Genomic DNA, 144,179 nt, shown 5'->3' on the forward strand with positions numbered 1-144,179 from the left:
GCATCAATTCCTCAGTGCTCAGCTTTCTTTCTGGTCCAGCTCTCACATCCATACATGACTACTGGAAAAACCATAGCTTTGACATTTTAAATTTGGATGTCATCACTGCAATGGTCTTTTGATGCTTTGGAGGTCCATGAAATTGTACAGGAGGCAGAGATCAAGATCGTCACCAAGAAAAAGAAATGCAAAAAGGCAAAATGGTTGAGGAGGCCTTACAAATAGCTGTGAAAAAAAAAGAGAAGCAAAAAGCAAAGGAGAAAAGGAAAGATATACTCATTTGTATACAGAGTTCCAAAGAACAGCAAGGAGAGATAAGAAAGCCTTCCTCAGTGATCAATGCAAAGAAATAGGGGAAAACAATAGAATGGGAAAGACTAGAGATCTTTTCAAGAAAATTAGAGATACCAAGGGAAATTTTCATGCAAAGATGGGAAGAATAAAGGACAGAAGTGGTATGGACTTAACAGAAGCAGAAGGTATTAAGAAGAGGAAGCAACAATGCACAGAAGAACTATACAAAAAAGATCTTCACGACCCAGATAATCACGATGGTGTGATCACTCACCTAGAGCCAGACATCCTGGAATGCGAAGTTAAGTGGGCCTTAGGAAGCATCACTATGAACAAAGCTACTGGAGGTGATGGAATTCCAGTTGAGCTATTTCAAATCCTAAAAGATGATGCTGTGAAAGTGCTGCACTCAATATGGGAGCAAATTTGGAAAACTCAGCAGTGGCCACAGGACTGGAAAAGGTCAGTTTCCATTCCAATCCCAAAGAAAGGCAATGCCAAAGAGTGCTCAAACTACCACACAATTGCACTCATCTCACATGCCAGCATATTAATGCTCAAAATTCTCCAAGCCAGGCTTCAACAGTATGTGAACCACGAACTTCCAGATGTTCAAGCTGGATTTAGAAAAGGCAGAGGAACAGAGATCAAATTGCCAACATCTGCTGATCATTGAAAAAGCAAGAGAGTTCCAGAAAAACATCGATTTCTGCTTTATTGACTATGTCAAAGCCTTTGACTGTGTGGATCACAACAAACTGGAAAATTCTGAAAGAGATGGGAATATTAGACCACCTGAGAAACCTGTATGCAGGTCAGGAAGCAGCAGTTAGAACTGGACATGGAACAGCAGCCTGGTTCCAAATTGGGAAAGGAGTACGTCAAGGCTGTATATTGTCACCCTGCTTATTTAACTCATATGAAGAGTACATCATGAGAAACGCTGGGCTGGATGAAGCACAAGCTGGAATCAAGACTGCCAGGAGAAATATCAATAACCTCAGATATGCAGATGACACCACCCTTATAGCAGAAAGTGAAGAACTAAAGAGCCTCTTGATGAAAGTGAAAGAGGAGAGTAAAAAAGGTGGCTTAAAACTCAACATTCAGAAAACTAAGATCATGGCATCTGGTCCCATCACTTCATGGCAAATAGATGGGGAAACAGTGGAAACAGTGACTGACTTTAATTCCCAAAGTCACTGAAGATGGTGACTGCAGCCATGAAATTAAAAGACACTTACTACTTGGAAGAAAAGTTGTGACCTACTAGACAGCAAATTAAAAAGCAAAGACATTACTTTGCCAACAAAGGTCCGTCTAGTCAAAGCTATGGTTTTTCCAGTGGTCATGTATGGATGTGAGAGTTGGGACTATAAAGAAAGCTGAGCAAGGAAGAATTGATACTTTTGAAGTGTGGTGTTGGAAAAGACTCTTGAGAGTCCCTTGGACAGCAAGGAGACCCAACCAGTCCATCCTAAAGGAAATCAGTCCTGAATATTCATTGGAAGGACTGACACTGAAGCTCCAATACTTTGGCCACCTGATGTGAAGAACTGACTCATTTGAAAAGACCCTGATGCTGGAAAGATTGAAGGTGGGAGGAGAAGGGAAGGACAGAGGATGAGATGATTGGATGGCATCACCGACTCAGTGGACATGAGTTTGAGTAATCTCTGGGAGTTGGTGATGGACTGGGACGCCTGGAGTGCTGCAGTCCATGGCGTCATAAACAGTCAGACATGCCTGAATGACTGAACTGAACTGAACTCTGGCCAGGCTACAGTCCCTAGTTTTTCCATCAAACACTACTCTAAGTGGTGCTGTGAAGATGTTTTGTAGATGTGGTTAAAATCTACAACCAGTCCACATTAACTGAGAGATTTTCCTAGACAATCTGGATAGGTCTGACTGAAGCGGTTGAAAGGCTGAAAGCAAAGGGAGGCTTTTCTGAGAAGGAAGAAATTCTGCCTCAGCAGAAACTGACAGCAACTTCAGTTTGTGCCTGTGATTTCCAGCCTGTCCTACAGGACAGCCCGCCCTCTGGCCTTCAAATTTGTGCAGCCAGCCCCACAACCACGTAAGCTAACTCTTGCAATAGATCTCATAATAAATATATTTTACTAGTTCTGCTTCCCTGGGTTAAATCCTGACTGATACACCTGTGAAATATTTTTTTTTTCTTTTTGCATTAAATCTAACTGACTGCACCTTGACATAGAGGGTAGACACTTCTCCTAACAGTTCTCTGTATTATGAATTGAGTGGAGCTAATTATTTTCACAGTAGATGAGAACATGCTTTTAATTCAACATTTTCCTCCATTTTACTATATCTTACCTTTCCATTTCAAAAGGAACTACTAGATGTAGATTCAATGACAACCTTCCTTTCTAAATCAAACTTCTATTGTAACTTTAAAATAAATATATTTAGCTTTTGTATATAAGTGAAATTGAAAATAAAACCCTTGTGTCTAGTTGGCAAAAATTGAAACTCATATAAAAATGAATGATATTTTCTAAAGATTTAAAAGTAGGTTTTAGAAAGGTTTTAGATTTTAGAGAAGTACAGTATGAAATCATTCCATCAAAACAGAAGCAAACATTGTCACTGATTTGCCAGTGACAATCCAATTTCAAATGACTTAGCAGGAAAATTTTTATAACTCTCCTAGACAGAATGTCTTAAAACTGTCTCTTAATACTAATGGGCTTTTGCCAAGTTTCATTTCATCCTTAATTGCTCTGAGAACTCCAAAAACCAGAATACAGTTATACACATACAGGCTTTGAGAGCTAATTTGAAAATAAAAACCCAAAGGAAGTAGGATTGAAACTAAACTCAGATTTTAATTGAACAGAAAGTATTATTCATGCCAATTTTTTTCCTAAGATAAATGAAGTAGTCCTTTAAAAAAAACTCCACTTTTAGAAATGTTAAACATTTATTCATTTTCTTATTGGTAGCCTTTTTCCTGGCTATAATAAGAATATGCACAAATAATTGTACATTTTGAATATTACAACCCAAAATTCAGAGTGATTTTTTCATATAGGTTAGGTACCATTGTAAAATAAATTAATTTTAATTACAAAGGACTAGTACCAATTAATATCTAAGAACTGTATTACCATTTACTTGTAATAACAAACGTGTGCTTTGACGTTTTCATTTATTATTATAAAAATTGAGTTTTCAGTGAAGACTATGGTTGTGAAAATCTGAATTAAACAGTCCTTTAAACATTAAAAATCATGGAAGAATAAAATGTCAAGCAAGTGAACATTTTTCCTGTGATATATACATAAATATTTTCATGTAAACAAAAGCAAATATTAAGTATCCTTGTCAGCAACTGAAATACATAGATTTAAATGGTTGTTTTATTTTTTCATGCTTCCATTGAACACAACTGGTGTAAGCAGAGCAATAGGAATTGGATAAATCTTTGCATTCCCCTTACTCTTCAGGAGGTTACATACAATAAAGATACCTCTCAACTAGAAAAAATATGAGAGGAATCAGACTCCTTAAAAGGCATCACTTTCAATTGTGAAGTCACCTTTTCGCTCTACTTTGAAACTATATGTTTTATCAGAACTGTGCCAGTTGAAAGATGATAAAGCTGACTCTGGAGTGATCCAGCACTCACACAAGTGGCAGCAAATTAGGCACGATGATACACAGACTTTCTTCTCAGTGTGGATTACCCAAGCACTGGGAGATAAAGATTTGCAACACAAATCATTTTTTGGGAAAAACAGACAATTTTTAAGTGGATATATTTCCCACATGTGTGTTTCTCGAAGTATGCCCCAAAGACCATCTGAACCAGAATCAGACCAAATACTCAACAAGACAGAAGTGGGTCTTGGTGGGCCCAATGCCCCTCTAGGGGCCCTCGTGACCTGTATTTATTGTTAACAAGTCCCCTGGGAAGACTTAAATGCAAATGAATATTTGAAAGTTTGAATATCACTATTTCAGATTATTAAGGGTTTCTTTTGACTCTCTCTTTTGACCACAAACACTTCATTATCTCTTTCCTGCTTCTTACTTATTAGCCTGAAGGAAAAAGAAAAACATTTCTGATGATGTCAGCCAGTGATGATAACTCATAGTGGCATTTTTTTCCATCAAGAAAATATAGAAGAGGCAACATATGATACTACACCTAAATTGTTCAAAGGTACACTATAGTACTTTTTTTTTTAAGCTTTCAAAATGTATACATGATAAAAATGTTCAAAATGGTTTGTAAACTGTCATCTGATCGATCAAGACAATCCAGTGTAAAGAGAACTGCTGTTCGATGTGGGTGCTGAACTCACAAAGGCCCCTCTTGGTCATCTTTCACAAACAGTGAGCCTCTTAGCAGGCACTCCAGAGCTCCTCCCAACGCTGCACTGCCTACCAGCAGCCCGGAATTTACCGAAGGATTGCTCCTAAAAGCAGGACCACGGAAACAAATCTGGCTCAACTCCAACCATGAAAGGTGTCTCAAGATCTACTGCCGACATGTAAGATGAGTACAGATCATGCTGACTTTCCTCAGATAAAGTCTAATTTCAGACAGACTTATTAATATCTGCCTGAAATCTAGCTTATATTGAAAATGGAAAGCATGATACACTTTAATGTGCTACTAATATCTACTACAGTGTTTATGCTCTGTAAGATCCCCAATGGATAAAAGCAATTTTACCTGTGAATAATATAAATAAGGAACCAAAGAGGTAGGTGAGTCTCATCAGAAGATGATCTCAAAACATGTTGAATAACCTGCTTGAGTCCCCAAGGAGAAGTTAACTGGAAAACGAGTCCCAATAACAAGCCTACTATCTCAAGAACAGTGTTTCTCAAGTCTTTCATGATGACATCCACCTCCCAAACTCCTAACCCCTGCCATGGTGCCACGTGCTCTTCAGACATCCAATTTTAAGAGACATCTAAAGAAGTAAAATGTAAAAAAAAAATAATACTGGAGACCAAAGAGTGATGCTGATGTCAGCTGGGCTCTTCAAAAAATCCCTACTGTCGCATTATAGTTGGAAAAGATCTTGAAGATTCATCTAGTCCAACTCTCTGGCTGTACAGCTAAAGAAACAGAGGCTCGCTTCCCACTGGTGACAAGGCACGACAATTCTAAAAACATGCTGTCGATTCAAAAGGGGTTCATGGTTAACTTGACTATTTATAAAGTCCATCATGCAGCCAACAGGCTACACTTTCAGCACTGACAGCCTTAGTCTGAAGCCCCATCTCTGGGGGCCGTCTAGTTCCCGGAATTGGAGAGAGAAGGGCACCGAAGGCCCCAGATGCACGTGGGGCAGTGGAGAGAGGCAGATTATCAGCAAGAGAAGAATCTGAAACCCTAGACCTGCCCCAATGAAAACTTGCTCAAGGCTCAGACCAGGGTTTCTGTTCACCTCTAAGCATTCACATTCTTCAACAGCCAGCTCTGCTCTGGGCAAGCACCGGGGCAACCACACGGCATTCTGTCCAGAACACTGAGAAATATAGCTGGACAACTGGAAACATCCAAACCTACAGGGCAAAGACCTAAAGACAGCTGTATTTAACTTCTCGATAATTGTCACTTGTTTTGCAAATCAAAAATTTGCCTTATTTCCTTATACCCTTATCTAAGATTTTTAAGTTCCACTTTATAAAGGAGGTTATGAATGATTTTATTTTTTTCCTTTCTATTTTCCAGACTTTCTGTCATGTAATTCCTTTTGGTAATTAAAAAAAAAAAAAAGAAGCTATTTTTTTAAAAAAGAAGGTTTCAGTCAAAAAAAATATACACATGGGTCCCTCTTGGTCATGGAACTTGCAAACCTGAAGGAGGTGTCTGTGTGGTACGGCAGAACAGCAGTCTCGGGACGCAGATGGATTTTCTGACCCCGGCTCCACCACTAACCTTGGGCAGGGTTTTAAGTCTCTTTGAGACTTGCCTTCTTTGTCTGCAAATGGAAGAAATAATAGCCTCCCTCACGGCACGCTGTGAGGATAAAAATGTTGCGCGGTGCCTGACACCTGGTAGATGTCTAATAAATGGTGACCCTTCTCCCACTGAACTCAGAGAATTTGTGAGTAAAAGGGACCACCACCGCCTCCACCAGCCACAGCCTCTCTGCATTTCATTTACATTTTCGAGGGCGCTCCATCTTCTCAACTCTGCCCTACTTCTCTAAAGATTCACTATTGTGCTTAGCAAAAGTTCTACATTTTTATGTTCTCTCCTTTAAAACTGTACATGCAGATAAAACATTTTTTTAAAAAAAAAACTATCTTCCTAGAAATAATGTAACGTTTCCTAAAGCACAACATGTCATGTATAAAAGCAATTCTGAAAAACATGACTGAATTAGTCTGTACATTGTTTCTTAAAGTGCACCAAAGTAAATATTAATGACCTTTAAAATGTCACTTACCCCCTTGGGTTATTTTTCTTAAATAAAACTATCTACTGAGATGTATGTGGTTTTTGGCTCCAACGTGATGGCAAAAAGCAGCAGTGTCTTCCAGGAAAAAAAAAGAAAAAAATTTATAAACTCAACTAAGCATATCTTAGCAGCATACAATATACCTAAAATTCAATGTAACTTCAGGCTCAATAAAGCACAATCCTGATTCCTACTACAAAAACAACATCAACTGAAGTTATAGAAAACCATCTCCCCACCCTAAATCAAAGATTTCTCTTGAACCCTGGAGATAACACTTGGGATCACTTCCCTATTGTGTATCCCTGGTAACAGACTTATAACTAATCACCATTCTTTCTTCACATTGCACACATACACATATATACATACCCTAAGAATAAAACAACAAAGTTTAAGTGGAGAAGCCATGAGAAAGAAAATTCAAAGTCAGATAAAGAACAGCCATCACCCAAAACGTCAGGCAGTTCCAATATCACACCACCGTCCGATGTTCCCCACACACATAGACGGCACTGGGGCGTATCCGCCGCCGTGTGTGACCAGGGAGCCGCGGCAGAAACTTGAAGGACTTAGGCATCATGTCCAAGCAGGCGTCGTGGAATTTCTTAATCCTCCAGTAGTAAATCAGGGGGTTCAACGCAGACTTGAGGTAGCAGAGCCAGAGCAGCCAGGTGCTGACCTCAAAAAAGCTGTGCTGGTAGTAAAAGCGCTTGCTGAACGTTGCCACAAGGCTGTAAGTGGTGAATGGGGCCCAGCAGACGATGAAGACAGCGAAGAGAATCAAGATGGTGGTGAAGGCACGCGTTTTAAAGCCCATGTCAATGCTCATCTGGAAGGGTCTCTGCAGACTCATGAGACCCAGTTTGCTGGCCTGGCTGAGGCATATACCTTCAGGGTAGCTGTGGATCCTCAAGGCATTATGCCGAAGAGTATTGAGGATGCCCATAAACGAATACAGGATCACCAGGAAGGGCAGGAAGAAAGAAATGAGAGAAATCAAAATCACATAAGCCTGGTAACCCGGATCGGTTGTGTACCCGAACACGCACTGGGGGGCTCGGGAAGGTATCTGCAGGTCAGGGTTCCCTACTGCCAAGGGAAAAGCTACACAAAAAGAAGCTGCCCAAGAAACTGCAATGAGAACCTTAGCCCTGTATGGATTTAGCTTATCCTGCCTCTGGACTATAATAAGAAACCTATCAATGCTAATGATGAGCAGGATGGCTACTCCCTCTATCACAAACAACCAGAAAAACATAGCAGATACCCTACAGAAGAATTTCCCGAAGATCCATCTGGTGGTAAGAATAGTGACCAAGGCAAAAGGCATGTTCAGCACTGCAAGCAACATGTCTGCAAAGGCCAGGCTGGCCAGGAGGATGTTAATGGCAGAGCGCATGGCAGCTTTTTGGTAAACCATGAGGCAAACAACCAAGTTACCAAGAAAAGACACACACAGAATAAATATCATCAGAGCAGAAAGGATGATCTGGAGAGGCAAGCTGAGGCTCTTGGAAGCTGCTGGTGTTGGGGACACAGCAGTACTATTCATTGTTAAGGAACTCATCCCAGTGGGAGCCAGGGTTTCAACACTGTATCTCAGCAGTGGAACATCGCCAGGGTGCTGGAATGGTGGAGGGACCGTGATATTCACGTAGGTGTTTTCATAGACTACAAACGTTGTGTTGGATGCCCCAGCATGGGACGCTGTCAACACCGCAGAGACGACCATGGTTTCAACAGGATGGAAGCTGGCGTTGTCAGAGCTGTGAGTGTTCTTCAAGCATTTTAACACAGAGCAGCAGGATCAGGTTTCACTGATGAGCCTGGAAACACATTCTGGAAACGGGAGAAAGATGTCCATCTTCCATAGGAGTCCTTTTGCCTGAAAACAAGTCCAAAACACACAAAAATAAATGGGAGCGAGTTTTGTACATATCATTTGACTCCTTACTCTTCATCCTGAAGGACCCGTTTTACTTTTTTTAACTCTTTAAAAATATTTAAGCTTCCAGACTAGTCATCACTAAAATATTGTTCTGTTTTTAGTCAACTATAATGGAAACTTTGTGACTCCATATATAAAGTGAAAGTGAAAAGAATAAAAATGTATTACTGCCTCAAAGGCCAAAAGTATCACCTTACAGTTAATTTTTCTTTCAAATTTCCAGGAGCAGCATAGCCTTTTCACAGTTACTATTAATACAGATTTTATTACCTGTTTGTCCTGAGAGTATTAATACTTTTCTTGATAGCTCTTTGGTACACAGCTATCATATTCCATTCTTCATATTTCATCCTTCCATATTTCATATTCCATTCTTACACTAGCCCAAAGCTAGTTGGCAAAGAACCCTAAAATCAGTTTCCTATTTAATACCTGATAATCAAACACTTTTGCTTTCACAGCTTCACAAGTAGACACTACCCTTATTTTCATTGAGGGTCTGAAGCAGTTTTCTGGCTCCCTATTTCATTTGTGTTTTTCCCCAGAATCCTACTACTCTACTGAAGAAGTTATTCAAGAAAAGAAGAAAAATTATCTGTAAAACATCTTGGTCATATTTTGAAGACTTCCTTTCTTTTTCCAAAGCTCTCTTTGATCCTCATATTGTCTCTTCTTTCCCATGCCCACCCATTTCCATCCTTTATTTTCTGATACAAATACTTCTATCTTCTCAATTTCTTCTTCCTAAGATCAACCTTACTGTAATGCCAGGAACTTGACAAACATGTCAACCAAGAAACAAAGGATTCTAAAGAAGATGACTGGGAAAATATTCAGGTGTGAAGAATGCACTCTAGAAAACTTACAAAGACATTTCACTTTCTTGCTCCAAAAAGCTTCTTATCACCTTTCTCTTCCCCTTACCCCCAACTTCTTAACAATTCCTCTAACACTTGAGTTTTCTATAAACAACTTTCTTAATCCATTATCTTCCTAACCTACTTTTGTGATGTAGGTTTTTCCTTCCTTACTGGAGAGGTAACTTTAACCTCTCTAATTAGAAAGAAACTCTCACTGGATGTCTATGTAGATTCCTTTAATAAATCCAAAGATGGAGGATGGGGGAATTACACAGTAGTTTGCATGCATGTGTGTGTGCTAAGTCACTTTAGCCGTATCTGACTCTTTGCAATTCAATGGACTGTGGCCTCACAGGCTTCTCTGGCCATGGGATTCTCCAGGCAAGAATACTGGAGTGGGTTGCCATGCCCTTCCCCAGAGGATCTTCCCAACCCAGGGTCAGACCTGTGTCTCTTGTGTCTCCTGAATTGGCAGGCAGGTTCTTTTCCACTAAAACCACCTGGGAAGCGCCACATTAATTGTTTAAGATGATGCCATAATTTTCTCATTATTTGAACTTACAATTACTGAATGATTTTAGGAGTAAGTGCCAGAAGTCCATTTATTTATTTCTTGTAGTATAGAGGGTAGAAGCATTGCATTTCTGAGACCCAAGATCCAGCACTTTAACCAAATCCTGGGCTCTCTAACATATTCCTATCTCTCCATAGTCCCCAATTTGCTGTCGAGGGCTAACCATATGAATAAGGAGAGTACTCACCTATTTGTTCAAAATATTAACTTTACTACATACTTTCAATGTTATGGGCTTCACTGGTAGCTCAGATGGTAAAGAACCCGCCTACTGTGCAAGAGACCTGGGTTCAATTCCTGGATTGGGAAGACCCTCTAGACAAGGGGACGGCAACCCACTCCAATATTCTTGCCTGGAGAATCCCAGGGACAGAGGAGCCTGGCAGGGCACAGCCCATGGAGTCACAGAGAGTCCGACACAACTAAGTGACTAACACTTCACTTCACTGTTATAGCTTAATTTCTTTGTCTCTACAAAAAAGGGTATATTTTCTAAGGAAAACATACCTGGATAAGATGCCCCACTAAGCCAATGACTCTCAAACTTTATTAACCACAGAGGACTGTGGGGAAAATCTCTTTATAACTATATAATCAGCACAAGTCTCTTTATAATTTCACAAATATACATACAAATAAGCATAAAGACTGTGCTTACTGCATACATCAGTCTCAATATGATTCTATCTCTAGAGAAACAGCATAAATGTGTATCTTAGGCAAATGTGTATCTTTAAGCCTAAAGTAACAGCTGTAACTGCTTGACTAAGAAAGCAAACATATCCATCCTGAAGGAGCACGCACTTAGCTCTCTAAAACTCTTATTTTCTTGACCATGCTGAGAACAAAACCAAAATGGAACAGAGCCAAAACAAAAACATATTGTAAAAGATGCCTTTTAGGTTGTTCTATGTGCATATACAGTCACAATATTTTACTGCTGTTGTAAAAACTTCTAACTCACTTCCCTCAATCATTCATCCATCAAATATTTATTTCAGAGCCTACTATGAGCCTGCCTGCCTCCTTGAGACACCTGTAAGCAGGTCAAGAAGCAACAGTCAGAACCGGACATGGAATAATGTACTGGTTCCAAATTGGGAAAGGAGTACATCAAGGCTCTGTGTTGTCACCCTAGCTTATTTAACTTATATGCAGAGTACATCATGCAAAATGCTGGGCTGGATGAAGCACAAGCTGGAATCAAGACTGCCAGGAGAAATATCAATAACCTCAGATATGCAGATAACACCACCCTTATGGCAGAAAGCGAAGAGGAACTAAAGAGCCTCTTGATGAAGGTAAAAGAGAGTGAAAAATCTGGCTTAAAATTCAGCATTCAAAAAACAAAGATCAAGGCATCCAGTCCCATCACTTCATGGGAAATAGATGGGGAAACAATGGAAATAGTGACAGACTTTATTTTCTTGGGCTCCAAAATCACTGCAAACAGTGACTACAGCCACAAAATTAAAAGACACTTGCTCCTTGGAAGAAAAGCTATGACAAACCTAGACAGTGTATTAAAAAGCAGAGACATTACTTTGCCAACCAAGGTCTGTCTAGTCAAAGCTATGATTTTTTCCAGTAGTCATGTATGGATGTGACAGTTGGATCAAAAAGGAGGCTGAACACCGAAGAATTGATGCTTTGGAATTGTGGTGTTGGAGAAGACTCTTGAGTGTCCCTTGGACAGCAAGGAGATCAAACCAGTCAAGCCTAAAGGAATAAATGCAAATGTCCTGATCAGAAAAGACCCTGATGCTGGGAAAGAATGAAGGCAGGAGGAGAAGGGGACAAGAGTGGAAGAGATGGTTGGATGGCCTCACTGACTCAACAGACATGAGTTTGAGCAAGCTCCAGGAGATGGTGAAAAGACAGGGAAGTCTGGCGAGCTGCAGTCCGTGGCATCGCAAAGAGGAGGACACGACTGAGTGACTGAACAATACAAATGAGTGAAGCACTGGAGAAGCACTGATGAACAGATGATCCTGAATTTCTGCTTAAACCAGACAAATGAACCATAGATCCTGCTTCTCAAAATTACACTGAAATGACAGTATAGGGATATTTTTTAAACAAAATTTACAACCCAAAAGGACAAGTATGAATGAAAGGTGCATCAATAGATGAGTTTTTGTAAATGTTTTAAAGCAAAGGCAGATGGTGGTGTGGTAACTGAACAGAGCAGAACAAAGAACTTTTTATCCTCAATACTTCCTAAGAAATACACTTAGAAGCAGCTGAAAAACCCTGTAGATCCTCAGAGAAGCTGTGGATTAGGAGATACCAGGAAGTACTTTAAGTTTGGGTGGGGCAGAAAACTAGGAAATTGACTGAAAAATCTATATACAGAGCTGTTGGAACCCGACTCTGGGTTTGGGGCTCATCTTCTCCAGCAACCAAATGAAAGAACATATCCCCATGCCAGCAGCCCAAGTCACTGGCACGACTGAACCTGATAAGCACAAAACTTTTATGTTCGGTGCAGGGCTGAACATAGCAGGACTGGGTGGGTGTCTGCACATTCAGCATGAGAACCTAGTGCCTTTCTCCACCCTGTTCCCAGACGGCCCACAGCCAGGCATATACTATCATGCAGGACTGAAGCACTCATCTTTGCCAGTAATTAAAAAGCCCCAAAAGAAAAAAAAAACCTGTAGATATTAACCTTTCATGGTGCCCCAAGAAAAATGCCAGCTTGGTGCCCAGTTACCTTGTATACTAAAGCCCACCTACTATCAAGCCCAACCCATGCACACAGAGCTTCCAATCAGCTTTTCAGTGCCCATTAAACATAAAAGTTGAATTTCCCAAATATATAAAGAGTCTATGAAAGGCTTACATAAAAGCAATGTTATAGGTAAACATTGAGGAAGATCTGAAATTTCTAAAATCAGAGAACATAACATACATGAACTTAATAATGCTTTTGCCCTAGTATCTATATGCTCTTCCTTCATTGTACTCCTGGCTGAAAAAGTAGGACTTCTGAATACTCATTGTAACTATGTCAAAAGATTCTTTCCTCTTAGAAATTCTTATCAAGTACATTGTGACCTGCAGTTTCTTTGAATTTCACAGAACACTAAATCAAAGTTTTATAGTTAAAATTTGCATTTCCAGAGGAAATGGAACAGTAGCAACCTAAGAACAGTAGAAAATTAGCTTAGGTTGGTAATACTTGCTTAGCAGTCCTAATGTTTCATCTAAACTAGTCCTTATTTGCCATTTGTTGGGTACTCTTTATTACATATTCCAAGAAAAAATTAAAATTAAATGTGAAGGTATATGTTTAAGTATATAGTCATACACATACACATAAATACACACACCCCACATGTAAACCTCAGATATGGCAGAAATTATTGAATTTATGATTCTTTCTCTTGTCTCAAGTATCTACAGAAACAGCACAGGGGCAATCAAATTAGTGATACAGTAAGTGTTTCATGTTTGGGGAATGCCAAGATGTCACAATTAATGGGGCTTCAGGGGCTGGAATGGGCAGTGGAGGCCACAGAATTCTCGCAGTCTTCATCCTTTAGTCTTAAACTACTATTTCAGTGCTTTAGATATTTGTTTCATTGAAAAGAGCATACTCTCCTAGAAGGCAGATTGACTTCAAAAATCTCACTGTCCCCTATGACTGCTATGCTTTGCACACAGCTCAATACATACATGGTAAATTAATTGGCACTGCATGCATGCTCAGTCACTTCAGTCGTGTCTGACTCTTTGTGACCCTAAGGACTGCAGCCCGCCAGGCTCCTCTGTCCATGGGATTCTCCAGGCAAGAATACTGGAGTGGGTTGCCACGCCCTCCTCTAGGGAATCTTCCCAACCCAGGGATGGAACCCATGTCTCCTGAACTTCAGGAGGATTCTTTACTGCGGACCACCAGGGAAGCCCTTATTTGCATTATGCTTTATCAAACCAGAGAATTTCTTCTTTTCTCTTTTATTTATTTATATGTTATATGCACATAATTTCATTTAAAAAATCATCAAATGAGTTTTAAAATGACAGTCAAATCCTATACTACCTTTCACATTCCACTTCTGGTTTTAGAGGTAGCCATTTTTAATTATTTTAAAGGTTTTTTTTCAAAAGTACTTATGTATCTAAATAACATGAAGAAATTGATACTTTTATCAATATTATATATGAACTCCTAATTTCCTATTTGGATAGCAACGGTTTAGCTGCCATAGCACCTCCCAACTTTCTTATCTCTTTATACTACCAAAATATTTATTTGAAAATTCTGAAGAACAACAGGAGTTAGTGCATCTATTAATATATTTGCACAAATAGTATATTTTATGATTAGCCAAAAAAATATTTTTCTTTCCTGTATAAATTTTGTATTTTCTAGAATTAATAATTTATATATTTCTAGTTTTATTTTTTTAAATACCTATTTTTTTTTACCTGCTCTGCCAGACAGATTTTACATCTAGAAGTATCATATTTTGGAAGGTCAGATATATCAGCTACATATTTTATCTTCTAGTCATTCATTCGGCTTCATGTGCCTCCCTGGAGTGACACTGGGTCTGTTACACAGAAGCCAGCAGGAAACATCTCTTTACTACCATCTTGGAATCCTCCTTTTTGTCTTGGGCTCTTGGCTTCCATATTTCTTAGGTCCTTTCTCTTCCACATCGTTGCTTCCTTTGTTGACTTCCTTGTTTTCCATGAACCAATTTCTTTTGAATAAAGAACACAAGGGACATAAATTTTGAGTCCTTGTATGTGTAAGTCTTTATTTTTATCCACATTAACTGTCTTGGTTTAGAATTCTCAGTTGAAAATAATTTTCTCTGAGAATTTTGAAGGTGCTGTTCCACATTAGCGGTTCTCAAAGTTGAGCATGCATAAGAATCACCTGAAGAGCCTATTAAAATGGGGCCCCCAACCCCCAAGTTTCTAAGTCTGTAGTTCAGGGTGGGGCCTGGAATTTTAATTTCCAGAGGAAAGAAAAAATTCAGTTAAGAACATTAAATTCCAATCTCAAGGACTGAGGAAGAGCCAGAAAGCCTCTTTAACCACAGTGAAGAACACTTATCTCCTACTATCCTGGAGGTGGAATTTCTAAAACTAAAAGTCTAATCCTATGGGTGGCAATATTGCAATGCAAATTGAATTCCCAAATTTATATAGTCTCTTCAGTTAAAGTTAGGATTATGGCTGGGAAGGAGTGGAGCCTGAAAGCTGGGATGAGAATCAGTTCAGTTCAGTTGCTCAGTCATGTCCAACTCTTTGCGATCCCATTGATTGAAGCATGCCAGACTTCCCTGTTCATCACCCAACTCCCAAAGCTTGCTCAAACTCATGCCCATCAAGTCGGTGATGCCATCCATCTCATCTCATCCTCTGTCATCCCATTCTGCCCCTGCCTTCAATCTTTCCCAGCATCAGGGTCTTTTCCAGTGAGTAGTTCTTCACATCAGGGAGCAAAAGTATTGGAGCTTCAGTTTCAGCATCAGTCCTTTCAATGAATATTCAGGACTGATTCCCTTTAGGATTGACTGGTTTGATCTCCTTGCTGTCCAAGGGGATTTTTATGAGGCTGAGGACTGTGTGCAGCAGTTTTATCTGCCAATAGTAACAGCTTTTCCTCCTTGCTTAATGAGGTTGGTATCTCCTTGCCTGAAAAATCAGTAAGAGCCTTACCTACAATGGCATCTTGCCAGGGACTTTGGCCTTCCTTAGGACCCTGCCCCAGCTACCTCTCTTGCTTCTAGACCTACGACCAGAATCAAGTCCCAGCAGAATCCAGTGTGTAGTGTGAACTGTGAACAAGAAAGAAATAGAATCAATATCAAAAGATATGCAAGATAATTCCAATTTATATAGACAGAAACCAGGACTATGTATGGAAATAGATGCAGAGGGTATTAAATCAGGCTGGAAGGAATATAATGTTAGAATAGATCAAAAATTTTAATATGGGCACACTAAACAGGGATCCTGGATTTTCTGTGCTACCTCAAATGGCTGAAAATGGCTCCAACAGTTTGTTCACTTGGCTGATGGACGCCTGGTTCTGCAGGTAACCTACACTATATGAAAACGAGATGACACTACCTCCTTGGTAAATAGGGAGCTATGCAAAGACTTCAGCAGATAGGAATGCTGGCCTGGATTTATCATGTGAGACCTGCTTAGTTCAGTTCAGTTCAGATGGTCAGTTGTGTCCGACTCTTTGCGACCCCATGAAGAGCAGCACGCCAGGCCTCCCTGTCCATCACCAACTCCCAGAGTCCACCCAAACCCATGTCCATTGAGTTGGTGATGTCATCCAACCATCTCATCCTCTGTCATCCCCTTCTCCTCTTGCCCTCAATCTTTCCCAGCATCAGGGTCTCTTCAAATGAGTCAGCTCTTCATATCAGGTGGCCAAAGTATTGGGAGTTTAAGCCTCAACATCAGTCCTTCCAATGAACACCCAGGACTGATCTCCTTTAGGATGGACTGGTTAGATCTCCTTGCAGTCCAAGGGACTCCCAAGAGTCTTCTCCAACACCACAGTTCAAAAGCATCAATTCTTTGGCGCTCAGCTTTCTTTATAGTCCAACTCTCACATCCATACATGACCACTGGAAAAACCATAGCCTTGACCAGATGGACCTTTGTTGACAAAGTAATGTCTCTGCTCACCTGCCTATAACTGTATCGCCTGGTAGGATCCAGAGGGCACTGCCTTCACCAATGCTGAGATACACTGGTTGAAAGGATCACCAGCATACTTGAAGATCTCTATAGCAGCTAATTCTCTGCAGACCAGGAATGACAGCAGGCAGTGATGCCACCCAAGAAATGGGTTCCTAAACTGAATGGGGATCATAGTATCCCAGAGTGGCAGGGGGTCAGTGACAGTACTCAACAAAAGATGAGGTAGCATGCTTACCAAAATGGGCAGCAAGCAAAAGCTGAAATTGGAAGAGTCTAACTTGCAGAGATCATTGGTGCTTGATCATGGTATTTCTAAGAGAGAAATAGTTACAAACCTACCAAGTCCTACTTTTTCTGTATAAGGAGCAAAACTATAAAATAGAAAAATGCCACCCCTCAATCAATTCCCAAACTTGAACTAATACAGAGATCTAGAACCTCTTGAATAAGAGGAAACCAGGGGACTTCCCTGGTGGTCCAGTGGCTGAGACTCCCCCCTCCCAATGCTGAGGGACTGGGTTCAATCCCTGGTCAGAGAACTAGATCCCACATGCTGCAACCAAGAGCCTGTAGAGATTAGGGTCACTATCAAGGACTGAAAGGATGAAGGTCATCACCTTCATTCCTAACACATTCACATTCAGCTTGCCTATTTGGCCTTTAAGAAAAGCTGAGGGATCTTGGAGAGTACAGATACTGTACCAAATGTGACTTCTCTGCTGGAGTAAATCAGCGCATTCACTGGCATCTGGTACATCACTGTTGATGGGCAACAATGTATTCGTTTGTTTCTTTATACATGCTAGCAAAGAATACCTGAGCAGTGTGGCTCCAGCTGACACCCTACTACCCTACCTCAGGGCTCTATCAGCTCACAGCACACACTCAGAATCTAGTCCACAGGGACCTTGACTGCCTCTCCATCCCATAGAATGCCATGCTTTCCATTACATGCTGACGGAGCAGTAAGCAGTAACTACTCTATACTTGGTAAAAACACAGAAGTGCCAAAGGTGAGCAAATGGCCTTAAGGACTGAAAGGATGAAGGTGATGATTCCTAACACATTCACATTCAGCTTGCCTACTTGGCCTTTAAAGAGAAGCAGACGGATCTTGGAGAGTGGAGATACTGTACCAGATGTGACTTCTTTGCTGGAGTAAATCAGCGAATTCACTGGCATCTAGTACACAGCTATTGTACCCACAGAGGGCCACTGTGTTTTGTACCAGGCTGTTCATCTTGAAGGAGACATGCCCGAGGGACTGATTTGCACTCATTTATGGACTGTAGCTAATGGTTTGGTTGGCCATATCAAATAGCAGCTTTACATATAAGGAGCTAAATAACCAGGTAGACAAGATGATGCATTCTTCAGAGGTCAGCCAACCTTTTTCCCTACTGTTGTTCTTCTCAAAAGGGACTAAGAACAAACTGGCCATGGAGTGCAGTTGGAAGTTGTACGTGGGCTCCACAACATGGATTTCCGCTCACCAAAATGAATCTGGCTATATCACTTAGTACTCAATGTGACAACATTAAGGCCAAAACTTGACTTGGTAAATGTGGCATCATTCTCTGGGGTACCCACCAGCCATCTGGTGGCAAGCTGATTACATGGACCACTTCCATCATGGAACACTTGGTTCTCATTGGAATACACTCATATCCTGGATAATTTTTATCAAATTAAACTGTCGATCATAAGATCAGTACGTTTAACATCTATACATCCTTTCTTTCACAGAATATTCCACATGTAAGCAGAAAAATAATCAGAAAGTTAAAAATCTCTACCTTTTTAGTTACACATTTGGAATAAAACAGTGGAAATTCAAAAATACAACATTTGTATTTTGTTTTGTTTAATTTATTTTTTAATTGAAGGATAATGATAATTATTTTACAGAATTTTGCTGTTTTCTGTCAAACATCAACAAAAATCAGCCATAGGTACACCCATGTCCCCTCCCTCCTAGATTTTGTTTTTAAGTAGTTAGAAGCATATCAAGATATTTAATCAGTATTCAAAGTAGGAATGTATATTCTTAAAGAGAATAACTTCTTTTCTCCTGAGTTTTTCTAGAAAGTAGAGTGTCAAAGAATGTCTGAAGCAGTTTTAGTATAAATCAGCTTTTAAAAAATTTCACAGCAACTCTGAGATTATTACTAGTAAAATCCTCATTTTAAGTATGAGGAACTAAATGCCAAAAAACTAAATAATTCCGAAGAAATGGACAAATTCCTAGAAATACACAACTTACCAAGATTAAATCATAAAGTAATAGAAAATCTGAACAGACCAACAATGAGCAGGGAGATTGAATCAGTAATTTTAAATCTCCCAACAAATAAAAGCCCAGGACCAGAGAGCTTCACTGGTGAATTCTATTAAACATTTAAAGAATTAGTATCAGTCCCTCTCAAACTCTTCCAAAATACTGAAGAGGAAAGGATACTTTCAAACTCATTTTATAAGGTTGGCATTACCCTGATACCAAAACCAGACACAGATACTACAAGAAAATAAAATTTATAAACCAATATCCCTGATAAGAGACTTCCCTGGTTGTTCAAATGGTAAAGAATCTACCTGCCAACGCCGGAGAAGCAGGTTCAATCCCTGGGTCGGGAAGATCCCTGTAGAAGGGAGTGGCTCCCCACTCGAGTATCCTTGAATGGAGAATTCCATGGGCAGAGAGGCCTAGTGGGCTACAGTCCACTGTAGGGTGGTAAAGAGTCAAGACATGACTGAGCGACTAACACACATCCCTGATAAACACAGATGCAAAAATCTTCAACAAAATACTAGCAAACAGAATTCAAGACCACATTAAAAGGATCACACACTATGATCAAGTGAGATTGATTCCTGGGATGCAAGGATGATTCAACATAGGCAAACATTAAAAGAATGAAGGCTAAAACTCATTTGACTATTTCAATAGATACAGAAAAAGCATTTGACAAAATTCAAGGTATTTTTCAAGATAAAAACTCACAATAAATTAGGTATATAAGCAATGTACCTCAATTTAATAAAGGGCATATATGACAAACCCATAGCTAATATCAAACTCAGAAGTAAAAGCCTTCCTTCTAAGATCAGGAACAAGACAAGGATGCCCACTCTTACCAATTCAACATAGTCCAAGCCACAGCAAACAGGCAAGAAAAAAAAAGGTATCCAAATGGGAAAGAAAGAAGTAAAATCACCGCTGTTTGCAGATGACATGATCTTAGACAAAATTCTAAAGACTTAGTTTATTAGAACTAACAAATAAACCCAGGCAAGTTTTGGGATACAAAATCAATATACAACATCAGTCATGTATCTATATACTAAAAACAAACTACCTGCACGAGAAATTAAGAAAGCAATCTCATTTACAATAGCATCAAGTATATTGACGCATTTATAAAAGCACCAAGGAGGTGAAAGATTTGAACAAGATTTCTTTGATAAAGAAACTGAAGAAGACACAGAGAAATGGAGTTCCTAGAAGAATAGATGGAAGAGTTCTATTAAAACACCGACACGACCCAAAGCTAGCTACAGAGTCAACACGATCCACAGAAATGCAGATACAAAACCATACCACATGGTGGTTGTGAGAAATCAGATCGGAAGAGGATTATAAAATATAAAGTGCCATCAAAATATAGCATATAACCATGATCTTTCTACAGCACTTCAACTATTTTATGCAATTCATATCTTTATTGTACACCTTTGTGGGAGTATAAACTGGTTCAACTTTTTGGAGGGTAAACAGGAAGTATTTTTCAATATCAAAAGCAAACCATTTAGAACCTCCCTGAGGGTTCAGGGGTGAAGAACCCACCTGCCAATGTAAGGGACATGGGTTCAACGTGGGTTCTTCCTGGTCTGGGAAGCGTCCACATGCCACAGGGCGACTAAGCCCATGGGCCGTGACTACTGACGCCCAGGGCCTCGACCCCGTGCTCTGCAAAAAGGGAAGCTACCGCAGTGAGAAGCCAACGCACCACAACTAGAGCGTTCTCCCTGCTCGGCACAACTAGAGAAAGCCCACACGCAGCAACAAAGAGCCAACACAGCCATAAATAAATAAATCATTTTTAAAAGGTTAAAAATAATAAACAATTTAAACACCATTGGGAATTCTACATTATAGAAATAAAGGCAGAAACATGCAGATAAGAATATTTATTACAGCATCAAGAGTTGAAAAACCAGACCCCTTCTAAATGATCATCAATAAAAATAATAGTTAAATGAATTAGAGTATACACATGCTAGAGAAAGAATACCATTCAACTACCACAAACAACAGCTAATCCTTAATAGTGACACTAGAGAATATTCATCATACACTGAATAAAAAAACTCAGCTTGCAGAATGACACACAGTCCTATTGTTGTGTATGTATGCAAATATGTGTATGCACGTTACACACATCTATATGTTTATACAAATAGAAGAATTCACACAAACTGACAAAAAGGATTTTCTCTCTGGTGTGAAAATAAATGTGCAAAATATATTTTCCTTCCTTCCTTCTGGCTTTTTAAAAGTTTTTTTCACGTTAAATCAATACTGATGTTTATTATTCAGTGGAACCTTCCCTCAGTGTTTCCTACATAAAACAAGACACAAGTTGCAGCCTATCTTTTTTATAACCTATCAGCCCGAACACAAAGCTGTGTACTCTAGTGATACTAACAATGCAATAACCATTTAGAGTACCCTTTAACCATGGAGAAGAGAAGCAAGCCTACTAGCTTCTGGATCTTTTTGGATCTTTTTGACAAACTGGGCCCAGTGAAGGTCCTGGGTTCAGGCTTCTCGGGGCTCCCAGAAGACACCTCCCACCTCCCCAGATCCTAGCTAACTGCATACACTCTAAAGGGTGACCTTGAGTCCCCTGAGCCCAGGCTGCAGAGAAAGGCTAAGCAAACAAAACAACTCCTGCTGCTCTAGAATTCTTCTGTCCTTTAAGAAGGAGTGAAGTAAATACATATTTGGCCCAAGTAAAGATCAGCATAAGACGAATAGGATAATCAGTGTCCTACCAAATTCATAACTTACACATCAGAATAAAAACAGGTAAGAATTTGAATACTGGCCTCACGCAGACTTTAACCTGCTTTTGTTTTGAGCAAAGTGAAAATCTAAAAGAAAGGAAAATGTCTAGGAGAAAGAAGCGCTTGTGTCCTGGGTTACTGCGCATCTCTTTCCCACTCTGGGCCACAGATGATGCTGGAGGAGGAAAGGTCTCCCCACGGTCCTACTGATACTCACTGCACTCAGCTCTGAAGGGATGAAGGGAACTTCTTTCAAGTGAACTTCCTTCAACTCAGCGATGAAGGAACAAAGGCTTCCTCCTTCCACCCTATCTTTCCTCTCATCCAGGAAAGAAAAATAAATTAAAACAGGAAAGAGACCGTGCATCACACATAAATCCATCTCCTTTGCCTGTAGTAGGCCCTTTGCACTTTTCTACAGATTCCAGTTAGAAAAGGGTACCAGTAGAAAAAGAATACACTGGAATGGATGCAAATGTACTGAGTCTACTTTTGAATTCTCTAAAAGGGTACGTGGAGACAGAAACAAAGAACCAGTCATTTCACCTCAGAAGTAGCCCAAATTTCAACTTCATTTCATTTTTACATAAGCGATCATCTTCATCAAGCATCCTATTTGAAAATTTTTAAAAATAGTCTGCAAAAAAATTTATATCACTATAGCAATGTCTACTTTTTGGGGCTAAATTGCTATTTTTGTTGTTGTTGTTGTTGTATCTGTAGATAAGAGTAAAAGGAAGCTTTGAACCAACTGATGAGAAGAAAATAAGATATTTTTTAATTTATTAATTTTTTGGCTGCACTGGGTCTTCGCTGCTGTTCGCGGGCGTTCTCCAGCCGCAGCAAGCGGCTACTCCGGGCTGCAGCATGCGGGCCTCACGGGTCACGCAGCACACGTTCCAGGTGCTGCGGGATGTAGGCTCAGTAGATGAGGGCTGCTGGCTCATTTTGCCCTGTGGTATGTGTGATCCTCCCAAACCAGGGATCAAACCCTTGTCCCCTGCAGTGGAAGGCAAATTCCTATTCACTGTGCCACTAGGAAAGTCCCAAAAGGAAATATTAACAATCATGTAGAGTGGATGGGGTAGGGGAAGGCTTATTTGAAGTCATCTTTATACAGAGGCAATCACCACTGCATCAAAATGTCACTTGTTATCAAGGTATCTCTAACTTAAAACCTATATGCAATAAAGCTAAAGGGGAAAAATGCTGTGTGCACATTTTAAGTATGAACCATAGCAATGTTCTATTTATAACACTGTTCCATTCCTAATATATTTCTAATTCCAACCAGAATACCTACCACAAAAAAAAAAGAAGAATTTTTCTCATGAATGTTTAAAGGAACATTTGGTTCTTCCATGGACATTTTTAAAATTAGATTATTAAGCATGAGGATTTATTTGCATTCGTGTTACTTTTTCCCACAATCGCCAAGGAGAAATTAACCTAAATGTCAGCAAGGGCTTTGTTTCAGAGGAAAATATTCTAAGTGACTACTGATGACAAAACTGAAACTCAAGTGGCAAGAAAGGTCAACATTTAATAGAAAAGTAAATTAATTATAATTAAAAACTAGGAAAATGTGTTTTTTAAGTGGCTAATAGAAGATTAACCTTCTAGAACTTTTCCAGGAATACAAAAAGCAACAGAAATGATGAGCCCCATGGGTGATGAGTTTTATTCATCTCCTTTTTGTCTCCTATTTCTAATTCTCCTTCTTTGGCTCACATTCATTAGGTCATTGTTCTGCTGAGAAATCTTTACCTGCCTTGAATATTATTGGGGAAAATGTCAGCCAATTTAATTTTGTCAGCCTCGTTGAATAATTCTGACACATTATTTACCTACCATTGATGTTTCTCACAGAGGTGTTAGATTATAAATTCAAGGAAATAGCAAATCTTATTAGGTAATGAACCTGGAATCTTATTCTCATATAGCTCTGCCTAGAATTATTACTGCTGTGTTAAAATTTGAGTATCTCCTTTTTTCACCTATAAACTACTTGCATACAGCAAAAGGTGAAACTAAGTTTTATTTTGTTTTTTATACCTAAGGAAATACATGGGCATTCACATTAAAATCCACATGCTAATAAAAAGCAATATAATATAGTCTGATTTTAAGAAACACATTAAAAAAAAAAAGATTTAAGTTTGGTTCTTTTCTTCTCATACCATGTGCAATCTCCTCCCTACCCACCCCTTCAATTACTGCCTGAATGCAGATACCTGACAAATATGTTTCAATGGCCTAAACCTTACTTCTGAGTTCCAGACTCATGTACACAACTGCTCATTTAACACCTGCACTTGGATGTCTCAAAGGCACCTCAAACCTTGAATGTTCAAATTAATGTTAATGTTAATTAACAGTAACTAGGGGGATGGTCTCTCCCACTCCAAGTGACCCCTCACCAGAGTCCCCATGTTCAGTGACTGGACTGCCACCCATCTGCTTATCCAAGCCAGAAGCCTAAGAATCACCTTGACAGCTTCCTCCCTCAGCTATAGTTCATTCCTTCCCCCAAGAACTATCAATTTTAACTTCTAAACGTTGTTCCTATCAGGCCACTTCTCTCTAATCCCTCTGCCAGCATCCTAGTCCAAACTGCCAATAAGTCTCATGAGGCAGGAATTTTTGCATGGGTTATTCACAAATGATTCCCAACACCTAAGGCTGTCCCCGCCACATAGTCCAAGTTCAGTAAACAATTTGCTAAATGACTAACAGCCTCCTGCTATCTATTCACCCATCCTCACAGCCCATTTGCTTTGTGAACTCTTTCTCTGCCATTACTATGGGAATCTTCTCTGACCAAGACGTGGCCAGCCAACACTCCGGCTGTCTCATCCCAACATGTATTGCTTTGTGATTTCATCGGCAGTCACTTTACAGTCATCCATCACACCTCTGGATACATATCTGTGACGAGGTCTGCCCTGTCCTTGCCCCAGCTGGAGAGCAAACTCTAAGAAGGCAGAGATGCAACATATTTTTCACTCAGGATTGTATCCTGAAACCCAGTTAAGAGCCTAGCATATTATAGTATACACTCAATAAAAAGCTTGCCGTTGTTGTTCAGACGCTGTCATGTCTGACTCTTTGTGATTCCATGGACTACAGCATGCCAGACTTTCTTGTCATTCACTATCTCCTGGAGTTTGCTCAAACGTACGTCCATTGAATCAGTAATGCCATCCAACCATCTCATCTTCTGTCACCCCCTTCTCCTCCTGCCCTCAATCTTTCCCAATAAAAAGCTACTGAGTCATTAACTTTTAAAATCTGTCATCACATTCATAACCCAATGTCTCCTTGTTTTATTCCCTTTGTGAAACCCTTTCCTAAAGTTTATTCTAAAGTATTGCCTTTATGTTTCTTCATTAAAATATTTGGTGAATCTTGTCAACTTGGGAAGCAAACTACAGAGATTAGCATAGTAATGCACAGTGACTAGTTGAAATCAGGTATTTAGAAGCATTTGACCCTCATCTGTTCTCTAAGTAAAGAGCCAGAGACTTGCTATAGTCTGAACATTTGTGTTCGCCAAAAACTCGTATGTTGATAATGTAATGGATCAATGCTTTGGAACTGTGGTGCTGGAGAAGACTTGGACTCTTGAGAGTCCCATGGACTGCAAAGAGATCAAACCAGTCAATCCTAAAGGAAATCAACCCTGAATATTCATTGGAAGGACTGATGCTGAAGCTGAAGCTCCAATACTTTGGCGATCTGATGCAAAGAGCCGACTCACTGGAAAAGATCTTGATGCTGGGAAAGACTGAGGGCAGGAGGAGAAGTAGGCAATAGAGGTTGGACGGCATCATCGATTCGATGGACATGAGTTTGAGCAAGCTCCAGGAGTTGGTGATGAACAGGGAGGCCTGGCGTGCTGCATCCATGGAGTCACAAGTAGTTGGACACAACTGAGTGACTGAAGAACAACAAAAAACCTGGGAGTCAAATAATTCCTTCTCACCCCTCTAGCACCACACCAAACCAGCCACTCCAGCTTTCCCATTTTACCTCCTAAGTAGTTAACTTTCCCCTTCTCTGCACCTCTATGACCACATCCAGGTATGAGAAGCCTCCAAAATGAGGTCTTCTCAGTCTTGCCCTTTCCTTTTAAATCCACCCACCAAACTGTAGCCAAGTGAACTTACTTTTAAATCACAATCCCAATCATTTAAACACTTAATGGATCACCATCAACTATATAGCAAGGATGATCCATCTTTTCCTTCTGCTCAACAACCTGAGGGATCCAACAAACTCATAATAATTCAGGGGCTGAGGGTGATATGATCACCTCCAAAACATGGATCAAAATTTCTGAAGGATGCATGTGTAGTCGGGATAAGTTTCTCTCCTCTGGGCTCTTCTAGATTATAATCTATCTACATGTGTTGTTGTTGTTGTTATTTTTCTGACTTCTCCTATCATCTTGTAGGGACAGGGTCCCCGGGCCCTGGAGGCAGCCATGTGCCTGTCAAGCACGCCATCTCCTGCAGTGACAGGTCTGGAGATGGACAGGCCCATGACACCTGCTGGTCCCTCTATCCAGAGGGCCTTCAACATTGCTAGGTCAGGTCACTCTTACACACACATACACTTATTCTAAGATCTCATTCCTTCCAGGAACCCTTTAAAAGGCTGCAAATTGGACTAAGCACCTCATCTCTGTGCCCCAACTGCACTCTCTGTACACCCCAAGGCAGCACTCTAGACGGTCACTGCAGTGACGGTCTCTCCCCAGGAGCGAGGCATCTGCTGGCAACTTTCTACTAGTCTTTCACTAAGGCCAGATAGTGAAGGAAGGCTGATTTTTAGAAGATATCTGGGATTCCCTTGGATTAAATACATTATGTTAAGTATAACTTCCCACCAACTCAAATAACCTATCTCTGTGAATCCTTGTAAGAAAGTAACAGAACTGTCTCATGCTTAGGATTTAGAGATATTTTTTAAACCTAGAGGGGGAAAAAAGCTACCAAAAAGAAACGGTGACTTTCCCTACTCATCTGCTTCCAGTTCCCATTCCCCCACATACATCCAAATGCTGACAGCTCTTTAAGACTCTTTCAACCCAAATGACCAACATTTAGAGGTCTAGTTAACTCAGTAAGACATGATTCAGACATTTTAAGTATTAATTAAGACTGTAAAAACATTCAGAAATGTTTACAATGTAAAGTCATAAAGCACAGGGTGGAATATTGCATTTTATGTACTTAAAACTATTTTACAAAAAAAAAAAACTATTTTGCACACACACACACACACAGACTCAAAGGAAATAATCATCCAAATGCTGAAATTAATATGTTCATGGTGGTGGATAGCGGGCTTTTCCTTTTCTACTTTTCAATGTGCTCTTATTATTTTTATGAGAAAATAAAATTAACTTGAATCCTAAAGACTATTTTCAATGTATTTGAAAAAGCAGCATAAAGCCAGCCTCATTGAAATTCTAATACAGTAAAACCTCAGTCTATAAGAATTATTCATTATAGCTCAGCAGCCCAACTACCTCTGAGGTGAGTGGAGGAGATTTACCCTCTTGATGACAGACGTATTTTGACAAGTACTACTCAAGTAATTCTCTAGCCTCTCCACTTATGCTGGGGATGTCATTAAAAAATACAGATGTGCAGAACCCAGGGCTCAGCTTCATGGCTGGTCTGATACTGTACATCTTGAGAGTTACCAAGACTGCAGAAGGACAGGTTCTGAGTGGTGGCTTTCCATGGTAGGGCACGTGGTTGTCTCTGGGGTGACCGAGCCAACTGTCTGTGACACCCACACAGGGGTGCACATTTCAGAGGTTCCCAACTCCTGTGTGTTCAGCCAAAGCAGAGAACAGCAGTTCTTCCCTACTCTCCACCACCATCCCAGCAGAGTTATTCCCACATCTGCTTTTTTAAAAAATAGAAGTATAGTTGATTTGTGGGCTTCCCGGGTAGCTCAGGGGGTAAAGAATCTGCCTGCAGTGCAGGAGACCCTGGTTCGATTCCTGGATCAGGAAGTTCCCCTGGAGAAGGGATAGGCGAAGCACCCTAGTATTCTTAGGCCCTGGTAGCTCAGATGGTAAACAATCCGCCTGCAATGCAGGAGACCTGGCTTCAATTCCCAAGTTGGGAAGATCCCCTGGAGGAGGGCATAGCAAACCATTCCAGTATTCTGGCCTGGAGAATCCCCATGGACAGAGGAGCCTGGCAGCTACAGTCCATGAGGTCATGAAGAGTTGGACACAACTGAGCAACTAAGCATACACACATAGTTGCTTTATAGTGTTGGGTAGTTTCAGGTGTACAACAGGGATCTGGTGATTCAGTTAGATATATACATATAGATACAGACGTATTTCTTTTCCATTATAGGTTACTACCTATAATGGAAAAGAAATACATAGTAATGCTCAAAATTCTCCAAGCCAGACTTGAGAATACATGAACTGTGAACTTCCAGATGTTCAAGCTGGTTTTAGAAAAGGCAGAGGAACCAGAGATCAAATTGCCAACATCTGCTGGATCATCGAAAAAGCAAGAGAGTTCCAGAAAAACATCTATTTCTGCTTTATTGACTATGCCAAAGCCTTTGACTGTGTGGATCACAATAAACTGTGGACAATTCTGAAAGAGATGGGAATACCAGACCACCTGACCTGCCTCTTGAGAAACCTATATGCAGGTCAGGAAGCAACAGTTAGAACTGGACATGGAACAACAGACTGATTCCCAATAGGAAAAGGAGTACATCAAGGCTGTATACTGTCACCCTGCTTATTTAACTTATATTCAGAGTACATCATGAGAAACCCTGGGCTGGAGGAAGCACAAGCTGGAATCAAGATTGCCGGGAGAAATATCAATAACCTCAAATATGCAGATGACACCACCCTTATGGCAGAAAGTGAAGAACTAAAAAGCCGCTTAATGAAAGTGAAAGAGGAGAGTGAAAAAGTTGGCTTAAAGCTCAACATTCAGAAAACTAAGATCATGGCATCCGGTCCCGTGACTTCATGGAAAATAGATGGGGAGACAGTGGAAACAGTGTCAGACTTTATTTTTTGGGCTCCAAAATCAATGCAGATGGTGATTGCAGCCATGAAATTAAAAGATGCTTACTCCTTGAAAGGAAAGTTATGACCAACTTAGATAACATATTAAAAAGCAGGGACATTACTTTGCCAACAAAGGTCTGTTTAGTCAAGGCCATGGTTTTTCCAGTGGTCATGTATGGATGTGAGAGTTGGACTGTGAAGAAAGTTGAGCGCTGAAGAATTGATGCTTTTGAACTGTGGTGTTGGAGAAGACTCTTGAGAGTCCCTTGGACTGCAAGGAGATCCAACCAGTCCATCCTAAAGGAGATCAGTCCTGGGTGTTCATTGGAAGGACTGATGCTGAAGCTGAAACTCCAATGCTTTGGCGTCTTCATGAGAAGAGCTGACTCATTGGAAAAGACCCTGATGCTGGGAGGGATTGGGGCCAGGAGAAGAAGGCGACAACAGAGGATGAGATGGCTGGATGGCATCACCGACTCGATGGACATGAGCTTGGGTAAACTCTGGGAGTTGGTGATAGGCAGGGAGGCCTGGCAGGCTGCGATTCATGGGGTCGCAAAGAGTCGGACATGACTCAGCGACTGAACTGACTGATAGGTTATTACAAGACATTGAATACTATTCCCCATGCTATACAGTAGGTCCTGACTGTTTACTTTATATATAGTATCATGTATCTATTAATCTCAAACTCCTCATTTATCCCTTCCTCCCATCCCCTTCCCCCTTTGGTAACCATATGTTTGTCTTCCATGCCTGTGAGTCTGTTCTGGAGATAAGTTCATTTGTGTTAGATTTTAGATTTCACATACAAGTGATATATGATATTTCTCTTTCTCTGACTTCACTTACTATGATAATCTCTAGGTCCTTCCGTGTTGCTACAAATGGCATTATTTCATTCTTTGCATGGCTGGCTGAGTAACATTCCATTGTGTCTATATATACACCACATCTTCTTTATCCATTCCTTTGTTGCCCACATCCAATTTGACAGCTCCTCTAGCTGACTGAACTGAACTGAACTAGCTTTAAGGGGCTTGTCATCTGGTGCTAGTGGTAAGGAATCTGCCTGACAATGCAGGAGACATAAGAGATACGGGCACGTTCAATCCGTGGGTCGGGAAGATTCCCTGGAGGAGGGCATGGCAACTCACTTCAGTATTCTTGCCTGGAGAATCCCACGGACAGAGGAGCCTGGCGGGCTATGGTCCACAGGGTCGAAAAAAGTCAGACACGACTGAAGTGACTTAGCACACATGCACGCTTGCTTTAAGGGGCTTCAGCCTCCACGCTCACCAAAGCTTCTACTTCCTGCAGTGCAGGCTGCTCCTGGTGCTCCCGGAAGGACTTCTCCATAGCCCTGGCTATACACTCCTCTTTTCTCCTCCTTCTGTGTCTTTTATCTCCCATCATTTCATGCATACTCTTTGATATAATTAACGTATAAGCCTTTACTACAAACCATTGTGACACTGCCTTTGGAATGTCAAAATGCTAGCTGCTTTGACATGTTTTTCGTGTCAAATGAAATAGTAGCAAATCTGCAACATCATCAAGGAATCTTCTGTTCCAAGGAGGGCTGACCTGTGGGCCAGCAGCATCGACATCCTCTGGGAGCGTGTTAGAAATGCAGGGTATTTCCAGAGCCACCGAATCAGAATGGGCATTTTAAAAAGATCCTGGAGGTGATTCTGCATTAAACAGAGTCCTGGCGCGGGGGGTCACTGGCCGGGTTTTTTTAGTTGCCAAACCTTTGTAGCTTTACCTACGCATTTAACGCTGCTCTAACCTAAGGAAAAGTGCAGAGATTGCGCCTGGCCTTCACCTTACCAGCGACTCAGGAAGCACACCCATTACTCATAGTCTCGGAGTAGGGATGGAGCCATGAAGATGTGAAACTGTCCCTGTCTGTGCTCTGGGAACAGGGCTTTCTCCAGGGGTTGCTGAGGTTTCAAGTGAGTTTGGTGCTAGTGCTAAGTCGCTTCAGTTATGTCTGACTCCTTGCAAACTTATGGACTGTAGCTTGCCAGGCTCCTCTGTCCATGGGGTTCTCCAGGCAAGAACACTGAAGTGGGTTGCCATTCCCTCCTCCAAAGGATCTTCCTGACCCAGGGATCTAATCCACATATCTTATGTCTTCTGCATTAGCAGGCAAGTTATTTACCACTACCACCACCTGGGAAGTCCTTTCCAATGACGTTAAATCAGCTCAACTCGGCACTGGCCAGGACTTGTGGAAACATATAACAATAGTTACCAGTTCCTAGGAATTCTCAGGTGGCGCTACTGGCAAAGAACACACACAACTGCCAATATAGGAGATGTAAGAGAGGTGGGTTCAGTCTTTGGGTCAGGAAGATCCCCTGCAGGAGGGCATGGCAACCCACTTTGGTGTTCTTGCCTCGAGAACCCCATGGACAGAGGAGCCTGGCAGGCTATGGGCCAGGCTAGAGTCAGACACAAAGGCAGCACCTCGGCACGCTCACATGTGCCAATTCCTAAAATGCTAGCTGCTTTGACATGTTTTCCAAAGTCCAGAAAAGTTAAATTCTGTACTACGGTCCATCCTATATTCCCAAAGTGCCTGAGGATATAAACCAAATATTCAGAAACTGGAGAAACGTAAAAGAAACAATGAGAGGAAAGAATACTTTCTCACTGATTTGGTCACGGCTTCACTAGTTTCTAGGTGAGGTAAATACTGAGCAAATATGCAAACAACCTCTAGTTCATGTTTTTGTACGAACTGATTATTTCCAATCAATCAAAAATTTACAGTGAACATATTAATCTTTAAATCAATTATGGAATATTTGCTCCAATTAAAAAAAAACCCTCTCCAGCATTCGGAATCACATCAATTACACCAATGTGATTAGAATGTATTAGAATCCTGAGAAACAAGATGGCAGAGGAGTAGGTGGACGTGGAGTCCATCTCTCTCCATGGATACATCAGGAACACAGCTTCAGACACAGCAGTGCATGCAGAACAGCAGCTGAGAGCGGACAGGAGGACCTGACCATGGAAAAGAATATACAGAACCACACAAACTCGGTAGGATGAAGGAACGAGAGGGAAAAACAGGAGTGTTAGTAGGACTGGACCTGTGCTCAGCAGGTTGAAGAACTGAAGCAGGGGTCCAATCCCCACATCACGGCAACTGAGTCAGAGGAGAAAGGTTTAAGGCTGACAGTGAAAAGTCTGATCCGGGGCAGCCTAAATGGAATGGGAATCAGACAGTCCTTGCCGCAGCCATACATTCCCTGGACAGGGACGCAGGTCCCCTGAAAGATGCAGCAGCTGGGAGCTAGAGTTTAGGGATTGTGGAGCAACCCCAGGGCGAGGGCTGCTGTTGACTGTGGAGAGACGGATTGAGGGGATGTGAGGGAGGAGACTGTGGTGAGAAATGCCTGTGGAGGAAAGCCGGGAAGCCATGGAAGCAAGGTGATACTGCTGAGTCACGCATAGGGATGGAGCCATCACCATAGCCTCTCTCTCCCCACAGGCCAGGATTGGCAGCTGAACAATAGAGAGGCTGGCCCATCAAACTCCCAACGCACAGAACTACAGAGTAGGACCCCACCCAGGGGGCCCCTTTAAGTGCCTGACGCACCAAACTACAGAGAAGGACCCCAGCCGGGGGTCCCCTCTATGTGCCTGATCTGTCAAACAACAGAGAAGGACCCCAGCCAGGGAGCACTCTAAGTGCCTGAACGGGCGGAGCTACAGAGAAAGACTGGCCAAAGAGGCCTTCTGATCACCAGCTACAAGAGGCTCCAAAAAAGACCCCGAACGGGCCACAGCTCCTGCGGCGGAGGCGGCCCGTGTCCCTGCACGCTTGGCGCCCCCGGGGTCCCCAAAGCCAAGCAGCCGGGCCGCCTTCAGCTCAGCTCTCACGGGGGCAGGGCTGCCATGGGCAGAGAATGTCTTGCGTCTATGCACGCAGGGTCGCTTCGGTCGTGTCTGACTCTTTGTGACCCTGTAGACTGTGGCCTGCCAGGCTTCTCTGTCAGAGAGCGGGTTCTCCAGGCAAGAACACTGGAGCGTATTGGCCAATCGTGGTTGCCATCCCCTTCTAGAGACTATATTTCCTGCTGCCCTAGCCGCCAACCCCCCTGAGCACCTGGCGCTGCCAGAATCCCTGCGACCCAAGCAGCTGCACCCCCTCCACACCTGGCCCTCACGGGGGAGACCCAAGTCCTCCAGGGCAGCCTAGGAGCAAACCCCAGTGGATGAAACCACATGCAGAGGTGGATATAAAACCACAAGTGAAACCCAGAGGCAGTGTGGCTAAGACCCAAAACCCTCCCACCAGCTGCACAAGCTGTATATTAAATCCACGCAATCAACTAAGCAGACTCTGTGTTGATGGAATTTATAAAAGGTCCCTGAGAGCTCCCACAAAGGAAAATGCACTAGCTCTGATAGCTGTGGATGTCGCAGGCAGTAACACAGAGGAGAAGGAGATTAGACTCTGAGCTGCCCCCACAGCAGGTCCAGAGATCAGCACAGTGTCGGAGGGCGTCCTGGGGAGGTGAGGGGGACTGTGACTCCCAGAGAGGGAAGGACTCTGACGGCAGTGACTCCAGAAAAACATTTATTGTTCTTATTTTTTTACTTGCTCTGTAGATTCTTTTGGATGTTCTGTTTGTTTCCTTTTTTTCTCCCTCTGTTGTAGTTGTCAATTTTATTGGCACTAAGAAATCCAACTAAGTTTTTGAGCTTTTTTTTTTCTCAGTCACATTTTTTATTGTCATTATAAACCTCTGTCTCTACGTTGGACTTTTGCAGTTCTGTGGAGTTTTCCTCTTTTTTTTTCTTTTCTCTTTTCTTAATTTTCATTTTTTAAACCCATTATTATTTTTCTACATTTATTCCTTTGTTTGCTTTTCCTACTGTTCTTTTCCCCTTGTAGTTAATCTTTAACATTTATAAGTCTTCATCTACCTCTATTTAACTTTGCATATCTATTCTTTCTGTCTTTTCTTTCTCTCCTTTCAACATATTTGTTTTATTTTCATTGCTTTATTCCCCACTTGGTACCTTGCTTTAGCTTTGTTTTCCAGTTTGTGCTTTAATTAGTTTTGCTCTGGTAGATATAATTTTTGGTTTCCTTTCTTCACCGGGGTCAACTACTGTACTTTATTTTTGTTGGACTGTTTTGATTTTGATTATCGGTATAAATGCATATGTGTATATTCAGTCACAAGTTCTATCTCTGCCTCTACATTGGGCTTTTGCAGTTCTGTAGAATTTTCCTTTTTTTTATCTTTTGTCTTTCTTCTTCAGTTTTTTTCTTCTCTCTTTTTTATAACTTTAATTTTTTTAAACCTATTATACTTATTCTACATTTATTCCTTTGTTTGCCTTTCCTACTGTTCTTTTCCTCTTACAGTTAATCTTTAATTTTTATAAATCTTCTTCATCTACCTCTATTTAACTTTGCATATATACTCTTTCTTTCTTTTCTTTCTTTCCTTTTCTCTCAACAGATTTGTTAGTTTTGTTTTCATTGCTTTATTCCCCACTTGGCACCTTGCTTTAGTTTTGTTATCCAGTTATTGCTCTAGTTAGTTTTGCTCTTAGGTGGTAAATATAATTTTTGATTTCCTTTGTTCACCAGATCAATATACTGTACTGTATTTTTGTCGGACTGCTTTCACTTTGTTCATGGGTGTATATGTATATGTGTATATTCCATTATTTTAATTATTATTTGCCTGATTTTGTAACTGTTATTTGTTTTTGGTTTCTTGTTTTTGGATATTTATTTTAATTTCACTTAATGCCATAACATCCACTTGTGGAATCTTCCTGACCAGAGATCAAGACCTGAGAGTGTGGAGTAGGAGCACTGACTCCAAGACCCTAAACTACCAGAGAACTAACCCTAGGGAGTGTCAAGTAGTGAGAACTCACACAAAGGAAACCACTTGAATATAAGACCCTGCATCACCCAACGACCAGTAACACCATGTGCAGGATGCCTCATCTAAACAACAAACAAAACAAAAATACAAACCCAATCATTAGCAGGCAGGATTGCCTCACTCAGCCTTGCCCATCAGAGGAAAAACAAACAAACAAAAACTCAGCAGAAATCTCACCCTATACAAAACTCACACAAACCACCGGACCAATCTTAGGAGGGCAGAAACCAAAAGGAAGAAAGAACTCAACCTTCTTCAAGGAAAGAATTCAACTTTCCTTGAAGCCTGGGAAAGGAGGAGGCCTCAACACAATAACTTAAAAAATAATAATAATAGTGAAAAGGCAGAGAAATACTGCACAAACAAAGGACCAAACTAGAAACACAGAAATCCAAATAAATGAAGCAGAAATAGGCAAACTACCTGAAAAAGAATTCAGAATAATGATAGTAAAGATGATCAAAAACCTTGAAAACAAAACGGAGAAACTGCAAGAATCAATTAACAAAGACCGAGAAGAATTAAAGAATAAACATACAGAGACAAACCAATTACTGAAATTAAAAATGCTCTAGAAGGAATCAGTAGCAGAATATCTGAAGAAGAAGAACGAATCAGTAAGCTGGAAGATAAAACGGTGGAAATAGCTTCTAAGAGCAGAATAAAGCAAAAAGAATGAAAAGAGCTGAGGACGGTCTAAGAGACTTCTGGGGCCATGTCAAATGCACCAACATTTGAATTATAGGGGTCACAGAAAAAGAAGAGAAAAAGAAAGGGTATGAGAAAATGTTTGAAGAGATTATAGGTGAAAATTTCCCCAACATGGCAAAGGAAATAATCAAGTCCAACAGGCAGGAAGAGTCCCATACAAGATAAACCCAAGGAGAAACATGCCAAGACACATACTACTCTAACTAACAAAGACTAAACACAAAGAAAGACTATTAAAAGCAGCAAGGGAGAAGCAACAAGTAACATACAAGGGAAACCCTGTATGCCTAACAGCTGATCTTTCAGCAGAAACTCTGCAGGCCAGAAGGGAATGGCGGGATACATTTAAAGTACTGAAAGGGGAAAATCTACAAGCAAGATTACTGTACCCGGCAAGGATCTCATCTCAAAACTGATGAACAAATACAAATAACTTTTGCTTGCCTGAAATACAAAGTTTTTCAGGCAAGCAAAAGTTAAGAGAATTCAGTACCACCAAACCAGCTTTACAACAAATGTTAAAGGGACTTAAATAGTCAAGAAATACAACAGAAGGAAAAATATCTACAAAATCAACCCCAAACCCCAGAGAAAATGGCAATAGGAACATATATATCGAGGGGAGGAGCCAAGATGGCGGAGGAGTAGGACGGGGAGACCACTTTCTCTCCTACAAATTCATCAAAAGAATAACTGAATGCAGAGCAAACTTCACAAAACAACTTCTGGTCGCTAGCTGAGGTCATCAGGCGCCCAGAAAAGCAGCCCATTGTCTTCGAAAGGAGGTAGGACAAATATAAAAGATAAAAAGTGAGACAAAAAAGCTAAGGACGGAGATCCGTCCCGGGAAGGGAGTCTTATGCGGCATTGCTTGGGGTAGGGTCCGGGCCTGAGTGCCCCGAGGACAATCGGAGGGAGCTTCTGTGAGTTGCCAACTTGAACTGTGGGAGACCAAAAGAGAGAGAGAAAATTAACCAGCCCGAGCACACTGCCGGCCGTTCGCAGAACAAAGGGACCGAGAAAGTCCAGAGAAGAGCTCGCAGGCCGCGGACCAGCCCAGCCCCGCCGGAGGCAGGAGGCAGGGGGGAGGGGAAGGTCGCGGCGAGACACAGGGCGCAGGCACCCGACCGGCGCGGGCAGGGACTGGGGCTGGGGACGCGGAGGGCGGAAGGCGCGCGCACCCGACTGGCGCCAGCGGAAACTGAGACTGGGTCCGCGGAAGGGAGTGGGTGCGCCACACCTGGGGAGAGTGCGCCCATCAAGCCCCTGGCTGCCTGGACCGCTCTGACGGGGAAGGCACAGAGAGCAGGCACAGCTTTTCCTTCCGCGCTTTTGTGGAACACCCGGGGGCTGGAACCTCGCGCAGCGCGGGGCGCGCTCCATATAGAACAGCCGGGAGCCTGAGCAGCGCAGACGGAGAAAGCGGCGTCGGCCCCTCCCGGCAGCGCCAGCCCGTCCCCGCGGCGCAAGTCCGTCCCCACAGCGCCAGCCCCTCCCTGCCCCGCAGAGCGACGGAACTAGCTACCTGAATAAGAGTCCACCTCCGCCCGCCTGTGTCAGGGCGGAAATGAGGCTCTGAAGAGACCGGCAAACAGAAGCCAAATAAACAAAGGGAACCGCCTCAGAAGGGACTGGTGCAACAGATTAAAATCCCTGTAGAAAACACCGACTACACCGGAAGGGGCCTGTAGATATCGAGAAGTGTAAGCTGGAACGAGGAGCTATCTGAAACTGAGCCGAACCCACACTGAGCGCAACAGCTCCAGAGCAATTCCTAGATATATTTTTACTTTTTTTTAAGTAAGGAACATATATATCAATTACTTTAAATGTAAATGGACTAAATGTGCCAACCAAAAGACACAGATTGGCTGAATGAATACAAAAACAAGACCCATATATATGCTGTCTACAAGAAACCCGCTTCAGACCTCAAGACACATGTAGACTGACAGTGAGAGGATGGAAAAATATATTCCATGCAAATGGGAAGCAAAAGAAAGCTGGAGCAGCAATCCTCATATCAGACAAAATAGACCTTAAAATAAAGATTACAAGAGATAAGGAAGGACACTACATAATGATCAAGGGATCAACCCAAGAGGAAGACATAACAGTCATAAATATCTATGTGCCCAATATAGAAGCACCTCAATACATAAGACAAACTAACAACATAAAAGGAGATAATGACAGTAACACAATAATAGTAGGAGACTTTAACACCCCACTCACACCAATGGACAAATCATCAAAACTGAAAATTAATAAAGAAACACAAGTCTTAAATGATACATTAGATGAGATGGATATCATTGATATCTTCAGGACATTCCATCCAAATGCAGAAGAATACATCTTCTTCTCAAGTGCACATGTAACATTCTCCAAGATAGACTACATCTTGGGTCACAAATCAAACCTCAGTAAATTTAAGGAAGCTGAAACTGTACCTTCAAGCATCTTCTCCAACCACCATGCTATGAGACTAGATATCAATTATAAGAAAAAAAACTGTAAGAAACACAAACACATGGAGATTAAACAACACGTTTCTGAATAACCAACAGGTTACTGAAGAAATCAAAAGGGAAATCAAAAAATTTCTAGAAACAAATGACAATGAAAACATGACAAATCAACACCTATGGGATGCAGCAAAAGCAGTCCTAAGAGGGAAGTGTATAGCAGCTGAATCCTACCTCAAGAAACAAGAAAAACACTGAATAGACAGACTAACTTTATACCTAAAACAACTGGAAAAAGAAGAACCAAAAAACCACCAAATTTAGTAGAAGGAAAGAAAGCACGAAGATCCAAGCAGAAATAAGTGAAAAAGAAATGAAAGAAACAGTAGTAAAGATTAATAAAACTAAAAGCTGGTTCTTTGAGAAGATAAACACAATTGACAAACCTTTAGCCAGACTCATCAAGAAAAAGAGAAGAATCAAATCAACGGAATTAGAAATGAAAAAGGAGAGGTTACAACAAACAATGCAGAAATACAAAGACCTTATAAGAGACTATTATGAGCAACTATATGGCAATAAAATGGATAACCTGGAAGAAATAGACACATTCTTAGAAAAGTTCAATCTTCCAAGACTGAACCAGGAATAGAAATTATGACCAACCCAATTACAAGCACTGAAATTGAAGCTGTGATCAAAAATCTCCCCAAAAACAAAAGCCCAGGACCAGATGGCTTCACAGGAGAATTCTATCAAACATTTAGACAAGAGCTAATGCCTATCCTTCTAAAACTCTTTCAAAAAATTGCAGAGGAAGGAACACTTCCAAACTCACTTTATGAGGCCACCATCACCCTGATACCAAAACTAGACAAAGACAACACACAAAAAAAGAAAACTACAGGCCAATATCACTGATGAACATAGATGCAAAAATCCTCAACAAAATTTTAGCAAACAGAATTCAGCAACACATCAAAAAGCTCATACCCCATGATCAAGTTGGGTTTATACCAGGAATGCAAGGATTCTTCAATATATGCAAATCAATCAATGTGATACACCATATTAACAAACTGAAAGATAAAAGCCATGATAATCTCAATAGATGCAGAAAAAGCCTTTGACAAAATTCAGCACCCATTTATGATTAAAACTCTTCAAAAAACAGGCACAGAAGGAACCTACCTCAACATAGTAAAGGCCATATATGATAAGCCTACAGCAAACATTATTCTCAACGGTGAAAAATGAGATGAATGAAATGAAAAATGAAATGAAATGAAAAACATTCCCCCTACGATCAGGAACAAGACAAGGGTGTCCACTTTCACCACTATTATTCAACATAGTTCTGAAGTCCTAGCTACAGCAACCAGAAAAGAAAAAGAAATAAAAGGAATCCAGCCATAAAATGGAACACATTCAGTCAGTTCTGATGAGGAGGATGAACCTAGAACCTATTATACAGAGTGAAGTGAGTCAGAAAGAGAAAGATAAATACCGTATTCTAACACATATATACGGAATCTAGAAAAATGGTACTGAAGAATTTATTTACAGGGCAACAAAGGAAAAACAGACATAGAGAATAGACATATGGACATGCAGAGAGGGGAGCAGAGGGTGAGATGTATGGAAAGAGGAACATGGAAACTTCTATTACCATGTGTAAAATAGATAGCCAATGGGAATTTGCTGTATGGCTCAGGAAATTCAAACAGAGGTTCTGTATCAACCTAGAGGGGTGGGATGGGGAGGGAGACGGGAGGGAGGTTCAAAAGGGAGGGGATATATTTATAAATATGGCCGATTCATGTTGAGGATTAACAGAAAACAACAAAATTCTGTAACACAATTATCTTTCAATAAAAAAATAAAATTTTTTAAAAAGAATGTATTTGAATTTAAGTCTGACACTAAACCAAGCAACATTTATCTATTTTTAAATTTTTATAGCCACACAGAATGTGGAATTTTCCTGACCAGGGAGCAAACCCATGCCCCCTGAATTGGAAGCATGGAGTCTTATCTACTGGACCAACAAGGAAGTCTCACACTTATCTTTTTAATTCAGCTTTATTTTGAGATTACTGGAGATTCATATGCAGTTTTAAGAAAGAACACAGCAATCCTATTTACCCAGTTGCCCTGAGTTTCTTACTATATCATAAATAAGATATTGAAAATGACAGTCAAGATACAGCACAGTTCCATCACAGGGATCCCTCCTGTTGCATTATTATGTCATACCCGCTCCTTCCCACTCTCCCACTGCTGTCCCTGCCCCTGGCAACCACTAATCTATTCTCTGTCTCTATAATGACACAACTTCAAGGATGTTACATGAATAGGATCATACAGTTACGTCATCTTTGGGGACTAGCCTATTTTACTCAGCATAATTCTCTGGAGACTCAGCCAACTCAGTTCATATATCAATAGTTTGCTTCTCTTTTTGGCTAAGCGGTATCCCACCAATCTCCAAGTCTGCTTAACCACTCAGCTGCTAAAGGATAGGTAGGTTGTTTTCAGATTTTGTACACAAAATAAAAACTTCTATGAATGTCTGTAATACAAGTTTTGTGTGAATACAAGTTTTCATTTCTCTAGCATAAATGCCTAAGAGTACAATTACCAAGTCATATGGTAGTTGCGGGGATTCACAGGTGGTGATAGTAGTAAGGAACCTGCCTGCCAGTGCTATAGACAAAAGAAGACACATGTTCAACCCCTGGGTAGGGAGGATCCCCTGAAGGAGGGCACGGCAATCCACTCCATGATTCTTGCATGGAGAATCCCATGGACAGAGGAGCCTGGTGGGTTGCATAGAGTTGCAAAGAGTTGAACACAACTGAAGTGACTTAGCACAAATGCACGCACACGTGGTAGTTGCATGTTTAATTTATAAGAAGCTGCCACACAGTTGTCCAAAGTGGCTGACCCTTTTTATATTCCCACCAGAAATGTATATGTGATCCAGTTTCTCAGCATTCTCATCAGTATTTTAGTGTTGTCACTGGTTTTCACTTTAGCCGTTCTAGTAGATATGTAGTAATATCTCACTGTAGTTTCAGTTTGCATTTCCCTAATTATTAATAATGCTGACATCTTGTCATGGCCTTATTTACCATCTGTATACCATCTTCAGTGAAATGTCTCTTTAAATCTTTTGCCCATTTTCTAATTGAATTGCTTTGTTTATTACAGTTTTGAGAGTTCTTTATGTCCCTACATACTGTCTTGTGGGTTATTTAGTTTGCAGCTAGTTTCTTCTAGTTTGTCTTGTCATCCTCTTAACAGTCTTGTGCAAAGCAGAAATTTCTAATTTTGATGTGGTCCAATTTATCAGTTTTCCTTTTTATGCATGATGCTTTTGGTGTCAAGTTTAAGAAATTTTCCCCTAGCCCTATACATGAAAAATTTCCTGTTTTCCCTAAAAGGTTTATAGTTTTATACTTTGGATCCAAGTCCATGGCCCACTTTAGTTCATTTTTATATAAGGTATGAGGTTTATGGTGAGGTTCATTTTTTTACCTATATGTCCAATGGATCCAGCACTATCTGTTGAAAAACCTATCTTTTTTCCACTGAATTGCTTTTGCTCCTTTGTCAAAAATCAACTGAGCACATTTGTGGATATTTCAAACTGTGTTGCTGGAGAAGACTCTTGAGAGTCCCTTGGACAGCAAAGAGATCAAACCAGTCAATCCTTAAGGAAATCAATACTGAATTCACTGGAAGGACAGATGCTAAAGCTGAAGCTCCAATACTTTGACCACCTGATGCGAAGAACTGACTCACTGGAAAAGACCCCAATGCTGGGAAAGATTGAGGGCAGGAGGGTGGGTGGGGGGCAGAGAATGAGATGATTGGATGGCATCATCAACTTAACGGACATGAGTTTGAGCAAACTCAGGGAGATAGTGAAGGGCAGGAAAGCCTGGAATGCTGCAGACCATGGCGTCACAAAGAGTCAGACACAACTTAAGCGACTGAACAACTTTTGTAGGTGTATTTTTGGGTTCTATTCTGTTCCATTATTTTATGTTTATTCTTCCACAACCATCACACTGTCTTGATAATGTAGCTGTAAAGTATTAGGTAGAGTGATTCCTCCCCACTTCTTTTTCAAGACTGCTTTAACTATTTCTGGGCATTTCCATACAGATTTAGAATAAACTTGGCTAGGTCTACAAAAATAGAAGCAAGAAGGTTTTTGACCGAAAGGGTTTCTGCTGTACAACCATTCTTTTCCTCATCCTTAGGCTAAGGAAAGCAGGCTTTTTTTTTTTTTCCTGTCTGTTCCCAGGTTGCAGCACCCTGTTCTATCAGAGACAATAAGGACATCCAAGGAATTCCTGTGCTTTATTGTTCAAGTCCCAGGGGCCCCAGGCAGCCTGCCTTCTTCCCACTCTTCCAAGAACTCCTTTATCTGCTTGTTTGTTGTGCTATGTCCAGGAGGACTCAGAAAGAATGAGGTTATTGATTATTGATGGAAGCAGAAATTCCAATATGTATTTCTAATGTTATTTCTGGTGCAAAGAGAAGACAGAAGGAAAACAATCAGGAGCATACGCAGAAATGAACATGTCCATTATTTATAAAATACAACCTTTCGGTCATGTTTTTACCATAAAGGAAGAGTTAGAAGCAAAGTAAAACAAAACAAAACCAAAAAAAAAAAGAAACCGGGAACTGTACCATTCAACCCTGTTTCCCCAGGCCCCAGCAAAGCAACAGGCACACAGCAGAGCCAATGCTCAATGAAGATCTGTTCATTTACTTACTGATTCTCCTCATATAAGAAGTTTTTGAAATGTCCCAGGCGCTCTTTGGAAATGAGCTCTACATTCCTAAAACACATGGGAGAACCAGTATAATGACACAAGCGTTTGGCTCAAAGATGAATGTGGCTTTGATTCAATTATTTACTATTGGTCAACGTCACTTTCATTGCAAAAGTGTAACCGCCCCTGAAGCTTTCCACTGTGTCTGCCACTAAAAAGAGTCACTGAAGAGACTACAGTCCAGAAACAGACCCATACATATACTGTCACCTGATTTACGACAAACATGTCACTGCAATTCAGTGGGGGAAGGAACAGTGCTTCAATAAATGGTGCTGAATCAATCAGATATCCATAAGGAAGAAATAAGCCTTGACCCCTAACTCACAGCACATGCACAAATCAACTTCAGATGCAATCTTAGCCCTATATATGGAAGGTCTAGAAGACAACGTTGGAGAATAATATCAGGACTTTAGGTAAGCAAACATGTATTAGACCAAAAGATATTACCCTCAGGGAAAATATGGTTAAATAATATTTCGTTAAAAATTAACAACCTCTGGTCATCAAAATCATCACTGAGAGTGAAAACCCAAGCTATAAACAGAGAGAAGATAATTATATCACTCAAATCCAGAATCAGAGTTCAAATTGCCAACATCCATCGGATCATCAAAAAAGCAAGAGAATTCCAGGAAAACATCTACTTTTGCTTCACTGACTATGCTAAAGCCTTTGACTGTGTGGATTACAGCAAACTGTGGAAAACTCTTATTTAAAGAGATGGGAATACCAGACCACCTGACCTGCCTCTTGAGAAATCTGTATGCAGGTCAAGAAGCAACAGTTAAAACTGGACGTGGAACAATGGACTGGTTCAAAATTGGGAAAGGAGTACCTCGAGGCTGTACATTGTGACCCTGCTTATTTAACTTCTATGCAGAGTACATCATGCGAGATGCTGGGCTGGATGAAGCACAAGCTGGAATCAAGACTGCTGGGAGAAACATCAACAATCTCATATATTCAGATGATACCACTCCATTGGCAGAAAGTGAAGAGGGGCTAAAGAGGCTTTTGATGAAGATGAAAGAAGTGTAAAAAGCCGGCTTAAAACTCAACATTCAAAATATGATGCTCATGGCATCAGGTTCCATTACTTCATGGCAATTAGATGGGAAACAATGGAAATAGTAACAGACTTCATTTTCTTGGGCTCCAAAATCACTGCAGATGGTGACTTCAGCCATGAAATTAAAAGATGCTTGCTCCTTGGAAGATAAGCTATGACCAACCTAGACAGCATATTAAAAAGCAGAGACATTACTATGCCAACAAAGGTCCGTACAGTCAAAGCTATGGTTTTTCCAGTAGTCATGAATGGATATAAGAGCTGGACAATAAAAAAGCCTGAGTGCCAAATAACTGATGCCTTCGAACTGTGGTGCCGGAGAAGACTTTTGAAAGCTCCTTGGATAGAAAAGAGATCAAACCAGTCAATCCTAAAGGAAATCAATCCTGAATATTCACTGGAAGGACTGATGCTGAAGCTGACGTTCCGATAGTTTGGCCACCTGTTGTGAAGAACGGACTCATTGTAAAAGACCCTGATGCTGGGAAAGATCAGGGGACAACAGAGGACGAGATGGTTGGACAGCATCACCGACTCAATGGACATGAGTTTGAGCAAACTCTGGGAAATAGTGAAGGACAGGGATGCCTGACGTGCTGCGGTCCATGGGGTTGCAAAGAGTCAGACACAGCTGAGTGACTGAACTACAACAAGACACTTAATATTTGTGTATGTTGTTCTATAAATATGTTACACATTAATAAGAAAGTTTATAAAAGGAGTACCTACATTAAGTCAAAAAAAAGGAAAAGGCACTGACAGTTCACAAGAAAGGACACAAACAACCCTCAAACATCTGAGAGGCTCACCTTCACTCTCACTAAAGGAAAAGGCAAATAGCAAGCCCTCAGAGATACTATCACCTACATATGAGGCTGGCAAAAAATTTTAAATATCCAACATTGGTAAATCTGCAGTCAATTCCACATATTATTGATGGGAGTGCAAAATGATACAGCCTATTTGAAGGGGAAATTAGCAAACAAAACTATATATACATTTACCTTTTGCCCTAGCAAGCTCAATTCCAAGAATTTACCCTGAAGAAACACAAAGCAATGTATGCAAAAATTACTCACTGCAGTAGTGATTATAAGAGCAAAATACTGCAAACAACCCAACTGCTCACCTAAGAGACTGAGTAAATAAATTTACTCACCCACAGAATGGAATACTATGAACTTGTTTAGACTGAAGATTTCGAACAACTAACAGTGATTTCCAAATACATTATAAACTAAATAAAGCAAAATATAAGAGTACATATAATGTGTTGCTCTGTGAAATAAAGAAGGACAAACATAAATATATGCATTTATTCATTTATTTTTGAAAATAATATAGACCAAAAACAGGGAGCTGGGGAGTATTCAGATGAAAAAGACAGAGATATTAGTGATGCTTCTCTGAGTATATTTTTTAATATAGTTTGGACAACTGAACCACTTAAATATTTTACATATTCAAAAAGTAATATTAATGGGACAAAAATGTAAGCCCTCAAGATTTAATTAATAAAAAATAAATTAACTTAAACCTATTATCAAATTGATAGTTGCACTGAAGAAAGAATTTATCTCTGAACACAGCACTCGACTGTAAGCCCTTAGAACACCTTATATCCTAAGGACAAAGAAAATTTGCAAAAATAACTCTGAACTTTACTTAGCTTATTTACTATTAGTAGTGATATTGGTATTTGGTAAAACTATTTTGTTTGTATCATGGGATAAAGCATATATACATTTATCACCTCCCCACCCAGCTCTATCTACTGAAAAACTCTAGAGGCTACAACACTACAGATACAATGAATGCCCAGAGTATCTTGGTTCCTAAACACATTCACCAGTAAAAGAAACCACAGCTTCTTAGAAAAATGGTTGACTCCAGGTCTAGGGTAGGAACAGTATGGGCAGAGGCTGAAGTACATTACTGGACCAGAAAGCACAGAAGTGTTCAAAGATTAATGGTGACTTGACAATCTCCCTTTTCTCTCTAGATGTCTCTCTAAAAAGATCTCTCTAGGATCTTTTCTTTATACTTAGTGTTCTTAAATTTCACAAGAATATTGCCTTCATCCATTTTGCTGGGTCCTCAGAACTTGTCAGTCCAAAGATTTGGATTATTTCCCAGAGCACAAGAGAGGCTTCTATTATTCATTTGATATTTTCAACTCTTCATTTACTCGGCTGTGTCTTCTGGAATTTCAAGTATTCAGATACTAGACCAACATGACTGAGCCTGTCTCTTTGCCTTTAAGTTTTGGGCCTCTCTTTTTGCACTGTTATAGGAAATTTCTCATATTCACTTTCAAGATTTCCATTTAATTATTTTAATTTCAGCAAACAACGCCTAGTTTTCAAGAGTTCTTCCTTACTCTTTGATGTTGCTATTTTAATGCATCCTGTTATTTTTCCAGATGTCATTTTCTTGAAATTTCCCTAAAGTTTTCATATATTCTCTTCTGTTCCTTAATTAGTCTGTCTCTTCCAAGGACAATTTTCTGTTTGTTTTATCACTCTTTTGTTTCTTGTCATATATCTGGTAGATATTTTTGAATAAAAGAGAGAGTAGCTTTTTCCTCTAGAGCTGGTGTGGGTTGCCTCTGCTTTTTTGAGAGTCTCTTCTATGTATAAGGCAGCAGGCAGGGAAGTCTGTGTAAGGAAATTAGGGAAACGTTAGACTTAACAAAAGACAGGCTTTATTTCAGGGTGAGCAGGGATGAAGAAAGAAGATAAGGGCTAAACTGGGGCATATGCACTCCCTTAATCAAGTCCATTCTCTCCCAGGCAGGCACTTTGATTTCTTGAGAAAAGAAGTCTCTGGTTTTCGACTGGGGGTAGAACGCTAAGCTGTTCTATCTACAGGGTGGGTGTGCAGGTAAAAGAAAAACAGTGCACATGCGGATCACAGCTTAGCTTTCATTTTTCCTCTTCCATTTACTGCAAATAGACAATTCTGTGAATCTTAACTTAAAACATGTACTAAGGGCAATGGAAATCTGCAGAAAACAAGAAGCGGTGAACTTTCCAAAAACTCCCAGTCATTAAAGTAGCCTCAGTGTTGACGCTAAGAAATTTACGGAACCCATCTGCTTTCATTCTTTCTCTTTAAACAAACAACAACAAAAACTCTAATGTCTGAGATGGAGAGAAAGATCACTCTGCCAGAAAAAGCATTCCATATCTCATATTAGAGACATGGACACATTCTTGGGTCTCCCCTACAAGTTTGTTTCACCTTTAACATGTCTTTTAAATTCTTTGATGTCTCTCTGAGCAGTACCTACGGGTTTTGTTTTTTGTTTTTTTTTTTTACGTAAGGGTGAACGGTGAAGGATGGCGACATATAAACTTCTATATGAGTCCACCAGATAACTCAACTCGTATTAAAACAAAGCCTTAGGTGATGACTCACACTACCTGAAATGTAGGATATAAAGGAAAATTATTATAAAAATTCAACAAAAAAGACAATGCTGGTATTATTTATGTTAATTCAAAGCAAATGAAAAAAAATATTTTATGAGTATGACATTCAATGGTACTCAGAAAATAATCCTGAGATTTGTTCAACCACCAACTTTATACATGAAACATGCTATTTATATACATACAAATATACATGTATTTACCAACAAAAGGAGATGCTATCTGGCATTGTGGAGTGCCAATGTCAGCTGAGTGTTGCATGGAAGTATTTTCTGCCTGAGTCATGTTCCCATTCCTTTAGGTCTCTTTCCTAACAGTGGAGAACACAGCAGAAACCATTCTTGTGACATTTCTCTGCAGATTTTCATTAGAATGAGCTAAAAGCAAACATCTCCACCATTCTGATGTTCCTACTGATGAAGAGCAGCCATCTGAACTTGGGACAGCTTCAGTATTGCCAACTTCTATCTCACCAAACTCCTGTGAGTCTCCTTCTCTTACCTGCGGGCGACCACTTATCACACAACAATGGTGCCCCAGACCTAACCCTATCCTATTGCTTCTATTAATACTAATAACCAATTCATGTCAGTTTCGAGTGTTTATTTTTATATACCTAGTATTTAAAATTCTTACCTAGTACTTACATATTAGCCAGACACTATTCTGGTACTTTACAAATATTAGTATCTGTAACAAATTTAGGAGGTGGGCATCAAAACCATCCTTGTGCACAGAGGAGGAGGCTGAACTACAAAGTAGGTAGCTTTCCCAAGGTCACACGGTGAAAAATCTGCAGAGCTAGGATTAGCACCCAGGTAACCTGGCTCTAGTCCATGAATCATTATCATGAAGGGAGGGGAAAAAGTCTTATATCAGAATAACAGAGAAAATTTAAAAATGTAACCATATCTCCCATTTCTTAAACACCCACCATGTACCAGACTTTCACATATATTGTTACTATTCCTGACAAATGAAGACAAGAAAACCGAGGCTCAGAGTGTGACTTGTCTCTAGCTGGTGGGACAGCTAGAATCGGAATCCAGGGCAGTCTGGATCCAAAGTCCCTACTCTTTTCAAAATGCTTCACTGGCCCCCTCATCACCTGGAGAAGAAAGAGGTTCGTTTGTTCTCTTTAATACAGCAATCTGCAGTGTTAAAAATGCTGTCCCTAGATCTGGCCCACATCCTAGGTCTGATACCTTGAGGATTTTATTTTTACACCAGTCTTCCCCACAGACTCAAATTTTTCTTCAGAATACCATTCCCCAAGGGCCAGAGGCAGCAGCATGAGAGCAAATATTATAGTTTACGCAGACTTGATGAAATGACCAAAAAAAGAAGGTAGGGCAGTGACTAAAACAAGAACATTTCTGGGAGTCAAATTATATTTCCATCATAAGAGAGACAAAGTATGCCTAATAGGATAAGGAAAATTCCACTATCCCTCATCCTCAGACACTATTCTCATAATGTGAGTAAAAATTAAACTGTCTGGATGATTTCTTAAAATCCAAACACTGGGTTACAGTGTGAATGAAAAATGCTTTAGATTTTTAAAACTTTTATATGCATGCTTTAGAACTCTGAAGTCAGTCTAAAACTGTCTTATGCTTAAACCCCTTTAAAATGCAACTGGCAAGGTTGCCATTCAGCATTTATATGCTACTTCTAGGAATGACATTAATTCAGTTTCATGTGAGGAAGGTGAGACATAATTCCTCTTTTACATTTACGGAGATTTATGAAGCAGATATTTGTCCCTAATAAATGCGGGACGGAGAGCACAAAGGAGAGTCTGATCCTACATTAGCGATGTGAAGCAATACGAGAGAGAAGATAATGACTCAAAAATGGAATAAGACTTGAGGCCATGCTCCTAAATGAAATAACATAAATCAATAACCAAAGAAAATTTTCACAGTGAACATAGGCAACAATCTTCAAGAGCTTCTTAATCCTATCTCTGCATTATTTTTTAATGCAATCTGCTTCATGATAACCTGGACTATTCCACTTACCAGATACCAGGAAAGAACACAGAAGAGGAAACACAACCCCTGCCTTCAGAAGTCTGGGAACATTATAAAGACCAAGGGAAATGCCAATTATTTTTAAATTCACTAAGGTAACAATTCTTTATCTTCAAATTCACAAATTCTTATTTATTAATATAAGCATCATTACATAGTTCCTAAAAATCAATGAAAAACCATGGCGATTAATAGGTAAATCATAAATGGAAGATGCAAAAGACCAATCATTTTTTTGAAACAATGTTCAGTCTCATTAGAATAAAAATAAAAAGAAAAATTTAAATAAAAATTACAAGTTTTTTTTTTTGCTTAGCAAATTTTCAGAGGTTTAAAAAAAATGAAAATAATTCTGACAAAGTAATACTCCATCAATGGAAATGTAGCCTTACCATAATTCAACAAGCTTATCAACAGCCTTAAGAAAACATTTCTAGGTTGGCACAACATTGTAAATCAACTATACTTCAATTTAAAAAAAAACTCCTAGAGACTTCCTGTCCTGGCAAAGAAAAACAAGCTGTGGCAGACTAATGCACCAATCAAAAACAACCAAAAGAGCCTGAATAATTATTTTTAGACCTCTCTGAAGTCATCTAAGAGCTACCAAAGGAGGGATAGCTTGAGAGGCCTAGATGTTATAGAGAAGCAAGTATGGAAAAGTGAGATACCTCAGCACTCAAAGGTCCTTCTTCCCTGGAGGCATGGGCCAATTCTAAAATGCCAGCTCAGAGGTTTTCTCAAGGCAGCAAGAAGCTGAGCCTGAAAACTGGCAGCTGAAAAGCTTAAAAAGAGCTGAGAAGCTTAAAGTTGAGTAAGAGAGCTGGGAGGCTGAGCAACTTAGAACAGAGTCTGTATCGGTCTCAAGGGGCTGGAGGCTGTGCTCAGGGCCAGGGAGGGCGGGAGAAAAGACTTCTGAAGGACTTCACCCCTGGAAGAGGCATGGACAGGAAACTGGGGAGTGCGCATAACACCAAACACCAGCTTCTAATCAGCTCAAGTGTAAGTTTCTTAATCTTAAGGAAGTCTCCATATCAAGTTTATTTTTAAAACACAAACAAGACGCCAAAAGCACTAGCTATAAAAGAAAGACTGAAAAGGTGACCCAAAGAAAGTAAAGGTAAGCCAAAAAACAGAAAACACTTGCAGTCATATAACTGACAAAGGACTCACATGGACAAATATATCAAAAAAATAAATAAACCCAGTTGAAAGATGAGCAAAAGAATTGGAACAGAAACTTCACAAAGGAAGATATCCAAATAGCCACACACTCACACACTCACACACACACACACACACACACACACAAAGTAACTGTGCTCTTCCTCATTACTCATCAGAAAAATGCAAATGAAAACCACAGCAAGACACAAATCTAACAGAATGGCTAAAATTAAAAAGACAGAAAATCAGCAAGTTTTGGTCAGGATGTGGTACAAACAAAACTTTCATACACTGATGCTGGGATAGAATGTAACTGGCTACAGAAAACAGCTTGCCATTTATGGTAAGTTTGTAGTTAGGCCTGCTTCCATAACCTAGCAACCCCACCCTTGAGTATACACTAAACAGAAAAGCTCACATGTGTGCACCAAAAATCAAGTACAAGTACTTTGCTAGCAGCATTATTAAAAATATCCAAAAACAGAACATCAATAGTAGAACTGATAAATAAATGTGATGTATTCATAAATGAAATACTATACAGCCATGAAAATGAGCAGACTACTGCAACAAACCATATCAATGAATCGCATCAATAAAATATTAAGCAAAAGACACAAAAATGTATACACAATATTATTCCATTTAAATAAAATTCAAAACAGGCAAAATTAATTTATGGTGTTACTAACCATTGAAGAAGAACTGAAGAGCCTCTTGATGAAAGTGAAAGAGGAGAGTGAAATAGTTGGCTTAAAGCTCAACATTCAGAAAACCAAGATCATGGCATCTGGTCCCATCACTTCATGGCAGATAGATGGGGAAACAGTGGAAACAGCGGCTGACTTTATTTTTTTGGGCTCCAAAATCACTGCAGATGGTGACTGCAGCCATGAAATTAAAAGACGCTTCCTCCTTGGAAGGAAAGTTATGACCAACCTAGACAGCATATTAAAAAGCAGAGGCATTACTTTGCCAACAAAGGTCCATCTAGTCAAGGCTATGGTTTCTCCAGTAGTCGTGTATGGATGTGAGAGTTGGACTGTGAAGAAAGCTGAGCGCCGAAGAAGTGATGCTTTTGAACTGTGGTGTTGGAGAAGACTCTTGAGAGTCCCTTGGATCGCAAGGCGATCCAACCAGTCCATCCTAAAGGAGATCAGTCCTGGGTGTTCATTGGAAGAACTGATGCTGAAGCTGAAACTCCAGTACTTTGGCCACCTGATGCGAACAGCTGCCTCATTGGTAAAGACCCTGATGCTGGGAAAGATTGAGGGCAAAGAGTCGGACGTGACTGAGCGACTGAACTGAACTGAACCGTTGATTAACTTTGGGGAAGAGTACAAGTAATAACTGGGAAGCGGTTTATAGGAAGTTCTGAGAGGTTCCTGAGAAGCCAGCAACATTTTCTCTTGATTCTTGTGGGAGTTACATACATGGATTTATTTTTTCAAATTTCACTGAGCTTTGCCCTTATGACTTGTCTATCTTCCTGTTGTATGTAATACTTCAAAAAAACTTTATTAAAAATGTACAGTCATCCACACTGCAATGCGAAGCCCCCGCACCACAAGTAGAGAGTAGCCCCCACTCACTACAACTAGAGAAAGCCCACATGTTGCAATGAAGACCCAGCACAGGCAAAAATAAATAAATAAATAAACAAAAATTTTAAAAATACATATAGTCATCTCTCAGGATCTGTGTGGAATTGGTTCCAGGACCCCCCATGGATACCAAAATCTGCAAATGCTCAACTCCTCTATATAAAATGGCACAGTATTTGCAATTAAGATATGCACATCCTCCCATATATTTTAAATCACCTCTCAATTACTTATATCTTATTATACTTATAATGATACCTAACACAATATAAATGCTTTATAAGTAGTTGCAAGTGCATACAAATTCAAGTTTTGCTCTTTGGAACTTTCTGAAATTTTTTTTAGTTCTTTTCAATCCACAGATCATTGAATCTATAGATGCGGGAACTGCAAATACAAAAGGCTAACTGCTAAAAGTTTCTAAAACTTGTACTTCTCAGGATCCATTCTTTAGAAGTATTTTTAAATGCCCTTTAAAAGTTTAAGTAATGAAATATATATAAAATCTTCCAGACCTTGGGTTAGGCAAAGAATTCATATACGTGACACCAAAAGAATAAATTAACAACGTGGACTTCATAAAAATTCAATTTTTTGCATTTCAGATGACATAATTAAGGATTTTAAATACCAAGCAACACACTCAAAGTATTTGCAAAAAACATATCAAATAAAAGACCTGTACCTAGAATTTGCAAAGAACACTTACAACTTAATAGCATTTAAACTAAATTGATAATTGGACAAAAATATGAATAGAATATTACAACAAAGAAGATATACAAATACCTAATAAGCACATGAAAAAATGTTCAACACCATTGCCCATTAGGAAAATACATATTAAAAACCACAATAAGATATTTCACACCCACTAGAATGGCTGTAATAAATAAGACAGACAACAACAAATGTTAGTGAGGATTTGGATAAATAAGAACCCTTATATATTCCTAGTAGGAATGTAAAACTATGGAACCACTTTGGAAAACAGTTTGGCAGTTTCTCAAATAGTTAAAAAAATAACACTCCTACAGAACTCAGCAATTCCACTTTTAAGTATTGACCCAAGAGAAACAAAAATGTGTGTCTACACAAAGATCTGCACATTGATGGTCACCGCATTATTATTCTTTATAGCACAAAGCTAGGAACAACCTAGATGTCTATCAACTGGTGAACGGATACATAGAATGCATTAGAGGCATACCCCAGAGATACTGTGGGTTTGGTTCCAGACTACCACAATAAATTTTAGCAAGTATCACAGGAAAGAGAGTCACACAAATTTTCTGGTTTCCTAGTGCATATAAAAGTTATGTTTACACTATAGGGTAGTCTATTAACTGTGCAAGAGCATTATGCCTAAAACACAATGCATATATATTAACTAAAAGATACTTTATGGCCAAAAAGTGCTAACCATCATCTGATAACACGGCATTGCCACACACCTTCAATTTATTAAAAAAAAAAAAAAACAGTAAAAAACACAATGTGTGAAGCTTGATAGAGTGAAATACAATAAAACGAGGTGTGCCTGTATATCCCTACAATGAAATACGTCCAGCTATAAGAAGTAATAATGTATTGATACATGCTATGTCATGGATGAACCTTAAAAATTTGGTAAACAAAAGAAATCAGTCACAAGAAACCACGTATTGCATAATTCCACTTAGATGAAATGCTTAGAAAAGACAATCAGAGAGACAGAAAGTAGATCAGTGGTCACCTTGAAATAGGGATAGGATGAAGAATTAACTATAAATGGACATGAGGAATCTCACTGGGTGGGGGAGAAAATGTTCTAAAGCTGATTAGGATAACAGTTGCACCACTTGGTAAAATTATCAAACACCAGTAAACAACTATATACTTGAAATGGCTGAATTTTATGATATGTTAAATATATATAATAAGGCTGTTAAAAATTCATGTACAGAGTAAAATGAAACTAATCTAAAGGTTCACATTAAGGAAACAGATTGAGTTAATTATGCGATTTATATAACAGAATGCTATGTAGCCATTAAAGCTGTATTTGAACACTGTTTAATAAAGATACAAGAAAATATTATGTGAGCAGATTGAGTAAAGAAAACAGACTATGAAGCCATATATACTGTATGCTCTTGACATATTTTTTAAGTTCTTAAAAGGAATTAGAAGGAAATATCAAAATATGAACAGCTGTTTCTGACCAACAAGAGCATCGGTGATACCAGTGATTTACACTTTTTCTTACTGTTCTTTATTTTCTAAATCTCGTAAAATGAGTAGTTTTCTTACATTCAAGATTTTTCCTTGAAGAATATTTTCATGTATTATAAATACATGAAATACAAACATTATCATTTCTGTTTAATGGTGAGACATTCCTTTAAAAAAACTCTACTCTTATGTGTTGACAGTAAGGAAGCAAAATAAGCATTCGCCTGCCTGTCTCAGCATGCCTACTGTTCATCGGTAGAACAGAAGACAGTGTTTAAAAATTTGGAAAATGGTGACAAGAAGAGTTATTCAAATGTTCCTTATCCTTCAGGAATGTTCCTACATTGTTGGTGGGAATGTAAGTTGGTGTAGCCACTAAAATAAACAGTACAGAGGCTCCTCAAAAAGCTCAAAATAGAACTGCCATATGATCCAGCAATCCCACTGCTGGGCAAATATCTGGACTAAAGTCTAACTCAAAAACACACATGCACCCATATGTTCATAACAGTACTATTCAAAGTAGTCAAGGCATGAAAACAATCTAAATGTCCACCAACAGAGGAATGGATATAGAAGATGTGATACATATATACAACGGAATACTACTAGGCCATAAAAAAGAATGAAATAATGCAATTTGCAGCAACATGAAAGGACCTAGAGATGATCATCTAAGTGAAGCGAATCAGAAAAAGACAAATACCATAGGATATCACTTTACGTAGAATCTAAAATATTATTCAAATGAACTTATTTATGAAATAGAAACAGACACACACATAGAGTAGATACTTGTGGTTGCCAAGGAGGAGGGGGGCGGCAGCGTAGGGATGAATGGAGAGTTTGAGGTTAGCAGATGCAAACTATTATACGTAGGATGGATAAACAACAAGGTTCTACTGTATAGCACAAGGAATTATAGTCAATATCCCATGATAAACTATAATGGAAAACACATGAAAAGAATGTATATATATGTATAACTGAACCACTCTTCTGTACAGCAGAAATTAACACAACATTGTAAATCAATACACCAACAGTATAAATCTGTACATCAATAAAAAGTAACAGTTTTTAGAATGTCCCTCATCCTTTGCTCAAGTGTGCTGTTATTATGCAAGAAATGTACTCTGATCAGTAAAGGGCATAAGAAACATGAGAAGAACAGAATTTTGTTATCCTTCAATGTGCAAAATTTAAATACGGTAATCTATCATCACTACTTTTAAAAGCACCCCACATTTCTTCCAATATTACCTACTAATTTAAAAAAACAGTGCCTATCTTTTCACATTACTCTCTAGATCACTTTTCTGGTTCCCACAAACATCTCTTGGGAATCAATGAAATTTTAAAAAGCTGCTAATTATTGTTTGCTTTCAGGCTGTTCCACAAAAGCTTTATTTTTTTCATCCAGCTTCACAGTTACCTGAATTTCTGGGTACAGCTCAGCTTGCCACTCCACTTTTGAAAACTGTTTCTATAACCCATCTGACCCTACACAGCTATCTATATGATGATTAGACATTTAATTTTTCTTTAATAGTCACATGGCACAACAAAAGTTTCCAAGGCCTTACGTTCTCTAATTAAAACTAAATGTTTCCACCATCATAAATATTTCTTCTAAAAATGCGGCTACTCTCTTCTCCACTTCCCTGAACAACATGTGATTCTGGCATGTCCTTTGGAGGGAATCAAAACTCAGGGTAAAAATAAGTTTTTATTGAGTACTTTCAAGTCCTTCTTCCAGACGCCCACTGTGCCCAGCTCAGCAGGGCTCACGGTGTCTGGTTACTGTTCATTTGCCATGTGTCACTGGGCAGGTTACTTACTCTCATTTTCTCAGGTCCTCCTCAGAAAGATGACCAAGGGGTACCTTAGTTGCTAAGGCTGCAGTGGGGCCTTGTTAAATGAAACAGCACATGTAAAGTGGCAGCACAGAGTCGGCTCCCAGTTCTCACAAGCTAGGAGTCCTACTCAGAAAGGAAAACCACGTTCTCCCCAACACCAGCACTTCAGTGACACAGAGCATTCTCTCCCTCACCCTCGGAAATGACTATTTTCCGTATGTTAAAGTGTTAGTCGCTCAGTAGTGTCTGACTCTTTCTGACCCCATTGGACTGTAGCCCACCAAGCTCCTCTGTCCATGGAATTTCCCAGGAAAGAATACTGGAGTGGGTTACCATCCCCTTCTCCAGGGGATCTTCCCTACCCAGTGATCGAACCCAGGTCTCCTGCATTTCAGGCAGATTTCTTACCACCTGAGCCACCAGAAAAGTCAACCGTCTGCCACGCAAACTGAACTTAAACGTGTTTTTCACCTCAAGATTCTACACTGTGATTTTGACACAATACCTTTGGTTCTCTTCCTCTGACCGTCTTCACTCCAGCTTCTGCCTCATTTATTTCAGAGAAGTGACCTCAAAGTCTCTTTTCAGAACAAAAGAGATACAGTTTTCCTGTCATTGCTTCAAATCTGGTGGAAGTCTGTATATTCCTTCCTACACCCAGAAACAGTCCACTACCACCATGCCCAGTTTACTCCTCCACCTCCAAATGCAACTACAGTATGGCTTTCTTGTTTTTCAGAACACCACTTTTTGTTGCTGACTATGACTACCCCTGAGATGCAGCCAAGTCAATTCAACAAAAATGTTTGGGGCATCGACCATGTGCCAGGCAGTGTGCTACTTGTTGGAGATTCATGGACATGCTATCAAAAACAAATAGGGGACATATACACTTACACTATGGTCTCCTCTTTACACTTACGCTACGGTCTCCTCCAAGCATCATCTCTTGGTATAAGACAGAGTTTTAAGATTCCCTATCCCCACCACCTTAGTATCCCACCCACTTTGGCATCAATTAGACCAACTCCTCTGATGGTATAATAGAAATGTCACAGAATGTGGACCTGGAACACCTTAATATCACCAGATACTTCAAATAACCTCTTGAGTATATACTTGTATATCTAATAATCAAACATTAATCTATATCTTACTTTTATCAGTTCAGTTCAGTTCAGTCACTCAGTCATGTGTGACTCTTTGCAACCCCATGGAACTGCAGCACTCCAGGCTTCCCTGTCCATCACCAACTCCCAGAGCTTGCTCAAACTCATGTCCATCGAGTTGGTGATGCCATCCAACCATCTCATCCTCTGTTGTCCCCTTCTTCTCCTGTCTTCAATCTTTCCCAGCATCACCATCTTTTCCAGTGAGTCAGTTCTTTGCATCAGGTGGCCAAAGTACTGGGGCTTCAGCTTTAGCATCAGTCCTTCCAATGAATAGTCAGGACTGATTTCCTTTAGGATGGGTTGGTTTGATCTCCTTGCAGTCCAAGGGACTCTCAACAGCCTTCTCCAACACCACAGTTCAAAAGTATCAATCTTACTTTTATGTATAACTTTAAAAAGATGCTAAAATCCTTGGTCCCTTGGCCCTATGAACATAATTAATACCTAGCAAATTCCAATAATCAATGTGAGGGAAAATATGGAGTTACTAAACATTTTCCTAAGTGGGAAGCTGGAAAACAGTGCAAGAGAAACAACACAGAGCAAAAGATCATTCTGCTCTTGGCATGCCATTTCAAAATAGGATCACTGAAGAGCAAAGCTGACTCATCCTCAGAGATAATGGCAATTCTCTTTTGACCTTGATTCACTGACATGATCAAAGTAATTTGTTTAACTTGGGAAGACTCTGAAAAATCTAAAGGTCATACTTCAAATTCTTGGAGCTCAAAATCTATGAAGACTTTAGTTTTAATATTTGAAGTGGCCACCAAATAAAGACAAAGGAAAAGTCAACAGAATCATCATATACCAACTAAAATTATCTCACTTGCACATCTTAACATCCACCTGATACTCAGCCTTTCAGCATGCTATTCATGTTACAAATCTTTGACATATACTTTTCAACTTAACATATACTCTTTACATTCATTCCCGTCCTTGAACAAATCATTATTAAGCATCTGCTGTCCACCAGTTTCTGATGAAGCACAGCATACAATGAAAAACAACAGGTATATCTCATCTCACATGACTCCCAAGTCTAGTGGGAAGACTCAGTGTGATTGTTAGCTTTATATGTTAACCTCACTAGGACACAGGGCACCTGGATTAAACATTATTTCTGGGTGCGTCTGTGGTGCTGCTCCAGATTAAACTGGAATTTGGATTATTAGATTGAGGAAAATACACTGCCCTCCCCACAGTGAGTAGATATTACTCAGTCCATTGAAGGCCTGAATAAATTAAAAAGGTCGAGAAGCGGGGATTCGAACTCTGCTTGTTGGAGCTGGGACTTCAAGCATCTCCCTTCAACTGGTAGTTACACCAGCATCCCTCAGGCGCTCAGAACTACACCATCAGCCTTCTTATATCTCCAGCCTGTAGGTGGCCAACCATGGGACTTCTCAGTCTCCATAATCACGTGAACCAACTCCTTGTAATAAATCAAATATACCTCATATCGGTTCTATTTCTCTGGAGAACACTGACTCATACCAAACAGACAAAAACAAAACAAACAAACAAACAAAAACAAAGTAACCACAGGATTATACCTTGTTGCCTGTGCTGTAAGATGAGGGTGCCCCAAGAGTAGAAAACAGAAAATATTACTTCTCATTTATTTGTCCATATTTTCTTCCAACATTCTCTAATGTTATGTCCTTTGATAGTATGATATTACATACTAGCACAAATGCAAAAGTACTTGGCTAAAGACTAGTACAGGCCTGTGTGTGTGTGCTAAGTCGCTTCAGACCTTTCTGACTCTTTGAGACCCCATGGACTGTAGCCCGCCAGGCTCCTCTGTCCATGGGATTCTCCAGGCAAGAACACTGGAGTGGGTTGCCATGCCCTCCTCCAGGGGATCTTTCCAACCCAGGGATCGAACCCGGGTCTCCTATGCCTACCTTGCTTTACTTTGCTTTATTGTGCTTTGCAGATATTGCATCTTTTACAAATCGAAGGAAGTCTATCTACTGCTGCCATTTTTCCAACAGTATCTGCTCACTTCATGTCTGCCACGTTTTGGTAATTTTTGCAATATTTCTGTTTTTTTACTTATATAATTATATATATTATCATGTATATTCATTATGGTGATCTGTGATCAGTGACCTTTGGTGCTACTACTCTGACTCACTGAAGGCTCAGATGATGGTTAACATCTTTTAGCAATAGAGTATTTTTTAATTAAGTTAAGCACATTGTTTTTTAGACATCATGCTATTGTACACTTAACAGACGACAGTGTAGCATAAACATAACTTTTATATGCACTAGCTAACCAAAAATCCCATGACTCGATTTACTATATTAATAATATTCACTTAATTGCAGTGGTCTAGAACCAAGTCTGCAATACTTCTGAGATATGCCTATATATTTTGATTTTGAAGTTATAGTTTATTTTTTATTCTGCTTTATTTATTTTGAAGGGTGGGATAAAGTAGGTAACAGGGTAAGAAGTAAAAGAAAATAAATGAAGACTAAAAGCAGGAAGATTTCACTACAAGAATAAAATTTTACTAAATGCATGTGGTCCTCAAAAAGTCTTCTAAAACCAAATTGTTCACAAATAATTTTAAATTCCAGAAAATGTTTCTTGAAACCTCGATAGCCAAAGGATTCTCCACTAAATTCTTTCATGAATAAAGGAAGGAGTTCATGAATAAAATAGTTATCTCCTTTAACACAACTTTATTTCCATTATTTCTAAATTTTAATTTTCAATCAAGTTTGCTGTGTGTCCAACAACAGGGAAGCATTGATCTAAGTAAAAATGGTTACATAATTGTCATTCTAAATTCAAAGTACTGCAAATCCCCTCCCAACACCTACTATGCTCCCTCCCTACCAGAAAAATCATGCCTTAGCAAAGAACATTTTTAAAGAAAATCTGGAATGCTCACTTTGAACCTTTAGAAATAAAATAATAAAGTTGATAAAATACCAGTATTCTAAACATGAAAGAACAATTCCTCATCGTGCATCACAAAATCACAAGGGAGAATGAATTTGGGGTTCGGTGGTGATGCTATCTGTTGCTGGGTTCCCCACTGGTAGCGCCCCAATTCTAAGTCCTCTGGCCCACCACTCGAACACCAAAGCATCAGTAAAGCTTTGCAAGTTCACAAAGTGTTGATTCAACTGACACATGGGAGTTAAGACCAAGGAACCATAGGGAATTCACTTACCCAAAGTCAACTGTACACGTAATCATGAGAATTACAATTCCTAGATTTCCTCTTAAACAAAAAAGTGAGAAAAAAAACCACTAAATACTGCTGTGTAAGCATCACTGTCTATACTTACGTGGAGTTCTTCCGGTTTTATTATACTTCACTCATGCCTGGTTCTCGTTGGATTTCTTCTCCCAGATGTGGCCTATGAGAGTGATATTTGAAAGTGGTGTATGAGTGTGCCTATGTGTATATGAGTACACACATGCACATGTGTGCTCAGTTATGTTCGACTCTGCAACCCCATAGACTGTAGCCCACCAGGCTCCTCTGTCCATGGAGTTTTTCAGGCAAGAATACTGGAGTGGGTTGCCATTTCCTACTCCAGGGGATCTTCCCAACCCAGGGATCGAACCCATGTCTCTTACTTCTCCTGTATTGGCAGGCGGATTCTTTACAGCTGCGCCATGCAGGTGAACTCAATACAGATTTCATAATGGCAAGAACCACTGCCCTAGAATGGTGCAAATATAGAGTTTATCTGATGGCTAATGAAACAAACGTGAAAGTTCCTCTTATATGCAGAATACTGATTATGTTGGAACTGAACAGAATAAGAATTTAACATAGACACTGGAAGGGACAGCATTCAATGCAGTGATCACTCCAAGTCTCAAGTTTTGTATTAGACAAACAGAAAATTTCCTTTCTCCAAGGGCCACAAAGCAAATGGATGCTTTATGTTATGCAATGAGGCTTTTCACGTGAGTCTTCCCTGTCTATCCACTTTAAAAAAAAATTACCTGAAGGATCTTTTCCTAAAATTGTATTCCAACCTAGAATCCAGATAAGAGCAAAGACCTCACCAGAATGAGATTCTGTTATACAAGCCTCAGAGATCATTTCTATTCTGCTGAGTCCTTATGCAAGACAAGAGAAATTAGTAGGATGAAAAGATTTTAAAACTTGGAATGCAAAAGAAAAGTTATATCATAAAAGGAACACAGAAAATACTAAAAGCTTAGTTTTATGATCTGATGAATGAAATAATTACCCAAGGGTAATCATGTTTATTACTTCAGTGGTTTTTTTTTTCAGTTGTTTTTGTATTTGACTTCACTTTGCCACTGTATCTAAGTTTTTATAGCTAACCCACAGCAACTGAGTACTAAGAAATATAAATGCTGAGGTTCTCAAACTCTTTTATTTTTTATTAATAACTGTTCATTACAACCAAAGATGCATCCACATATCTATACCACAAAGAGTTAAAGGGAAAAGTTGAGTATAATAACAATACATAACAATAACTCATCTAAACAAAAAATTTATTCTGAAATGCTAAAACAGGTAAGCACCCAGGAGGTAAAGAAACTGCCTGCAATGCTGGAGACCTGGGTTAGGAAGATCCCCTGGAGAAGGAAATAGCAACCCACTCCAGTATTCTTGCCTGGAGAATCCCATAGACAGAGGAGCCTGGCGGGCTACAGTCCGTGCAGCCGCAAAGAGTTGGACACAACCAAACAACTAGCACTAAAAAGGGGACAGAGACGCTCGGCGGGACTTAGAAAGAGGAGGGAAGGACACAGTCTCCACACAGGAGAGGGGACACGGTCTCCACACAGGAGAGGAGACCCTGTCTGAAAAAAGAACAGCTGACCCAGAAAACATGTTTGGGAGTGTGTGTGTGTGTGTGTGTGTGTATTTTCTGTTTCCTTTTTACAGCCAGAACTAAATTCTAAAAATAAAAAATGTACATGAAAATACAAACGCCATTCTGCCATCATTAGGGTCATGTCTGACAGCTAAAGATAACTTCAGTCATAAAAATGAAGAAGAGAATTTCTCTCTACATTAAACTATCAATCCATGAGTTTTTCACACAAGTCCTTTTCTTAGCTTTTGCCCATTTTATATCCTTTAGATTGTTCCCAGGAGTGACTATGTTTTTGTGGTAGGCAGAGGGACACTTATCTGATTTCAAAAGGTAATTTCTGGCTATGATGAAGTTCTGTATTACTGACAGGGAGCAAGAAAGAGATAAATAAATAAAATACAGATATAGAGCTATAAACACACAGAGGACATTAAGAGTCGAGCTGTTGGCAGCAAAGGGCAGAAAATAGAATCATTAAATCTTAGGGATGGCTACATAGGAAACAATATTTAATTACTCTACCATACAGCAACTATGGATATATCAGTGTACACGGCCAGGAGTTCAGATGGTAACATAGTAAGGACACTGAAAGTGAAGAGAGGTACGTCTTTGGTGGTGCAGTGGCTAAAAATCTGTGCCCCCAACATAGGGGACCTGAGTTCGATTCCTGGTCAGAGAACTAAATCCCATGTGGTACAATGAAGAGTGAAGATCCTGCATGCCACAGCTAAGACCTAGCATGGTCAAACAAATATGTTTTTAAAACTTTTTTTTAAGAATAAGAGAGAACTCTTCAGGGCACGCTATCAACTGCTATTCCTGTTTAGGTGGAAATAGCATTTATAGCTATAACTGGGCACTATTGGATGGTTTGGTGTTGAGGCTGAACCTTATAGCTGAGTTTCTGTAAATATTATACCTAGCATTATTTACTTTGGATAAAGCCCTAGTCAGTCAGGTCTGAGTTCAAATGCAATCTGACTTGAGTCTTTCATATTATACTAAACAAAAAGACCGTAGAAGGTAATCAAGGAAAGCTATGATGAACTCTACAGATTTTATATCGGGACTAATAAAATGCCTTGAGGTCAATGAAAAACATCAGTGCCCTTTATCCCTATCCCAAAATTCTACTTCTAGGGTTTTACTCAAAGGGAATAACCATAAATATATACAAAAACTAAGCTTTAAGATATTTACTGCTATATATCAGCAATTTAAAAAAAGGAAAAACTGCCTGATATTATAGCATATCTCCAATGAAATATGATACAGCCACAGAACAAAATACTATTTAGTATTCAAAAAACATGTTACAGAAGATGATTCTATGATATGGGATGTGATTCATCTTTGTATGAAAGTTTAAAAGAAACAAAATAGTAAGTAAAGTATCATTTTAAGAAAATGAAAGTTTTTTCTTTATGCACATAAAATATATATATAATGTTAATATAATATATATAATGTTAATATATATAATGTAATGCTTCTTTTCCTTTTTTGGCCTGCCTGGATTTTCTAAATTTTTCATGCATATGAATAAAGAATAAAGTTTTGAAACCTTACAAGAGCAACTATACATGAAATACAGACACAAAAAATGAGAAGTGACTAACATCACTGCACTTTTAAGTAGAAGTAAATTCAACCAAGGCCTATTAAGGAAGATGGAGGAAACTTCAATTCAAAACTCATAATGTATCATTAAAGAACTCAATAAAAAAGAAGGGAAAACATTTGGAAAGTGCTGGGAACAAGCTCAGAGTCTTAAAAGCTAGTGCTGAACAGTGTGAAACTTTAGAAATGGAAGGTTAATCAAAAATGAAGACACCATATTTCATTTATAGCCTGGAGGAAATGGAAAAAATAAGCTAAAAGGATGGCAAGTTGATTTTATTAGAAGTACACACTCAGGCAAATATTTTTTGCTCTGGAAGGCAATAGATGCTATGCCTGGAATTAGCCCCTTTTCATTTCAACTCTCTTTGAATCTATAGCTTCCCAGGATCTCATCTTAGATCAGCAGCAGACACTCTCAGCCAGAAACCGTAATGAACACCTGGTACACACGTTAACTTATTCTTAGGTAACTCTGAGCTGAAACCCTTATTTTGATTGAAACTTCAAGCATCTTTAAATGCCTGCAAATGTTCTTTCTCTAAAATTACCTATGCATTTGTTTTTGCTTAAAAAAAAAAAAAGGAAGAGGTGAAAACGCCTTCCTTTGGAAAGTAAGAGCTAAATACAGAATCCAATCATGTCACTTCTGCACTCCCTCCCCAAAGCAAATCCTTAAACATTTTCATGTTTAAAAAAAAAAAATTGTGTAACGTATTTTAAAATGCTTTAATGAAGGGGCTTCCCTGGTGGTCCAGTGATTAAGAATCCCTCTTCTAATAAAGGGGACGCAGATTCAATCCCTGGTCTGGGAATTAAGATCCCACTTGCCCCACGGCAACGAAACCTACCTACTGCAACTACTAATAGAAGATCCAGCACAGCCCAAAAGGAAAAAAAAAAAGCAGCTTTAATGATGTAGACTGGGCTCCATCAATTGATAGAAAAGAAGTTAATCAAGAGGCTTCAGTCAAAAACCAAAGGTACCTAAAGCTTATGACTACAATGACATATGAGGGTTTCAAATGATTAAGAATCAATTAATATATATGCTAGGTGACTGGCACAGTGGGGATGTTTTTAATCAAAGTTGGGCCTGGGAGGTTTATCACTCAAAGGAAATACTGTTAATAATAGTGTCATTATTAATTTCAATAGAGTGACCACTAGATGATCCTCCTAACTGCAAATATACACTCTTCTGCCCAGGACTTGAAAGCTCTGTTAAAATCCAACCTTCTCAAACCTTCATTACATTCTGAATGAACATGAATGAGCTTCCTAGTATATTAAGCTATTTCATGCTTGAGTTTTCTGAATCTACTATACAGAAATGGGGACAAAAGTACTTTTATTAATAATACCAATCCTGTCCATATTTACTGGCACAGAGGCTAAAAGGCACTTTATCCTAAGTGTCAAACTCAAAGAGTGAAACAGCTTGCTGTCAGCTTCAAAAACCATTTTTCACAAGCACGGCACACTGCCTAAAGCCAACTAAACACTAAAGCATGTTGGGCTACCCACACTGCAAATTATTTGGAATGTTCTCCACATTTTGTGGTTGCAAAAGTACCTATTTTGTGGATCATCCAGTTCAAATCAGGGCCGCGTCTGACCTTAAACAGAGAATTCCCAGGAAACTGAAACTGTAATGGAACAAGATCCCATCATTCTGAAAGTCTGTGATCTCACACGTGTAGTCAAACATTTCAAGTGTTATTTTTTAAGCTGAAAAGACACAAAATAAACTCTGTGAAACACAGCACTGTCCATTTCAAGTAAACACTAAGAGCTCATTCTTAAATATACACATCGCTGCTGCTGAGTCACGGCGGTCATGTCCGACTCTGTGCGACCCCATAGACGGCACCCACCAGGCTCCCGTCCCTGGGATTCTCCAGGCAAGAACACTGGAGTGGGTTGCCATTTCCTCCTCCAGTGCATGAAAGTGAAAAGTGAAAGTGAAGTCACTCAGTCGTGTCTAACTCTTCACGACCCCAGAGACTGTAGCCTACCAGGCTCCTCCGTCCATGGGATTTCCCAGGCAAGAGTACTGGAGTGGGTTGCCATTGCCTTCTCTGATACACATCACAGTAGCAAAAAAAAATAAGGAAAAAGAAAAAAATGCCACAAGCAACAAAGTAAAGGACATTTGCAGCAAATATAAACTTATTCCTGGTAAATGCCCAGCAAATGAAAAAAATGTCTAAAAAATAATTTCATTTCTAATTTTCATACATATGCTGAGATGTAGCAGCTTCAACTGTGGAACATGATAAGAAATATTCCAAGGTTTTGCTTACTGAGATTGGAGCTCTGTATCAAATGTATTATTTTCCCAGGTAAAAATGGGTATCTCTCTCATATCAAATACTCAAGATATCATTTCACAAACGAGAGCACCAAAACTGACCCAAGGTTTATCTCCCATGCCATTGAGGTCTACTCTCCAAGTCCCAGACCAACAGGGAATGCTTGAAAGTAATTAGAAGAAGAAAACGCTATATTGACAAGCTAAATTTTGCCAGGATTCCTCTACTGAAGATAAATTACTGAAGCTTAAGAAAAGCCTGATTCAATCAACCAATTGTATGATAACTCAGTCCATTTTAAAAATATGGAATTAAGACCACTGGAATATGGCTCCCTGGCTCAAGCCTGGTGTGAGAACGTGCTGGAAAACACAGTATCTTTTAACTTATCTGATACTGATGAAATTGCTAAAGTCAGTGACAAGCCCTAGCAAGAAACATGTTCAGTTTCTGATCTTTTAGATCTGCTATTCTTAGTGCAGGAGTATTACTGAGTCCCTGAACAGTTTACCCTCTTATAGATATACAGAGATACAGAAATATATGAATACCCACATCTACAGAAAGATATGAATTTTGTGATATGTATATGTGATACATATGTGAATATATGTTTAGTTTCAAAAAGAATTATTCACAAAATCATCATCTCAATCAAATAAATCTTATACCAAATCTCAAGGTACTAATATTAATTCACACAGTTCTAGGAAATAAGTCACATCCACCTTAGAATCCCCAATTCTTTCTGAATGCAGTATTTTCTTGCCTGGAGTCCAGAAAACTTAAGGCAAAATAGTAACTGCAGTGTGGGTTTTAAGTATGTGACTTTTTCTAAGCAAATTTTTTTCCAAGAATGCTCAGTTTGCTACAAATTTTCAGAAAATGCTTGAGAAGAAGAGTTCTTTTTTTAAGGTTTTAACATATTTGACAGCAGAGTGACAAAACTGTGCTCAGAAATGAAAATCTATATCCCAAACAAAAAACTATCATATTAAAGTTTATTCTAGAATGATTTTCTTTCAAAACTTCCCCACTACAAGTAAGTTGTCTCCTACCATACCCCCTGTCTATTTCCATAGCACATTTTTCCACACACAAGTTACATGTAAAGCATTTACCTGAGAATTTAAAATACTTCATGACACTTTTCTTTAAAGCTTCCACATCCTATTATTTTTCAAAATAATCTGGATATAATCAATTACATCACTAAAATCTGGCTATTTGACACTTCACAAAGCATAAGGACTTGCCATCAGCACCGGTGATCTGCGTGTGACATGGGATTTACAGAACGTGAGTGAAGACAGAAACAGGGATAGACAGGTGTGGAAGAGAACTGGCAATGTGAGAAAATGGGCTTCCTTTACCCACAGGATACATGGAAAAAGAAAACTTAGCCATTTGGGCAGTAAATGAACTTATATATTAGGTTTCATCACATAATTACATCTATTACATACCTTACCCAAGAGTAAAATTGCCTGAAGCAAGAAGGATTATGCAAGAAATATGAGGTTTTACTTAAGATTCTTAGAAATACTACTCCTAAAATTAGTTGGAGTCTTCTTAATTATATTTAATTATAATATATAATTATATTAATATATTAATTTATCTTAAAAAGATATAATGAAAACCAAATTCACCAATAAACAGAAAATCCTTCTTTAACAAAACATGCTTAAAACCTCATCTCACCACCGAAAAACAAAAAGAAAAAATACTGCTTCCTACTACAGGGATACCTGCCTTTCCTAAGTGTTAAGATCAAGACTAAATATTTCATGAGGACTAAAAAGATCACTTGGAACATTTCAGTCAGCCTTGGGGGTAAATTTCATAAAAATGCATTGTTGGGTTTTGTCGTTTTGTTTGCTTGTTTATTTCGGCACCCTAATCCTCCAGGATTTAAAAAAAAAAAAAATTTTTTTCCCAAAAGGGGCGGAGAAATGAGGACTAAAATCTATGCAATGCTGAAGCCCGATCAAGGCTGAGAGACGGACCACAGCGCCGAGAGCTCACCCACATGTAATAGGCGATCTCTCCGAACTGCTGGAGCTGGAAGGAGTCCTCCGACTCGGGCAAACCAGGTGGACTGCATCCCTAAGGAGTGAGGAGCCCGCAGTGTAAAAGTTCAGGAGGATTCCATCCCCTTCCTCTCACTCCCAGCACTTCGCAGCATCTCGAGGGGAGAGCCGGGCAGAGACAAACCCGGCACCGGGTGCCGACCTGCAGCCGAGCGCTTTCCTCGAAGGCCTCACGGCTCAGGCGGGCAGGGGCCGGGGCAGGGGGCGTTGGGAGGGGAGGCGAGGCGGGGCCCGGGGCCACCGAGTCCGGGCCGGGCCCCACCGAGTGGCGCCGGCTGCCGAAACCCCTCGAGTCCAGCTGTAAAATCCTTCCCGAAAACCCAAGCTCCTCCGGCACAACTTCGGTCTCACCGACCTCGTCCCCCGCCTCACACTCCGCCCGACCCCACAGCCCTTCCCACCGCGGCGAATCGAAGCGCTGCCCGCGGACGGCTACCTGCCCCCGGGGGGCCGGGGACCCCGCGCCTCACCTCGTACGAAGGGCTGCGCGCGGGCGCCTGCAGGAGAGCCCGGGGAGCATGGCCCCAGCCAGTCCCTCCCGGAACTTTCCTGACATAGCACTTCTGTCCCCGGCTGCAGAAAACGACGCTTCGAGGCGGAGGAGGAGGAGGCGGCGAGGGTGGCGGCAGCCGCGGCGGCAGCGGGAGCAGAAAGTGAGGAGCATCGCGGAGAGCGCCGCCGCCTAGCGCTCCGCCGAGGGGCTCCCGCCCCCGGGGTAGCCGAGCTCCCTCTTAAAGGCGCCCGCCGCGTTTTAGGCCGGCGGCCGGGGGAGGGGGCAGGGGAAGGCGGGAGGACCCGCCGAGGCGCCGAGGGCCGCCGCCGCTCTCCGCCGGGTCCGCTAGCCGCTCCGCCTGGGCAGAAATAGGGCAAGTGCTGGGACCCGGCACCGGCCGATTGCCCCCGCCGTTGGCTGGCGCCCCACGACTGTGTTGGAACTTCACCCCTTCTCCGAACCGCTCCCATCCTTTTTGGGGGTCCTGCCTTCCCGTCCCCTCCGCGGCGCCGCGCCCACCTACGCCCCCAAAGCCCATGCGCGCCGCTGGCGACTGCCCATTGGAATTGCGTTTCGTCCTGTGTTGCCTGCTTTTTCTTCCTCTGTCGCCAACAGAGCGATGAGAGTCTCACCCCAGCCCTGGGAGCGCAGGAGGCTGAAATTACTAAAGATTTCAGGGGCCCCTAGACTGACCCCTGAAGGTGCCACTACTGTGAGGCATGAGAGACTTGCTAAATGCCCTGCTTTCCGATGTGCGCTGTTTCGTCCAATAGTCAGTAGCCAGGTGGCCTCCCACTGGACTTCTTGAACCACTGGCTTTTTCGCTTTACAGCAAAGACTGGCTGTAAAGATCACCCAACTGAATTCTTGGCAGGCCCCTCAGAAAAGACATCACCTTAAGATCGAAATGATTCTGGCGATGCTGCTTTCAAGTGACAAGTGATACTGTTTTCCCAGGTCTCACCCACATTTGTGATCACTGCTAAGAGCAAAATGGAACGTGCGCAGCGTGGGGATGCCCAGAGCCACAGCATCAGCAGCTCTCAATGCCCCAGGCAGCGACCCCAGAAACAGTGGGTGTGGGCAGCAGAGCGCTTGTCTTCCACCTCTTGGCGCCAACTCTTGCTGCTTCTTCAAACTGTGAGGCCTGAGCCCAGGGTTTGTGTCGTTTGTACCCTGCAGTGTCCTCTGGCTGAGGTGGCCGCGGGCAGGCAATTCAAGATTAAGATCCAGACTGGTCTGCAAAGAATAGGGGCAAGGGGAGACTCTGGGGGAGAGGTATTTTCTAATTCACACCAAGGCACTGCAATCAGTTGCCTGAGACTGGACCTCATTTCTTCCCCTCCTGCCACCAGCAGTTGTGAAACAAGCACATGTGAACTTGTAATATACAAAAGGTTGGAGGAAACTTTCTTGGCAGATGGAGAGGAAACGAGTTTTGGTCTTCATAAAAGCAGGAGACAGGGTGCTGTCAGACCAAAGGATAAGATGAGAGAGGAGGTTAGTAGTGAGCAAGAGTGAAGTTATGCTGATTTCATGATCAAGTCTTGTTTTGTCAGGATAGTTAGATGTAATAGGTACCCAAATCAAACTGATTTTTGAAAGCCTACATTGAAGGAGGTTGAAATCCCAAGAGTAGAACTGGCAAAAAAAAAAAAAAAATGGGTTTTAGAATCCCTTTTCTTTTTTCTCCAGGAGTTCAAAGAGTGTTGGGACTTCATTTCTCTTCATATCATGGTTGTGCTTTCATTGCACTGGTTTTATCTTCTCTAATCAGGGCCTAAACCTACAGCCCCAGGCTTTTCTCCTCCTCCCACCTCCTTAGCAATTGGTCTCATTAACAAGGAAGCAAGCCAAGGAATGAGTCTCCCTGGGCTCGCTTAGATCCTCTGCCCATCTCTGAACTAACCATTAAAACCATGGACTGGAATATGCATTGCCAGGTTTCGTCATCTGCCTAGGTCTGAGAAAGGTCAAGAGAGGGAGATTTGGTGCCTTCCCTCTAATACACATCCAAACCACATGGGCTGAGCAGGAAAGAGTAGGTTCCCCAAAGGACACTTACTGTTGTTAACAAAGATGAAAATTAAACAGTAGAGTCTATAGACAACCTATTCCCCACCTGTCCCATTCCCCAATGCACACACACATACATAGCACCTACCTCTCTGCCCCTCTCCCTATAGCTTCTGGTTCAGAAGAATACAAGTAATTGACCCAACCAGTCACATCCTTTGGCCTCAGAAGCCACTCGGAAGGGCCTCAGTAATGTTAACAAACCACTTGCAAAAAAAAAAAACAACAACAATATTTAAACTGTAATTGTATTCAATAATTTTTTTTTCCTAAATCATGCTACTTCTGTCTCCACATGCCCTCAACCCCACATTCATTGCTAAGTCTTGTTATTATATAATCAATTATAATAAGATAAGAGTCCATGAATATACATTCAACTTGAAAAAGAAATGAAGCCTATGAATAATCACATTTCAGTATCCAAGTGACACAGGGCCCAACTCCATTTCCAAACTCCAATAAGTTCCTCATTATCTTTTCAGAGATAGCACGGAGGAGTTTATATTTTGCCTATCAAAAATGCCAAATAATTTCAGCCTTCTTCCCACACAAGAACTTCTCTTTGGTTGCTGATGAAAATGTTTTAATGTATTCTTCCTTCATTTCTGTGTTTATGGAATTAGTTCATAGATATTCCAGACAAATAGATTTAAAAACCTGGAGGAACCTTCAGGATTAACCTAAAACATCCCCCTTTATTTTAAGGAGGAAGATTTAAAAGCAGAGATTGAGTTATCTAGGGTCATAGGGCTGTTTTTAGAGTTTGTGATCTGCCCTGCTCTGTGCTAGACATTTCACAAAGTAAAGAAGTAAAAGCATATAACATGATCACTGCCCTCAAGAGGTTAGATTTAGTCAAGGAGACATGACCACCCAAGATATAGGACAAATTTTCAGAGCATCACAGTGTATCACAGTAGTGTACAGAAAGGCATGATGAGTCTATGTTAACTATAGGCATTGAAATAAGAGACACAATGAGCTGAAGTAGTCTCGGAAACGCTTTCCAGCCAGGAACCAACATGAGGGTCTTTAAAAAATGCAGAAACGAACTTCCCTGGTGGTCCAGTGGCTAAGACTCTGCGCTCCTAATGCAAGGGGTCTGGCTTTGACCCTTGCTCAGGGAACTGGAGCCGGCATGTCTAAATTAAGACCCGGCACAGCCAGAAAAGAAAAAAATGAAGGCATGGACGGGTAAAAGGTCTTGCCATGTGTTTGGACTGAAAGGACATTTGGACGGTAAGGAAATCTGCACTGTCATGGTTTAGGAGAGTATTTCAAACTGCAGGTCATGAAATTATTTTAGTAGACTTCAACCAGTATTTTTTTTAAAGAATTATTTATTTATTTGGCTGCACTGGGTCTTCCTTGCTGCATGTGGGCTTTCTCGAGCTGCAGTGAGCAGGGATCTACTCTCTAGTTGGGATGTCCGGGCTTCTTATTGCGGTGGCTTCTCTTGTTATGGAGCACAGTCTCCAGGTACGTGGGCTTCAATAGTTGCTTGACCAGTATTTTTTAAATTAAACAAAATGAAAAATATCAGAGTGCATCATACTGAATAAGATTATTTGATAAACTAGTTTCATTATCTTCTGTGTTCTAAGTTATGATGTAAATTTCATGTCTTACTTGGGGTCACTTTCAAAAAAGTTTTCAAAAGCCATAGTTCTGAATCCAGACAGAATGGTGTGAAACACTTCAGAGCAAAAGAGTGAATGAAGACCATCTCTCCAAGCGTCGTTTTCCTTATGTGCAAGAGATTTTCAGCACAACTTTTTTTTTTTTTTTTTTTGGCTGTGCCAGGCCTTAGTTGCAGCACTCCAGATATTTGTTGCGGCATGCAGGATTTTTTTAGGTGCGACATGCAGGCTCTCAGTTGTGGCATGTGGGATCTAGTTCCCAAATCAGGGATCAGACCCAGGCCCCCTGCAGTGGGAGCACAGAGTCTTAACCACTGGGCCTCCAGGGAAGTCCCTCCAGCACATCTTTTTACAGAGTAAGACCTACAAATAGTACCTCTTATATGCTGGCTAGACTGAAGCTTTTCAGCCCTGGCTGCATATTAGAATCACTTGAAGAGTTTCTACACAATACCAACACCTGAAAACCACCCTCAGAGACCCAGACTCAGTTCTGGGGTACAGTCCAAACATCAGTGAGTTTAAAAGCTGCTCAGGTACAGTCGTGGCTGCAAGCCGACGGGCTAGACCCATGGTTGAACACATCTAGTACCTCAGCATGGTGGTACACTGTATCACTTCAGTGAGCACATCGACCTTATGATTTATCTTTCTATTTCTTTACCAAGCAATAGATAACATGCTACATAGTCATCAGAATTTGAACTACTTTCTGCTCTGAAAATCAACTCTGGTGCAATCCACTCATTGTTTATCTCAGTCAATGACACAGCACGGATCCTGAGTCATAATCTCTTATGTGTCTCTCCACATGTACAATTTATGGTTAGTTATCAGCATACAGTAGTTTCTGGAGGTGTTAAAAGGCAGTGAAATGCCACCAAAAATTCCCTAAGGAAGAGGTAAAGAGCTGGAAGCAAATGGCATTGGAAATCCATAAGCTAAATAATTAGCAAATGACTCATTAAATTTCAGCTATTTTCATCCTGACTTTTAATAATTTAGCTTCTAAATATAGTAATTAGTGATGGGCTTTTTGTAATTTTACATTCAGTAATCCCTAAGTGTTCATATCTTACACATTTTCCCTTGTACAGTCAATCCCTTTGTGTATGAAGCAGGAAAAGCTTCCTTCAAATACAGACTATCCAAGAGACTCAGAACCACTGGTATTCCACCTAGTCATTTTGTCTATGTAAATCTCAACTTTTTTTGTTGTTGGACAAAGATAATAAATAAAGCATCATTTTGAATCTTGCCAAAGAGAGGAAGCGACCAAGTAAAAAAGAACAAGAAAAAAATTAAAACCAAAAATCCAACACCCAGACATGATAAGACAAAATCAGTACCCAGAACCGCTATAAGGTCTTTTTGCCTGACTCTGCATCTAATCAAGCCTCTAGACCTAATAGGAAATACCACAGAGGATTAAGTTTAAAAACTTCCTCAGGGAAACAATCAGTCAAATCTAGAATGTTGAACAGCCAGTAAGAAAAATGACCTTGCTTCTCTACCAAATCAATGTCATGAAAAAGCAGGGGGCCAATTATAAAAGAATCATCATCAAAATGGGACCTCCCTGGCAATCCAGGGGTTAGTACTCAGTGCTTCCACTGCAGGGAGCAAGGGTTTGATCCCCGGTCAGGGAGCTAAGATCCCACATGTTTCAAGGTATGGACAAAAAGAAAAAAGAAAAAGAAAACAGACTTTGCCTTCTATTTTGACCAAACCACCTATGAAAAGAACCCTTGCGACAGTCAGGACAATTGGGTTATAAGTTAAGTATTAGATACTAAAAAGAATTATTGTTAATTATGTTAGATGTTATGATGACATCACAATTACATATAAAACAGAAATGTCATCAGAGGTACATACTGAAGAATTCTATAATCTTGTAAAAAATAGAAGGAGGAATAGATGAAAATGATTGTTAAGTTTTGAAGCTGGGGGACCGATACATGGAGTTTTATTATGTTTTACTTTCCATTATTGTGTATATATATATTTGGAAAGTCCCCTAACAAAGTTATTATTTTAAAAAAAAACTTTGTGTTTTGATGTATTGGATGTTGAGTTGATCTTTTATTAAAATCCTTCTCATGGTTTCGGGCTTCCCTTGTGGCTCAGCTGGTATAGAATCTGCCTGCAATGTGGGAGACCTGGGTTCAATCCCTGGGTTGGGAAGACCCCCTGGAGAAAGGAAAGGCTATCCACTCCAGAGTTCTGGCCTGGAGAATTCCATGGACTTTATAATCCATGGGGTTGCAAAGAGTCGGACATGACTGAGCGACTTTCACCTTCACTTTCACTTTCTCATGGTTTCACCAACAGGGCAGTGATAAATATATATAAGCGCGGGCCTTGGTACATCTTGAGTATGTCTAGAAACAAGGCTTTAGGCTCAGAAGTCTTTTATTATCATATTTTTGACCAGTAGTTACTAGTCACATTCAAGACATGGTTTAAGTCAGTGCACAGTGGAGGCAAAGCTCTAAAGCCAATCCTTTTGCTTCATTCGGGTAGGATTGGACAAGAGGAGGGACTCTTGGGTTTCCCTGATAGCTCGGTTGGTAAAGAACCCTCCTGCAATGCAAGAGACTCCAGTTCAATTCCTGGGTTGGGAAGATCCCCTGGAGAAGGGACAGGCTACCCACTCCAGTATTCTTGGGCTTCCCTTGTGGCTCAGATGGTAAAGAATCCACCCACAATGTGGGAGACCTGGGTTCGATCCCTGGGTTGGGAAGACCCCCTGGAGAATGGAAAGGCTACCCACTCCAGTGTTATGGCCTGGAGAATTCCATGGACTGTATAGTCCATGGGGTCGCAAAGAGTCGGCCATGACTGAGTGACTTCACTTCACTTGTGCAGGAAGAGTACTTGATCGCCCAACATAGCTTGCTCTCTGTGTTGCAGGTGCCCCCTACAAGTGTCTCTGTGCCCTGATAACTATCCAATGACTAGCTTTGGCTGCCTCCACCTTAGCATGCCCATGGTGAAGCCTACAGGTAGGTCCATAGAGACCAACTCGCTGGATATTCCTATCTTTTTTGTAAGCTGCAATGAAGACATAATCTCTTGACCTTTTCCCTCCCCATCTTACCCCATCACACTGTTCCCTCCCCCCAGAGAAGGTGGATACTCAAGCGTGAACACACAAACACACATATACCCAATAAACATTGCAGTGGTAAGATGCAGCAGGCCAAGACCGGGGAGAGGAGATGGAGAGCAGCCATTCAGCCTGGTTTTGATCTTGGTCTTAGTCCAGTGTTTCTCCAGCACTGGTGTCTGGACTTATATTGACACAAGATTCAATTTTAGGAGAGGATAACCTCTCCTAAATTTTAGGAGAGGGTATTTAATTTGTTATGAATTAGAAAATGTAACAAGCGCATCAGTCTCCTGGATATTCTTTAGGTAAAGCTAAGTTTTTAAAACTTGGTCAATTTTTTTTTAAATCCTAAATGAATAAAAAGTACAGCTACTTTGAGGATATGACAAATTCACAAAGGTATTTCATAAGCAACCCAGAGTTTTGCGATTCTACCTTTTATCTGTAGAAGCAGGACGAAGCTTCATAGCTCACACATTGCTAGCCTGACTCTGCAGAGACTTCACTATAAATGAAAGGTGGTGAAGTGGATAAGTAAATCCTTTGGAGTTTGATCATCACAAATTCTGCTTCTAGTACCACCGTGATGGAGGGACACAACGAGATTAATTAGCCTCTTCAACCCTCACTTTCTCTGTCTGTAAATTGAAAATAAGAATGAAGTGTTATGAGGATTAAGACATTGATCTAAAACAGTCTCTGATACGAAGCTAACGTCACGTGAGTGTTACACTATTACTAATGACACAGTTTGTATTTTCTAGGTGTTCTTTTATCTCATTCCCTTTTAGAAAATTGTGGTATAATAGGCAGCTAATTTGAAAATTTTCCTCTTAGAAATATAATTAACAATATTCAATATCGGTGTCCTTGACAGTCAGGGGTTATTGTTTTCAGAATGAATTTTTTAACAAGTGAAGTGGTTCTTACCCTGGTGATCGTAAGTTTTATCACCTTTTGTGTCTTCTCTCCCTCCGGGACCTCGGCAGTAAAGGCTCAGGAGTCCCAACCACTAGACCACTAGGGAAATCCCGTTTTATCTGTTCTGTAATGACTTGTTTTTAATACAATTGATATTTTTAAAAACAATTATAATTGGCTTTACAAAGAACTTTTAAAGAGTATTTAGAAGTTATAAAATCTCAGTATTTTAGCTTTTTAAAAAGATAAACATTTATTTGAGCTAAAAGGAATCTTGTTTGAATATTTTGGTTTTCTTGGAAGTAAGCCAAAAGCCTCCATTTTAGAATAAAAATCACTAATAAAAAGCAGTTATCCTCAAAATTACCATATAAAATCATTTTCATTCCTTATTTTACATAATTATGTATTTTTCCAAAGAAGATATATAGATGACTAACAGGCACATCGTGAATTACTAGAGAAATACAAATCAAAACCAATATGAGATAAAATATGACACTTGGGTTGCTTCCAAATCTTGGCTATTGTAAATAGTCCTGCTATGAATATTGGGATGCATGTAAAACCCCAGCGAGATATCACTTCACATCTGTCAGAATAGCTATCATCAAAAAGTCTACAAATAACAAATGTCGGAGAGGATGAAGAGAAAAAGGAACACTTGTACACTGTCAATGGGGATGTAAATAGGTGCAGCCACTATGGAAAACAGCAGGGAGGTTCCTCAAAAAATTAAAAATAGAGTTACCATATGATCCATCAATTCCACTCCTGGACATATATCTGAAAAAAAAAGAAAACACTACCCCAGAAGGCTACAGGAGTTTGGGGGAGGATGGATGCATGGATATGTAAGGCCGAATCCCTTCGCCATTCACCGGAAATTGTCACAACACTGTTTGTCGTTTGGCTATAAGGCCAAAACCAAATAGGCTTCCCAGGTGACTCAGAGGTAAAAAAAATTCACCTGCACAATGCAGGAGCTACAGGAAACCTGGGTTCAATCCCTGGGTCGGGAAGATCCCCTGGAGGAGGGAATGGCAACCCACTCCAGTATTCCTGCCTGGAGAATCCCGTGGAGAGAGGAGCCTGGCGGGCTACAGTCCATAGAGTCTCAAAGAGTCGGCCAGGACTGAAGCGGCTGAGCACGCATGCACAAGCAATACAAAATAAATTTTTTTTTTAAAAAAAGCAAAATGCAAGAAAGTATATGTGCACCCCAATATTCATAGCAGGACTATTTACAATAGCCAAAATTTGGAAGCAACCTAAATGTCATTCAACAGACAGGAGTGCATAAAGAAGACGCGATATATATAGATATACATGAAATATTTCTTAGCCATAAAAAAGAATGAAATTCTGCCTTTTGCAGAGATGTGGATGGACCTAGAAAATATAATTGTTAGTGAAATGTCAGACAGAGAAAGACAATTATTGTATGATATCCCTTATAGGTGGAATATAAAATACAAATGAATGTACATGTAAAACAGAAACAGACTCATAGACATAGAAAATAAAATATTGGTTGCAAATGGAGAGAGGGAAGGGGGAGGGACAAATTAGTAATATGGAATTAGCAGCTGTAAACCACTATTCATGAAATAGATAAACAACAGGATATATTCTACAGCACAGGAAATTATAGTTATTATCTCATAACTTTTATTTTATTTTTTTTTACCTTGTAATAACTTTTAATGGAGCATAATCTGTAAAAGTACTGAATCACTATGCTATATACCTAAAGCTAATATAATTTTATAAATCAACTGTAACTTCAGCTTAGAAATATGAAACAGAAAAAGTGAAAGCTAATGTAAGATTTGTGTTTTGGTAAGTCAAAGCGATAATAGCAGTGCCCACTAGAGGAAGAGAAAGAAAAGAACTATTTCTAACTCCTAGGGGAAGGGGTTGGGGAATGTGAAGGAATGAATCACTGAACCAGAAGCCTCCCTAAGTGGGAACATGTCATCGTTTGGGAGACTAAATTGATAAGGCCAGCTGATTTAAGCAAGGTTTTTAAGGCTTAGATGACAAGCATTCCAGAATACTCCAGAAGGGAGATGCTGGATTGCATGGTGGGATGTTCTTGCTCCTGAGAGAAACAAAGAGAGAGACAGTGAAGAGCCAAAAAGAGGAGGAAGAAGGAAAGGGAGATGGCCTGAAACTGGAAGGAGTACGGATCAGAAAAGCCCCCCAGCGGTGGAGTCCTCAGGACCTGGTAAGATCTGTGATAAAGTTGTGCTGCTTGTAGCTATTTGCATTTCTAGAACACAGATCATTCCTTCATCTCTCCAGAAATTCAGCAAAGCCCGACTAAGTTACAAGCGCTTTTAGAACAATTATTTTTGGCTGTTGTTGGTCTTGTTGTTGTTATTTAGTGGCTAAGTTGTGTCGACTCTGAGACCCCATGGACTGTAGCCCACCAGGCTCCTCTGTCCATGGGATTCTGCAGGTAAAACTACTGGAGTCAGTTGCCATTCTCTTCGCCAGGGAATCTTCCCAATCTAGGAATAGAACCCACATCTCTTGTCTCCTGCACTCGCAGGCCAATTCTTTACCACCAAGCCATGTGAGAGGTTTACTTTAAGAAAATTCAAAGTTGAAATCCCTACCTAGGTTTACATGGTACAGACTAGAATATCTAAAAAGGCAGAAGCCTGGGAAGTAGATGTGAGCATAAAAGCTTAAGTCTTCAGAAATTCTAAGAACTCTTGAGAAGGCTTTGGATTTCCATGGCCCTGAATTTGGGGTGGATAGTGTTGATGTCATTTTATCTGGTTCATAAGAGCCAAGAAGTTTCCATCTGATGTCTGGGTTACATAAAATAGAATTATAGAATTCTTAAATTCACCTCATACAACACCTTCACTTTTTACAGTAAAGGAGCTTGAGGCATATAAAGAGCCTTACTTAGTTCCTTTAAATGCATATCCTGGCAAAAATTTGATTGCAAGAAATTAAGAGATGGGAAAATGAGACAAAAGGGAAGAAAATCATTAAAGGGTGTGTTTCCACTGTGTACGACTAGAATTTAATACTGCTGAGAATCTCTGGAGCCAGGGCAGAGCTAGCACTTCAGAGTCAGCATTCTCAAGGATGAGGGAGTTGGGATATTTAGCTTCCCGGTTGGCTCGGTGGTAAAGAATCTGCCTGCAGGGCAGGAGACATGAGTAGATGTGGAAGATCCCCTGGAGGAGGAAATGGAAACCCACTCCAGTACTCTTGCATGGAGAATCCCATGGACAGAGGAGCCTGGTAGGCTACAGTCCATGGGGTTGCAAAGAGTCGGACATGACTGAGCACACACACACAATCACTAGTGTGTGAATAGGGAGTGGCTATTCTCTGGAACTTCCAGTCTATCTGTGCTGGGAAAGAACTGACTTCAGAGGTGGGAAAGAGCCCACAGGCGGAGATGCAGGTTCTGACAGTCAGAAGTGTAGCTAGCTTGCATGCAAGTATTACTTGCCAAGTAGATTGAGCAGGGCTATGACAGCATCTTCTACGTGAAGACTTGCAAAGGAGTCTCACAGAAGTCACCAAGTCTGGACTAAGGACAGCGTAGCCTCGGGTCGGGGTAGAAACTTGTATGTATCTGGTCAGTTAGGCAGACCTAGGTTTGAATCCCAGCCCCGTTCTCTAAATTCTGTGCAACCACAGAAACTCACTTAGCCATTTTGTTCTTCAGTTGCCTCATTTGTAAAATGGGGATGTGTTAAGAACTAGCTTGTAGAGTTGGTGAAAACTGAATAAAATAACTGTAAAGGAAATAAGAAATTGGCTAGGACAGAGAAGACAACACAATAAGTGGTAACTAATATTAAGGGTAGTTATTTTATTACGTGAGATAAACCTGAGAGGGGGACAAATAGGAAATAAAAGGGAAAAGTTTTCTTTCTTTCCCTCCCACCACTGTATGCTATAGGGAATCCCACCCCACCCCCAACCTTACCCCTGGACCATAGGTCAAGCAGAGTTCCTTGCTCTAACCGAGTGCTAATAACCACTCAGTCATGTCTGACTCTTTGCATCCCCATGGACTGTAGCCCACCAGGCTCCTCTGTTCATGGGATTTTTAAGACCAGAATGCTGGAGTGGGTTTCCATTTCCTCCTCCAGGGGATCTTCCCAGCCCAGAGATGAAACCACATCTCCTGTGTCTCCTGCATTGCAAGTGGATTCTTTATGCACTGAGCCAATTGGTAGGAAATCAAGATATGCCTTACAATTTAATGAATCTGACTTGATATAGTACTTAAAACAGGACTCCTTTTAGGAATGAAGACTCATTTTTCATATTTTTAAAATTCTAGTATGATAAAAGCTGATGTTGAAGTTAAACAAGAGATCTGGTGGGTTATTGTATGCTTCTATTGCTGTGTCTATTTGAAAACTTTCATAATACAAAAATAATTTTAAACCTTATTTAAGTTTATTCCAGTCCAATTAAAACTTTGAATTAATACCCAACACTTCTTAATAATTACATCAGAAAAGTAGATCGATTTTCCTAAGTTTATTTTTTAAAGAAAGATGAAACTAAAATAAGTTGTATTATTTCTTCTTTCTTCTTTGTGTTGGTTTTTGTAACCAGGTAGCCTTGTTGTGGCATACAGGGACATAAACATAATTGAGAACAATTTAATCAAGTTACGTTCGATGAAAATTCAGTAAATAGGCATTCGGCATAAGATGGGGGGAGAAAAAGAAGGAAAGGTTACCTTTCTTCAGGTTCATAGGACCCTAGTTAAGGATATGTTTCAGTAATAATTTACTGTTAGGTTGGTGCAAAAGTAATTGTGGCTTCTTCATTGTTGAATTTTGCCATTTAATATTGGAATACATTTTAAATAAATGTGGTTATGTTACACATCATTTTAACGCACATTTCTTGCTTTATGATTTTTTTGCTAATGACTTATTACTTACTGTTTATTTTATATTTATTTTAGACTAGGGAAATGATGTTAGACAAAAAGCAAATTTGAGCAATTTTCTTATTTGAGTTCAAAGTGAATCATAAAGCAGCAGAGACAACTCGCAGCATCAACAATGCATTTGGCCCAGGAACTGGTAACGAATGTGCAGCGCAGTGGTGGTTCAAGAAACTTTGCAACAAGAGCCTTGAAAATGAGAAGTGGCCGGCCACCGGGAGCTGACAGCGACCAACTGAAAGCCGTCCTTGAAGCTGATCCTCTTACAACTACACAAGAAGCTGCCAAAGAACTCAGCGTCGACCATTCTGTGGTCATGCAGCATTTGAAGCAAATTGGAAAGGTGAAAAAGCTCAGTACGTGGTGCCTCATGAGCAGACCAAAAATTAAAAAAAAATCCTCATTTTGAAGTGTCATCTTCACTTATTCTATGCAACAATGAACCACCTCTTGATCAGAGTGTGACCTGTAACAAAAAGTGAATTTTATATGACAACTGGAGACAACCGACTCAGTGGAGAAAAAGAAAGTAGGGAAGAGAAAACAAAGGGGTTGGAAGAACAATTAATAAAATTGCTGCAGAGGTTCAGGACAGTAACTGTCTGAGGAAAAGTGCCCCCGAGCAGGAGGAGCATCAAGGCCACGCCTCTTCCTGATCCTGGAATACTCAAAGAACAGAGACCAGTGTACCTGCAGAAGGGGAATGGGAAAGATGCAGTCAGTGTCTCCTGAAATGTGTTCCAAATTAGTTCCTTAGTAAGTTTGGGAACTACTACAGTCTCTGTTCCCTTTGGAGAATCACAGTGTCCTCTGCATATTAAATGCTCTAAGAACTCCTGCCAAAAGCAACCTGTTTAATATTTATAACCCATGCGAATGACAAAATGTTTGTATCACTCCCAAATTCACATGTTGAAATCCTTACGCCCGGTGTGATGGTATTAGGAGGTGTAGTGTTTGGGAGGTCATGAGGGTGATGCCCCCTTCTGAATGGGATAGAGTGCCTTACAGAAGGACCCCGGGGTGTCCGCTCACTCTCTTTTTGCCCTGTGAAGTCACAGCAAGAAGACAGCTGGCTGTGAACTAGGAAGCAGGCCCTCGTGCATGCATGCATGCTCAGTCGCTTCAGTCGTTTCCAATTCTTCGTGACCCCATGGACTGTAGCCCACCAGGCTCCTCTGTCCATGGGATTCTCCAGGAAAGAATACTGGAATGAGTGGCCACTTCCTCCTCCAGGGTTTCTTCCCAACCCAGGGGTCAAACCCCTGTCTCCTGCATCTCCTGCATTGCAGGCGGATTCTTTACTGCTGAGCCACCTGGGAAGCCCAAGCAGGCCGTCATCACATACCAAATCTGCCGGTTCCTTAATCTTGGATTTCCCAGCTTCCAGAACTATGAGAAATACATGTTTATTGTTTAAGTCACCTAGTACCTGGGATTCTTGCTATAGCAGTCCAAGCAGGACAAACAATCCCACATTTCTCAAACCTTCCTGACCACAGATCTCTTCTACATCGAGCATCCATTTTTTGGAATACACATTTTGAAAAAGATTATTCTAGCTTGTGAACTGAGAATAAAGACAAAGTGTGTTCTTCATTGTATCTGTTTAAATACATTCTCTGTAAATATTTCTTGGGTGGGTCAACCCTCATTATGTCACAGTTATCTACCTACCATGCTATTGTGTCTTAAAGGAAGATTGATTGTGTTAAACCAACCATTTTCTTTAGGTCATGTTCCTGTGTGCAGTGGGTAAGCTTTTGGCCTCCTTTAAACAATCTCCCCATCAGATCTAGACATTCTCCCCTGTCCTTTCCTGGGTTAGGAATTAGGCCCAGCAGCCTGGATATACTCAATTCAAGTGCATAGCAGATACTGCTTTGGCTTAGCCAATTCCACTTTTACTCTAGTCTTGACTGAACTTAGGGTTAACACCCAAAAAAAATATCCTTTTCAATATAGGGGACTAGAATGAAAAAGTAGGAAGTCAAGAACACCTGGAGTAACAGGCAAATTTGGCCTTGGACTACAGAATGAAGGAGGGCAAAGGCTAATAGAGTTTTGCCAAGAGAATGCACTGGTCATAGCAAACACCCTCTTCCAACAACACAAGAGAAGATGCTACATATGGACATTACCAGATGGTCAACACCAAATAAGATTGATTATATTCTTTGAAGCCAAAGATGGAGAAGCTCTATACAGTCAGTAAAAACAAGACTGGGAGCTGACTGTGGCTCAGATCATGAACTCCTTATTGCCAAGTTAAGAATTAAATTGAAGAAAGTGGGGAAACCACTAGACCATTCAGGTATGACCTAAATCAAATCCCCTATGATTATACAGTGGAAATGACAAATAGATTTAGGGGACTAGATCTGATAGACAGAGTGCCTGCTTAACTATGGACAGAGGTTCGTGACATTGTATGGGAGACAGAGATAAAGACCATCCCCAAGAAAAAGAAATACAAAAAAGCAAACTGGCTGTCTGAGGAGTCCTTACAAATAGTTGAGAAAAGAAGAGAAGCCAAAAACAAAGGAGAAAAGGAAAGATATACCCATTTGAATGCAGAATTCCAAAGAATAGCAAGGAGAGATAAGAAAGCCTTCCTCAGCGATCAATGCAAAGAAATAGAGGAAAACAATAGAATGGGAAAGACTAGAGATCTCTTCAAGAAAATTAGAGATACCAAGGGAACATTTCATGCAAAGATGGGCCCAATAAAGGACAGAAATGGTATGGACCTCACAGAAGCAAAAGATATTAAGAAAAAGTGGCAACAATACACAGAAGACCTGTACAAAAGAGATCTTGAGGACCCAGATAATCATGATGGTGTGATCATTCACCTAGAGCCAGACGTCGTGGAATGGGAAGTCAAGTGGGCATTAGGAAGCATCACTATGAACAAAGCTAGTGGAGGTGATGGAATTCCAGTTGAGCTATTTCAAATCCTAAAAGATGATGCTGTGAAAGTGCTTCACTCAATATGGCAGAAAATTTGGAAAACTCAGCAGTGGCCACAAGACTGGAAAAGGTCAGTTTTCATTCCAATCCCAAAGAAAGGCAATGCCAAAGAATGCTCAAACTACCACATAATTGCACTTGTCTCACATGCTAGTAAAGTAATGCTCAAAATCCTCCAAACCAGGCTTCAGCAATACATGAACCATGAACTTCCAGATGTTCAAGCTGGATTTAGAAAAGGCAGAGGAACCAGTGATCAAATTGCCAACATCTGCTGGATCATAAAAAAAAGCAAGAGAGTTCCAGAAAAACATCTATTTCTGCTTTATTGACTATGCCAAAGCCTTTGACTGTGTGGATCACAATCAGCTGTGGAAAATTCTGAAAGAGATGGGCATACCAGACCACCTGACCTGCCTCTTGAGAAATCTGTATGCAGGCCAGGAAGCAACAGTTAGAACTGGATATGGAACAACAGACTGGTTCCAAATAGGACAAGGAGTATATTGCCCCCCTGCTTATTTAACTTATATGCAGAGTACATCATGAGAAACACTGGGCTGGAGGAAGCAAAAGCTAGAATCAAGATTGCCAGGAGAAATATCAATAACCTCAGATATGCAGATGACACCACCCTCATGGCAGAAAATGAAGAAGAACTAAAGAGCCTCTTGATGAAAGTGAAAGAGGAGAGTGAAAAAGTTGTCTTAAAGCTAACATTCAGAAAACTAAGATCATGGCATCTATTCCCATCACTTCATGGCAAATAGATGGGGAAACAGTGGAAACAGTGGCTGACTTTATTTTTTTGGGCTCCAAAATCACTGCAGATGGTGATTGTAGCCATGAAATTAAAAGATGCTTGCTCCTTGGAAGGAAAGTTATGACCAACCTAGACAGCATATTAAAAAGCAGAGACATTACTTTGCCAACAAAGGTTCATCTAGTCAAGGCTATGGTTTTTCCAGTAGTCATTAATGGATGTGAGAATTGGACTATAAAGAAAGCTGAGCACCAAAGAATTGATGCTTTTGAACTCTGGTGTTGGAGAACACTCTTGAGAGTCCTTCGGACTGCAAGGAGATCCAACCAGTCCATCCTAAAGATCAGTCCTGGATGTTCATTGGAAGGACTGACGCTGAAGCTGAAACTCCAATACTTTAGCCACCTGATGTGATGAGCTAACTCATTTGAAAAGACCCTGATGCTGGGAAAGATTGAAGGCAGGAGGAGAAGGGGACGACAGAGGATGAGATGGCTGGATGGCATCACTGACTCAATGGGCATGAGTTTGAGTAAACTCCGGGAGTTGGTGATGGACAGGGAGGCCTGGCGTGCTGTGATTCATGGGGTCGCAAAGAGTGGGACACGACTGAGAGACTGAACTGAACTGACTGAAGTATCAGATATGCTCCTGGTTATTTTTTTCTTTTTTTCTAAGAGTACAGTTTTGTTCGGTTTGTTGTTTAGTTTCGGCTGTGCAGGCTTTTCCCTAGTTGTGGCAAACGGGCTACTCTTGAGTTGCAGTGCTTGGGCCTCTCATTGCAGTGGCTTCTTTTATTGTGGAGCATGATCTCTTAAGCCCACGAGCTTCAGTAGTTGTGGCTACTGGGCTCTATGCTGCTGCTGCTAAGTCGCTTCAGTCGTGTCCGACTCCTAGCGACCCCATGGACTGCAGCCCACGAGGCTCCTCCGTCCATGGGATTTTCCAGGCAAGAGTACTGGAGTGGGGTGCCATCGCCTTCTCTCTACTGGGCTCTATAGCACAGGCTTAATAGTTGTGGCACATGGGCTTAGCTGCTCTTCAGCATGTGGAATCTTTCTCGGCATGTGGGATCCCGGAGCAGGAATCAAACCCAAGTCTCCTGCACTGGCCATCAGGTTCTTTACCACTGAGCCCCAGGGAAGCCCTAATAAATGAACCTGTTCATTCTTTCCCCAGTTGGCTTAGTCTAAGAATATACCACTCTGTCAGCAAGGGCATCCCAGAGGGTAAGAGGGGCAATGATGGAATTTGAGGAAACCTCACACTAACAGTCACTCCTCATTCTTCTCCTTAAAGCATGGGTAATAGACAGTTAACTTACGTGTACAAGATATCACAGTTTAAATAATATGTAAAAACTAGAAGTGCTTTCAAGAGGCCTATAATGTATATATTGTTTTTGTTTCTAAGGACATTACAACATTTGTTTCTGAATGGTTAGGAAATTTACAAAATAACAGATACAAATGTCCTAGAGAATGATCTGTCGTTAAGATAGCAATTAACTCCATGAATATTCTTAAAGCACTTAGCGCTAACCATGGCTCCTTCAGTGACAACTGATTATATATTTACTAGATTATGCTATTGCCAGCCATCTAAGGAATTCACATTCCCGCAGGGAAATGGGCTCTTCAGCTGGTTTCATATGTACATGTTTTATTTAAAAAAGCATCAGTTAGTACAAATTTTGATAGAAAATTCCATAGATATTAACAACTTGTGTGACTTTTTTGTTTGTTTCAACATAAAAATCAGGAACATGGAGTTATGTTTGTATGTATGTGATATATACATATATATTTCATACATATATGAAATTATTAAGGTTCTTTGTATTGACTGTCTCCCAACCAGTCTTTTAAATTTTCAGACAGAAAATATTTATCCTCTAATATAATTATTTCTAATTAAAAATAGGAATGTAAGTTTTTCTCCATCAGTATATTCTTCGCAGGGCAGGAAGTGGGGCAGGGCACATATGAGGATGTCGATCATCATTTGTGGTAGTAGATGTTGAAGCAATCTAGATGCCCATCATTTGGATAATGAATGTTAAAGGTAGTAGATACATATGAAGAATTACCATTGTTAAGTAGTTAAAATAGGAAAAAGAAGTCCAAAATAGTGGTGGCTAAAAGACAAAGAAAGGAAAAAGCCTGTGAAAATAGAACAAAGAAAGGTCCAAGGACTGGAGTGAGAACCTCAGGTGAAACAAACCGCCCTTCTGGCTAGCCCATTTTACATAGGGCAGGCTCGGGGGAGGAGGAAAAACGTATAAAAAGAGGAGCCAAAATTGAGTCTTTCTCATTGAGTCTTTCTCTTTGTGTCTTTTGGTTCGGCCCGCCCTCATGCCTCAAGGATGTATTTTCCTTTGCTTGCCAAATAAAACTGAGCTGTAACACGGAGATGTAACACTGGTCTGTCCATTGCTTCAAATTTTTGCTGCAGTGAGACAGAACCAGGGAAATGACAAACTCCCCTGACACCATGCAGTGGTGAGAAATATATGAAAATATACTTTTAGGTGAAAAATGTAAGAAACAAGTCAAGACAATACTACTTATGTAAACGAAAAACACATATTTCTCAAGTTACATATCTATTCAAAGATGTATTGAAAGACATCAGAAGTGAATGTCAAACAGCGGGGGGCTGGATCAGCTGGGGGTCCTTGAGCATCTTTCTCTGTTGCTATGTAGTCTCTCGGTATAGTCTTTCCAGCCTGGTGACCTCAGGGTGGCTGGACTTCTTAGCTGGTGTGCTTTCAGTGCCTCTTGGCACTGGGTTTCAGACTTTGGCAAGCAACAGAATCTCAGAAAGGTTTTTAAAAACATAGATTTGGGGGATTCACCCCAGAGTTTCTGATTCAGTAGGTCAGGCTGATGTCCAACAAACTGAATTTCTCACAAATGTGCAGGTAATTGCTGACATTTCTGGTACTAGACCCCCACTTTGAAACCCAGAGTTATAGAAGAAGGCACATGTAAGCACAGGAGATGAAATTATTAGAATGCTTCTAGTGTATGCAGTATTCTCAGCCACCTCCTAAACATACCCCACCAAGTGGCCTTAAGGTCATCTTGTCACCAAGACATTAAGAAATGCATTGAAGATGGGCCATCACCATTTTTCCCCTTCCTAGCTTTTTGACATTATCAATTAATCTTTGGGTGTTTGGTTACTTGCTATCATAAGAAAAAAATAAAAAGAAAGTACTTCTTTATAGAAGAATGCAGGCTAACTAACGCAAACAGTTCCATAAAATTGGAATCATCATCACCATTCTGCAATCCCCAAGGTATTATTTGTGTGCTTAATCAGTCATGTCCAATTCTTTGTGACCCCATGGACTGTAGCCCTCCAAGCTTATCTGTCCATGGGATTCTCCAGGCAAGAATACTGGAGTGGGTAGCCATCTTCCTCCTCTAGGGGAATCTTCCCGACCCAGGGATCAAACCTACATCTCCTGTGTCTCCTGCATTGTTGGCAGATTCTTACATACTCAGCCATCCAGGAAGGTAAAAAAAAATTTATTTTTGATTATAAAATTATATGAAAGGTTGTCAAGGAACAATATATTCTCAGAGTGCAACATTTCATTTTATCTCATATGAAAGAGTAACTGTGGGTTTAGCATGGAACTTTCTAAGGCTCAGCAAGAACTAATTATAAGTAGTTGCTTCCTGGTGTGGTCCAATAGCAGAATATAATATTACCTATTAATATGAAGCAGTCTTGCCAACAATGTTTAATCTGAATCTAATCAAACCTTAAGATATAACCTCGGCCATTCCCCAGCCACCACATCATCTGCAATGGTTGATGGCTCCTACAGACCAGCTCTCACCTACCTATACCCGCCCCAGCAATGGTGAGCCATTTCCAGAGACCACACTCGGCTTGTCCACACCTTTCTGAACTGGTCGGTGTTTCTAACAGACTAGCTCTGGCCGCTCCCTCTCAAAACCCTCTTCACCACTGGCAGGCTTTTGAAGAGGTCTTTCCCTTGGCAGAGAGAGGCTATGAACCTGCTGCTTCTGGATCTGTGAACTTCATCTTTCACCCCTTTTAGAAGATAACTACCTTCTACTACTTAACAAGACTTGATATTAAATTTTTCTTATTCAAATAATTGGTGTGTATGTGTTTTTTTTCCCCTGACAGGACCTTTGCTGATTATCAGTGTTCAGTTCAGTCACTCAGTCATGTCCAATTGCCTCAGTCATGTCCAACTGGCTCAGTCATGGCCGCTCTGCGGCCCTATGGACTGCAGCATCCCAGGCTTCCCTGTCCATCACCAACTTGTGGAACTTGCTCAAACTCATGTCCATTGAGTTGGTGATGCCATCCAACCATCTCATCCTCTGTCATCCCCTTCTCCTCCTGTCTTCAGTCTTTCTCAGCATCAGGGTCTTTTCCAATGAATCAGTTCTTCGCATCAGGGGGCCAAAGTATTGGAGTTTCAGCTTCAGCATCAGTCCTCCCAATGAATATTCAGGATGGATTTCCTTTCGGATGGACTGGTTGGATCTCCTTGCAGTCCAAGGGACTCTCAAGAGTCTTCTCCAACACCACAGTTCAAAAGCATCAATTCTTCGGTGCTCAGCCTTTTTTACAGTCCAGGTCTCATGTCCATATATGACTACCGGAAAAACCATAGCTTTGAATATATTTCTTATTGCTGATTAGGCCACACAACAAACATAAGATCAGTATTCATAATAAATTAATAACTCCAACAAATCAATATGAAAAAGACAATCTAATAGAAAATCAAGAAAAGATGTAAGTAGGCTTTCCATAGAAAAATGAATGGCCAATTAATATATAAAATGTAAAAAGCATTCAACTTCATAAGCATATAACTTCACAGTGGTTGTGGAGAGCTGTTGGAAATTTACGTAGAAATTTATATAACACTGGTGAAATGGAAGGGCTTCCCAGGTGTTGCAGGGGTAAAAGAATCCACCTTCCAATGTAGGAGATGCAAGAGATGTAGTTTCCGTCCCTGGGTCAGGAAGATCCCCTGAAGGAGGAAATAGCAACCCACTCCAGTATTCTTGCCTCGAAAATTCTATGGTCAGAGGAGCCTAGCAGGATACAGTCCATGGAGTACAAAGAGTCAGGTATGACTGAGCAACTAAGCATGCATGGGTGAGGGGAAGACCAATCTGGCAGTATCTTTAAAAGTTGAACATTGTTAGCGTGGGTGACCCAGCAACTATACACTTAGGTGACTTTTAACTGTGCACCTAAGAGAAACTCTGGGCATATTCACACCAGGAAACACAAGAATGCTCCTCATTTCTATGTTCCCAACAGGAGGGGGAAGAAAAGGAAAAAACAAATGTCCACAGTGACAGCAGAAGAATAGATGAATAAACTGCAATGCATTCACACAATAGGATATCACAAAGATGTTACAATGAACTAAAAAAAAAAAAAGCAACACAATTAATTTCTCTTGGAGATATAATACTGAGGGAAGAAAACAAATCCAAGAACACTACTTAAAATATGCTAAAACTCTCTCAATTCTTCCCACCCTCTCCCCACGCTGTCCACTGGTCTGTTCTCTATTGTCTGTATCTCTATTCCTGCCCTGAAGATAGGTTCAATAGTACTATTTTTTCTAGATTCCATATATATGTGTTAATATATGATATTTGTTTTTCTCTTTCTGACTTACCTCACGTTGTATAATAGACTTTAGTTTATCCACTCACTAGAACTGACTCTGATGCATTCCTTTTATAGCTGAGTAATATTCCACAGCATATATGTACTACATCTTTATTCATTCATCTGTCAATGGATATCTAGATTGCTCCTATGTCCTAAATACTGTAAATAGTGCTGCAATGAACATTGGGGGTGCATGTGTCCTTTTCAATTATGAGTAACACTGGAAGATACACATTACCATATGTAAAATAGACAGCTAATGGGAAGTTGCTGTATCACCCAGGGAGCTCAAGCCAGTATCTGTGGCAACCTAGAGGGGTGGGATGGGGTGGAGGGAGGAAGGAGGTTCCAGAGAGAAGGGACCTATGCATACTTATGGCTGATTCACATTGTTGTATGCAAGAAATGAAAACAACATTGTAAAGTGATTATCCTCCAATAAAAAAAGAAAAAGAAAAAACACAGTGATGTAAAAATAGAAAATAATATGCCACTATAGATATTTCAGTGCTCAAAAGCAAACTGCACAATACTTTTTTTTCCACAGTGATAGCTTTTATACAATTTTAATTAATTAATTTTTGGCTATACTGGGTCTTTGCTGCTGCGTGGGCTTTTCTCTAGCTGTGGCAAGCAGGGGCCATTGTCTAGTTGTGGTGTAAGGGCTTCTCATTACAGTGGCTTCTCTTGTTGCAGACCACAGGTTCTAGGGTGTGTGGGCTTTATTAGTTGCAGCTCCTGGGCTCTAGAGCACCTGCTCAATAGTTGTGGCAAACGGGCTTAGCTGCTCCCCGACCCGTGGGATCTTCCCGGACCAGCGATGGAACCCGTGTCTCCTGCATTGGCAGGCAGATTCTTTACCACTGAGCCACCAGGAAAGCCCTGAGCAGTGTGTTTTTAACCATCACACATATAGATGTGAAAACTGTATTAAATATGTAATCTACATATAAATAGATATCAAATAATGTAGTTTAAAAAACAATGAAGGAAAAAGACAACAATGCTCTACACAGGTCATGATTTAAAAAAAAATGAAAGAGAGCCAGTGGTAATACATGGTGATGGATTGTGTGGGTTTTGAAGAAAGACAGGAAGGAGGTGTAACAAACTAAATTCTCTTCAATCAAATCCATAAGCAAAATCCGAAGTTCATAAATTAATCAATAAACACATCTGTATTTTATTTTGAGATAAAGACCAAAAGGAATATTAGAAGAACAAGGAAGAAAAGAGTTAACATAGTTGAATTTGTCGAGTAGAATAGAAGAAACTTAGATCCAGCCTTGTTACTTTTCTTCCTAGTCCCTCTGAGAGTTTTGGTTTTCTCTTTTAAGATAACTTTGTTATAGCTTATGCTGTAATAAAATATTTTAATTATGTAAAAAATTATAAAATGCAAAGCTATAAAAGAAATAATTGGGACCAGAGTTTAGAAACCCTGGGAGGATGCTGGGGAGTTGGGGTCCTGGAGAGCAGGAGCACTGGGACAACAGAGGCTTGGATTGTAATCTGGACTCTGCCACCAGTGACCTGAGCGGCTATGGTAAGTAATTAAACTTTCTGGTCATACCACCTCGTCTGTAAGAGTTTGAATAGGTCATCACCGAAGCGTATTCCCGTTCTAAAATTAATTTTTTTCTACAACTGTTCCAATGTACCATGTAACTTTTGGCCATAACATTATTTTCTTTTAGGTGAGCACTCATATGGATCCAGCAGATCTTTGCCACCATCTCTGTTAGATGTTTCCCTGCCTGGTGGCTTGAGAACATTTGCAGAGAAAAAGTTCTCTTTACTTTGGGATCTTTCGAAAAGTAATGGGGGATGTCTTCCCTTATGTTCTCTGCTGTATTCCCTCATCAAAAAAGTGTGTCGTTGGGAGAGGAATTGAGGACAGGAAGGAGGGAGGGCTGGAGAGGCAGAGCGCTGCCCGTCTTTGTCACCAACTTCCACCGTTGTGACTCGGGGTTACAACTCTTATCCTGCTGGCAGGATAACCAATGTTCCAGATCTCTTGAGCTCCACACGGAGAATGCACACTTATAACATCAGAGCTTAAGAAAATAGCAGGTTTCATATTAAGGGCTTACTTCTATTTTATTTATTTTTAATTGGAGGATAATTGGTTTACGATGTTGCGTTGGTTTCTGCTGTACAATGTGAATCAGTCATAGGTTTACATGTGTCCCCTCCCTCATGAGCTTCCCTCCCACCCCCGACTCTGTCCCACCCCTCTGGGTTATCACAGACCACTGAGCTCAGTTCTAAGAGTTTTCTTCTCTTTTGGCTTCTGGGTTATAGAGGATGCACTTACTCAGAAGTAATTTCCCATATATCAACAGTGGTGGCAGCCTCAGGGATAGTTTATGTCAACCTGGAGGAGTGAGCACACCCAGACACCAGGTAGATCTCCATCCTTGCTGAGCCAAATGACTGGGTACAGGTCATCCTGCTATTAATTAGCATCCTAATGGCACTCCTCCGGAGAAGGCAATGGCACCCCAATCCAGTACTGGACGGAGAAAATCCCATGGACGGAGGAGCCTGGTAGGCTGCAGTCCATGGGGTCTCGAAGAGTTGGACACGACTGAGCGACTTCACTTTCACTTTTATGCATTGGAGAAGGAAATGGCAACCCACTCCAGTGTTGTTGCCTGGAGAATCCCAGGGATGGGGTCGCACAGAGTCAGACATGACTGAAGTGACTTAGCAGTAATGGCACTCCTCAGCTCCACTTTTAGCCCAGCCTTTAGATCTATATTCATAGAAATGTTCCTTAAAAAGCAAGACAATTCTTGCTTCTCAAAGAAAATTGAGGCTCTGAGTTTTATAATCAATTAGTCAAAGCCTTTCAGGGCTTCCCTGATGGCTCAGTGGTAAAGAATCCACCTGCCAATCCAGAAGACGAGGATTCGATCCCTGGTCTGAGAAGATCCCCTGGAGAAGGAAATGGCAACCCACTCCAGAATTATTGCCTGGAGAACCCCATGGACAGAGGGGCCTGGCGGGCTACAGTCCACGGGGTCGCAAAGAGACAGACATGACTTAGCCACTGAGCAACAAGTCAAAGCCTTTGATACCTGCATTCCTGGTGAAGAGTCCACCACTGCACCATGTACTATCCTATTTATTGGTTATGTTTATCACTCTGTTCTGTATCCTTAAAGGCCTCAGGTACCAATAAAACAAAATTACGCTGCTCACAATCACTCTGAAATTTTAACTCGGCAAATTTCATTCTTGGACATTTTGTTTTGGTTGTTGTTTTCACATTTCTAATCCCATTAGAAATTGTGATCTAGTGTGCCTGCCTAGCTTCTGTTTCTTTTTTTTTTATAATTGTGTTATTTCTAGTGGTTTTTATGCTATATTTGCCAGTGAAATTTAATTATATGGAAGTTTATAGTTTAGAAAAAGCTCATAAGAGTGAGTTTTACTCACTCTTGGTTGAGTAACTTCAACCAAACTACTATAGAGTCACAAATCCCACTGCCTTGTGCTTGGATTATGAAAGAAAAATTCATGGTGAGTTTTTTTTTTTTAATTCAACCAGATTATAGCTGATTTTGTCAAGTCTACTGCACATGCAACTACAAGATGATAAGAATCTACTATCTTTGAAAGTTAAGTTATAATACTTTTGATGTCACTTCATTTAACACAATGAGTATATATTAAACAATTGTTTTGTGCAGGATTGTGTGAGCACTGGAAGGGATATCAAGGTGGGTTAAAAAAAAAAAAAAAGACTATTTCCAAATGGGGAAGCTTTCTTCCAAAACAGCTGGAAACAGGTGGTATAGGGTAATGAAACCAAATACGATGGCAATGTGGAAGGGGAGAGGCTTCATTTCACTTCAGAGATCTTGGACGGTTTTGAGGATAGAAGGCTTAGGTTGGCCCCTTAAGAATTGGTAAGAACTTCAGAGAAGGACATGTACATGAAACACAAATAGATTCCAACATAGATGAAGAGCTGTATAGTTTTAGTCCAGAAGCACACGTATACCATGTAATTTATAACATATATCACAAATACAGCAAAGGATTACTGTCTTCAATACATAGCAATAGATGTGTTAAGAAAAATACTAAAACCCTCAATAGAAAAGTAAAAGATATATTTACAGATGAGGAAATGTATGTGACTAGTTAACCATGAAATATGTTCAAGTTCACAGTCAAAGAAATGCAAATTCAAACAACTGTAATCTTTTAAGCATTTTTGAATTGTAAAGAGTCTCAGAAGATACTGTTCAGGACCTTCAAGAAATAATGAAATTGTCACCCTTGCATAAATTGGTACAACTTCTAGAAAATAGTTTCGTACTATAAATTAAGAGCCACAGAAAACTTCATATCTTTTGTATCCTTAAATTATTCTATATCTACTAATCTGTCCTGAGGGAAAAATCAAAGTATGTCTAAGGTTTATGTACAATGATTTTCATCATTAAAAAAATCCTTTAATAAGCTATACTACACATTTCTGATGGAATACCAGTATATATGTAGATACAAAAATGTATCCAGAGAAATACTGGATAGAAATACACCAAAATGTTTATAGTAGTTATTTCTGGATGAAACTAGGTTTTTTTCTTCTCTATCTTTAATTTTCTATATTTTCCTTAGTTGAGTATGTAATGCTTTTATCTTTAGGAAAAGAGAACTCTTTCAAACAAATTTGGCATCTTTCTTTTCTTCCCTCTTTTACATCTAATCCAACACATTTTATAAATACAATAGCATGTCTATGATAGTACTGGTCTTCACCTTGAATTCACATTTCCTTCACAAAGGAAGTTCAGCACTTCACAAGTAGTAGCACTTGCCCAAATCAACTCCAAACCTGCCTTCTACTTCATAGAAATTTCTCTCAAGTCAACACCCCTGAGTTATCATCAGAGACTTAAGACTTTTCTACTCCATACTCTAGGCCTTTTATCTAAGAATTAACCCAAGAAAGAGAAAGTGGGACTTGAATATAACTTTATAAGCAAGAATTACCTCAACCAAAAACTTTTTCTTTAAATTCCAGGCTTCCATTTATGCAAAACAAATCATGTAAATCTGAGTTCCCACCATCCCATCTACTTAAAAGAAGAGACATTTCAAATTAGTGTCCAAATGCAGGGAACCTGACCTTATCCAAGAAACCCTCATCGTACATGTTAACATCTAATCCTTTTAAACAGGATTAAACAAATGATGGGTTTCCCAGGCAGCTCAGTGGGTAAGGAATCCACCTGCAATGCAGGAGACACAGGAGACCTGGGTTCAATCCCTGGGTCAGGAAGATCTCTAGAGGAGGGCATGGCCACCCACTCCAGTATTCTTGCCTGGAGAATCCCATGGACAGAGGAGCCTGGAAGGCTACAGTCTGTAGGGCTGCAAAGAGTCGAACACGACTGAAGTGACTGAGCACACACAAAAACAAATGATTGGTAGGGAATATTTTCACATATTTGGGGAGTCTTGTAAATCTAGGATAATTTTATTCACTCTCAGTATTTCTGTTAGATTCCATAAGAACGAAAAAAAAAAAAAAAGGAGGGGGCGGGGTGGGGGGTGGGGGGCAAATGCTGAGTTCCAAAAGGAAGACAATTCAGCCTTCATAGAGAGGTGGTATACCTTCACAGAAAACAAGATGCATGTGAGTGTTTGTACAGAGACCAATATTGGGTAAAACTATGTAGCTAGCAAGAAACTCAGTCTACAAACTCAGGCATAAAGGAAAAAGTTACCTCATTTTCATGAATTCAATCCAAGTTCTACCTTAGAGCCTATCTCACTGGAGGCAAATTCTATTTGGATCATTGGTGGTGGTTTAGTTGTTAAGTCACGTCCAACCCATGGACTGTAGCCAGCCAGGCTCCTTTGTCCATGAAATTCCCCAGGCAAGATTACTGGAGTGGGTTGCCATTTCCTTCTCCAGGGGATCTTCCTGACCCAAGGATTGAACCTGGGTTTCCTGCATTGCAGGCAGATTCTTTATTAGGACCCTAATCCCATTTCAGAGCTTTGTCAGAAGCCAGAAGGCACTCTGGGAGTCTGGAGAAAAATGACCTCTAATATCCCTTTTGCCATGGCTGCTGTAGGCATCCTCATTAAGCAAACTGACAAAGTCTCTTAAACGCTTAGCTTGCATGCCTTGGGATGCTTAGCTTAGCCTGACATGGGATCTTCCAGGACATGGCCACTTTGGTTCTTAGGATCTCACCTTCATAGGCTCACTGTGCAGCCATCCTGGAACTACAGATTCCGAATGCTCTCAGCCCCTTCTGCTTCCTGCTTCCAGGCTGAGGAAGCCCCCTCTTGCCTCAGCTACTCCATGCTATTCTGCTTCTTTTCACGAACTCTCTACTTCCACTTGTTCTTTCACAATGAGCTGTGAAAGCCCATTACACCCAGAGCCTAAATATTAAAAACTATTTTCTCTTTCCCTAAGGGCAGGAAGGGCTGTCTCTTTAAACTCTCCTGGATGGTGAGGAAATATTTCGATTTATATTTCTAGGGCATCGAAGATAAAACAAAACAAAATTTATGAAGTGTCTAAACTGAACATGTCTGAACATTCACATCCTGTCCTCTCTGTGTTGATTTTCTCAAGTCCTGTATTATTACGTGCCTCACAATCATACTTGTTCCACATTATTTTCATCCACCCATTTTTTTTTCCTTCCTCAAAACATTTTAAGGTGTCTAAAGTCCACACAACTTCATCTGTTTCTCCGTTTACCAGTTGAAGCAACTTTAAGATCTAGACAAGTATTTTTTTTTGTATTTCATCCTTTTAAATTTCATATTATGTCTTTTCAAGTTATTCTAAGTTCTTTCCATCCTCTACTTCTGGATTCTTTTGAGCGTCTTCTGGGATGAGGAAATGCTGTCAGGATAAGAGATTTCATATAGATGGCATCTCACTGTCAGAATCTTGCCCCACAAGCCCTTCCTGAAATGCCCGGGATTCCGCTGCACAGTGAACCCCTCCCTGAGCCAAAGGCAAAGACAGACGGACAGAAGTCTGCACTCTCTCTTACCCCGACAGAATCGTGCTTTCCTGTGTTAACTCTACGACCTCTTCCTACCCTTCAGCTACAGTCTTTCCCCTCTGGGTGTGAAGGTCTGGCCTGAGAAATGCTGTCCTAGCAGCAATTCCAGCCCCACGAGGACATTCGTTGTTCAACCTTAAAAGGCAAACAGATCTCAGCATTGAGTATTTCCAGTACACGTCTTTCAGCAAAATGTATGTCATGAATTTTGTTTTTAAGATTTTATAGCTTTTCCTGTTATTTATAATATTAGTGAAAATAGTTCTAGCTGAGAGTAACAGAAACCAACACAAGGACACGCCAGGAGCCAAGAATCGGCAAGCATCCACGGATCTGTCTTTCTCCTCTCAATTTTGTCTGCGTGTCTGCTGACTTCTCTCTTGGGATAGCCTGGGTTTTTCATTTTTCTATTCACAGAGCAGCCCTTTTTTTACAGGAAGGAGGAGTTTCCTGTTTTTTGTTGCTGTTGTTTTCACTAAAAGAACCACATTGGTTATTTTTAAAGATTTTTGTTTAAATTCCACATGGGAGGACTTCCCGGGTGGTACAGTGGATAAGAATCTGCCTGCCAGTGCAAGGGACACGGGTTCAAACCCTGATCCGGGAAGATTCCACAGGTCACAGAGCAACTAACCCCATGTACCACGACTACTGAGCCGTCGCTCTAGAGCGTGTGAGCCACAACTACCAAAGCCCACGTGCCAGAGCCTGTTTTCTGCAACAAGAGAAAGCACCGCAATGCGAAGCCCGGGCACCACAAGCAGGGAGTAGCCCTCGCTCACTGCATTTAGAGAAAGCTTGTGCACACCAACAAAGACCCACAGCAACCAAAATAGAGAAAATTCCATGTGGGAGCATTTGGTTTATTAAACCAAGTAGAGCTCAGATTTGGAATCTTAAATAATTTGTTCCATTTTTCACTTGGTAGGATAAAACTAAATAAACAAACCAATCATAAAATGCAGCAGCAATAGGCTTGAGCTTGTTTCTTCCACCCATACTGAGCTTTTAACAAACAACACAGGATTTCTTGAGCCAGCTTCACAGTGGTTTAAACAGAGATGACTTATTTTACTTTGTCCACAAAGGTCTGTCTAGTCAAGGCTACGGTTTTTCCAGTGGTCATGTATGGATGTGAGAGTTGGACTATAAAGAAAGCTGAGCGTCGAAGAAGTGATGCTTTTGAACTGTGGTGTTGGAGAAGACTCTTGAGAGTCCCTTGGCCTGAAAGGAGATCCAACCAGTCCATCCTAAAGGAGATCAGTCCTGGGTGTTCATTGGAGGGACTGATGTTGAAGCTGAAACTCCAATACTTTGGCCACATGATGCGAAGAGCTGACTCATTGGAAAAGACCCTGATGCTGGGAAAGATTGAGAGCAGGAAGAGAAGGGGATGACAGAGGATGAGATGGTTGGATGGCATCACCAACACAATGGACATGGGTTTGGGTAGATTCCGACAGTTGGTGATGGACAGGGAAGCCTGGCGTGCTGCAGTTCATGGGGTCGCAAAGGGTCAGATACAACTGAGCGACTTAACTGAACTGATTTCACCATTATCAAGAGGGATAAAGAAGCGAAATAATCCTAAGTAGACAGGATCAATGACACCTCTGATTTAGTTCAAGAAATCTAAATAGGTAGATCAAAGGGAAGACAAGTCTCCATTAAAAGCAAGCCTCCTCCCTCCCAGCTGTACCCAAGTGAGGAAGGAGAAAGAAGAGGGATGCAGCAGCCTGGTGGGCTCTGGGCATAATCTTAAGGAGGATTATTTTTCTACCCCACATTCAACTACTGTGCTCCCAGCCTCTTTTTTAATTAGATGCAATCACTTCTGATCTAAAATGTGCTTAGAAGTCTAGGATTTCCGTTTACCTCAGATATCGTATTGAGCTCGTCTCAGACTGAGCTCTCAAAGGCCTGCTGGAACGTAAGTGTTGATGGTCAGCATGGTAATGATGCCATGGGTTATCCCAAGGTCATCACTGGAGGCAAGGACTGGGTAAGAGGCTTTATATTGAAAAAGAAAACTAAGGAAGGGAGTCTGGGTGGTGCTATTGTGTGAAGAGACGGAGGCATATCTGGAACTTTGAGATTAAAATGCAGCCTGAAAGGGCTTCCACCCAAACTCAGGAAGGCATCTCCCCGTTCACTGAAGTATCACATCCATCACATCGCATGCAGTTCCTCTGCATCCTATGCAAGATTACAAAATAGGAGTGGCTTTGCTTATATTCCTTGAGCTATTGTTGTGTAGCCACTAAGTCGTGTCCAACTCTTTTTGCAACCCCATGGACTATAGCCTGCCAGGCTCCTCTGTCTGTGGTATTTCCCAGGCAAGAATATTGAGTGGGTTGTCATTTCCTACTCCAGGGGATCTTCCCAACCCAGGGAACAAACCAACGTCTCCTGCTGGACAGGCAGATTCTTTTCCCACTGAATCACCTGGGAAGCATACCTGGTTCAAAATCGAGAAAGAAGTACATCAAGGCTGTATATTGTCACCCGGCTTATTTAACTTATATGCAGAGCACATCATGTGAAATGCTGGGCTGGATGAATCACAAGGTGGAATCAAGATTGCCAGGAAAAATATCAATAACCTCAGATATGCAGATGACACCACCCTTGCAGCAGAAAGTGAAGAGGAACTAAAGAGCCTCTTGATGAAGGTGAAAGAGGACAGTGAAAAAGCTGGCTTAAAACTTAACATTCAAAAAACAAAGATCATGGCATCCGGTCCCATCACTTCATGGCATACAGATGGGGAAACAATGGAAAAAGTGACAGATTTTACTTTTTTGGGCTCCAAAATCACTGCAGATGATGACTGCAGCCATGAAATTAAAAAGATGCTTTCTCCTTGGAAGAAAAGCTATGACAAACCTGGACAGCATATTAAAAGCAGAGACATTACTTTGCCAACAAAGGTCCATCTAGTCAAAGTTATGGTTTTTCCAGTAGTCGTGTATGGATGTGAGAGTTGGACCGTAAAGAAGGCTGAGCACTGAAGAACAGATGCTTTTGAACCGTGGTATTGGAGAAGACTCTTGAGAGTTCCTTGGACTGTAACGAGATCAAACCAGTCAATCCTGAAGGAAATCAGCCCTGAATAGTCATTGGAAGGACTGATGTTGAAGCTGAAACTCCAATACTTTGGCCACCTGATGCAAAGAGCCAACTCACTGAAAAAGAAATCCTGATGCTGGGAAAGATTGAAGGCAAAAGAAGAAGGAGACAGCAGAGGATGAGATGGTTAGACAGCATCACCTACTCAATGAACATGAATCTGAGCAAACTCTGGGAGACAGTGGAGGACTCAAGAGCCTGGGGTACTGCAGTCCATGAAATTGCAGAGTCGGACACGACTTAGTGACTGAACAACAATAGCTATTTTCTACAAATAATTTGAAACTCAGATTCCTTCTCTGAAATATCCAAAGTTAATACAGGTGGGATGTTTCTATCAACACCCATTTCCTATTCATGCAACCATGCCTTCCCTAACAAGTCTCAAGTTTTACAGTCCCTTGCTCTATGCCTTGCTACTGCAGCTGGAGGGTAGGTTTGTAGGGTCTGAAAACAGACTACCCTGTTCATCTTCCTGGCTCCTCCTCTTAAGCAGGGTGACTTACCTAAACTTTCTGTGCAGTGGTCATGTCATCCTAAAACTGGGGACAAAACAATAACAGTGCCTAATTCACAGGAGGATCAAAGGAATTTTTAAAAATTCCTTTTACAAATAAATGCCTAGCAGATTATAAATCCTTGCCCTTAGATATGGCTATAACTTATAAAAATCAATGGGATTTTAACATTTACAAAGAAAATGTAAAGTCTATAGAATATAGAAAAAAACATAAGTCATGGTTTTAAAAATAAAAATAGCCATTCACAAGTTGCTCTGAGACACACATTGGGTAAATGTTGATACTTAAGTTATTCAAGGCCATCATGAATAAGGGAATAACTCTTGCCCCTCTTTCGAGGTCACTGTACTTTAGAGAAGCAAACATCTTGGCTTCAGGCCCTTCCATGGCCACAATTTCTTGTACCCATGAAAGCATCCTCTTTACCATGTCATCCTGGGTCACTGATCTCAAGAACCCACTTCCACAGCCAAGTTATCTACAGGGCACAAACCTATTACTTTTCTCCACTTAGCTAAAATCAACAGAGGATGAGATGGTTGGATGGCATCACCAACTCAATGGACATGTTTGAGCAAGCTCCAGGAGTTGGTTATGGACAGGGAAACTTGGCGTGCTGCAGTCCATGGGGTTGCAAAGAGTCAGACACGACTGAACAACTGAACTGATTGAAGATGGATCTTCTGTGCTGATAGGCTACAAAATTTCATTTTCATTCAGTATCAAATACTTTAGGTTTATAAAAATATAAATGGCATGTTTTAAAAACAAGAATTCAGGAAATATTGAATTACAATATCAGAAAAAAGACTGAACCACCCTTGGTTACCCAAAAAGCCAACATATCCAAAATGTGATAGCTCCCTCGCCCTTTGCTTTATGGAATGAATGAAGTAGTTTCCTAAGTGATGAGACTACATGACATGTAAATTCAGTGACAGAACACATCTGAAAAGGAGAGAATCCAAGAAATCTTGGTTTGGAAAACATGACATCAGAAAAGCAGCTGACATTTACAAAGATTTGCACCTTGGCCATGATCTGTAAAATGTAATTCCTACTATAATAAAAATAAACATTGTTTTCTGTTACAGTGCAATTTAAAATTTTCTATTATACATAGACAAGGGCTTAAAGATGACAGATAAAAATGAAAACAGATGGAGATGTTGGAGGATATGACTGTGAGAAGATCATTTTTTGCCTTCATTTTGCTTTCATATGGTTTAGAAAATAAATTTTAAAACAAAATTATAGGAAAACATTGTTTTCTTTTTATTAATTCAAATGTTGCTTATGGCATTCACTATAAAGGATTGAATATACATTCAACTGTAAACATTTTAATGATGATCATGAAAAGTATTCCTAACTGAAAACAGAACTGAGAAAGTGAAATAGTGTTGAATGATTCAGAGTTAAATTCAATCCATAATTCCAGTAGTTTTTTAGACTGTAAGTACCTCCAAGAGTCTATTCATTCAAGAGAAAAAGCGAACTGTCAAATGTAGAAGTGCATGTTAATTGCTTCAGAAATAAAAATAACTTGATAAAATAAACATCTTCAGTTCCCAACTATTACACTGAAATATTCATTTTAAATGTCCTAAATTTCCCTTTCTTTGGTTAAAGCTGATCTTGTCAGCAAATAAATGTGTAATATAAGTACAAAACTTGAAAACAAAACAATAAACTTAAGAAATACTGATCCAACGGAAAATGTGGGAAACATTCAAGAGATAAATAAACTACACATCAGCAGAGAAAAGGAGCTCCACTGCACCCTCTTAAATCAAAATGAACGTTTTCGCCCTGAACTTCTTTCTCAGCCACATAGTGAAGTTCTTTTCTTTTTTTTTTAATGAAACAAAAGATGAATATTTTTAATGAAAAAAGGTACAGTTCACAAAGAAGATAGACATCATAACCATTAGACACATAACAACAAAGAAACAAAGATACATAAAACAAAAATCAAAAGAAATATAAGGGAAAAGAAAAAATACATAATCACAGTGAGACATATTAACATTTCTCTGAGAACATTTTATCAACTGCAGTGAAGCTGTTTGCCAGAGTCTCAAGCAGTCTTATCTCCTTACACAGCCATTTGCCCACCAAAGATGAATAGAAGACTAGTGAATATATCTGCTTACTAAAGAAATTAGAATGAGGGTCACCCATCAAATACCATCAGCATAGTACTGCAATGACTGCTATAGACCGGCCACTACAGAGATAGGAAATGACTCTACCTGGGGCCTTAGGGAAGGCTCTACAGATAAGATGGGAAATGAGTCTCCTCTTAAACTATTACCCACAGATGATGGCTCATAGGGAGTCTGCGGAGATGGATTTTGAGGTCACCTCCATAATTAATCAGTGTCTGTGTAGTGGATGGAGGTGCAATTACAGTTCAAGGGCACATATTTTATATTCCTGGAACATCTTCAAGCTATGCCTAATCACCTGCAGTTTCCTCAACGCACCCTGTTCCCTCCAAATGTGCCTTTGCTTCTGCGGCTCCCTCTGCCTGCTACACCCTCCTGGGTCTGGCTTTACCGCCTCGTGGCTCTGCGAGTTCCACGAAAAGATGGAAGTGTGAGCAGACACAGACGCCGCTCCCCTTTCTGCTCCAGACCAAAACAATTAAGGAAATGTAAAAATAGAGACCAAGGATTCCAGCACTGGGAATGAACCACTGAAATAGCAGAGATTTCAAGAGGTATCTATCAGATGCAGAGCAGACCTGTCCAGACTGAAGAACAGCACAGAATTTGGCTATCCAACCATCACACAAAGGAAGAAGCCTGACCTCTGAGAAAATGAAGTGGGGGAAAAAAAAAAAAAACCTCACAAATAATTCCTTGATTGGAAGGGCAAAAGCAGGTTGTGAGATAGACAGGAGGAGGTGAGGGAACAGCTCAGCCTGGTTGGTTCTGGGTTTTGGGAGAGAGGGTAGTGAAGGCGGGTAGAAGTCCCCAAAGCAAGGGCAGCTCCAGTGAGCCAGAAGCCAGCAGGGGAATGGGAACACACCAAGCATCTGAAACACAGCTGGAATCTGGGCCAGCCATGTTGAGGGGTCAGAAAACAAGTAGACAAGGTCTCTACCATTACTTCATGGCAAATACATGGGGTAACAATGGAAACAATGACAGGAAGAGAAGGGGATGACAGAGGATGTGATGGTTGGATGGCATCACTGACTCGATGGACATGAATTTGAGCAAGCTCTGGGAGATGGTGATGGACAGGGAAGCCTGGTGTGCTGCAGTCCATGGGGTTGCAAAGAGTTGGACACGACTGAGCAACTGAACTGAGCTACCACCTGTGACACTTGTTTATTTTTTCCCAGAGAAAATTTCAAAAAAAATTTTTAAATAAAAGTTTTGAAAATAAAAGTAATATTAAAGTTAAGGAAAATCAGAAATGTATAAAATACAAAGCTGCCTTTGATTTCTTGTTCAGCATATATATGTGTGTGTGCATGTGTGCTAAGTCACTTCACAATGATTTCTGACTCTTTATGACCCCATGGGCTGTAGCTCTCCCGGCTCCTCTGTCCATGGGATTCTCCAGGCAAGAATACTGGAGTGTGCTGCCATGCCCTCCTCCAGGGATCTTCCTGACCCAGGGATGGAACCCACATCTCTTTATGTTTGCATGTACACACCTAATAAATTTTGAAAAGATCACTTTTTATGACCTACATTATATTACTCCAAACTTGTTTTGTGCATATAAATCTCTACTCACATATTTAATAAATGGGTTCATACTATTTTACAATATGATACTTTCACTCAAAACATATTTTGAAAACCTTCCATGACAGCACATTGGGATCTTTTTCATGATTGTAGAGTATTTGTTGTATGAATATAACATGACCTATCTAATTTGTAATATATGAATATATAAGCTTTTCCCAATATTTCTGCAAATATAAACAATGCTGCTGTGGTATATATGTGAATATTTCTAATGGATAAATTTTTCTAAGTAGTGTCATTTGCTCAAAAAACACGCATATTTTAAATTTTAATAGATACTGTCAAATTTACATTCCCAACCACAATATATACAATATAGGAGATCCTTTCCTCACACCATTGACAATAGAGAAATATCATCAATCTAAGTGCCTAATAGCAAAGAACTGCTTAAGACAACTTTATCATATGCACATGAGCAAACTGTATGCAACAACTTAAAGTTATGGTGTGAAAGAATATTTAATCATTTAAGAATATGCTGATGGTATATTTTTAAGGAAGAAAAAAGAACAGTGTAAAAAAATACTATTTCTACGCTTATATTATGATACTGTTCTTATGAAGCTCTTCTGAACTCTAATACAATGAAGTCCCATTTTGATAGAAACAAAGTGAGATAATTCTCTTGAAAAAGATAAGTAAACCACAAAGTTTCTGACAAATGATGTGTCTCTACTTGAAGCTAATGTTGACATTTTCCCCAAATCTGTGAGTCAACGGTATAATGCAGACCAAACCCACAAGCTTTGTTATACAGAGGGCCAACCGGAGACATAGTGAATGGACACAGTTTTTGCTCTCTCTGTTGGCTGCCTGACGACTTTGACAAACGTGGGGACCTTGAGGACTTAAAGACTCAACATGGAACAGTCTGCACAGATTTGCAGCGGGTGCGGGTTTTCCCTCAAGAGATCTCCCAGGCTCCTTTTCTTCACATTTCCAACCTACCACTTCTAAGAGCATTCAACTTTTCCACAGAACTTCTCCTAACCACCCAAGTCTCAAATTACTTTTTTTTTCTATCCTTCTATACTTCTGAACATTCAATCTCTCCATGCCTTGCTCAGATACTTACTGCCATGCATGTCAGCTTTGAGTCAGGCAGATTCAGTCTCGATCTTTGTCCTACCTGAGTCGCATTTGACATGTGTGACCTTAGGCTGGTTGCTTACCCTCTCTGGGCCTCAATTTCTTCATTTTAAAAATGGGGACCATTAAATTTATCTTAAAAAAGATTATTCATGTAGAGTACTTTATATAATGTCTACCACAGATAAGACTGCAATAAACGTTAACACTGTTATTATTGATATTATTTCTAACATACTTAAAGGCGTGTGGCAGATCTTATCTCAACAAGATTAAGTATACAATACTTGTTTTAAATGAATTTATCTAGATTCATATACCTTTTATAAACTTGGCCCAGTATTATTTTCTTTAGGCGATGACATTTTGTACAGGTTCCTAATATCACTGTATTAAAATAATGAAACACAAGAGATTACAAATGGAAAGGCAAACACTTCTTTGGGCTAGAAGATGGGGGATGGGAAGCTGAAGCAGGACAGAGCACGCAGAAGAATATGCATGTTTCTCAAAAAAAAAAACGTGCCATGGACCTGAATTATTAACCAGGATGACTTGAGTCAGGAGAAGAATTAAAATCTTCACAGCAGGATATAAAACATTGAGAGCTGAGATATATACATATATAAATAGATGATAGATAATATAGATATAGATATAGAACATGGACCAGATGCCTATATGTATATCTCATCCCAAGTTGAACTCTTCGGCATTTGTATCACATTACCAGCAGTTCCCAGATATCGTAGTTCCCTCTTAATCAACCAAGTAAGTGTCATTCAGAGTTTAGGTCTCAGCAAAACGTCTGGGCTAAAATTTGACTTAATGATGTCAGAGAGTCTCAAAGCAGTTTGCGCTGAGTGAAGCAAAACATCGCCTCCGGTCTCCAGGGTGCTAACCCTCAGCGGAGAGGTGCTCAAGCATAGGGTAACATTTTCAGCAGCAGTTCTCAGTTTCAGAATGATTTCAACAACTTCAAAGTCATCCTTTGTTTCACGTAGCCCTATTTGCATGTTTTTAGCCCAATCATGGGAGAAATGAGCTGCCTGGTTTTAAACAACATCCCTCCTTTGTGACTGGTAACAAGCTGTATCTGGGCAAGACTGCTAATTGGCAATTTTAAAGACACGCGGGGCCAACAAGGTCTCCTGAGCAGTGATCAACAGACCTGACGTCTAGTGGGAAAGGGAACATTGAGGATTCATAGTAGAATGTGTCTATTTTGTCTATTTATCTATTTTATTTATTTTAAAGGGATGAATTTAAAAGAGTAAGCCACACAAAGATTCCATTTCTTATAAAAAGCACAACCTGCATTTTAATGCCCTATACTTAGTATGAAGTAAGTTGCAATATATACAGTATGACATTATTTTAACCCCACTAAGTGCTTTGATGTGGAACTGCTCAAGAAACTTAAATTCATTAAGCTTACCCAATGTTTGGTTTTTCTCAGACTCAGTTAAATTGGTATTTCAAATATAAGAAGAACTAGATTTATAATAGGACTTCAGTGCCACATTGGGTACTGATTAAATATTTGTCTATTTACTAACCATAATCAATTGCAAAAATAAAATCGATGCACTCGGATCATACTCAGAAGTTTAATTCTTCCTATTAGGGTAGTGAGTCCTTATGCAAGACAGGAGAGCAGAGAAAGAGAAAGCAGAATCCATTTACCTAGATAGGACCAACATTCCTGGGGTCAGCTACTGAGTACCGTAGCTGCTGAAAATATTCCACAGTTTTAACATTATAACACCCAGAAAATTAGTAGAATAGAAAAGGTTATACACCTATTTCCCAGAGCACCTTTGCCTGGATTTCTGTAGATCCTTTCTCCACTTTAGTAGAAAACTCTGGCGAGGTAATGATACAGGAGCGGGTATCTGTCCATACACCCAGTATCATCTTTTACCTGAGGGAAAAGTTGGGGTCGGGGCTCATTTTTATTTGTCTTAGTTAAACCTATTGAAGGTTTTTAAAGACACACATTGTAAATTTATGTAAGGTTTCCATGAGTGATCCTTGTAAACTTTATTTTAAAAGAAAATAATGTTTGAACATAATTTTGAAGGTATAATACAGTGAAAGCATTTATTAATGTTAAAATAAATAAGGAAAAAGATACCCTTATAAATATTAATATAATCAGAGATCACTATAGTATAGTTCTGTCTTTCCTTTGGGTTTATTTCTCCATAAGTGAGATTTTTATTTTAAAACTATATGTCACATTAATTTTCAGGGCCACAACTTTGTATATTCAAAATTTAGAGAATAACTCTCAATGTAAATTCAGTATATTGCTTTCTGCTATCATTGTCTTCTTACCACCTAAATGTGGACTATAATTATGTTTTAAGGTTAGAAAAGTGGAAGCTGAAATTGAGCTATTTTAAACATAACTAAATTACTGATTAAATTTACTCAAGAAATAATGTTTGCTGGAGACTGTATTTGATAAAATATTTCAATAGTCTCCATCTGGAAAAAGCTTCAGGAGAATTCATGGCTGTCCTAGGGCTCACCAAGTCATCTGCCTGGATGCAAAGAAGTGAATGAGAAGACTTTAAGGATCCCTTTGAGCTCCTTGAGTCCATAAAACCTCAATGGTAGGAGCAAACCGTGAATTTCCTACATCTACTTGGAATCACACAGGACGACCTATTCTTACTGAGGACACAGAATCTGACCTCTCTTTACGACGGAGATGCCTCTAACAGAGCCAGCAGGTCTCCCTGTTATTAAACTAACCTGTGATGAGTGCCTGCTATTATTAATAATGCATACAAAGGCACAATGTTAGGGGCTAGAGGGTGTACAAGATGGACGTACTTCCTACCCCAAAGAGGTACAGAGAGTGGGAGAGGTTTAATCAATACCTATTTTCTTTCAGCTTTGCTACAAGAGCAAAAAGCTATACAAAAGATACCAGAAACATTGAACAACTAAATTTCTCATTTATACAAATATACATACAAACGATCCCCTAATCTCCCATAGGGGAAAGTTTAGAGGAACTACAAAATAAACATATAGCTACATACATCACACATATTTACACATATATGTAGGGATAAGTGGTGGCTCAGAGGGTAAAGCGTCTGCCTGCAATGCGGGAGACTCGGGTTCGACCCCTGGGTCGGGAAGATCCCCTGGAGAAGGAAACGGCAACCCACTTCAGTACTCTTGCCTGGAAAATCCCATGAACGGAGAAGCCTGGTAGGCTACAGTCCATGGGGTTGCAAAGAGTCGGACACAACTGAGCTATGTCACTTTCACTTTAAGTATAAACACACACACAGACACACACACACAACAGAGAAAGAAGGTCAGATGCTCAGAGTAGGAATCTGTATTTAGTCAAATTAAAATTGTTTTTCTCAGGGAACCCTCCTATACCGTCAGTGGGAATGTACACTGGTGCAGCCACTATGGAAAACAGTATGGAGGTTCCCTCAAAAAGCTAAAAATAGAGCTACCATATGATCCAGCAATCCCACTCCTGGGTACATATCCAGAAAAAACAAAACTCTAATTTGAAAAGATACATCCACCCCAATGTTCATAGCAGCACTGTTTACAGGAGCCAAGACATGGAAACAATCCAAGTGCCCATCGACAGGTTACTGGTTTAAGACATGATACGATGGAATGTATATGATACAATGGAATATACTTTTTCCATTTAAAAAAAATGAAATATTGCCACTTGCAGAAACATGGATGGACCTAAAGAATATTATACTTAGTGAAGTAAGTCAGAGAAACTTAAATTCTCTATGATAGCACTTACATGTAGAATCTAAAAAATAATACAAATGACTACATATAAAATAGAAACAGACTCACAGACATTAAAAAAATGAACTTTTTCTTGGAAAGGAAGTTGAGGGGATGGACAAATTAGGAGTATGAGATTAACAAATACAAACTACTATACACAAAATAAGCAGCAAAAATGTACTGTATAGCACAGGGAATTATATTCAATATCTTTTAATAAACTATAGTGGAATATAGTCAGAAAAAAATAACTTTGCTGTACACTTCAAACTAATACAATGTTGTAAATCAATTATACTTAAATAAAAAAGATGGATTTTCCCTTTACATTGCCATATTTTCTAAATATTCAAAATCATGTGAGTTTTACTTTGATAATTACAAAAAGCTTTACTTGATAATTACACCAATTATTAAAATATAAAATAAATTTAAGTCTGGACTTTAAATTTTTTCCATATTTTAAAAAATTCATCTTCATGGAATCTGAAAGCATATTTCTAGTCCAGAAATAAAATAAAAGTGTTACTAGTGGAATAAAACCTGCATTTTTGGATATCATATCTAATCTACCCTATTAACATGATGAAAGGAGAACAGAAAGTAAAATTACAATTTGTATTCTAGTCCAAAATTTTTCTGGGCTTCCAGACACTATGATGATGAGTACTTTAAATGCATGAATGAACCAAAATTTAACATGAAATCACAAGTGCTTCTATCACAAATATAACCAGCTGTGTTTAGAATTTATGTCTTGATATTTTCAAAAACCAACAAATTTAAATGCACCATAGAAGCTAATTACTTCCACAACTTACTTCCTGTGGCCAGTGACAGAAAAATTTGCAAATAAAGCCAGGTTTATTTACTCTCATTGCCTTATTCAACAAATCTTTAAATAATATTTGTTCATGTCAGTCAGTATTCCCAGTCACCAAACACAGGGAATTCAAAAATGAACATGATTAGTTAACAAGAAAGAAGACAATCCCAGTTCTAAAATATGTATGACACTTGAAGAGACATTTTGCAAAAGAGATTCAAATGGCTAATAAGCAAATTACGGTGTTCAACATCATTACTCATCAGATAGATACAAATTAAAGCCTCATTACTTATCCAGCCAAAAGACTTAAGATTAGACAACTGGCCATACCAAGGACTGGTGAAGCCTTGGACCTGCTGCAAGGCTCATTAATGGTGGGACAGTAAAATGTCTAATCACTTTGGAAAACTATTAGGGAGTTTCTAATAAAGTGAAACATATGTCTCCCTACTATGCAGCAATCCCACCCCTAGAGAAATCATTGCATGTGTTCTAAAACAAGACATGTACAACCAATGTGAATATCAGCTTTATTCATAACAGCTCAAAATTGGAAACTCAAATACACATCAACAGGAAAGTGATACACTCATGCAATGACATAACAAATAAGAATCTAAAAAACAACCAGCTGATACAGTGATACAAATGGACCTCAGAAACACTATGCTGAGCAAAAGAATGTACACTGAATATTTCCATTTATATGAAATTCAAGAAGAGGCAAAGTTAATCTATATAACAGGGATCAGAACAGTGGTTACCTAGAGCGGGGGCAGAGGCATTTTCAACTGTTGACCGGGAAGGACAAGGAGAGAACTTCCTGAGATGACTGCACATCTCTGAAATAGTCTATACCCTCATCTCGGTACTGGCTACATGGGCGAACACAGAAGTACAAAGCAACTGAGCTCTCCGCTACTGTGTGTTTGTTTGACCACATGACAATCACACCTCAACATTTTTTTTAACAAAATTAACATTAGGTCCCTACCTTCAAGAAATTATAATAAGAGAGGACTAACTGGGATTTTCCAGGCAAGATTACTGGAATGGGTTGCCATTTCCTACTTCAGAGGACCTTTCTGACCCAAGGAACAAACCTGCATCCCTTGCGCCTCTGACACTGGCAGGGGGATTCTTGACCACTGCGCCGCCTGGTAATGTCCACTCAGCGGCAGTGGACTCTGACGACACATGAGAAAAAAAAACCAATTTTTGCTTGCACGTTCTTCAAAACTTTTTTTTTAACTTTGAGTTGATTTTTTAATGTGTTACATCAATTCTAGATATGATATGTGCTGAAATCTGTCTATATGGAAATCTGCTCTAGTATGAATGTGTTCATTCATGTATCCACTCAAAAGTCATTTATGGATCCTTTTCTCTGTTCCATAATAAAGGAAATGCAGAAATATAAAAGACCACTCTACTTTCAAACAGAGGGAAGACCAACATCTAAAACTCATAGTTTTTCTTTTTCTTTCTTTTTTTTTTTTTTTACTTCATGAAATCCTCACTCTCTGTAGGGGCAAGCACAACTAACACCCAGGAGAGAGCTCCTTGGCACAATCACAACGTCCTAAAAAGGACGCATGAAGTGGGATGGTGGAGAGTATGTTAAAGGAGAATCACTTGGCTTATAAAATATTTTTTTTAATTTTTTTTTTAAAAGCAAAAACTTGAAAGAGTTGATCTGTTGCTCTCATCCTCACGGACTTTGAGGATAACTTTCTTTCTCTTGTTATTTCAGATTTTGTAATCATCATGTCCTCAGATACAAGAATCAAATCATTTTCAAGAACCCAACATCATTATTTAAAAAGAAGGCACTGCCGTTGTAAGCAAAAATGGCTTATGTAAATGTCAGTATCTTTTTAAATAATCTGATTTTTCTTTCCCTAGGAATCATCACACAGAGATCTTTTTTCAGCATCTACGGTGGGCAATGTTGTCTGCTAGAGAAGTAAAAATATAGTTACCAGATCTGCTTTTCTGTCAAAAATGATTTGGCTGATCATTTTTACACATTTGCCATTGACGTTTTGCATCTTTTTTCTAGTCTGCACTCCAGTCACAGCCTTCTGGCAATATGATGTTTTTGAGCACAGATTTGATATGCAAAAGCCATCCGTTTTTCCGGTGATTCACAATCTGTAATTTTAGAAAGACTTGGTTCTTTATCACTTGTCTCACTTTAATAAAAGATCTTTGCTAGTATTCTCTGAAGTCCTTTTGGAAACAAAATTCCCTAAAAGATTTCCAGTCTGTGAAAGTGACAAACTTATTTAAATAATCATTTCAGAACAACATTTCTGCTTGTGGTAAGAATGCTGCTCTAATATTTAAAGTGGCTTAAGGAAATTCAACCAGTGAATATAAAATTAAGCATAATTCTTTCTTCTCTGAGAGGGCACACAGGCTGCAGGGAAGCTGGCAGCTTAGAAGACGTGGAGTGTGCGGCTTTGCTCCCAGGAGCCATGCTGAATGCTCAGAAGGTTTTGCACTTTGTAGCCTATATTTATTAACTGGATTCTCAAGCTTCCCTTTCCCTCTTGTGGTAACCTGCTTATCTATGCCATCACATTCACCATTCTGAGGCTCCTGATCTTTCACAAAAGTCCATATACAGTTTTACACTAAGAAGAACATTTTCTGCACCAAGGTCAGAGTTTTGAAAATGTGGAAAACTCAGAAGCTAAAGTTGTACAATTTGACTCATTTTGGATAAAATATTGACTGTTCAGTTGATTATTTGAGAAAAATGAGTCTGGTGGTTCAAGGGCATAAAAGGGAACTACAGGAGATGCGGATGGGCTCCCCCCAAGCAATTTTCCAGATAATTGAGGCTTGATTGTTGCTGTTTAGTTGCTAAGTCACGTCTGACCCTTTGTGACCCCGTGAACTACAGCATACCAGGCTTCCCTGTCCTTCACCATCTCCCGGGAGTTTGCTCAGCTCATGTCCATTGAGTCAGTGATGTCATCCAACCATCTCATCCTCTGTTGCTCCCTTCTCCTTCTGCCCTCAATCTTTCCCATGGTCAGGGTCTTCTCCAATGAGTCAGCTCTTCGCATCAGGGGGCCAATGTATTGGAGCTTCAGCATCAGTCCTTCCAATGAATATTCAGGGTTGATTTCCTTTAGGATTGACTGGTTTGATCTCCTTGCTGTCCAAGGTACTCTCAAGAGTCTTCTCCACCATCTCAATTTGAAAGTATCAATTCTTTGGTGCTCAGCCTTCTTTATGGTCCAACTCTCACATCTGTTCATGACTTCTGGAAAAACCATACCTTTGACTATACAGACCTTTGTCAGCAAAGTGATGTCTCTGCATTTTAATATGCTGTTTAGGTTTGTCATAGCTTTTCTTCCAAGGAGCAAGTGTCTTAATTTCGTGGCAGCAGTCACTGTCTACAGTGATTTTGGAGCTGAGGAGAATTCCCTAAAACACCTGGGAAAGTTCTCAATTAACTAGGGCTCTCCAAAGCAGGCTCTGCCCAAGTGATCTGCCTCACTCAGAAGGGCAGCAACTCCAGGGCCTCAGGGGGAGACACGTGGATTAGAGAGGAAGCTGACCCAGGCGTCTTAACACAGGAACCACCTCCCTCTAGCTGTCCTCCTTCTCTAACAAGACTCCCATCTAGAGAAGGGGAAAGTGCTGTGACCTAGGGCAGGGATGGATCCTGTGTGGTGAGACCCCAGGGTAGAAATTCCGGCCCTGCTCTTGGGGATTCAACTTCATTTCCATGGAAGTTTTCTTGCCATTTAGCAGGAGGTAGGCATAGCAGTCAGTCACTCCACCAAGGCCAGCTGCTTGGCCTGTTTCTTTCCTGGATCAGTACATTAGAGTAACAGCAGTCTTTTTCAACTGTTTTTCCACATTCTGAAAACCACAGCCATCTTTCTGCCTCACTCACATTTGTTAAAAAACTCACATGGGTGGCCAGCGCAGATGTAAATTACTCTGTCTCTAATTCCATTTTCTTCATCAAATTCAACAATGACTCATTATGGGTTGAAATGTTTATTCAGAACCAGTGAAAGATTACAGCTGGTAAGGCCAGAGGGCCTTTTTCATCACAATGAGAAATAAACATTGAATTCTGATGGTAACAAGCCATGTACTGCCTTCAAACAGGCATTGCAAGCATCTGATTTCAGGAAAATCTGAAGTCCTTTTTCAGGTTAAAGTGAACCAGAAATGTAACAGCTCAGGGCTGTGTGCAATTTTAGATTGAGTGTCCTTATTATAGGGTAAAAATAGAAATACCCAGATATTATTATTGTGTTGTTCTGAGGTAAAGTGGGAAATAAGCCTGTGGGACTTCAATGTCTTCTGGAATCCTGAGAATGAGATATTTATGAAGACCTTAAGTATACAAAACAATGAAGAAGATAAATGATGTGTTAAATTGTACACTACACTGAAAAGGTAAACATGGATTTGGGATTTTGCAAAAATATAAAATAGACTTCTGGGAAAGAGCTTGAGTCCTAGAGGAAGAAAAGAGCTTAATCTCTTTTCTCTGTGCCCTCGGTCATGACAATGGAAGTAAATCAAGACTGCGGCAGAGAGTTACACTATTTTAAAATTTTCATACTGGTATTTTTATCTCTCTCCTGCCCTTTCTCAAAAATGATCATCTTCCTCTTTCACTTTTAGAGGAGAAGTATTTATATGTGCAAACACTGTTTTTGAAAATCCAAGGAAAAACCATCTTCTTCAAATTCTTGCCAATTTTTCCTTGTTCTCCTTTTCAAAACGGGACCCATACTGATGAACCCATGTGGAGGGCAGCAGTAGAGATGCAGAAGGAAGAAACTTGCGGACACACTGGAGGAAGGAGAGGGTGGGATGAATTGAGAGAGTAGCGTTGACGGATATACATTAACATACGTAAAATAGATAGCCAGTGGGAATTTACGGTACAGCACAGAGCTGGGTGCTTTGCAACAAGCTAAAGGGGTGAGATGGGGTAGTTTCCAGAGGGAAGGGACGTTTGTACACCAATGTCTGCTTCATGCTAACATGTGGCAGAAACCAACACAACACTGTAAAGCAGTTATCCTCCAATTAAAAATAAATAAAATTTTTTAAAAAAGAGAGACCAGAGCTTCTTACTCCTAACTGACAATGGGTAATGAGTGTAGGGAATAGATAAATGATAAATTAGATGGCTGTTCCACCTTCACCTTTCAACAAAAGGTTTCTCATATTGTGGTGTCCAATTGCTTTGTCTTACTATTTGATGTTTCAAATAGGCCAGAAGGAAATCTAGGCCAACCTCCTGTCTCCCCAGATCTTGAGGTAATATAGCAGACAGTGTGCAAGGAGGTTATTCATCTTTCATACCCAAAATTGTTAGCAGTACACTCCAATGTCTGATTGACAGGGTGTCTTTTTAAAAAGACATTCTATCACAATCAGCTGGGAGGAGAGAAGCCCAGGTAAAGTTCATTATGATGTCTGACTATTCAAAACCCTCTCAGTCAAAACTGCTACATATGAGCAGGAAGAGGGTCAGTTGGGTTCAGTTCAATCGCTCAGTTGTGTCTGACTATTTGCGACCCCATGGACCGCAGCACGCCAGGCCTCCCTGTCCATCACCAACCCCCAGAGTCCACCCAAACCCATGTCCATTGAGTTGGTGATGCCATCCAACCATCTCATCCTCTGTCATCCCCTTCTCCTCCTGCCCTCAATCTTTCCCAGCATCAGGGTCTTTCCCAATGAGTCAGCTCTTCGCATCAGGTGACCAAAGTATTGGAGCTTCAGCTTCAACATCAGTTCTCCCAATGAACACCCAGGACTGATCTCCTTTAGGATGGACTGGTTGGATCTCCTTGCAGTACAAGGGACTCTCAAGAGTCTTCTCAACACCACAGTTCAAAAGCATTAATTCTTCGGTGCTCAGCTTTCTTTATAGCCCAACTCTCACATCCACACATGACTACTGGAAAAACCATAGCCTTGACTAGACTGACCTTTGTTGGCAAAGTGATGTCTCTGCTTTTCAATATGCTATCTAGGTTGGTCATAACTTTCCTTCCAAGGAGTAAACGTCTTTTAATTTCAAGGCTGCAATCACCATCTGCAGTGATTTTGGAGCCCAAAAAATTAAAGTCAGCCACTGTTTCCACTGTTTCTCCATCTATTTGCCATGAAGTGATGGGACTAGATACCATGATCTTAGTTTTCTGAAGAGGGTCACATTTGCCAAAATCTTAACCAATAGGGTGGATTAATTCTGCCTAAAGAAGTTAGTAACTGAGCCTTGAAAAATTATAAGGATCAAGTGTCTACTTGATTATGTTTTAATCATAAGTGTTAAAATCAGATACCTGAGCAATAGAACTAGAGAAATAACTTTGAAAACTTAAATTCTGTTAACATATAAGTGACGTATCAGTATTGCTTTCAGGACATAACTATAAATATGAGTCAAGAGGTTTAAGTGATGACAGAGATGAGTCAAAAAGAAAGTCAGACTAGACTAGAAAGAAAACAAGAACAAACATCATAATCCTTTTCTTACTTTTCCAGTATTCTTGAGTATATTCATTACATATGGAAAACGTACCAGCATCACAGACAGAGGTGACGTGATAACCAAGGCCATTGACTAAAAGTGAGATCTGGTACAAGATGCTGAAGCCTATTTCCCTCTCCTCAAAGCAAATCTCTTACCACTTCTTCCTTGCTAGGGTTCCTCTCCGTTTGTCATCAGAACAACCAACTAAGCTGCCGTAATTAACATAATCAGATGTTGTCAAGAGAGGAGAGAATTCCTGGTGCATATCTTTAGGAATCTCATTTAGGGAGCTGACCTTTCTTTTCTGAGCCCTTGAGATGTCTGAATATGAAGGTCCAGTCAATCAGCATTTGAAAGCCTCTGTCAGCATCTCATCACCAAGGATACTATGCAGAACCATGTGTGTGTACCTCAAAGGCCAGCACTGATTCATCAAAGATGAGGCAACCGGCAAGGCCGCAAAGACTCTCAAGGCAGAGCACGTGATGTTAGAGAAGCTCTAGCAATACAAGATAGCTGAGATCCTCTAAATCTGTGAAAATAAAGAAACCAATCCTCCCTAGGGGACAGAGGCAATGTAGGAGAAAAGAATATAAGGCAAACTACTGACCCATACTCAATAAATACATAAACACTGGGTAAAATGAGTATTTCCAGTCTTTATACATTATTCCCTCTCTCTACACTAAAAAAAAAAGTGCAAGTGTTAGTTGCTCAGTCGTGTCTGACTCTCTGCGACCCCATGGACTGTAGCCCACCAGGCTCCTCTGTCTGTGGGATTCTCCAGGCAAGAATACTGGAGTGGGTTGCCATTCCCTTCTCCAGGGGATCGTCCCAACCCAGGCATGAGAAACCAGGTCCCCTGCATTACAAGCAGATTCTTTACCATCTGAGCCACCAGGAAAAGCTTTCCTCCAAATTCCTGGCTCTCCTTTCATGTGCAGCCCAATAACCACTTCTGTAAGGTTCATTATGGCATATCACTTCACTCTGCAATTTATCTTTCTGGGAATCCTTACTGTAGGTCATATTTGTTTCCAGCCTCAAAGTTAAAGAGTCTTGCTTGTGTGCTGAGCATGACAAGTAGAATCTAGGTGTGGTGATGGTAAAGCAACCCACCACCCTGACCGTGGTCAAGGCCAGGGCTTTGGACCAGGACTTGCATCTGGGATAGCCCCTCCCCCATTGACATACAACATGACTGACAATCAAGTAGATACTTAGCATTCTAACATCCAGTTTTCTCACCTGTGACCTGGGGATAATAATTTTTAAAAAGCTACCATAAAGACTTCCCTGGTGGTCCGGTGGTTAAGACTCCACGCTTCCAATGCAGGAGGTACAGGCTCCACCCCTAGTTGGGGAACTAAGATCCCACATGTCCCGTGGTGCAGGAAGGGAAAAAAAAGCTATCATATAGAGTAACTGGGAGGATAAAATGCAATAAGAAATGTAAAGTACCACTATGTCCAGTAAATAATAAACACTGTAAATATATGCCACAAAAATATTATTATCAGCATTAGCATGATGAACTCAGTGGTTCACATATTTGTAGTACTCTGCAAAAGAAGATCCCCTGGAGGAGGGCATGGCAACCCACTCCAGTATTCTTGCCTGGAGCAATCTCATGGACAGAGGAGCCTGGCGGGCTACAGTCCATGGGGTCCTAAAGAGTTGGACATGACTGAAGTGACTTAATACGCATGCATAAAAGAATAAGGGCTTCCCGCATGGTGCTAGTGGTAAAGAACACACCTGCCAATGCAGGAGACCCAGAGATGTGGGTTCGATCCCTTGGTCAGGAAGATCTCCTGGAGAAGGGCATGGTCACCCACTCCAGCATTCTTGCTTGGAGAATCCCATGGACAGAGGAGCCTGGCGGGCTACAGTCAGTCCATGGGGTCACAAAGAGTCGGACAGGACTGAAGCAACTTAGCATGCACGCACAAAGGAATAAAACATTTTATTTTGGGGTTCCCTACAGATTATTTATTTCATAAAAATTTACCATCATCAGAGTTAGATTGAAATCTCCCTAATCAAGCTGACAAAATTGGTAAATGCACTAATGATAATATTTTTAGGGAATTCCTTGCAGTCTGGTGGTTAGGACTCGGTGCTTCCACTGTTGGGGATCAATCCCTGGTTGGGGAACTAAAACCCCATAAACTGCAGCACAGCTAAAAATATTTTTTCCCTTTAAAGGCATGCACTTTTTTTCTCATAAATTCACAGGATAAGCAAAGATATGTAAACATACACACTTTTAAAATAGAAGTCATGTTAGAGAAAAAGTAATCACATATTTGTAATTAGCATAATCTCCTCAAATATATAGTAATATATTAAGTCTGTAAAGCAAATTTTAGTTTTAAATTTATTCTCCAGAACAAGTTAAATGTGTTCAAAAGTTTGCTCAGCAACTATCATTTGCTTTCTTCTTAGAAACCACTTTTATTTAAATGGTCTGCTTCTGTCCAGTACTGGCAAATAATAAAAATCCCAAGTGATAGAGTCTGATTATATTACACTAAGTATCAAGTTAAATAATTAAGAATTAATCTTCTTTCTAATGTCTTATATCTCATAGCCTCTCTCATAACTCATCACAAATCACATTTGACATTCCTCTTAAATTAATATTGTTACACAATTCTCTTTCTTTTTAAATAATTAAACTCCCAATTAGTGAAACCACTTTATTTTACTTATAAACTGTATTGTCATTTCTGAAAAAATTTCAAAATTATGAAAAATGTTTATAAATGTGGAAACAGATATGAAGTAGGAAGGATTTAAATTTACAAAGATATAAACACAATAATAATGTGAAAAAAGAATTACCACAGGCCCCAAAACCATTTTTTAATCACTATCACAGTTATGGTAGAGAAACATAAACATGATACATTGCTATGATAAGGGATTTTTACTTTATTCTGAAGTTTACAAAAATTAGACATTTTATTTCTTATTTTGATATATTCTCACAGCTAAATATAGGGGAACTTCATTGCTGGGGGAATGAAATTGAGAATGTTTAAGTAACTTCCCAATAAGTGGTAGAAGCTGACACTTGAACACAGGTACACCTTGCTAATATGCTAAATAACCTCTAGTTCACTTATGAACAATTAACAAGGGTATTACACACAGATTGTAAATGTTTTCAAAGCACTAGAATACAATTAAATGCCTTAAGCGTAAAACTAGAACTATTACTATTTTTATTTCTGATGACAAAAGAGACTCTTACACTGTTTCCAAATCACCTTTAGGAAACAAGTAATCTTACAATGGAGGTCCAATATTATAATGGAGGTCCAATACTGTATGGTGAATTGGGGAACCAGGACCCTGAATTCCTAGACTCTGCTTTGAATTGTTTGACTTTAGACAGTGAACCTGCAAAATGAAGGCGATGAAGCCAATTCTGGCTAAAATACCATCCAATGCAATAGGATGCTTCAATAGACAGAAGTCTTCACTATCATTAATAGAAATGTGCATTCTAAACTGCTGCATAAATCAATTTGAACTTTATACAAAATACACCAAGATTGAATTATGTCCTTAAAAAAATAATTATATGCAACTAAAATCTGACATAGGTTGCTCTTACTGGTTGAATTATGTTCCCTCAAACTTCATTTGTTGAAGTCCTAACACCAAACACCTCCGAACGTGACTGTATTTGGTGTAGTGGTGGTTGTAGTGATGGCTTAGTCGCTAAGTCGTGTCTGACTCTTGCGGTCCCCATGGACGGCAGACCACCAGGCTCCTCTGCCCATGGATTCTCCGGGCAAGAATACAGGAGTGGGTTGCCGTTTCCTCCTCCAGGGAATCTTCCCGACCCAGGGATCAAACTCACATCTCCTGCACTACAGCCGGATTCTCTACTGTTGAGCCATTAAGACAGGGCCATTCAGAGTGGGCCCTAATCCCATGAGACTGACGTTCTTGTAAGAGGTGATCAGGACACAGACAGGCACAGAGGAAAACCCTTGTGAAGACACGGGAGAGGATGGCTCCCTTCAAGCCAAGGAGAGAGGCCTCAGGAGAGACGGCCATGACAACGCTTTGCTCCCAGACTTCTAGAATCTAGAACTATGAGAAAGGTGTGTTTGTTTCAGCCACCAAGTGTGTGGAACCTTGTTATGACAACCCTAGAAAATGAACAGTTGGCTTTTCTATAGCAGCTATATAATCAAAGCATTCTAATGTACATAAATACAAATATTAAGTAGAAGGAACACTAGGAATCTAATGAAATGTGAAGGTCTGAGAGGTCACATCTTCTCCATAAACATTAAAGTAATCCCTCTCACAACAGCCCACTCAGCACAAAAGCCCTCTAGTGAGCATGAGGGTGAGCCCGCACTGCCTCAGCCACAGCAGCGCTCTGCAAGGAGAAAATAAAAATGGAAACAGTAACCACCAGCGGAAGAAAATAGAAACCCTACAAAAGGCACATACCTTCAATAACCTCTCAAGAAATGTGAAAGTATGTTACAGGGAGTGAAAGACCTCCTGTTTGCACAGCCACCAAATAGGCCACCCACGTCAATGGACTGGGTTCTCTGGAACCTTAACTTTTTGACTAGCTAATTACATTTATATGATTTTCCCTTTCATTTTCCTTGAGACAGTAGCATTAATTAAGACAAATAAACCTTGCTCAGCAGGGTTCTCATCTCTTCCTCTTATGAATTCCCATTGCATTTTATTTCTAATTCTTAGGGCACTTATTAAATTCTGCCCTAGGGTGGGGGTGGATTTGTACACTTCTCTTATTCCAACAGAAAGCAAGGACTTCATTTCATTTCTTGTCATAACTCTTACCTCTACCTATGTCAGAGACTTGCGCCCAATTAACACTCAAGTACAGGATGGGGAACACATGTAAATCCATGGTTGATTCATGTCAATGTATGGCAAAAACCACTACAATATTGTAAAGTAATTAGCCTCTAACTAATAAAAATAAATGAAAAAAAATTAACACTCAAGTAATATTTATCAAACTGAAGTGAACTGAATTACCATTCGATAAACCACTGAAGTGTTATTTTGCCTTTTAGGTCATAGACCAATAGTACCCCAGTAGGAAATTGAGTACAGAAGACTGTGTTCACACCGAAAGTCATGAGAAATGTTTAAAGAGATTAAGCAGGCATGGAACTCCTTAAAATTCAAGGAACTTGTATTTTATCCTAGGGGTGATGAAATGAATTTAAAGCAGGGGAACAACAGTTTCACATTTGCATTTTTTAAGAAAAATGAGTCTGGGTGTCAGTTGGAAAATGAATATAGTCATGATGGAGGCTGGAAGCTGCAGGCAGAGTTGAATTAAAGAACAGTGAAGAGAGGTCTGAGTGTTTTGGTCTTTGTAACTGGGAGACTAGTGAAATCATTGTCAAATCAACCAAAGTACAACCAGGCAACATATATAGATGAAGATTTAAGACTTTTTTTTTTAACTGAAATATTAAGCCTATTACACTCGTGTGTAAAATGCTTTATTTTGAAATGAATGGCTTGATCTTGATGTATTTGTACCTAGATATATACTAAATGCAATGTCCTCCAAGATCAAAATAGACAATACTTCAAGTACCTCTCATGCCCCTTCCTAATCAATAACTTAATAATTACAAGGGAAAAAAAATAGTGATTTTACAGAGAAAATATGGCAGATACCACCTTAACCAAGCTGTCAAAGTTAACATCATCCAAATGACAAACTGACAGTATGCACTTCCAGATGTGATGCACTGCAAAGGGCAAAGACGACAACAAATTCTGTGACCTTCTCCCATTGGGAGTACGGCCGGTGCTCCGTGCCCTGGAATCCCTACCCACGCTCTCTGACTGCACTGACAGAAGAAGTGATGCTCTGACAAGTTCTGACAATTCTACTTTCTTTGTCCTGTACTATTTGCTTTCGGAACCCAGGCAGTCACCACGCTATAAGAAGCCCATGCCACATAGAGAGCCTGCCTACAGATGTGCTGATCCAGTCTTAGCTGAATTCTCAGTTAACAACCAGCAACAGCTGCCTGCCACGTGTGTGGGCCACCTTGGACGTCTGGCCCAGATCAGCCTTCAGATGGCACTTGTTCTGACTGAAATTACACGAGAGATCACAAGGGAAAACTGCCCAGCTGAGCTCTAACAATCTGCAAAACCTTGGAAGATAATAGCGAATTGTTTTGTTTTTTTTTTTAAGCTGCTAGTTTTTGTTTTTTTTTTTTAATATAGTTCTTTATTTGCCTGTGCTAGGTCGTGGTTGCGGCACACAGAATATTCACCAAGGAATGCGGAATCCTTAGTTCTGGCATATGAACTGTTAGTTGTGGCATGCAGAATCTAGTTCCCTGACCAGGTATTGAACTCAGGCCCCCTGCATTGGGAGCATGGAGTCTCAGCCACTGGACCACGACGGAAGTCCCTAAGCTGCTAGATTTTGACATGATTTGTTGTGCAGCTATAGATAACTGAAACAGCGGCTAACGTAAAACTGTAAGCTTCATGATGTTATCTTCCCTGTGTTCCTAGTTTCTAGAAGAGTGCCTGGCACACAGTAAATAGAAAACTAAATATTTGTGGTGATGAATAAACAAATGAATAACCAGCAATATTACTGATTCGAGGAAATGATATGAAAAGCCACTTCTCTATTCAATATTATGAAGCAAAGGTGAAATGTTTGTCTTCTCTTGCCTTAATAAATTACTTGAGCAAGCAAAGTTTTAAAAGAATCATGCTATTAATCTTGCATCTACATTCAGAAGTGGGTCGTCCATTTGACCTATCTAAAAGTGGGTCCCTTAAAAAACAGAAGGTGCGACCTAAATATTTAATAAAGGTCTCATTCAGGATGCTGTTTTAAAGGCTTTGGAATCTCTCAAAATCTTTTATCTTACCTTTTGTTACTCCTCCTGAAGCACCATGGTCAGCAACAAAAGGAAAAGAGGTAACAAGAATAACCAAAGAGAAGAAAAGGTGCTCATCTGCTTCGGTGACATTGTGAAATGTTAAGTGTTTTTTCATCTCTCAGCAGCTTATCTGAACCAAAAGCATCAGTGTGGGCCAAGACTAGGGACGGAAGGCTGAAATAGAAATAACTGTATAACAAATAGATAATAGCCTAAAGCACAGAGTTCATAAGAGTTGAATATTCTATGCAGGGCTTTTTCCACAGTAATAGAAATTTAAGTAATATATAGTAACATTAAAGTAATATTAAATTTAATATTAAAACAAATAAAATAATATTAAATATTAAAGTAAATATAAAGTAATATTAAATTTAAGTAATATAATACATAGTAACATAGTATAAATATAGCCCATTTGCACTGTTTCTTAACTGAATAATTAAAAAGCAGCATCTTTTACATACTCACCAATTCATAAAAATTTATGTGGAACCATATGCCATATATTGAAAAAAGCAAGGTAAAAGGAAAATACAATTTAAATCTTACACAAAAACGTACTACTGTGTAATAAGCATCACTGAAAAATGAAACTATAATTACAAAATGAAATAATCTTCATTACATATTTCAGTTAAATTATTAATTTATTTGAATTATTATACCGTCCTAGAAATGCAGGAAGGCATTTAAAGAAAAATCTGGCTATAGTATTTCCCATACATAAGGTATAGTAAAGTAGCAAATTTGCTCAAAATCATTCTAAGTGGAATTTTTATGACAAAACATACATGTATTAAGAGCAATCATTACTTCTTCTTTTGAAAAAAAGAAAAAGGCCTGAGGCTTATTTTACAAATAAATCAAACATTACTTTTTTCCTCAGTAGCCTGTTTCCAGATGTAAATGTCAATAACCAATCCTATGCATAAATACTTTTATTATTTTCTTTGGAACCAGAAGCAGAGCTCATTGTCACTGAGGTGACATTGTTGCAGCTCTCTTCTTTAAAAATGCACCTTTCCAAAGGTTATAGTCTCTCAAATAACCAAGAAATCTCTCTGCTCCTCAAGACTACAATGCTACCTATTTCCTCTCATCTCAGGAATTACTTCTCAACATCCAAGTACTAGCTTATCTCATTTTGACTGAATTCTTATCCCCAAATTATTCATCTTTATAGTGACCTACCCATTGCCTTTTTCCTCACAGGAAGTAAGGAAGAATCCATTTGGATGTTATCTGCTATGTACTTCACAACATTAATACATTAAAACTTACAGAAACTCATCTCTGCTTAGGATTCTGTTCTTCTAACTCCTACAGTTCTTCCCAAGACACAGCTCTATTGTCAGAGTGCAGACAACGGCAATGAAAAGCCAAAGAATTAGTCACCTGTATGCGCTGAAGGTAAAGCTTTGAGTTTTTACATATGGACTTAGATCTAAGAGCTTCTGTTATTTCACCATTTCTCCTAACAAGTAACTCAGTTCTATTATAATATTCCTAAAGCAGAAGAAATGGAGTAGCCAGATAAACAAATGGATAGTCCTCTCAAAACATTTAATGGTCTGTCAAGACAAGTGAGCTAGAGTAGCTATAAAGGGATGAGCTGTATAAGTGATGGCTATTTAGGATGTATAAAATCATTCTAACCCTTCGTGTTCATTTCTTACACATTTTCAGCTTGTACTCGATAAGCTGTCTGTAAGCTGAGCCCCAATTCAGGGCGCTCTGTGCCACTTCAGTTCAACCCCTGGAGGTAACAGGACAGAAGTGTCATCATACTAACCTAAACCTCCAGGGCCCCACCCCCCTTTCCTTGGGATTATGGGTGTTTTAGAGCATGGAGTAGATATGCAGGAGGGGATGTCCACGCATAAGCATTAGTTGGGACCAAGAAAAGCCTTCTGGCACAGACAGGAGCCTCTCCTGATCGGCTAATGCTGAGGTGCTAAACGTTGACCATGCGGAGCTAAGGGGATTGCAGCCGGATCACACGTGGCCGAGCTCTCCATGAATGCCCTTCACCACACCTCCCGGCTTGTCCAAGACGTTCCAGCTTATGCCTGTTGTCCTAATGTAACTGGTGCCCTCTTCACTCTCAAGCGTCTCAGTTTGAGCAATAAATTATATGGTGACCCTATTTTTGGCAGAACTTTGCCAAATCTGCCCAGTTGGGCAGCTTTTCTGTATCAGCTTCCTGGATCCCAGTTCTGCTCATCCTATGATTAACCTCCCTGTCTTCCCCTAACCCTGCTAACCACGAACCTACAGGAATTATTCCCTTCTTCCTTTTTCATGCCCCATAAAATTGCTCTCCTTCAAACTCCCTCAAAATTACCCTCCTATCTCCTCTTCCTTTTCTTCTTTCATAGGAAACTTTAGACTCAGACAATGTTGATATTTAAACTGCACAGATGGTCAGTGCAACACGCTGGTCATTAAGTATTTTTAAGACATCCCTGATCCAGAGCTCATCAACAAAGAAGTCTCTCAGCCTTACTAAAGCAGTCTACCACAGCAGAGAAGGGCCCGACGTGTATTTTTCCAGAGGTCCACAGAAGATTCTCACACTCAGGGCACTGCGTAGTCCCGGCTTCACACAGCCCGGGCACCTTGCATGCCATCGCACTTAATTTCTATAATCCCACAGAGAAACAACGAAGGGAGTGCCGCGGTCAGGGGCACAAGGTTGTGAAAACAATTTATTAAAGAGTTTAAATCTGGGTTCCAACATTTGCTAGGCAAACTTTTATAGATACCCGTACTTCAATTTTCCTTGTAAAATACGGTAACAGTACTTATCCTCCTACCAGTGGTAAATACTAAGCAAGTTAACACATGTAAAGCACCCAGATCAATGCCTAGTACAGTAATTGCTATAAAAATGCTAGCAATTATTACCTGTTTTACAATTGAGGACACTTCTAACATCACGTGGCTAGGGGTGATGCTGAGATCTACATCCAGATTTTCTGAATCTCAATTCCATCCCTCCTGTGACACCACTACTGCTCAACACTCTCCTACATATGATACAAAGCAGTAATAGGCTAATCGATGATATGGGAAGGACTTCATCATGCAACACTACATAACCACAGCCATATTTATAGCTACCTATCCACAGTGCAGATCTGAATAGTGAAGATGGCTCAGAAACAGCATTACCATGATTCAAGTACAGGTATTGACCTTTATTTGGAAAAGAAAAACAGTTTTGATGATTTGAGTTACCAGAGTTTTAAAACACAATTTTAAAGACAGAATTCTTGTTTTCTTAAAAAAAAGTGGTTTTGAACCAAATATGGTCTAGGTATAATTTATTCATCTGAACACAGCTTAAAACTCCCATCTCTGTCAGTTTTTCTCTTCTCAGCATTACAAAGGCCTCATTCCATCACCATGCTTCATTCCTCAGCACCTTCCGTATTATTTCCAGGGGAAATCCCTGTGAAGTAGGGGATGCCTGTCTTCCCTCAGAAAAACACTGATAACTTGAAATTTTCCTTACCACATTCTATGAATATCCCACAGCTCACAGGAAAAATATACCACGAGGATTTTAAAATCCTAAACTGACTACGTCATAAACTACAGAAAAATCGTAAATAGGTCAGGAAACTTCCCCGGGCTTCTCATCTCAACTACAAAAATTCAAGTCGAATTTGTTCCATCCTCTGTAGTCATTATGCATCTTCACAGTAACCTTTTGACTTAATAAAGCAGCATTATATTCATTTTACAGAGGAAGCAATCTCAAAGAGGTTGTGCAATCTACCCAAACTCCCGGAGGTATTAATATGACAGAGCTAAACTTACGCAATCCTGCTGAAGACCCAAGTACCGGCTCACATTGCTCATAAGTTTGTTAAATGATCGAGACAGCAATCTTCCAAGTCTTTTCCAGTGATCACACTTTATATTTCTACTTGCTCTTTTTTATCTCATCTTTCAACCAGTATTTATATCGGAAAAAAACACATGTATTTGATCACCAAATTCAATTTACCATGGTTCTTTAACTATGCTTTAAAATTTTCTTATACTTTTACACTAAGTCCACAGAAAACTTATTTTTTTTTTCAGAGAGTTTCCACCGCCTGCCTCTCTGAAAGCTTTCGGACTTACCTGTTTGGTTGTCAAAGCAGAGGCTGACAATTAGTGTTTATAAACACTAATTCTTGCTTGTATTTTTTAGAAGTTATTTTACATGTAAAATTCATTCAAAACAAAGTAAACCTCCACTAGTTATTTTTCCCTGGAACAGTAATAAAAATATATTTTCTACTGTTTTGTATCCAGTCTCCTGTCTGCCTTTATTCAGGAAACACTGTTATTGGACTTCAATGTCAAGCGTCCCTTTTCTCAACAAAAAAAAAGTCCCAGTCTTAAGAGTCCGGAAAACTCTTCCTTTCACTATTCCACAGGAAGAATAAACCAGCCACCTACACTAGAAGATGAAGCTCTGAATGTTAAACAAAGGATTCCGGACATTTCCCAAGAGGCTACATGACCAACCTAAATGCTGATGATAGATTTGCTTAAAATACAGTAACTTTTATTTACAGTAAATTTATACATGTGATTAGTCATGCTGATATTACATAAGAACACAAACTAAACCAAAGTTTAAAAGGGAGAAAAATCAATCCTATCAGGCATCCTGAAAATTCAAGAGAGTTCATAAACAGCAAGCTCTCACCAGGAGGGAGCTCAACACAATCGGTAATTTATATAATTTAACATGCTACAAATGAGGAAAATAAACAGGGCATCTGGACAAAGACAGGAAAAGTCAAGATTCTCTTCATTTTGATTGTATTGCTTTCTTGCCTCCAGGGGGGAAGATTTTTACTTCAAAAGTAACAAAATATTTGAGAAGGGAATTTACATCTTGCTGTTCTAGATGGTATTCTTCAGCTATTTTCTTAGCAGTCCATGTGTCTGGATAAAGTTTATGATTATTGAGAAGTGTCAATGCCTCTACAACGGAAATTTTGCCTTTAGGAATGTTCTTAACATTCATAATGTCAAACTGATGGTCTTTCGGCAACCTGAACTCCTTAGGCTTCTGATGTGTTCCGGCATCCTTTACCTAGTATCAAAAGACAAAAACCAAAAACCAGGCTTTTAGGATGAGAGCAAAGATTTGACATCTACTTCTGTGCCTTGAATCTCTATTTTTCTTCTTCAAACAAATATTACCCATGTGTCTCCAAACTACATTTTCTCTTTATAATGAGTCTTAGTTTGATGGCACTTTTCCATATTTCACAACCATAGTTCAATCATTAAATTTAGGTAGAAAACAATCAAATGGATATCATCCACTCACCACATTATTTCATATATATTAAAAGAATAACAAGCTGACTGGAAAAAATAAACTGCTTTAGAAAGGCAGGAAACTGATCCTGCTCTAAGAGCTTACCTGACAATCTTCATCCTTTTTCCTAGTTTTCTTTTCATATTCAGTTCAGTTCAGTCGCTCAGTCGTGTCCGACTCTTTGCAACCCCATGGACTGCAGCACACCAAGCCTCCCTGTCCATCACCCACTGCTGGAGTTTACTCAAACTCATGTCCATTGAGTCAGTGATGCCATCCAACCATCTCATCCTCAGTCGTCCCCGTCTCCTCCTGCCTTCAATCTTTCCCAGCAACGGGGTCTTTTCCAGTGAGTCAGTTCTTCGCATCAGGTAGTCAAAGTATTGGAATTTCAGCATCAACATGTCTTTTCAATGAACATTCAGGATTGATCTCCTTTAGGATGGACTGGTTGGATCTCCTTGCAGTCCAAGGGACTCTCAAGAGTCTTCTCCAACACCACAGTTCAAACGCATCAATTCTTCGCCACTCAGCTTTCTTTATAGTCCAACTCTCACATCCATACACGACTACTAGAAAAACCATATCCTTGACTACATGGACTTTGTTGGCAAAGTAATGTCTCTGCTTTTTAATATGCTGTCTAGTAGGTCATAACTTTTCTTCCAAGGAGTAAGCATCTTTTATTTTCATGGCTGCAGTCACCATCCGCAGTGATTCTGGAGCCCAAAAAAATAAAGTCAGCCACTGTTTCCACTGTCTCCCCATCTATTTGCCATGAAGTGATGGGACCAGATGCCATGATTTTAGTTTTCTGAATGTTGAGCTTTAAGCCAACTTTTTCACTCTCCTCTTTCACTTTCATCAAGAGGCTCTTTAGCTCTTCTTCACTTTCTGCCATAAGGGTGGTGTCATCTGCATATCTGAGGTTATTGATATTTCTCCCGGCAATCTTGATTCCAGCTTGTGCTTCCTCCAGCCCAGCGTTTCTCATGATGTACTCTGCATATAAGTTAAATAAGCAGGGTGACAATATACAGCCTTGACATACTCCTTTCCTATTTGGAACCAGCCTGCTGTTCCAAGTTCAGTTCTAACTGTTGCTTCCTGACCTGCATACAGGTTTCTCAAGAGGCAGGTCAAGTGGTCTGGTATTCCCATCTCTTTCAGAATTTTCCACAGTTTATTGTGATCCACGCAGTCAAAGGCTTTGGCATAGTCAGTGAAGCAGAAATCGATGTTTTTCTGGAACTCTCTTGCTACTTTTTCGATGATCCAGCGGATGTTGGCAATTTGATCTCTGGTTCCTCTGCCTTTTCTAAATCCAGCTTGAAAATCTGGAAGTTCATGGTTCACGTATTGTTGAAGCCCGGCTTGGAGAATTTTGAGCATTACTTTGCTAGTGTGTGAGATGAGTGTAATTGTGCGGTGGTTTGAGCATTCTTTGGCACTGCCTTTCTGTGAGATTGGAATGAAAACTGACCCTTTCCAGTCCTGTAGCCACTGCTGAGTTTTCCAAATATGCTGCCATATTGAGTGCAGCCCTTTCACAGCATCATCTTTTAGGATTTGAAATAGCTCAACTGAAATTCCATCACCTCCACTAGCTTTGTTCATAGTGATGCTTCCTAATGCCCACTTGACTTCCCATTCCACGACGTCTGGCTCTAGGTGAATGATCACACCATCATGATTATCTGGGTCCTGAAGATCTTTCTTGTACACTTCTTATGTGTATTCTTCCCACCTCTTTTTAATATCTTCTGCTTCTGCTAGGTCCATACCATTTCTGTCCTTTATTGAGCCTATCTTTGCATGAAATGTTCCCTTGGTATCTCTAATTTTCTTGATATCTCTAGTCTTTCCCACTCTATTGTTTTCTTCTATTTCTTTGCACTGATCACTGAGGAAGGCCTTCTTATCGCTCCTTGCTATTCTTTGGAACTCTGCATTCAAACGGGTGTATCTCTCCTTTTCTCCTTTGCTTTTGGCTTCTCTTCTTTTCTCAGCTATTTTTAAGGCCTCCTCAGACAGCCAGTTTGCTTTTTTTTCATTTCTTCTTCTTGGGGATGGTCTTGCTCCATCTCCTGTACAATGTCACGAACCCCTGTCCATAGTTCAGCAGGCACTCTGTCTATCAGATCTAGTCCCTTAAATCTATTTTTCACTTCCACTGTATAATTATTAGGGATTCATTGAGATCATACGTGAATGGTCTAGTGGTTTTCCCTTTCTTCAATTTAAGTGTGAATTTGGCAATAAGGAGTTCATGATCTGAGCCACAGTCAGCTCCCAGTCTTGTTTTTGCTGACTGTTTAGAGCTTCTCCATCTTTGGCTGCAAAGAATATAATCAATCTGATTTCGGTGTTGACTATCTGGTGATGTCCATGTGTAGAGTCTTCTCTTGTGTTGTTGGAAGAGGGTGTCGGCTATGACCAGTGCATTCTCTTGGCTGAACTCCATCAGCCTTTGCCCTGCTTCATTCTGTACGCTAAGGCCAAATTTGCCTGTTACTCCAGGTATTTCATGACTTCCTACTTTTGCATTCCATTCCCCTATGATGAAGAGGACATCCTTTTTAGGTGTTAGTTCTAGAAGGTCTTGTAGGTCTTCATAGAACCGTTCAACTTCAGCTTCTTCAGCATTACTGGTTGGGACATAGGCTTGGATTACCGTGATACTGAATGGTTTGCCTTGGAAACAAACAGAGATCATTCTGTCGTTTTTGAGACTGCTTCCAAGTACTGCATTTTGGACTCTCTTGTTGACTATGATGGCCACTCCATTTCTCCTAAGGGATTCTTGCCCACAGTAGTAGATATAATGGTCATCTGAGTTAAATTCACCCATTCCAGTCCATGTTAGTTCACTGATTCCTAAAATGTCGACATTCACTCTTGCCACCTCCTGTTTGATCACTTCCAATTTGTCTTGATTCATGGGCCTAACATTCCAGGTTCTTATGCAATATTGCTCTTTATGATTTATATTACGTGCCTCCAAACACCTTGAGTGAATTCAAAGGTTGCTAGAAATCTTGCCTCTTCAGAGGAAATGAAATAACACAAGACCTCCACAAATATAAATAAAACCACCTATCCACACCCATCTTTCCACCTGTCTGATCCAAGCTTAATCCTCAGGTTTGTGCTCGTATTTCATTCCTCTATCAGCTACATCAACTACAGCCCCCGACCCTTTACTTCCCCTTTCAAACGTCCCTGCCTACTACTGCTTTTCAGTAAAATTATGAAAGTGCCCTGGCTGGTGCATAAATAAATTAAAAAAAAAAAAAAAAGAAAGTGCCCTAGTCACCAACTTTTACAAACACTCATCAAACCCAACAACAACTCTTCTTTTATGACCAGTTTCCTTCTTTTCAGTTCAGCTTTAAAAAATAGTACTTGTGATCTCAAATTTAGAGGATTACGTCTTAATCCAGAGGACACTTTTTAAGCAAACACTGCTGACCACTCCCACATACCCACAACTATTTTTTTTTGGTTTCCATACCACCTCTCTCCTAGTGTTCCATCTGTCTCTGCAGTGGTTCCTTCCTTGTGGTCTATTTCACCTCAGCTACCCCGTAAATGTTAGTATGCCCCCAAGTTCTGGCCCAGGCCCTCTTCTCATGCTACACATTCCCCCCAAGCCATCCCACCACCCCCTTATTATTATTATCCACACATCAGTGACTCTCAAATATGGTCTCAAAGCTTGACCTTTCTCCTGACTTTCAGATCCCAATTCCCAAATGACTAACTACATTTTTACTTGATAACCTATAAGTACCTCAAAGATCAACTTGTCCCTTTTCTCTGAAAATAAAATTTTGTCCCCATATTCTCTAGCTCAGTGACCAACCCCACCCACCTCCCATAGCCCACTTCAAGATTCCAAGTTTCTCTTATGTTATAGTTGACACTTCCCTCTCCTCACTCATTACAACCAACCAATGACGAAATCCTGCTCATGCTTCTAAGTCCCTCTCAAACCTGTTCACTACTCTCCCAGTCACTAACTACCCTTGTCCAAGCCAATGTCTCTTATAGGAACTACTGCAAAAGCCTGGTCTCCTCTTCACTGGATAAAATGCCTTTCCCTCCCTCCCTCCCTCAAAACGAAGCAAATCTGAAGTCACTCTTACACAGGAAACTCTTCAATGACTTCCAACTGCCCTCAGGATAAAACTCAAATTCCTGAGCAAGACAAATAACGACCCTCATGATCTGGCCCCTATTAACTTTCTACCCCAATACTCCCTTCTAACTGTGGCTGTGTGCATTCTCGGTTGCTCAGTTGTGTCCAACTCTTTGCAAGCCCGCCGGGCTCCTCTATCCATGGGACTTCCCAGGCAAGAATACTGGAGTGGGTTGCCACTGCCTGCCTCCTCCAGGGTATCTTCCCCACCCGGGTAACGAACCCACGTCTCCTGCAGATTCTTTACCACTGAGCCACCTGGGAAGCTCCTAACTGTACTCAACTCTAAAGGCACCGCACACTCTCCTACCTTCATATTGTAACTCTGGCCTGAATCACTCCTAACAACTTCACGTTCCAAAAACTCAAGTTTCCCTTATCTTCCTAGTCCTGTATCTTCCTACTACCTAATACATACTTTTTGTATCCAGTTTTCCCTTCTGATTAATATTAAATACTAAAATTAATATTATGACACTGAAAAAATCTGATAAATTCAACGTCCTCTTTTAATTAAAAAAAAAAACTCTTAGAAAATTAAAATAGAACAAAACATCCTAACTGTGATAAAAGTATTTTTCAATCAGACCAAACCATTTTATTTTAATAAATTACAGGCACCCTCTGCAAGGAAAGAACAGGACAGAATAACAGACACAGCAAGAGGAGAATTAAGTATAAATACTAGAAAGAGAGAAAATTGTAATTCCATTTCAATGTATGAGAATATCTTTAGAAAAATATAAGAGAATCAACTGAAAAACAAAGAGAAATAATAACCTAGCAAAGCAGGTACCTGCAATACAAAAATCACTTTTTTGTGTGACATGGTAGCAATAAGTAGTTAAAAACTTAGGGAGAAAAGAGACCCCATAGTAACAATCTTCCCTCTACCCTTCAAAGACTCAATAAAACAAAAATGTTAATTCTCCTCAATTAATCTATAAATTCCAATTCAATTACACCCATAATCAAACTAGGACTTTTTAAGAACCTGTTCATATGGGGAAAAAATGTGTGACAAGAGTCAAAGAACTTCTGAAAAGAAAGAAAGACGATCATAACAGGTATCAAGATACTTTGCAAAGTTTTATTAATTAAAATAGTATAATTCTAGTGTAGACACAGAAAAATAAATAGAACTGATGAATCCGTTAACAGACTTATATGTGTATGTATTAGCATTTTAAATGAGTGGGAAAAGGACTGGGTTATTCAATAAATTATATTTAGACAACTGACCATCCAGTTGAAAAGTTCTCCCTCACCAATAACTTTATTTAATGCCAAATAAAGATTTTAATATAAAATATATAATCATAAAAGTACTGAAAAAATATAGAAGACTGTCTTTATGTTAGACTGAGTCCACACAATGAAACACAAAAAGGCTAATATAGCTCACAAAATTTTGAATAGCGATAAAAAGTCGGACAAAAATAAATTACTTGACATAATGACAGCCACAGCACCACTGATGTCTAAAGACATCAAAAGTCATTAAGAAAATTATGAACTGCCCAAAAGAAAAAGAGACAAACATAAATAGGCACTTCAGCCTTTTCTTAACTATCACTTGCCCATGAATGAGTCTTTTCAGATTTTTCCTAATACCCCTCCAAGAAATTTTAACACCACTGTGTATCTCCTAAGTATTATATTTACATTCCTGTAATTTACACATAAGAAGTATTAAATGTTTTTTGTTCCCCAAGAGTTAATTTTATTTTTTTAAGAGTTAATTTTAGAATGAATAAGTACATGTGAGAGAAACAATACAGAAGTATTATCCAACACCTGTCTAAAGATAATATAAAGAACACGAACATCAACCCCTATACATTTGTGTGTGTGTGTGTGAACATCTGAAAACTGAACCCTGTAACGGTTGTTGTAACAAGCTACAAACCTTATTTTAGATGTGCGTTTTCTCTTCCCTAGTTAAAATTATACTAATAACTATTAACATATCTGTGCAGTTTATTGCCTATCTACAGAGAAACACATTGGAGAATTTTAGGATGAAAAGGGAATTGTCACTGGCACTTCCCTCTCCTTTAATCAAACTCTTCTCCATACTTAGAAGCTTCCTGCCCCCATGAACTCATCTGGCTAACACCCACCCATTGCTCAGGCCTAAGTCTGAATGCCACTTCCTCAGAAACCATCCCTGATCCTTCTATCTCAAAGAGCTCCCTGATACGCTCAGTGCCTACACTTCTTCACAGACCTAGTCATTGTGTACCTGTGGTTGCTCACTTGTTTAATGCTTGTGTCCCTCACAACACTATAAACTCTGTGAGAGCAAGGACTGGAACTGCCGTGTTCATCACTGGACACAGAGCACCTGTGCCTGGTATTTACAGACAGGTTCCCACTCCCAGTGTATTCCGCGATCTCCCTGTTTTTACAAATCCTATCTGAATATTTTCTTAAAAAACAAACAAAAAAAAGCTCACCAACAACACAACACTAAAAAAATGCTCTGAGATCAGAACATACCTCAAAGCATTGAAGGAAGAGAAAATAGTATTAAAGCTCTCTCTTGGTGTCATTCAAATGACCAATTGTCATTTGGTAGAAGTTCCCTACCAAATCCTATAAACTCTGAAATAACAGGTGCATTCAACCAATACTTTCACAAGTCTGTTACTCATTTTTCCACAAGTCTTTTAGATTTCAGTAAATATCCAATGAACGGAGGCATCTGTGTCTTGCTTAGACCTCTGTGCTTCAACTTTGCCAAAGCTCCGCATTCTGGTTCAGAAGCACACTGACACTTTTACACTTGCAGAGCCCTCACTCCCTTTTACTATTTGCCACACTTCTCTACGTGCTTCTCCTGGAGCTCCAAGGAGTTAAATTATATGTTTACTTAATGAAAACACACATTACCTGCAAAGAAGACACAGGATCTTGGGAATCAACATACACATCTTTTAGTAAGGACAGCAGTTTGTCATCCTTTCTATCAATTTCTCCCTTAATTTCTGGATGGCCTAAGGAAAGAAAAAGAATGTTACAACTGTAAAGCCAAAGAAAATTTCCTATAAGATCCTAACACTTAACAGTCACTTTCTCCCCCCAACTTTAAAAGTTTTATTTTGTATTGGGGTATAGCTGATTACGGAGAAGGCAATGGCACCCCACTCCAGTACTCTTGCCTGGAAAATCCCATGGATGGAGAAGCCCGGTAGGCTGCAGTCCATGGGGTGGCTAAGAGTAGGGCACGACTGAGCGACTGCACTTTCACTTTTCATTTTCATGCATTGGAGAAGGAAATGGCAACCCACTCCAGTATTCTTGCCTGGAAAATCCCAGGGACAGACGAGCCTAGTGGGCTGCCGTCTATGGGGTCGCACAGAGTCGGCCACGACTGAAGCGACTCAGCAGCAGCAGCAGCATAGCTGATTAACAATACTGTGGTATTTCAGGTGAACAGTGAGGGACTCAGCCATACATATACATGTATCCATTCTCCCCCAAATCTCCCTCCTATCCAGGCTGGCACATAATATTGAGCAGAATTCCATGTGCTAAATAATAGGTCCTTGTTGGTTACCCATTTTAAATATAGCAGTGTGTACATGACCTTCCTAAAGCCCCTAACTATCCCTTACACCCCCACCCTCACCCCCCACAACCATAAGTTCCTTTTCTAAATCTGTGAGTTGCTTTCTCTTTAAGACAGTCACTTTATTTTTTGCTTAATCAACATTCACTGGAACACAATAGGACGTGTTTCAAATGTAACTCATAATGCTAGATCAAGTTCGGTGTCCACTGTTCTGCGAAGACGTCTAGACAGCTCTCCTGCAAACGATTCCTTCTGATTTTGATTCCTTGTATCACGCCGCAAAGCGTTAAAGCCGAGGAGGGCGGGGTCAGCATGGGCAGACGCCGACACCCCCAGGACTACGGAGTAGGCGGAGCCGCCGGCTCCGCGGGAGCAAGGAGACAGTCTCAATGTCACCAGCCCGGTGGCTCCACCTTCCCGAGTTCCGCTGACCCGGGTGACTGCAGCTGACCCCGGTCACCCCCTCCACTGCACCGAGGCCCACCACTCAACCCGCACCCGGAGCCCGAGCGCCGGGGCCCGAGGCGCCCCGGCAGCACTCACTGCTCATCTGCTCTCGCAGGAGGTTCTTGGTGGAGGGGTGCCTGGGAGCGGGGGAAGGCTTCATTCTGCTGATTTCCCGCTCCGCCCGGTTCTCTAGGTTGAAATTCCTGACTGCGCGAGCCACCGCAGCCCCCATCTCTTCACAACATGATGCCCTAAGTTACACCACACGTGGTTAAACTGCGGCGCGGGCGACCTCCGGGACACACCGGCGCATGCGCACGCCTGGGGCGATCCGCGCTGGAGCTTCCAAACGCGCGCTAAATGCGTGCGGCTCGCCCCCTAGCGGTCGGGAGGGCGCACGCCGCGTCTCCACCCAGAGTGTCTCAAAGGGAGCGCCTCCCTCTGGGGCGGAGACACGCTCCCACCTGCGGCTGCTTCCCGCGGTTTGGGGCGGGACTTAGGCCTTGGGCACACCTTGTTTTTTACGCTCTGAGGCCTGGTGGAGTTGGGCGGGAAGCTTTAAAAAACAATTTTCTTGCCGGGTTTCCCCCCAGCTTTTCTGATTTAATCCCTCCCGAGTGAGGCCTGCCGTTGGTTCAAGTTTCCCACGTGATCCCAAAGTTGCAGGCTGAGAAGCAGTCGAAGCAAATTGACCTGAGTCTTTCACAGGTCGGTGCAACCGGAGGAAGCCAATAAAAATAGAATTAATGGCTAAAGGAAGGTTCTAAAACAGACCTTTCCTCCTTTTGTGAAAGGAAAATAGTGAAAGTTTACTCATTCTCGATAAATATTCGTTCTGTCGCTCTTTTGTTTCAATGTCGCTTATTTTCCTGTCCCGTTTCCTGTTGCGTTTGAATCTGAGCCCTGTTCTCTTTTTCCATCATCTGTTAAATCGCGCTCTCGTAACGCATTTCACCTATCGATTTCTATTATGCTCCCCTTTTCCTTCTTTTTGTGTATTTTTAATTCTAACTTGTGTTGTGTCTCTATGCCATTAAGCATTGAGTCATTGCGTCATTCCTTAGCCTATTTCTCCTTTGTTCTATACCTTTCTTATTCTTTTTAAGCCACGGAGACCTCCGTGTAACTTAGTGAAAGGAACAGCCAATAGGAAAAAAAAAAAACAGACAACAGCAGAAACCAGTGGTGTTACATGTTTTCTTAATCTTCCTCTTTCTCTCTCTATCCTTCCTTCCCCTTCTCTCCCTCCTCCTCCTCCTCCCTCTGAAAGGATTACTGTGTTGCTTTTATTTAAAAGTCTTCAAAAATATTGTCGTTAATTCATAAAGAACCCACTAAAAAGCAGCAGAATTTCCAAAGTTACAGTATTTTTCAGACTGTAGCTGCAAGATCTGTTTTTAGGGTTCTCAGCTCTCCTTAGCAAAATGAGGTTTAAAAGCTGTGAAATGATAGAACAGTAAGTTAAGTAATGATTTTTAAAAGAATCTCAAACTAAAGAAAGGGCTGTTTTCCTTAAAGAAAACTAATAAAATTATTGCATATAGTAATCTTAGCAAAAGTTCTACAAGGAACATAGCTTCCACCATTAACTATCATGAACTGTTTTTACTGGAATTGTTGTTTGGAATTTACAGAGGCTAAAACCAGTATTCTCTGGTAGTGTTAATTGTGAAGTTATCCTGAAGGTGGCAGGCTGCTTCAAGAGTTCCATCTTTGAGACAAGCACACCTATAAGTGCTTTATAGCACAGTTATTCATATTTCTACGTATATACACCAAAACATTTTCCTTTTCCTCACACGTCTATGTGTTTCAACAATTATGGTAGTAATTCCATTCACTGCCTGTTAAAAATGTTTTAAAAGTGAAAAACTCATTTTCATAGAAATTCCACTGTACTTCCAGCAGCATGGAAAAGTAATGTGAGACAGAAGTTATAAGAAGTGTAGGGAGCTATGGGAATTACCCACATGAAAGAATTTATTGAGTTTGCATATTTAAAAAGACTTTGGATTCAATGCATCTGTATCAGGTGGCTCAGACAATAAAGAATCTGCCTGCAATGCAGGAGTCCCAGAATCCATCCTTGGGTCAGGAAGATCCCCCGGAGTAGGAAGTGGCAACCCACTCCAGTCTTCTTGCCTGGAGAATTCCATGTGCAGAGGAGCCTGGCTGGATACAGTCCATGAGGTCGCAAAGAGTCGGACACAACTGAGAGAATCACACACACATACTTGGATTCAGTATTTAAGGAACACCCCGTCCAGGACAGCTGCCTTGCTGGGCCTGGAATGTTCAAGTCCTCAAAGAGCAGGACAGAAGGCAGAGGTACTTGAGAAATACACAATTGCCTGTCATCCCTTGGGAGTCATCTAGAGATAAAACCTGAATCACAAATGCATAAGTCCAGCCCTTCTTGTTAAATATGCAAATTAACATGAAGTGTGAACTCAGAACTCTCTCTGGGCTCATGTTAAGGTTGAAGTCAGGTGCCCATGGAAAGTATAACTAGGATGTTGCTCAGAATTAATCATCTCTGTGACTGCCATATGATGTATATATATTGCTGAATATCCTAGGGTACCAATGAAGTAAACCCAGAGTCTCGCCAACACAAAAGAATGTAAATTTTTTGAGGACAGTAATTATTGTCTTTGTTCACTGCTGTCTGCATCTCACTGAACAATGCCTCGTACACAGTAGGTACTAAACAAATGTCAGATAAATATTGGTGGATGGTGGTTGTTCAGTCACTAATTCATGTCCAACTGTTGCAACCCCATGGACTGTAGCCCTGCCAGACTCCTCTGTCCGTGGGATTCTCCAGGCAAGAATGCTGGAGTGGGTTGCCGTTTTCTTCTCCAGGGGATCTTCCTGACCCAGGGATCAAACCCAACCTTCTGCATTGCAAACAGGTATTTTATTGCTCAGCCACCAGAGAAGCCCAGATAAATATTAAACGAACCCAAAGATGAGCAGGGACTTCCCTGGTGGCTCAGATGGTAAAGAATCCACCTGCAATGTGGGAGTCCTGGGTTCAATCCCTGGGTTGGGAAGAACCCCTGGAAGAGGGAACAGCTACCCACTCCAGTGATTTCCCTGGAAAATCCCCATGGACAGAGGAGCCTGGGGGGCTACAGTCCATGGGTTGCAAAGAGTTGGACGTGACTAAGCAACTTTCACTTCACAAAGATGAGCAGAGCCCTCAAGAGTCTAGGCCTTAGATAGATTTCTGCCTGAACACCAGCCCCTCTACCAGAAATGAGTCCTTGTGAAAGTCACTCACTCTGGTTATGCTCACTTCATCTTAGAACTGGGACAATAGTAATTATCTAATGGATTTCGCACCATTTGAAAATATGAAGTGTCTGATACAGTGCCTAGCTCACAATATGATATTGAGTATTTGCATTGGTTTCCATTTTCCAGAGGAACAGAAAGAAGTTTGAAAAAGAAGCAGATATTCTGAAGCCCTGGTCTATAGGTGAGTAAAATGAATAAAATAAATATCTGAAAGTAAAGTGATTCAAGTTCTTCAAGAATTTAATTTAAAAATATAGGTATTCCAGTTTCAGTTTCTATTCTCTGATTAGCATGCTCTGCACACAGCATTGCTGGGCCAGTTAAGGTGGAAAATTGGGTGGGCGTCATTAGCTCGCCACCAGGCTTTGCCTGGCATTGGCAGCAGAAAGAGTCCCTCCTTGCTCCCTTCCTTCATCCTCAATCTTTCTCTCTCTGTCTAGATTTTTACCTTCCTGCACTCCTTTCTCTTAGAGGAGGAAATGGCAACCCATTCCAGTATTCTTGCCTGGGAAATCACATGGATAGAGGTGCCTAGTGGGCTACAGTCCGTGGGGTCACAAAGAGTCAGACGTGAGTGAGTGTGCATGCACGCCTTTCTTTGAACATAACTCAAAGGCATTCTGTGTTCTCCAAAGGATGGCAGTCACTAAACCCACGTGACAAATGACTCAAGACGCTCAGGAAAGCCCCCAGAGGTTTCATTGACCAAACCCCAATTACAAGTGAGTAGCATGGCGGATTTGTGGAGGAATAGCTCATCCTGGCAGAGTTGTCCAGGTTCAGATGGAACTTCTCCAGGTCCTGGATTTCAGGACCAGGGGCCAAGGAATTTGTGAGTCCAGCTGAGGTCATTTGCCAGATTCCCAAGCTTCACCGGTTCCATTGTGATGTAGTGTTGTGCGTTTGTGAGACCTAGAATATTTCAGAAAAAAAATCCTGAAAACCAGAACAAACTAGGCCTTGGTAGATCCAATATTCATATTGAGAAACTCTAGGTTTCATGGATTAGAATTATCAGCCAACAATTATTCCCAAAAGCCTACTCTGCGGCCACCACACCCATGACTTTTGGTATTGTATTAGTTTCCTTTCGCAACTAACAAATTACTGCCAAATAATGCCTTAAACTGGAGGAGGAAATGGAAACCCACTCCAGTATTCTTGCCTGGAAAATCCCATGGACAGAGGAGCCTGGTGGGCTACAGTCCAAGGGGTCACAAAGAGTTGGACATCCCTGAGCGCTGCTCAGCAGCAGCTGTGCCTTAAAACAGAGCAAATTATAATCTTGCACTTCTGGAGATCAGAAGTTGGAAAGCTGGAAATGGATTTCCAGAGACTAAAATCAAGGTGTCAGCAGAGGTGTCTTCATGCTGGAGGCTCTGGAAGAGAATTCCTTTTCTTGTCTTTTTGGGCTTCTGGACACTTCCAGCGTTTGACAACCAGCAAATGAATCATTTCATTGTAATATCTCATTCTCTGACTATGACTCCCCTGCCTCCCTTTCCCCTCTATTACACCCTTATGATTACATTGGTCCTAATGTGATAATCCAGGATGATATCCCATGTCAACATCCTTAATTCAGTCACATCTGCAAAGTACATTTTGCAGGTTCTGGGGATTAAGAGATGGATGTCTGTAGAGGTCCATGTTCTACCCAGCACAGTCACTGTCTTCAGAACATCTATATCTACCTGTGTGTCTATGATCAAATTAATAAAATTCAAAACTAGAACAATGGAGAGAATGGCTAGTATGCTTTGTTCAGCCCCACAATGCTTATATTCCAAAGAAATAACCTAGCTGTTGAAAGAATAAAGCCATTTTGTTCAGGCAGGTGTATTCTTTCTTTTCGAGTTTGCCTAAGAGCCATAGTAAGCTTCCTAGCAGATTGGTCAGTACCTTGCCAGATCTCTACACTGCACTGAGAGGCAATTCTTCCAGGGTCCCATTCTTTCACCTCCTCTGGAGCACCTACGTCCAACAAGCTTCAGCGAGAAAGAGTATGTACTGGGTTGGCCAAAGAGTTTGTTGGGATTTTTCTGTAACATTTTATGGAAAGTCATGAACACACTTTTTGGCCAACTCCATCATCTCCCTTGTATATAAAGCAGCATGACCGCTTTTCCTAGTTATGGCAGCTTAGAGACACCAGAATTCTGCCACCTTCCTCTCCTTCCCACTCAGTTACTTCCCTCTCAGCTTAGAATTTCACAATCACTCACCTGTTCCTTTGTTTGCATTAATTTTTTTTTTCCCTTTTCTCGACCTAATCCACTTTTAAAAGGCAGGTACGCTTGGGGAAGGCAGGCCATTTGTGGAAGAGTTTATCAGTTCTTTGGACTTGAACTGGAAGAAGAGAGCTGTTGAAAAGTGGGAGAGAGAGGAGGGAGAGGCTACAGGAAAAAGTGGGAAAGGGAAGGAAAGAAAGGAACCAGAGAATAATCAGAGCAGAAAAAGGCGTTGACAGCCCTCCATGGGGCTGAGAAAGCTCCACACCCAGCTCCTCTCCCAGTGGCTTTTCCTTCTGCCATTCTCCTTGTGTAAACTCTTTATGAATGAACAACATTGAAAGAAACAATTATCCAAACCTGTGGGATGTAGGCAAAGCAGTACTTAAAGAAAATGTGTGTGTGTGTTTCTATTAAATGCACATGTTAAAACACTAGAAGA

General features: G+C 40.2%; 2 protein-coding genes across 4 annotated transcripts; both read right to left on the bottom strand.

The window, feature by feature from the left end:
* Positions 1–3,126: 3,126 nt before the first annotated feature.
* GPR63 (G protein-coupled receptor 63) lies at positions 3,127–69,288 on the bottom strand. 3 transcript variants are annotated; one of them, XM_043439183.1, is made up of 2 exons: positions 68,821–69,288; positions 3,127–8,634 (listed from the first exon to the last, which is right to left on the bottom strand). In XM_043439183.1, exon 2 carries the CDS (start codon positions 8,479–8,481, stop codon positions 7,222–7,224), a length of 1,260 nt encoding a protein of 419 aa, XP_043295118.1. In that variant the 5' UTR covers positions 8,482–8,634; positions 68,821–69,288; the 3' UTR covers positions 3,127–7,221. The 3 variants fall into 3 exon arrangements, with proteins under 3 accessions (XP_043295118.1, XP_043295120.1, XP_043295119.1); XM_043439185.1 differs by lacking the exon at positions 68,821–69,288 and adding an exon at positions 65,519–65,901; XM_043439184.1 differs by lacking the exon at positions 68,821–69,288 and adding an exon at positions 15,811–16,307.
* A 58,537-nt stretch (positions 69,289–127,825) lies between these two features.
* NDUFAF4 (NADH:ubiquinone oxidoreductase complex assembly factor 4) lies at positions 127,826–138,530 on the bottom strand. Its single transcript, XM_043439610.1, has 3 exons — positions 138,300–138,530; positions 137,075–137,178; positions 127,826–129,747 (listed from the first exon to the last, which is right to left on the bottom strand). Exons 1-3 carry the CDS (start codon positions 138,433–138,435, stop codon positions 129,460–129,462), a joined length of 528 nt encoding a protein of 175 aa, XP_043295545.1. The 5' UTR covers positions 138,436–138,530; the 3' UTR covers positions 127,826–129,459.
* Positions 138,531–144,179: the final 5,649 nt, after the last annotated feature.

Source organism: Cervus canadensis, chromosome 20 (assembly GCF_019320065.1).
Source record: "Cervus canadensis isolate Bull #8, Minnesota chromosome 20, ASM1932006v1, whole genome shotgun sequence".
NCBI classification, from domain to species: domain Eukaryota; kingdom Metazoa; phylum Chordata; class Mammalia; order Artiodactyla; family Cervidae; genus Cervus; species Cervus canadensis.

Coding starts and splice junctions, on each gene's coding strand:
- GPR63 (XM_043439183.1), bottom strand. CDS start 8,481: ATGGTCGTCTCTGCGGTGTTGACAGCGTCCCATGCTGGGGCATCCAAC.
- NDUFAF4 (XM_043439610.1), bottom strand. CDS start 138,435: ATGGGGGCTGCGGTGGCTCGCGCAGTCAGGAATTTCAACCTAGAGAAC. Junction 137,179..138,299: donor CCTGCGAGAGCAGATGAGCA/GTGAGTGCTGCC, acceptor TTCTTTCCTTAG/GCCATCCAGAAATTAAGGGA. Junction 129,748..137,074: donor ATCCTGTGTCTTCTTTGCAG/GTAATGTGTGTT, acceptor TTTTGATACTAG/GTAAAGGATGCCGGAACACA.